The following is a 102,333-nucleotide window of genomic DNA, read 5'->3' on the forward strand; positions in this document are numbered from 1 at the left end:
TAATAATAAAAGTCAAAAAGAAAACAATAGAGGCTATCTTTGCTAAAAATCTCCTACTATTCAAACTCCGCCAGGAATGGTAAAGGCCCGGTCAAAAAATTTTCAGTAGGCAGGTAGTTACATGCCACTTCATCAGTCTTGGCCACGTGTCATCATCATTCACCCAAAAGTGAGTTACTCTGAAAAATGTTTGATTAGTGAGAGTAAACCACTTTTGCATTTAGATATTGAAGTAAATTCAATTGATTTGAATTTTTATAAATAATAATAGGTTAAATAATAAAAAAAGTTATGTGAGATATATTAAATTAAGTGTAAAATATGTTTAAATGTTAATATATGTTTAATATTTTTTATAAAAAATTGAAAAAAATTATAAATCATACGTATAAATATGTTTTAAATTGAAAAAAATTATAAATTTTACGTATAAAAAAGTTTTAAGTTGGGATGAATTTAAGTTTTTAAAAGCTGAATGTTTGGATGTTAACATCAGTTTAAAGTTAGATTGAACTCAATTGAATTTAGAAACTAAACGTAACCTTACTCTGGCACATGTTTGATTAACGAAAGTTTTAAGAATTTCGAGAACTCTTAAAAAGATAAAAAAAAAAGAACAAATTGAGAAGTAATTTGGAAAAATATAAAATATAGTTAATAAAGGTGTTTCAAAGTTATTGAGTAAAATATTTATGAGATTTTTTTTTTTTAAGTTATTTTGGATTTTATGATTTTCAGAAAAATACAAAAACTCTTGGTTGTTGATTAGATATTTGGATATTCGGATGGAATTTTTAAAAAAATGGAAAAATGAAAATACATAACCTTAATATATATTAGTTTCCCCCGAACAACCTTGGTAAAAAACTGCCACGTGGACGTGTGGGTAGCTAGGGAGGGAACTGGCGGTCCACCGCGAACTTCGGTTTGACCCTTCCACATAATGCTAATTGCCAAGTACGGACGCTCCATACGCTCCTCCGCCTCTGTATATATCTGCAACTTCTTGCCACCCCATATCTTCTTCCATTTTCCAACCTAGGCTCCAACGTCTTCTCTCTCTCTCTCTCATCAAAACCAAAAAAAACCCAAAACTCATGCCGAAATCACTCTCTCTGACGCGCGTTGCTCTCTCTCTGCTTTTTTTGTCGTTCGGTTTTATTTTTTTGTTTAGAAAGTAATATTTGTTTTATTGTTTTGGATAAGTCATGAATATATAAATATATGTATAGTCCGAGGCATGGGGCGTGCGTGGGTGCGATGTCGACGCTATACATTACATGTTTTCCATCGCTGTTTTAGGAGGTTGAGAGGAAATTAACATCCTCGATCGGGGTTTCGCCGGCTGGCTTAAAGGTGGTACGTACGTGCGTACGATGTTTCAGGACGTGGTTCATCCAGTACCAGAGCAGCAGCTTCCCGGCCTCGTAAGGTTTCTTGACCTTGAACGTACAAAGTCTTGATCATTGATTCATTTGTCATGCACGTTCCCCATGCATGCCATCGTTCAAGTATTCTTTTTGGGTGGTGAAAATCGATCATGACCCTTTTTCCTCGTGTTTTCCTTTTGTCTTTCGTAGTCATGTTATTTATAAATCTCTCATAAAAATTCATAAAATTATTTGTTCGTCACGTTAAATTGTTCGACATATCATGAGAAGCTACGCTTTGGGATTCGGCCTCCATGCTCTTATTTTCGCACTTGACGTTTTTCTTTTCAACTTTGCATTAATATTCACGTATCGTATTTGATTTATAAATTTGATCTCGTTAATAATAGTTCAGTTCTGCATTGTCAAATGGAACCAAATTCCCCCCTTCCATTCTCCTTTTAGAGTTTTGTAATAATATTAATGCATGTCATCCTCTGCTCGATCTGCCCGACGTCTCCTCATCTGAATTTGTCATTCATTGAGGGAAGGTAATTTGGACAGTGAAAGTCTTTTAATTCATCATATCTTATTTAATCATTACAATTTTTTCAAATCTTAAAATAATAATAATATTAAAAAATAATATTCTAACCATATTTTATTCAATTTTCAGCTTTTATATCATGAACTCAACTCATATCATTTTATCTCACTATCCAAACTTTACTTAATGTCTACATAGTGTACGTACCATATAAATTCCCAAAATCTTTTGTCGTTCCTATTTTTTAAAGAGATATAAGCTCCAAAATCGTTCTGCATGCTAAATATGTACGTGGAGAATCTGAGATCATATATATATATATATATATATATATACACACGGAGCTTTACACTGGTTTAGTATTTATATTGGCCGTTTGAGCTTGAGTCGGAGGGAAAGAAAGAAAGAAAGAAAGAAAGCAACTTGCGACAACATTCACTCAAAGAAAATATTTCAATCTCGTGTCCAACCATATATATATGCTCAGTACCAAACTGTCATTGTCCAAGCTGGGCACCATCGTAGCTGTAGTAATCTGATCTTGAATTTTCCTGTACGTAGCTAGTGAATGTCAGGTGTTGTGGTAATATATATGTAGCTTTTCACGCTTCTCTTTTTATAAAATTTTCTAATTACGATTCTTTTGTTCAGTTGGCCGAGAGATGAAAGGCACTGCCACTTTGACAAGCTTTATGCATGGACAACATGAGGGGTTCTTTTAAGTGCCTTTTAAATTCCCAGTGTTTGTTCAAACTGGGCTATCTATTTCTATATGTTGCACAAAAGCAGCATACCATGAGCTTCCTTCTTTGTTTATGTCGATATTGATTTCTAGCCAATATTTGGTAACTTAGTTCCCACATATCACATGGAACACAAATGCGCATCTTTTTCTACTTTGCACAAAAAATCCACCATGAGATCGACCTTCATTTTGCAGAACTTATATATATATATATGTTTGTTTACATTATATTCGACACAGACTATTTGTCCATGGCTACCACAATTAACTAGGGATGACGTGCCATTGAGCAGATAGAGACAGGGAACGTCTCTGTTCTTAGAGATATGCAGCACTCCTTTGAGGTCTCACCATTGATGTCTGTCTGCAATCTAAAACTCATCGGGAATAGAGAATATTAGCTTTCAGCTTTGATCTTCGTTCTCAAATCATTGCAATTTGATTCATATCCTTACATATAGATATGAAGAATGATACGTCTACTTTGCTTAAGATGAAGGTTCATCATATATATAGTCTCAGAATAAATGTTAAGGTTTACAGATGTTGCAGTTAATCGTAGTCGTGGTGTTGATATTTCTTTCCCAATGTTTTGCAGGATGAGATTTCGAGCCCCCTCAGTGCTCAAATTTTTGATTTTGCAGACCTAGAACTTTTCCATGATCAGACCATACAGAATTCTGAGGGTACTTCTAGCTCGAACTGCTGTTATGAAGAGAACTCTTCCTATGCCACTAATCTTTCCTTACCAACAGATGCAGACAATAAGTTCAACAGCTACGATGACAACAATGGAAATCCTAACACAACCTCCAACCCTGCCACCAACACCATCACTAGTACCACCACAGCCACCATCACTCTCAACAATAGTAGCAATCTGTCTGTAATCTTTGATTCCCAGGAGGAAATTGACAATGAAATAAGTGCCTCCATCGATTTTTCTGCAACGCCTTCCTTCTCTGTTTCACCGTTTCTCTCAATTCAACACGAGCAGTTCGATTTCTCTTCAGTGCAGCCTCAGATTCCTATATCAGATGTTGATGTTGAGGGGCTTTCACAGTACCCTGCTGACCCAATTGCACCTCTACTGGGGGCTTCCTTACCGGCTCATGTTTTCAAAGAGGATTGTTTGTCCTCAGTGCCATCTTATGTGCCTTTGAACCCTTCATCTCCTTCTTGTTCTTTTCTTGGCCCTGCCTTAGGAACATACATGCCTGCCGGGTCCATGAATGCTGCTGCATTATCCGCTGACAGTTCTGGGATTTTCGGCGGAAGCATCCTCATGGGTTCTGAGCTGAAACCACAAGAACTGGATTGCCAGGGTGACAATGGTGGAATTTACTATCCAGATTCCATGCAGCGGGTTTTCAACCCTGGAGACCTTCAGGTAATATAGCATGCAGTTCTGTTGTAGCTTATACATTTCGTATCTTCTGCTCCAGGAACTAAAAGTAACAGCTTGCTTAGATATTTCAGTGTTGAATACATCGAATTATCAAGTTAACTCTTTAGTTAACCTGTACTGTTGTGAAATCACTACTTATCTCAAACTGATAAAAAGAGATAGATTTTATTATTTATTTCATATCTTAACATTTCTCCTCACGTGTAGATTAAACTCTTTTTCGATAGGTGGTCCAATAAGTGAAATATTTAATTAAAGGGGTAGAGTGTGAAATCAGTGTTCGAACTCAAGATCTCAGCTCTGATACCATTTGAAATCACCACTTATCTCAAAAATTTAAGGCGATAGAAAGATGTAAATTTTATTATTTATTTTATATCTTAACAACTATAAAACAACATTTAGGATTGAAGATTTTCAATATTAAAACAATATAATGGCCTTCTTACCAAAATTAAGATCTTTAGCTCATGTTAATATATGTTGTTCTCCTATCCTCGGACTAAAGATTGAAACTTTCTAATTAATTTAGAAGGCGGTGCAGGTAACTGGGGTGTTGCATTTAGTTCCTTATCTTGTACTTCGGGGATCCTAATTGAGTGCTAATCCAATAGCAAAGAGAATTAGATTTAAGATCAGGACCTTTATGGAATGAGTATAAATTTATCTGCTGTTTTTCTTTTCTATAAAAAATGGGACTTTTGTTTATATAGCTTCTCCATTTTTCTATAAAGGCACTCAGCGCAGAGAGTCAGCGATTGGTAGGTAAGGCTGGAAGCTCTAGTACTCCATTGGCATCGGAGATTTCAAGTTTGGAAGATTCAACTTACAAAGTAGGAAAACTCTCCGTCGAGCAGAGGAAAGAGAAGATCCATAGGTACCTGAAGAAGAGGAATGAGAGGAACTTCAGCAAGAAAATAAAGGCGCTCTCTCTCTCTCTCTCTCACATGCACAAAAAAAAAAAGGAACCTAGGCATTGATCACCACTATCATACATATGCGCATTATTGTCTTAAAATTTGAGTTCTTAATGGTCTATACACTTATATATGCAGTATGCCTGCCGCAAGACACTAGCAGACAGCCGACCCCGAGTCAGAGGAAGGTTTGCAAAGAATGATGACTTTGGGGAAGCTAACAGGCTTGCTTGCAGCAATCATGAAGAGGATGATGAGGATGAAGTAAGATTTATTAAGCATGTTAGCTAGGAAAAAAAATAAAAAATCTTGCATAAATAACTTTCTCACCCACGATTCTTATATTATGTACATGCAGGTAGTAGTTGTGAAGGACGAAGATGATCATCTGGTTGATTCTTCAGATATCTTCACTCATATAAGTGGAGTGAACTCCTTCAAATGCAACTATCCAATTCAATCCTGGATATGACAGATAGGTTTTGGGATATCAAATATTTTTACAATTTTGCAGGACCCTGATCTTTTGGCCTGGATGCATCTATCTATCCAGTTCATTTAGGATACTAAAAAAAAATAAAAAATAACTGGGTCATTATATATTTATAGAATATATGGAGGAGTCAGGATCATATAAAGCAAATAACAAAGTAGTTTTTTTGGGGTACATACCATATTCCTCTTGTTGTACTAACAACTTCAAAACCCAAAAGTTGTGCAATTCCAGATGGCAAACCTGATTTCTGGAAATGGTACTAAAGAGAGCAAGTTTAAGTGTGTATGTATTAAGCTTCTGGACTCTGTGCATCTAAACCCCATATTCATGACAAGGTTGTTCTTTTTTCCATGTACAGAGTACAGATGTTAAATTGACAGTGAGATCATGCATGCTCAACTAAACTTTCATACATCTTTGTTTTTTAGGGTCGGCCGAAACGAGCCAACCCTATAGGATTCCACAAATTATGTCGGCCATATGTCTTAACAGTCATACAGCACTCACCAGTCGAGGGGGAGCGTTCTTTATGTACAGATAAACATGATATGGGCTCCATGTTTCTGCTGGTGTATGAATTAGTGCATTTCATTGTGGTTTGAACCTTCGAATCTAGAATTGCACAGACCCTTTAGGATTCCTTTATGCTTAAAAACTATTTTAAACACAAGGAACCAACTCAAATCCATTAGTAAGGAAGAGGAGATAGGGATTAGTTGATTGTCCTTCTTGGGATACTATTTGACAAATGATAAATCATATTTATAATCATAAAGTGCACAGGTGTCGCATATTATTTTTAAAAAATAAAAAATAAATATGATATCTACGTGAAAATTTTAATATTTAATAATCAATCTCATTTTTCATTTTTTATTTTTTTTCAAAAAAAGCCACGATACTTATACAATTTATAACTGTGTATCTAACATTACTATTGACAAATGCAGCCCAGAAAGATAGATGGCATTTTGAAAAGCAAAACAACAAAAATGTTTATGTTTTTTAATGACTTGTTGGTTGGACGGCTCCTATGAAAACAGAGCTTTTCCTTGTCAAAATCAAGATTCAGGATCGAGTCTGCACTAGTCCAACAATTGAAGATTGCGTTGGTCCCACTTCCATAACTTTGTATGTCAGGATGTGAAAATTGCCGGGAATTCTGGATTTGAAAAAGGAATTCTAAATTGTACACGAAACAGCTATACTCGTATTGGCCGAAAGCAATCAAGGTGAGAAAATAAATTGACATTTTAACATTGCAAAATGATTTTTTTAATATATTTTCTAGTTGGATCATACATTCAAAACGTATCCTTTGAAAATTTTGATACATTTTTTTAATTTTTTTAAGTAAACTTACCTTTAAGGTAAAATTTTATAATCTTCAATCATATCTCTATTAGAGATGATGGTTAACGGTTAATCGTTAAAATAAAAAATTATTTAAAATGACACCCACGACTTGATCTAATCGGAAATAACTAAATTTAAGATTAAATACAACATTCTTCTTGATTCTTATCACTTTTGAAAAATAACTGAATCATATATATATATATATATATACACACTCACAAAATCATCATGATTATTTGCCATAGCTAGTCTTGCAAAGAAAATCATTCATCAAGATTGTTGCATCATTTAAAAAAAGAAAGACACTTCTGCTGTAAAGCAAATGATCATTTGTTCTTCCTCAAAGGATTAGTATGAAAACAGTGGTTTTGGGGTCAAGAAATCATTCGACTTTGACAAACTCCACATACAAAACATATCATCATCAGCATGCATAAATATGCCATGTAGACTGATGCTGCACTTGGAGTGTAAAGGGTTCCTTGCAGTGGAGTGAGCATGAAGGCTCGCTTTTGAAGGAACCAAATTCAACCCATTATAGAAATTTCATCTAGAATTGACCTCCCGGCCACCTCTTTAATCAAAACTGAAAAGAAAATTTTTCTCAATTATTGTACAAATGCATCGCACATATGAACATGATCGATTGTTTTTTGTTGTTTTGTCACGTTGGTTGCACTTTAATTATATATGTTTATATTTCGTTTTGTTTTCTTGTGTTTGCGTGTTAAAGTGAAATTGACTATATGCAGCCTAATTGGTTAGGATAGGAATAGGGTTTGATTTTTTTTATTATTTTGAAATGAAGAATAATGTGCGTTAGAAATTGGCATCATGAACTATATGCAAAATAGAAGCCAGAAGACAAATCAAGATTTTCGAACTGCCCGTTCATGCAGCCAATTTCACATTTAGGATTGATTTAGATTCAGAAATGAGATGAGATAATTTTAAATTAAAGTTAAAAAAAATATTGTTAAAAAATATTTTTTAATATTATCATTGTTTTAGGAATTGAAAAAGTTGAATTATTTATTATATTTTATGTGAGAATTTGAAAAAATTATAATAATAAAATGAGATAAGATGAAATATTTTCTGAATCTAAATGAAGCTTTAGATGTTAAGAGTATGAGCCGTGCAACACACATAGAAGGTATAGCACGAGGATGGCTACCGACAAGTTATAATTTTTTTATTCATTTTTTTATATCTTTAAAGATATATATATTTAAATTCATAATATTATTTTAAAAATAATTTTTTAATTATTAAATAAAAAATAAATAAATAAAAAATCATCAGGATCCATCTTCGAAATGGATTCTCAACGTGACATGTATATAACTTTTTAAAAAGAAAACCATGATTCTTTTTAAATAATAATAACTTTTAAATAAATAAATTCAATCCAATCGAAGTTTCTTATGATTCTTTATAAAAAAAAGGAACAAGTATTTCATGAATACTATTAAAAAAAAGTATTTCATGAATATGTGACATGTATATAACTTTTTTTTTACAAAAAAATTGAAGTAAAAAAAGTTGTCACGTGTCTTTTTATTTTAAAAAGAAAACGTATTTCTTAATCCTTATATATTCGAGGGGACACCATTATAAAATTTTAAATAGATTGAAATAAATCTTCTCCCATTTAATTTAGAAAAAAACTCTACCCTGTCAAATTTTTAGGACCCACATACTGTTCATGCGTTCTTTAAAATATAACTACAAAAAATTATATAAAAATAAACTTACCTAATTCATATAATATTTTAAATTTATTTTATAATAATAATAATAATTTTATAATATGATATATTGGACATCTGTTTCGGTGTTTGCCGTTTAAAAGAAGATTAATGCTAGTTACACGCTTCATACACTTTGTAAAAATATAGGTCTTATTAATAATGAATAATTTTTTTAATATTTTTTTAAAATAAAATCAATTTTTTAACAAAAAATTTCACGCGAAATTTTCAATTTCCTATGAAAGATGAAGCCCCAGATTGAGAAAACAAAAACAATTTGCATCTTCCAAGTGGCCCTTCGTTCTTTGGCTTTAGTGGACACCTGTAGCTATCGTGCACACCAGCTCACGTTTATCTCCAAAATTCCTTTTTTTTATTAAAAAAATAATAATAATATTTTTTAAGTTATTTTAATTTTGGGTGCAACTGCCAACTGAAGGATATTTCAAGTTGAAAATGGATTTTGTGCTACGCTTCGTATTTTGTATTGTCCTAAAAGAAACGCAAGAATAATATAAAATGGAAAGTAGGGTCCCTTCACGAGAATCCGGATTTGGGGGCCGAGGAGGCGCTTAAAAGGCCCAGTTTTGGCTTTGTTTCGATCTTAATTCCACTCAACTCATCGTTATAATTTTTTTAAATTTTAATATAAAATATAATAAATAATTTAATTTTTTTAAATTTTAAAATAATAATAATATTAAAAAATAATATTTTAATAATATTTTATCATCTCTACTCAATTAAACTCATTTCAACATTTAAACACAATTTTAAATTCAATTAATTGAATTTAATTTTAAATTAAATTTGATATCCAAATAATTGATTTTTAAATTATTTGAATTTATTTGAATTTAAAATCTTTTTATAAATATAACTTATAATTTTTTTCAATTTAATATCTCTATAATCTTAAATGAATCCTGTGAAATTCACTTTACTATCTCAATTTATTATTATTTATAAATATAAGTCAATTCATCGCATTCACCGTACAAACTAGCGTAAGAAACGTGACTGACAACCCCATTTCATCCCCCACTACGACACTCGTTTCTCTCTGTTCAGGTAGTTTCTCACACAATCACACTCTTGCGTTCCTGGAAATTAAAATGTTCGTTTTCTTCAAATTAAAATTGAAAAGAAAAAGCTTTAGAAGCTAATACTAGAGCTTATCCTTCTTTTCGTCTGCTAATTTCGTTTCCTACTCTTCGCCTTTTCTTTTCCTTTTCTTGTACTGTTTGACATTTTACAGGGCTTTCTTTGTTTGTTTGGGGGGGATAACGAGAACAAGCTCGAAGTTTGAGGATTAAAAGAGTGTTGGCATGTTGGGAATCACCTGCTTCTCTTCTGGTTGCAAGTGGGTCTGTCATCTGCGTTTGTGTCTGTCTTTTTGACTAGGGTCGTTTTGGTTCTTCTTGGATCCAATCTTTGAGGTAAGAAAAACTGCTATTTTTTAATTCGTTCTATTATTATTTTTTTCCCTGTCTGCAGCTTGTGCTGGGTTTTTGGTTATGGTGCATTTATTATTGTTTTTTCAGTCACTTTGTACTTTGTGGCTTTATTGCATTTAGTACTGATTTTGTTTCGTGGGTATCCTGAGTATATTTGTTTTTATTTGTTTTGTTGGGTTTTTTGTTGTAGTTTTTTATTTTTCTTTTTGTAATTTTATGGCTTTATTCCAATCTTCTTCTTCTTCTTCTTTTATTTTTTTGCGTTTTACTGAATACACTTAATCTTTTTTTTTTTCTGCGTTCTTTCTGGGGTCTTGGAAAGATATAGTACTGTTTTAGGAGGTGTTCGTGTGTTGAGCTTAGCTCGGTGGTACCAACTAACGTCGAGGAATTCCTTGAATGTAATTTCAGTGGCCTACCGTTTCATTTGAACACGAATGAAGTTCTTGCGTGCGTCTGTAGCATCGAGGAATTCTTCGAATGTAATTTCAGTGGCCTACCATTTCACTTGAATGGAATTCTTGTATGTGAGTATGGGTGATTATTTGAGGTTTCTATATCTGCATGTATTTCCACCAATTGTTCTTCATCGTTTCTTGTTTATTCATCTCTGTTTAATGTACTCAATTAACAGTATTTGTTATCCTATTCATATAAGTAACGTGAAATAGTAAGGTTTCTTAATTTGCTCTTTTTCCCCTTTCTAACTAGAAACTAATTTTGTTACAACGAGAAAGGGAAAGTTGGAAGTCGCTTGTTATTGCATATGATGTTCGTATCTTGAGAAATAAATCAAAATAAATTACCGATGGAATGCTTCTGTTTGGATATAATAAACTGCTTGTCATGATTTGTGACAGCCTATCTCGTTGGATCTCGAAGATGGAAACTAGAGTCATCCTACATTAATGTGCTTTAGTTCATTGGATCGGAGGATGGATCACACATTTGTTAATGCCTGTGAAGATGGCTGGGGAAAGGAACGTTCAATGCATATTTTGGGCAATGACAGGGAATTATCCGGAGAAGACGGTCTGGATTTTTCTCAGTCAAAATCAAAAAGGTTGGTGAAAAGGGTAAATTCAGGACATGCTATTATTTTGAAGTTTAAGCAAGCTCAATTGTGCAGAAGTTGCAATCGAGGTACTTTTGGCTTGGACAGTAGGATTCCGAAGCATTTGGTAAGCGTAGACGAGAAATATCTTCGTCGTTGCCTGGAATTGATTAATATCAATGCATCAAAAGTGGCGCGGTGCAAGGCATCTAATCAGGCTAAAATTAGGAGCAGAGATGCATATGATTCTCCCAGTTTCATTTTTGAATGTCCATTGGAATCTGGGACTGGAGGTGTAGTTGTCAGCCCTGCAGGACGATGGATTGTAGGTACAATCATGGGAAGTAAGAGTATGCAGAACATATTGAAGAGCCCATTATTTCACCAATTCAGTGCCTTAGATAGCAATGCTAATTTCAGAAGATCAAACTTGAATGACATCAAAGGCTCAATATGCTATGATATTATGGACTCTCCCAGTGGTTTAAGTATATCTTCACCACAGAAACCAAAAAAGAAAATTCCGCTGACGGGAAGCCATAAAAATAGATCTGATAGTGAGCACAACAGGGTTTTTTCTGTGTCAAGCTCAAACTCTATTTGTTCTGATCAGTCTTCTTCTTCTCCTTCTCCTTCTCCTTCTGCCTTTGTTTGTCAGGGGATGCTTCAATGTACATGGAAGGGTGGGCTTCCTCATTTTGTATTTTCTACAGATGATCAGAGGGAGGTCTATGTAGCAAACTTGTGGAAGGTTGGGTCGACAGATGATAAAGCTGTGGACTATATATACTCATTCTATTCAAGAAAGGATGGCCAGAAGGACCATGGAGTTTGTGATAACTTAGTTGGTAATATGAAGGTATCAGCTTCTCTTACCCACTGTCTAGACAATTCTAAAATCAGGGAGACTGAGTTCGTTTTGTATGGTGGTGATGAACATTGTGGCATAGAGGCAAACACTTCAAGCCTCAATCAGAGAAAGAACAAAGGGTTCCCAAAGAAAGTGGTGCAAGTGTTCAGAACGAGTCACTCATCCAAACATAAAACAATGTCCAAGGCTGGTGGATCCAGTACCATACCGGAAAATTGCTCTTTGGAGTTATGTGGAGATACAGGAAGCAACCTTGAAGCACTTGGTATGGACAGTAAGTTTGAAAATCATTTTCTGCCAAAATCTGAATTGGCTGCCATTGTTGTGAAAGACTATGTCCATGACAATCATCAAGAGGAAATTGGAGGTTGGGGCTTGAAATTTCTCAGGAAATTTGGGTCTAGGAAAAATATTGATTCTCTGGAAGCTTTGGTACATTGTGAAAGTCGCGCTCGAAATATTGGCGATTGCTCTACAACTATGGACATTCTAATCCCAGCAGGTCTTCATGGCGGTCCAAGAACCAAAAACTGTGGCCCTTCTAGTCTTATTGAAAGATGGAGATCTGGTGGACACTGTGACTGTGGGGGCTGGGACATCGGGTGTCCTTTGACAATACTTGAATCTAGATTGAGCAAGGATAGAATTTTGCCCGAAGTTGAGATGCAGGAGGAGTGCAAGCCATTTGATTTATTTAAACAGGTGCGTTAATATCCTTATGTTCTTTGCTTGTATATGATTTAGAATTGCAGGTAATATGTCTGTCACTAATAGCTTGAAGCTGTGGCTACTATAGATTTTGCTTTTTCCGCACTGTATTACTCTATTATTCTCTTTCTGTTGTGACATTTTCATGATCAAGGTTAGAAATTATTTGAAATTAGCAAGGTACTTATTTTTTCTTAGTTTTGCTGTATTCTATTGTGACTGAGAAAGAAAGATGACATACTTCCAAAGAGTTGCTTGTCATAGAGAGATTTTAAGGGGATAGTTTTTCATATATCTATCTGTCGACTTCATATATGTGCCATATTTAGACACGCATGGTATAACTGTGTCCAATCTTCAAATTTTCAGGGGTCACAGCATACCTCTCCCACCTTGAGGATGGTAAATGTTCATGATGGTTTGTATTTCATTCATTTTCAACCAATTCTATCAGCTCTGCAGTCTTTCTCGATTGCAGTGGCAATTATCCACACGCGGAGTCCCACTCTCCAACCCAAATATGTACAAGACTAAAAGTAGCAAGGTCCAGGTTTGGTGTTTATGTAATAGTTGTACCCTTTCTCCGTTACAGTAGTAAGTCAATTTTAGTATCTATAAATGAATCGAGATATTTGTAACTTTCTCTTGATTCAGAGTAATAAGGAGAAGATGGTGATAGGGAATGGGTATTCATTCATATTGTAGGTTAGTTGGTACCGAAATGGTTAACTTTATATTTTGATTCGTAGACCAAAAACTCCTGTAATCTGCTCCTTTATATGAAATCTACAAGCTTTTGGTGTAATGTTTGTTTCGAAATCATCTGGATGACCACTGGATTATAATGAGATTTGGTGGACACGATCTACAGAACTGGAACCGATGCTGAAGAACGATGTTATGGCTTGAGGGGCACTTCTAATTTCTTGAAAATGTCTGGTCGATGACCTTTAACAATGCATTATTTTTCCATTCACAGTGTTTGAAACTTTGACGGATGGAATTGACCATTTCTGCTCTCCTCAAACATGAACAGTCATCTTGGTGGGCGAAATTCTTCTTTTTTTTTTTTGCTTTTCAGTCATGTGAATATGTGACACTGGTCCCAGGGGAGGACTCAATTCAAACAAAAGGATTGGCAAGAAATTTTCCTTTTTTCACGAACTTCAATTTCAAGAAGAAATGTTTAAAATGTACCTCATTATTATCCAATCACTTTAATAGGAGAAAAAATATTTACAACTATGAATTGTATAACTGCTGCGTAATCGTTTTGAAAAAATTGAATAAAATATGGAATTCAAATGAAAAAAAAAATTAATTTTTTAATAATAGATCTCATTCTTTTTCAAAATAATTACGAGTTGTTTACGCACTTCACAATTATATATAGAATTATTCATATAATAGTGCATCAACATAAATTTTTTGAACAATCGGTATTTTAACGTGGGACCAAAATAACGGTTCAAGATTCCTTGAGAAGATTTGAATACAATAAATAGGAAGTAATTGACTAATCCTGGCCACTTAATGATGAAATAATGGTGAACTTTATTATTAGAGACATATTTAGACACAAATATATTTTATAAAAGTAAATCTACGAAATAATGTAGTTTAATATAGTACGTCAGATTGTAAATTTATTTATAATATAAAGTAGATCTAACATATTATATGAAATTATATCAGTTTATAAATTTATTTTTATGAAATTTTTTTATAACTATAACAGTAATATATTTTGTTGAGTATTGTTTAAACACTTGAAAAGCGGAAATTCTTGGTCCACTTCACTTAAATACTATAATCTAATTAATTAATTAGGAAAAGTTGTACTTTACACTGACAACTTAATTTGACAAGCATCGATGAAAATCATCATACTTGTGAAGGAGAAAAACACCTTACATAAAAGGAGTTTGGGGTTATAAACATACCGTAGTAAAACTCCAGGAAATACCCCAAGTATTGCCCTGCGACTCTACTAGTTACAAAGCAAAAAGGATAGTATTCATTACTTTCCCAGCGGCACCAAGGTCTGCTTGCTGAGACGATTTCAGATAATTTAAGTTAATTTATAAATAATAGTATTTTATAGATTTTATTGAGATGTGTTTGAATATAGATAAATTGAGATATATGTTTAAATATATAAAATATGTTGAGATGTTTTATGTTTAACATTTTTATTTACATTTCAAAAAATAATAAATCCTATCAATAAATTAATTTGAGATGGATTAAAGTGAATTTCTCTTACAAACATATACGGTCTGCTAGTGAGTTTTTCACTCTGTAAGAGTGACAAAACTCAAAGGAGAGAGAGAAGCAATGCCCAGAACATAGTTTTAGGTACGTTTGGAATTTAAACTCCTCTTAATTCATCTCAATTCATCATTATAATTTTTTCAAATCTCAACATAAAATATAATAAACAATTCAATTTTTTCAAATTTTAAAATAATAATAATATTAAAAAATAATATTCTAACAATATTTTATTATCTCAATTCAACTCAATTCAACTCAGTTCAACATCTAAACACAGCCGAGGAGGTTGATAAGAGTTTTTTATAACCACTTTGACAACAACGGACAGCTTGATGTGAACTTACACGCTGAGGTAATTTAATGTAAAATATTAATCTATTTTACATAATAAAAAATTTACTATTTAACGTTTCATGCCAAGTCAGGTTAATTTAAAATTCAATTCTACAAAATAGTGACTATCTTTCTAGATTATTAGAGCATTAATAGTGGACTCATTAAAGTTTGGTTAAAATTTAGTTAGAAAATTAATTTTTATAAATTTAGCTACCACTTTTTAACAACACTTAATAACTGACTCTTAAAATCTATTACTATTCTATTAAAATATTGATTTTGACATTTTTATTTGTTTTAATTCTAATTGTAATTTGAATATTTATTCGTTGTTAAAAAAATACATACTAATTTTCTAATGTTGATATTAGATTTTAAAAGAAAAAATTAGCATCAACTAGTAATAATATTGTACAACTAGAACTTGAAGTATCCCAACAAGATGATGCCACGTCATTGAAATGATGACTGATGAAGATTGACTGCCTTTTATGGTTGAGTTTGAAATTTGGGTACTTTGTGCTTTTGAGACGAATATAAATTTTTTAGAATTGTGAACTCGCTCGAAATGAATAGCACTCGAGAGAAAATTTTTTATGCCAAAATAATATTTAACCAGTAGCTTGGACTCAATAGATTTGACTAGTAAAAATGATCAAAGCTAAAAGTATTATAGTTTTGTTAAGTTTACTATAATAAATTTTTATACAATCTAATTAAATTTTAACTAAAATATAACTTTGTTGAGTTTACTATTAGTTCTCTTAATCGATCAAAATAATGGCCCATTGTAAGTATCGGAGGCCCTGAGCCCAGTATTTAGTACCAATTCCGGTAGCCCACATCCCACTCATCGAAACTGTCACAAAGATCATGGGGCGTTTTGGAATTTAAAAATTAACACTTGTGACCTTAGAAAAGCCCTAGATAGCCACCTATATAAACGACCCCAAAAACCCTAATCTTCTTCTCAGTCTTCTCTTCAGCGGGCAAAAATGTCGAAGCGAGGTGAGTACGCCGCTGCACTCTGCTTCTTTTCTTATATCAATTACATTTCCATTTGTTTCTCTGATTGATTGCCGAGAAAGCTTCATGGATAGGATGAGGGGGGATCCATTTTTTCTGCTGTTTTTTTTTTTTTTTTTTCATGGATCAATAAAATGATAGCATGCAATTTAAGTATTTGCATTTTTATTGATTCTTCGTGCTTTTTTTGGCCAAAAACCTTCGGCACTTTAGAGTCCGTCTTTCCTTTTATTTCCCTTGGCGATCCTGGGTACCGAACAAGGGGAAACGGCAATATTATCATGTATGTTGACTAACCATGTGAGACGTTACAGATCCCATTCTTTCTTGAGGAGGCCTAATAAAACTAATTCAAGCCAAAATTTTAATGTTGCCTTTGTCATTTCATTTTCTCCAATTTCTCTCGGCGGCCAAATAGATTCTAGTTGAAATTGTTTGTCTTTTTTGGATAATGTTGTGGACGATTTAGATCACGAGTTTTGTGGGATCTATTTGGTTTCGGAGAAACTGTAGGAACTTTTCTTTTCCTTTATTCTCCTGTCTTCCATACTAGGGTAACTCAAGCTACGCACACGAATTTGAGTTTACAGCATATCTCAAGCCCGAGCTTTGACTAGGTGATAAATTTTATGTTGCCTTGTTATTTAATTTTTGTAGCTTTCTAGGCAGCGAAACAGATGCTTATTGAAATTTTTAATCTTGCTGGATACGGTAGCGGATTCTTTGGAACATGGCGTGTGGGATCTGTTTGGTTGCAGAAGAAGTGTTGAAAAAGGGAAATGAAGTAGGCCGACTATAGGATTTTCATACTAATTTGTCACAATAAAATGGAAAAGCATTTAAAAATTAAAGTCCGAATTTTCCTCTGTTATGAATTCAAATAGAATAGCACATAATGAATTGTCGGTGCATTTCTGGTTTAGGGCGTGGAGGATCAGCAGGTAACAAGTTCAGGATGTCACTGGGTCTACCAGTGGCAGCTACAGTGAACTGTGCCGATAACACCGGGGCAAAAAACTTGTATATTATCTCGGTGAAGGGAATCAAGGGTCGCCTGAACCGTTTGCCATCGGCTTGCGTTGGAGACATGGTGATGGCCACCGTGAAGAAAGGGAAGCCTGATCTCAGGAAGAAGGTTCTGCCTGCAGTTATTGTGAGGCAGCGTAAGCCATGGCGCCGAAAGGATGGGGTCTTCATGTACTTTGAAGGTAATTACTTTTGTTTTAGTTAGATTGTCGTTCTTGTAATGTGGCCATACTCTTGTTAAGCATTTTGCTGTTTCTACTATTAGCTATGACTTATTCTTGGTTCAGCGCGTATTTGGCTGCATGATAACTGGTTTATGAATGGTTTGCTTCCTGACCAACCACATTTTTTAGCCCATTCCTAAGCATTGTTTGATACTGTCCCTATTAACTTGCTTCAATATCATAATGAGTGCTAAAACCTAAGACCAGAGTGAAATTTCTGACGTTAAATATAAGAAAACAGATTAAATATATTGTATTTGTGTATTTTTTTGTTAGATCCGTGCAAAATGTATCTTGTAACCTTGCCAGACATCAGTCAGGTATCTTCCTTAATATACCACGGTAGATACAGTTACGAGTCTGGAAAATTTATTGTGTCCATCGTTGCAGATCTTGCTGTTCTTTTTGTGCATGCATCTGCTCCATTTGGGCCCGACATATAACAATAAGGCTTTGAGTTACAGCTTATTTACTATTCTAGTGCTCATTATGCATCAAGCCAAGCATCAATTGAGCTAGTCTTGGCTCAAAACCCTCCATGCATGTCTGAGTTAAATTATTCTCTTCCATATCTTGGTCCCATGGTAGTAAACTTTGACCTTTTGCATTCAAAATCTTGATCCCATAGTAGTAAACTTCGATCACTTAAATTCAAAGTGTTGGTGACAAGGCATATGGCACAACATCCTTAAAAGGTCAAAGTTTACTACCATGGGACCAAGTAGTAAACTTCGACCACTTCACATAAAACTTCCAATAAGGATGCCTGTGCCAACTTTCCATTAAGGATGCTGTGCCATATGCCTTGTCACCAACACTTTGAATGTTAATAGGACATTCTACCTGTTTTGAATTGATTTTTTTGATGCTCAGATGGTACCGGTCTTTTGTTTTTCTTATTACAATACAGTTTTTTCATTGAGATACTATTTTCTTTGGCAGATAATGCTGGTGTGATTGTGAATCCAAAGGGAGAAATGAAAGGTATGGCTTTATCTCACTAATTGGCGATCATGTATTTGTTGAATGTCAATGGGATGGTTTCTTCTTCTGGGTCAGGTTGGGTGGGTGAATGCTAGTCGTTCATGTCAAATGTGTTCAGTAATGTCTCATACATGGTTACTTGCTTTTTAATTTTGAGCTTAGTTTTAAGTTGGTCCGGCTGATTTTTGTTTTATATTTTAGGGTCTGCAATTACCGGTCCTATTGGGAAGGAATGTGCTGATCTATGGCCGAGGATTGCAAGTGCAGCTAATGCCATCGTTTAAGAGAGTTCTATGTTATCTTTGTTTCTCCTACCGAAAATTTAATCTCAATACTTTTATAGAAGCAGAGAGCTTTCCTAGATTGACTGGATTTTGTTATGAGGATATTTTGAGTTTGGTGAAAACCGCATGGAGTCTATCTTTGGATTATGATATTATTTCTTATGCTTATTGTGCCCATTTCTTTAATTATTTCAACCCCATCCTCATAAAACTAGATATGTGCTCCTTGTACGCTGAAAAAGAAAACTAGATGTCTCATTCTCATCCCTTGCGAACAAAGTCGCCCACTTCAGCCTTGTTGCAATCCTGTAAGCAGCTCTCCCAAACCTTGTACGAGTATTTCACAACAGCAAGCATTTTAAACATGAGATTAAAGAAGAAAACGGTTCAATTGAATGTGATAATAACCATTCGAAGATGTCCCCTTCAACTCGATACCCCATCAAATTTACCAGCATATTTTTTAGGAGAAATACTTCATACATAAATCAAGGATGGTACCAGCATATTTTCTTTTCAATATGTTTTTTAATATTCTTAATCATTAAGAAAGAAATTACACAACTGCATTAATAGTCACTTTCTAAACCATTAAGTAATAAAAAAAAAAAAAAATCTGAGTGGTAATTTTGAGGGGTTACACTAGTTTTTCTTCCATAAACTAATATCACAAAAGTAATCTCACTCTCATTTTTTGTAAATTATAAGTTTTATTTTTATATAGATAAAAATATTATTCAAATAATAATAAGAATCCCTAATACTATGAAATACAATAATAATAAATATAAAAGTAAATTTTAAATTCTACAAAATTCTTAAAGTTTTTAGAAGTTGAAGAATAAAAATGTTAATAGATATTACAAAAAATAAAATCAAAAGGCAAAAACACTCTTGGAGGTCGTGGTGGTGGATGCCTCATGAAGGCATTTTTTTGTTATATAATATTTCGAAAATCTTGGAAAATCAAATTAAAAACTATTTTATTATTTCTGATTTCTATTCTAATGATATGAATGGCATATGTATTATTAGTGATGTTACACATTGTCGAGAAAATATCTTAAAAATATAAATATATATGAAAGAATTTAATTAATATATATTTTTTAAATGTAAAGATAAAAATACAAAAAATGAGAAATCAAAATGATTTTACTAAAGAAAAACTTTAGAGTCTGAAGATAAAATTTGAAAAAATTCTATACATTATCCTTGCACCACATAATTACTTTGATTTTTTATTCTTTGATTTTTTTTTTTCTTTAGCAACTATGTGGTTTAGGAAGTTGGAACGATAAATAGAATGATTCCATTAGTTTAATAGAAATAAAATTAAAAAATAAAAATAAGAATATGTATGATATATGATTGTGTAGCAAAACTCTACAATTAATCGTAAAATTTTCCAAGTATTTATTTTCTCAACTTGGTTTATAGTCTTCGTACCGAATTTGGCCCATATTGCCGAATAAAATAATATAAGGCTCAAGCACGCTATCCCAGGAATCCAATGGGTATAGAGACCTATAATCAAGTCGAGTCCAACAAACGCACAAGGAGTGTGTGAGACATTTGGGTAGAGGCGGAGCGAGAGAGAGATAAATAGGAGAGGCTAAATGGCGACCGAGTCCGACTTAGCGATGGAGGCACAGACGGAGGCTGTGACGTCGGAGGAGACAGTGATGAAACAGCCGCACAGGTTGGAGAGAAAGTGGACGTTCTGGTTCGACAACCAATCCAAGCCCAAGCAAGGCGCTGCCTGGGGCACCTCTCTGCGCAAACTCTACACCTTCGACACCGTCGAAGAGTTCTGGTGGTAGACATTCCAACTTCAACCTCTGTATCTGTCTCTCTCTCTTGCTTGCATATGCCTTGATAAAACTTTGATCTTAATCTCCATATCGTGATTTATTATTGATTTGAGCTAATTCTCTTTGTTTTTTCCCGTTTGCTTGCTGAGAAAATTGGGTTGGAAAATTGGGTAAAAATGATCAAATCTTGAGTATTGTGATATGGGTTAATACGGTTTACAAGGACTTGAAAATATTTTGCCTCGAACAACCAAATATATATATATATATTTTTCCTTGGAAAGCCAAATACTTAAAATAGGTGAAGTTTACTGGAGGCTCTTCAATTTCTCATTTCTCATTCAATGGAATTTATTCTTTTTTCAAAGTATTTCTTTTCCCTCATATTTCTCTATAATCGTATGGATGGTTTCTTGCTTCCTTTATGTGTATGTATGTATGTACAAAGATAATATCAAATCAAGAATTTGATTTGATTATTATCCTGATTTGATTTCATAATCATCAAATCAACTGATTTGGTTTTGATAATGATCAAATTAAGAGATTTGATTTTCAATTTACGTTATCGGAACTATGTAGTTTGTCTATACATAGGGACCAATACTTTTTATTCAAACACAATTAAGAATAGAAAAAATTAGCCCTCAAAATTTCTGCTCTCATTATCACTCCCTCGTTTTCTTCTTTCAGTTTCTATTTTGTTATGTATTTTCTATCATGGAATTAGAGCTTTTGGCTAACGCCAGATTCGATCCTATAGATTATTTATTTTAATTTTCTTTCGCTAGCTTTACTTCTCAAATTCTTCATCGTCGTTAAAGTATGTTTTTTCTAAAATCAATGCATTTAAAGTATCTTTATTAGCTGTCTTTTACTTTTTGGGTTTTGGTTTGTTGTGAGTATTGTTTGAAACACCATACCATTCATTTTTTGGATTTTTGATTTTGGTCCGGCCATATGTAGTCCATTGTTGCCTCAATCTTTCAGCCTATTGTTAGCCATTTGTTGGCTTTGGTTGGCCGTTGTCAACCCATTGTTGGCCATAGCTCCAGATTTGATATTCTAGATGCCATTCACTTCATCATCAATGTCACTTTCATAATCTCATCGGCGAACAATCAGTGGATATAAGGGCTACACTCAAATTTCCAACTCAAGATTTCAAAATTCTCAACCTTGAATTTGAGGGAGATGTTGGAGATAATACCAAATAAAAAATTGATTTGATTATTATCCTGATATATTGAATATAATATTAAATAAAGAATTTGATTTGATTTTATAATGATCAAATCAACTGAGTTGATTTTTATAATTATCAAATCAATATCTTTGATTTTTATTATGATGAAGATATTTATCTTATTTTTTCTCTATGTAATTTGCCTATTCATAGGGATTAATGCTTTGTATTCAATTACACATGAAAATAGCAAAGATGTAGCCATCAAAGTCTCTCTCTCTTTCTTTTTCATCTTCTTTTCTATTATATTATATATATTTTCTATCATGATAGAAAATATAAAATAAAATAGAAACTGAAAGAAGAAAATGAGGGGAAGAGAATGAGTTTGAATACAAAGTATTGATCCATATTTATAGGAAAATTACATAGAGATGAGATAAGGTAAATATCTTCATCATAATGAAAATCAAATCTCTAGATTTAATTATGAGAACCAAATTAGTTGATTTGATATTATTTTCAACATCCCCTTAAACTCAAGGTGGAGAACTTTGAAATCTTTAGTTTGAAATTTGAGTGCTGCTTTCATATCCGTTGATTGATCGTTGATGAGATTATGAAAATGACGTTGGTGATGAAGTGACTTGTATCTGGAATATCAAATCTAGAGTTGTGGTCAACAATTGGTTGTTAATGGGCCAAAGTCAACAAAGGGCTAACACCAAAAGATTGATCCGACAATGGGCTACATATGACCTTGGTCAACTATAGGACCAAAATAAAAAAGCCAAAAATGGGTCTGGGGCATTAAACAATGCTCACAACATACCAAAACCCAATGATAAGGGCTCACAGATAATAAAGATACTTCAAATGCATGAATTTGAGACGAAACATGGTTGACGTCGATGAAAATTTTGTGAGAGGTAAAGGCGGAAGAACTTTAAAGGAAATAGTCTTTAGGATCAAGCCTAGCATTAGTCAATGGCTCTGATACCATGATAGAAAATATAATATAATGGAGAAGAAAGAAGGAGCGAGAGACTTTGAGGACTACATCTTTCCTATTCTCAAGTGTAATTGAATACAAAACATTGGTACCTATATATAGGAAAATTACATCGAGATGAGATAAGATAAATGTCTTCATCATAAGCAAAATCAAATATCTTGATTTGATAATTAGAAAAATCAAATCAGTTGATTTAATAATTATGAAATCAAATTAGGATAATAATCAAATCAAATTCTTAATTTGATATCATCTTTTTTTTTTTATATGTAATTTCATCTTCAATATATCAGAATAATAATCAAATCAATTATTGATTTGATATTATCTCCAACTTATATGTATATAGTATCATATTTATTGAACACTGACTTATTAGAAAAAAAATTTCTTGAACACTCAATAAAATTTCCCGTTCCCATGTTATTTAGTTTCTTGATTTTTTTTTTTCGTAGAAAGGAATTGATCAATATAATTTTTCTCCAAAAATAATTTTCCTATTTCTTGACCAAGTTAAAAGTTAAATACCTGATTCTCTTCTTTCAAGTTAAAGCTTCATCACTTTCTGCAGTTTGTATGATCAGATATTCAAGCCAAGCAAGTTCCCTGCAAATGCAGATTTTCACTTGTTCAAAGCTGGGACTGAACCTAAATGGGAAGATCCCGAGTGTGCTAATGGAGGAAAGTGGTCCATTCCCGCCAATAAAAAGGCTAACCTTGATAGCATGTGGCTAGAAACTGTAATTATCTCCCTCTTCCAGTCATTTTCCTTTCGAAAGCTTAATTTGGAATTCATTGGTAACGGGTCATGCTAGTATAGAAATTATGGGAATCATGGTAATTTATGGAGTTTTATTAATCTTATTGGATAGTTGATGGCCTTGATTGGAGAGCAATTTGATGATGCTGATGAGATCTGTGGTGTGGTTGCTAGTGTGCGCCAGAGGCAGGACAAACTTGCGTTATGGACCAAGACAGCCGCAAATGAAGCTGCCCAGGTGTAGTTTCCTTTATATATATTGATTCCAAGAGTTGTTTTTCTATTGTTTTAGTTCTAGGAGGTCATTCCCTTCTCAATTAAATAGATGCCCATGAAGGGAACTTATTTTATTCTTATCTGTCTTTGTTTTCGGGTGGGGTGGATTGTGAGTCTGCATGTTTAAGGAACACCTTGGCACATATGAAGCTTGTTTATTATTATTTTTCCTCTGAGCTGAAAAAGAGATTCGTTCTGCAGATTTATGGTAGTTACTAGTTCTATCTCTCTCTCTCTCTCTGTGTAAAGTTTCATTTTGCTGCCTGGTGTAACCTTGTAAGAGATTCATTCTGCAGATTTATGGTATTTACTCGTTCTATCTCTCTCTCTCTCTGTGTAAAGTTTCATTTTGCTGCCTGGTGTAACCTTGTAAGAGATTTGACGTGCATGACATGTTTCATTCATTTGTGAGTTTTATTTGCTGCCTTCTGATGATAATAGATTCGTGGTATTTCGTACAATGTCTGTATCAACACTTCAGAGTAGTACAGTCTTTATCCTGGCTCCTGCTTTCTGCTTATGTTTAGTTTTTTCTGTTCTGGTTAAAATGTCTTTGTTTTACATGTTTAATTTTACTGAAAATATATATTATGTATTTCATATAATCATGTTTAAAAAAAGATTTGTGTTTATGGTGCTTAAGAAGCAGAACCATGTAATTATTAACTCTTTCTTGAAGGATGGTTTCAGCCTTAAGATCTCCATTTGTTTCTTGTGGGTAGCAGGACAGTTCCTTTCTATCTCCCTGTAAATTGAGAATGAGTATTCTATATAACGTACTGGTTGCCTTACTCATGCAAGACTAGATGGACACTGCACCTTCTTAAGAGTTTTGCCTTACCCGTGCAAAACTGAAGCGAACTTCGCTTCGCTTCAGTTTTCTCCTTAATTGCTCTATTCTTGAACCAAAAAAAGAATGTTTATTTTATGTAGATGAGCATTGGGAGGAAGTGGAGGGATGTCATTGACGTCACTGATAAAATGACTTACAGCTTCCATGTAAGTTCTGTGCAGTGTTATCAAATTGTTAGCATGGATGCCTATTTATATTTAATCTATTGGTATCTCTGACTGGTTTGGTTGTTGCAGGATGATTCTAAAAGGGAGAGATCAGCCAAAGCTCGATACAATCTGTGATTGTGCAATTAATTTGCTGTGCGATTTTCTTCTCTCAGTTGTGGGAGTGATGAAGGCCAATGAAATTGCTTTGATGTTATTTTTGTTAGGATTGTTGGTTATATATTTCCTAAAGTGACCTGTGTTTGAGGGTCGTATATCCCATATGGTTTTTCATATATTGCTCCTTGGGATTACTATATTCACTAATGGCTGTTTTGTCATGCTAGAGACTCAACTTGCGAACGATAATAGAAATTGCGTTTTGCTCTCTTCCTCCTATGATTTAAAAAAAAAAAAAAAAAAAGGAAAACTAAGAGAAAAGCTGACAATTCCTTTCTAGATTTGATGTTGATCAGCATTTTTTATGCATAGATGTCTTTGCTGCTTATGTTATGATATGGGAAGATAAGATAAACTCTGGTATGACTAACATGTAGATCCATGACGCCTAATCCTAAAAGTGTGGGAAATGGAGAGATTCTCTTTATTGATGGATTAATAGTCTGTCAAGGTTATCCTAATACTTCCGATCTTGCCAATTATTTCACAAAGTCGTTTAATTCTAAATCATGGTTCATCCAAATCTTTCAAAACATCCCATACAATGTCTTCGTTTTCAAAGAGGAGCGTGGTATTTCAATCTTATTTTCCATACAATGTTTTGCAAATGGCAGAAGTGGCAGAGGGGTTGGCTGGCGGCTAACTCACAACCCATGTCCCTGCAGTGTCAAGCCTATGGATCTCACTGACTGGTTGGTATGACTAACTGCATTAGTCTTATCGATGAGAATCTGCAGTACAGAGTTTATGCTTCACCCAAAGCTTAAGATATTGCACATTCTTCCAGTTCATAGATACAAAAAAAGGGCTAAAATGTATGCTGAATGTATAGGGTATCAATTCTACTTGTTTCATTTACTATAGACTTAAGCCCTAAAAATGTGATTATATCAGGTCTGATCCAATTAAGGGTCAGTCTGCTCTTGGGGGTTAACCCTCCCACATTGCTGCCTTTATGGGACATTTTTATTCCGACAATCAAAGAAATAATATTACTGCTAACTGAAAAGTGGAATATATGAGGTAGTAATACATGCCAAATCTAAGAAACTATGATCTTAAACCATTCTTTTGGACTGAAGAAAATGCATCTCATGCAAGGAATCCTAGTCGTTCTCCATTCTTTTTGGCCAGTCGGATCAGGCCTTGTCTTTGCTTTGCATCTGCTCCAATTGACTTGCAGAATTCAGTAATCACCTGAAATCGTGTTTTGAAAATTAAGAATAAGCAATAATAATGATATTGGGCATAGCAATAATCCAGCTGCCTTGCAGGAAGTCCATATAATCAGGAATAAAAAGAAAGAAAGAGAATACTACAAAACATCAATGGCAGAAACTGTAAACAGCTCCCTAAATTTGTGGAAGGGTGATAATACCTGCGAGTGCAAAGCAATTGCCTTTCCTCTAAGCTGATTGAATCGCTTCTTGCCGATGATATTACGAGTCACAACAACAATCGGCGCAAAGAGACCCTTTCCTTCATTGACGTTTTTCATCATGGGCCGCGCTCTCACTGGTTTCCCAACTCGAACATGGTTTGGTACTGACTTGGCTAGCATGGCATAATCTTCTCCAGCCATTGAAGTTCTCCAGCTTCCATGGAAGGAGGAACACAAACTTCCCTTCAACCCAGTTGCAGATATCGAAGTAGCCATTGGAAAACACAAACACCCGCAGCAGATTCCCAAAGGTTATCTCAAAGAGAATTGGAGGCAGGCTCTTTTTCCCCTTGCTGGTTAGAACTAAGAACTTGTGATAGATGTTTTACATGGGTTTTATTTGCTTGTGGAGGGAATGTTGTTATGGTGTAATTTTGAGAGCCTTTGCTTTTTTATTGGATGGCATGTGAGAGAGAGCCCAGGAAGCATTAGCAGCCACACATACTGGTGGCTTGGAATCTAGTTTTGAACACAACTGTGACTTGTGTTGCTTATGGTCCCCATTTTATGGGAGATCTGAATCTAGAATTTTATAGTTCTCTCTTTGGGCCCCGCCCCCCCATCTGCCACCCTTTTACAAGCCGTTCAAAATCAATTAGGAAGCATTTCGATGCTTAAATATTCAGCAAGAAAGAGTAGAACATTTTTTTTTTTTTTTTAAATATTGGACGATGCAAAATGGAGGACGAATTCAATATTTCTACCTCACTGTTGCAATGAGTTAGGTAGCCATTTCAAAGATTCATTTCACATCCCTAGTTCCTACCACTTGCATGTGAAGAACATGTTGGGAGATTGTTAGATTTGCCCCTTTTGTGAATCCCACATCGGTGGGAGAAAAGTAAAGAGGAGTCCTCAAGGCCTATAAATAAGATGCTTGACCTCTTAGCCAATTACACCAAGTCATAAGCTTAATTAGTAATTTGTGACTCTAGTAAAATTCCTTTATTAACTTATGACTTGGTGTAATTAACTAAGAGGCCAAACACTCTATTTATAGGCCTCCTCCTCACTTTTCTCCCACCGATGTGGGATTCACAAAAGGAGCAGATTTTAAGGCCTATAAATAGGGTGCTTGACCTCTTAGTTAATTATACCAAGTCATAAGCTAATAGATGAATTTTACTAAAGTCGCAAAATACTAATTAAGCTTATGACTTGATGTAATTAATCAAGAGGCCAAGCACCCTATTTATAGGCTTTGAGGCCTCCTCTTCACACTTCTCCCACCGATGTGGGATTCAGAAAAGGAGCAAATCCAACAATCTTTACCTTGCGACTTTGGCTGATCCCACAGCCACGCTCCACCGCAATGAAGATATTCATAGCTTCCGCTATCATGCTCCACCATAAAAGCATACCCACTGAGAATAAACCAATTTCAAGTATTTCAATTTCGGCCCAAGTCGAAAATAACCTTGCTGAAAATTATGGTGCAACTTCCATGTTTGGCTTTCCTGGAAGTTCATCAGCCATTGACATGAATTTCCACCACATACACTACATTAATGCCAAACCAATGCCTGTGTGCAAACTTGTGAACCCGCTAACATTAATACATCCTCTATCATGACAACTTTAAGAATTAGCGACATGTCATGAGGATGTACATGTCCTTTTTCAAAAGACATTATCTTCCATGAAGAGAGATAACATTAGTTTCATTATTAGTATCTCTATTTATTGACTTGGAGCCACTTGTCGAACCCAATGTTTTGAATACCGTACCGGTCAAAACACTGGAACGAAATATTTCGGTATCGGTACCGTTTCGGGATAGTCGATATATGAATAAATTATATATAAATATATATATAAATTATAAATAGCTTAGTTCTGAATTGAGTGTCAAAAAATAAGCTTATAGTTTGAAAAAATGAAAAAAAAAGAAAATTTGAAGGCCGAAATATCGGCCGGTTCAAAACGTATATAGTATCTATACCGGCCCAGCGGCTGGTACGGAAAATTTTGACCTTATCGACCGGTACGGTACGAAATTGAAAATAATGGTCGAACCTGCTCCTGCTCTTGGATAATTTTTCTTAACGTGCCCAGATTGTCCACACTCCCAACAGACTGCTTTCATCTTCATGGAGTTTTTCTTCTTCCTATTACCAGTTACTACCAATGCTAAGTTCGTAGGTGGACCATTTCTTCCACCACCTAGTCTTTTCTCTTCAGAAAAGAGTTTACTGGTAATATTTGAAAAAATTATTTTCTCCTTACTATGTATCAAAATAGGCTTTACATGCTCATAGGAGGTGGAAGAGACCAGATAAGCCTCAAGGCTTGATCCTCATCATCAATTTTAACTATAATAGATTCTAGCTCAGAGACAATGCCATTGAGAACACTTAAATAATCTGAAATAGTCGTATATTCACTCATCTGTAGTGTATAAAACTGCTCCTTCAGGTACACCCGATTCGAGACGCCCTTTGTCTAATACAACTCTTCGAGCTTTTCCCAGAGTTCCTTTGTCGTAGATATTCCATATACATTTGCAAGAGCATTCTTGGCCAGGCACAGACATATCGCACTGTTACTCTCAAATCCAGATCTTTCCAATTTTCATCGCTCATTACAGATCTGCTCTTGGTTTCACTAGTCACGCCAGTATCATTGCTAACTTCAGAGGTTGGTCTGCCTTTCAACCCCTTGTGTAATCCTGATTGAATCAAAACATCCTTGACTTGAACTTGCTACAAGCCAAAATTGATTCTCCCATCAAATTTCTCCACCTCAAATCTGATAGGATTTGTAGCCTTATTTCCTGACATTGCCTCGATGAATTTTATCGTAGAAATGAATGGTACTCACTAAGTAAATTCTCAAGAAAGATTGGAGGGTCACAATGGACACACTTTAAATTTTCAATCTCCAAGACAGAACCTCCTTAGACAGTACGAATCCACTCTATCACACCAAAGCTCCACACACCAAAAAGAACCTAGTGGCACTGATACCACTTCTTGGGAAATTGGGCATCCCAAATTCACCCTCCTAGGATTCACCCTTTGATGAAATATGAAGAAAAACAGAGAAATAATAACAACACAAGAATTTACGTGAAAACTCTCAAATAGGAGAAAAACCATCAGACCTAGAGAAGAAAATTATTACAATCACATAATTTTTCTCCTCATCCCAAATGACACCTACAAAGCTGCCCCACTAGCAAAACTTTAACTCTTACCTCTTTCATTTTACAAGAAAAGGCTAATAGAAGAATTTTACTAGAGTCACAAATTACTAATTAAGCTTATGACTTGATGTAATTAACTAAGAGGCCAATCATCCTATTTATAGGCCTTGAGGCCTCCTCCTCACTTTTCTCCCACCGATGTGGGATTCACAATAGGAGCAAATCCAATAGAACATGCTTGTAAGCTGCCATTAACGAAGTCTGCAATGTGCCAATGAAGAAAGTACTAGCTTTCAACCTTTGATGAGTGTGACATTGGAAGGTTCTTAGAATAGCTAGTTTTGATTTTGTTTCTATTTGGTCACTTAGAAAAAATTCCTGTCTCATAAGCATGTTCCTCCCCCAGTTTTTATTTTGGCTTTGGGATTAAGAATAAGAGGAAAAATGTTTTTCAGTTTTTAAGAAATTATGTTTTTTGGGAACTTGTTGGCCTAGGAGGTTATTACAATTTTTGGGGACTAAAGTTTTTTTTTTTTTTTTTAAGAACTAATAAACCTAATTTAAAAAGTGATACAAGAAAGGGAAATTATAGTTCACATGACACATGAGAAGCCTTTGAATTAATGTTTAAATTGAATTATTAAGGAGTGGTATACATTATGATTTTAAAATCACGTGAAACTGCATTGTGAAGTCTCGAACCAGGCGGTAATCGAGGCGGCCTCGTTTAGGGGGAGAGGGCGACTGGCAGTGGGGATTGGGAGGCAGAGGCTCTCCTGCTTACTATGAGGGAACAATCTATTCTTCAGCTTTTGATTTTAACACACCACCCACACTTGCCATGCTAGCAAGGTGGAAAAGACAAAAAAACTCACACTTTGAAAAATGAAAAATTGTTTATCTTCTCCTTTGCCCATTATGCTTTTTGGCCAAGGAATTACAACAAGCAATTTGTTTCGATACTGATATGTACATTGAGCTTAACAAATTAAATTAAATGAAGCACAAATGCAATGCAGAAAATTTGAAACTAGGGAACCCAAAGTTTTTGTTGTCCTTATAAGAGGAATAAAACCATAACAAAAGTCTCATTTTGTGGAAAAGAATAAATCAAACATGACCACAAACAACACAAATAAATGCCTTCAATTCAAAAATAAACAAACAAATTAAAAACACAAACAGATAAACTTACAAAATTTTGAATCTAACAAGTTAAATACACAAACAGATAAATGCATAAAAATTTTATTACATACACAAACAAACTAAAAATACAAATAGATACAAAACTTTGCAAAATCTTCAAAATGCAAATATAAAAAATTTTAAAATACAAAGTTGATATAGTGGATGGAAGGCATAGCTTCGGTTAAACCTTTAGCTTCAGCTTTACTTCACATTGGTAGGAAAGGAAATGCATAGCTTCGATTTCAACACGGAAGGAAGGAAGGAAGGAAACTTTTGTCACATGCTTAACGAACACTTGCCATATTTACAAGGGATTGGAAGAAAAATCTAATTTGGAGGCAAACTCCGTCTGATTTATTCTCCTCCCTCTTTCTTGAGAAAAAATATTATTATTATTTTTTAAAAAAAAAATTGATGTTTTCATATTTTTGAAGTTTTTTCAGGTTTTAAATGCGAATTTATTTTGTGTTTTACATTTTAACGTTGTTCTTTTGTTTTCTTTAATTTTGGGTTTCGTTTTTCTTAACCAAAATAAGAATTGGAAACAGAAAACAAAAGGTCAACCACCCACTCTCCTGATCGATCGTCAGCTCCTCAACGCGTAACAAAGAAATTGCAATGGTGTATTCGATTGCCTCGTGGCTTCGAGAAAGAAAGGAAAAACCAGAGGAAAAATAAACGAGAAAAACAGTAGCACATACACAAATGGCATCACTGGCATCCCATTTCTCGGCCTTCCTCCTCCTCTTCCCCGTAGGCCTCCGCCGCCTCCACTTCTCCTCCTCTCTCTACCTCAAAAACCCATCTCTCTACCGCTCCAAAACGTGGTATTTCTCCGAACCCAGATGGAAAAACCTCGATTTCTACACACTCATCATCGCCCTCCCCATTGCCTCCTTCTGCGAAATCTTCATCTTCTTGACCTTCTCCGGTCACCCCACCTACCGATTTCCATTTTTCCAGCAATCAGTGACACTTTTTCTATTCTGGGCATTGATCATTCTCGTCATTATCCGTGAATACACAGACCCTTTGCTTATAAATGAAGGTTTTGTATTCTTATTCGCTGGAGTTTCGTTTCTTGTCGAATATTCAGTGATCGGGAAGGGAATTGCGGGTGTCTCTGGCGCTGTGTATGATTTGTTAGGTGCGTTGACTATCCTTTGTGCAGGTTCTTCCTTGTATTTATCGGTCAACCCTTCGGCGTTCTTCGCCGAGTTTTTGTTATCATCAGGATTGGTTTTCAAGGGCACTTGGGTGTTACAGACCGGCTTGTCTTTGTACACCGATGTATTTGGTTTAAAAGGGTGCAAAAAAATATCGGTATTGTCGGCTCAGGGGAATACTGATGTGCAATGTGATCTTCAGGAGGATAGGTTAAGGGGTGTTGCTCTGATGAATTTGCTATTTACTGGGCATGCAATCCTGGTCTTGGCTGTTAGCATTGTGTTGTTTGGGTTGCTATCGAGTAACCGGACTTTGAGGTGTGGCGAGGCAAGCGGGCCGTTACTAATGGAGCTCGAGTGCGAGACAATGTCGATGCGTACACATCCCGAGCTTGAGATGGACTGAGATATATGGTCTTTTTTGCTGTTTTTAGGTGCAAAAGAATTGGTCTAATGGGGGGGGGTTAGGGCCTGTTCATTCTCTACAGGTAGGCATTGTTCAATCTTCTGTTTACTTATTATTGGCACATAGAATTTTCTTGTCTTGTCCATTTAGAATTTTCTTGTCTTGTCCATTTCTCACGAAAAGGCAATTGATATTTACCATAAATAGCAGTTATAGTTTTGAATAATGTTAGTTGCAATACGATTGTTGCAATACGATTGTTGCAGACTCATTGAGTTGCATTGAGTTTTTCAGTATGTGCATATTCATGATGACGGGTCATGTACATACAATTGAAGGAAGGTTCAGGACAAGAACGACATAGGTTGCCTAAAGGCAGGAACTATTGTTCGGCCCCAAACCTGACTTTATGCTTAAACCCTGATTGTTATTAAATTTGTCTTGTGAACCTGATGAAAATCGTATGCTGTGAGTGTGTGTTGCCAGGATCGATATCCACATCCACTAGAATGTTTGCCTTTTTGTTTCCAAAAGCTTCTCGCTTTTGTGTGACACTAAAAAAGGGGCCATGCTTGTCCAATTTCATATATATGGTGCTGGATGCAATAGCCTTTGCCACTAGAGCACGAGAACAGAGCTATCTATAGGGTTTTTTTTATTTTTTATTTTTTGTGTGTGTGTGAATAAATCTGATCCTTTGTCTTTTTAAAAATTATGTATTAAAAAAAAAAACTAAAATTATATAAGTTTCCATCAAAGATTTTTTTCCCCTTTTTTGCTAGAAACATCTTTTAGGATATGTTACTTGTTGGAGCTTATAGAGACTTAGGAGTGGTTTGGATTCAGAGATGAGTTGAGATGGGTTGAGATGGTTTGTAAATAGTAGAATAAAAGTTGAATTATTTATTATATTTTGTGTGAGGATTTGGGAAAGCTGTTTTGGGATTTGAAAAAGTTGAATTATTTATTATATTTTGTGAGGAAATTTGAAAATGTTGTAATGATGAGATGAGATGAGTTGAAGTGGATTTTGAATGCAAACGAAGCTTAAAAACTAGCATATGTGTGGAAGAGACCCAATTCTGCCTCACCTGCGCTAGGACATGCTACATCTTAAAAATTAAGATTGGATAGGTTCTGCAAGGGTTGGTGTTTTTAAACCTAAAAATTTGGTTTTGGATATTTCTAATTTAACTAAAAGCATGTAAATCACATCACTAACATGGAGGTTATTCTTTTAGCATATCATGAGAAATTGGTATGGATTTTCATTTCCACTTTTCACTATTTCTCATTTTACTTCTCCATTAACTTAATGTAATGTTGTCTTGAGATTATAGGGAGTTCATTTTCATTCTCTTGGTAATTTGTGTAGAGAAGCGCATGGATGAACATAACTGTCAATTATAAAGCCAAATTTACATTCTTTCTTGTCCTGCTAATTATATGTTACGGAAACATTCTGGAAACAATTGGGTAAAGTATTAAGAAGGCGGTGAGAGTTTGGAAGATGCTACCTCTTTGTCTTATGTGGTGCATATGGATTGAAAGAAATGGGAGATGCTTCGAAGATAAAGAACGCTCATTGGGAGATCTTGGGGATTTTTCTTGAGTACTTTGAGTTCTTGGGTTAAAGTGTTTGTAATGGAGGATAGTTTTCTGCACTTGTTTTAGTTTTCTGGCGTTTAGTTTCTATTCGTTTGTGGAAGTTGTAGGTGTTTCCTTTGTATACGTCTTGTGTTCTTGGGCTTATGCCTATTACTTGAATAAATTATTACTTATAAAAAAAAAACATTCTGGAAACAAACTGAAATCTGAAATTATGACTCGTGTTGCAATTTGGGTGTCGGAGTTGAGAGCAAAGACATGATTTGAAGTAAATTTTGGTCGCACAAGATTCAGTTGATTTTAGATTGTGCAATGCTTCGTGTAGGCTATGTATACTGTTAAGTCTAAAATTGTGTTAGTATATTCTGTGGATAAAGCACTAGTAGATGTTAAGTTTAAGTCAAAACCTATTGAGTTATGTCACCCAAAGATTGAAGACATATTTCTCATTCTCTTGAAGACAACAATAAGGGGACGTTTGGACACAGATATGAGACATGAAATTCTCAAAATTTTCAAAACTTCTCATAATTTAATTCCCAAACATCACTCAAACACAAAGCACTTCAATTTCAAATCTCCAACTTTTTCGTCTAATCATTATTCAAACACAAAAACCAATACAACTTTTTCAAACTTCAAAACAAAGCATAAAACTCAATACAACTTTTACAAACTTCAAAACAAAAATAATATTAAAAATTATATTCAAACAATTTTTTAACTTTATAATATTTTTATTCAACTTTTTTCTCATTTCTTCCCAAAACCCAATAAAACATCTTAACTCGAATCATTTCACCAATATTCATAGAATTTTGAGATACTACAAGTGTCCAAACGAGCCCTAAGACTAGTGTATTAATTTCAATCATTTAGGATTGTAAGTGAGGTTGGGAACAAGAAAATTAACCTTAGGAGGTTAAGATGGACGACTACCCATAACCTAGAATTCTGTCACAAAACATTTTTTTCATTTGAGAACTTCGTATTACCGCCTGCACTGCAGATGTCTGTGCAATAACCTTTACAGCGTCAGGCACAATAAAACATGTATAAATTTCAATTATTCCAGTCTTAGCTTAAGCACTCAGTCTTAGCTTAAGCATTTTGCTAATTCTTCCCATATTAATTTGTTACTGAATAACCATTCACTTGCAGAAAGGAAATGATTTATTTTAAGTAGGCGTCAAATACTTAAAGATCGTATAGGTTTTTAAACAGAAGTATGTATCTCGTTCTAGTTTCTTCCTGCTAACATGCATGTGACTGTATCATTGTTTCTTGTATTTTACAAGGAGATTATGTCGGTTTGCTTCTAGTGGATCAGTATTTTTGGATGCTAAGAATTGTCTACCCAATCCTGAAATAGCAAGATTGGCATGATAAGCAAGCATATAATCATATGATATTTTCTTGGAGCTTTAAATTTTTCTACTTGATGCATATGGAGGTGTGTGCTCTTTCTTGTTTTGTCTTAGATTTTGTTTTATGATGTATTCCCTCAATTCAGATATACCGGCCAGTTTAGATATACTAGCCCGTTTATTTATCTTCTAACCAGTTTATTTATCTTCTAATTATTTTAAGCTCATCCGAATATTTTATAACCCACTTCATCATATCCTCTCTGTTAACCTGTCCAAATGCTACTATATACCTTTTTGTGAAAATATCTTCTAGTTTGACTAGTAGCATGGCATTTTTTCTTTGTGCTCTGCATGTTTGCTAAGATAATTAATAAGTGGGAAACAAAGCCACAGAAAATGCATATTAGAGTAAGCTGGTATCCTTCTTTTGCTGGTTCAACAATGTCCACATCATCAGAACTAGTTCCCTATACCATGTCAATAGTGTAATGGAAAGCCCATCTGATAGCAGGGCACCTTTAGACAGAAAATGGGGTGGATATTGACAAGTAGGTATGGTGTGGATCTGGTGCTGAAGACTGTTAAATATTATTTGTCAGAACTTCAAAAGCCCATTTACTTGCCAGCTGACAACACTAACGAAAATAACACAATTTTTTCACTGCAAAACATGCCTCTTCTCCCACTTAAATCGGTTTCTGAAAATCACAATTCAAATCCTAACCTTTGCTCTAGGATGTAGTTTGTATTACTGGCTTCATACATCACGAGACGGTCCTGTTAAACCTCAATACTCGAGTGATCTGCGGAGTAGAAAAGTCTCGACTTCTGAAATCGGATTCATGATGAAATACCATGTCCTTGTTAAGATGTATAATAAAATTGTTTAGTGATTTCTGCACACTGTCGCAAAGGTTCTAATTAAGCTCACCAATCAACATGAAGTTTGGCAATTAGAATTTCCAGGTTTGATGCCACGTGATGATGATTCCAATGTAGCATTTCGTGGCTACAATGAGTAATTCTTTTGTTTGTTTCATTGATGTGCCACACCGTCGCTCCTTTCATAGCATAGAGTTCTGTGGTTTGCCAGTAGACTAAGAAATATTTTTTGTACCGTGATATGGCTTACCACTCACTGCAACTCCTATAGATTAGCTCAAATGGTAATGACTTTGGGCTTGATCCCCTAGGTTTAAGGTTCAAACTCTTGGGTGGTAAACTGCAAACAATTGTTAGAAGTTATGTCCCATTAGTGAAAAGCCAAAAGCCGATGGTTTATTTGATCACTGTAAATGTGGGTGCGGTATACAGGTCTGAGATTTATTCAGGTTAAGGAAAAGACATGCTTCTTTACGTGATCATCGAGTAATGTTATATATAGGTGTGGAGTGCGCAAGCACCGTACAATCATTTTGAAAAAGAGTGGAGTCCACTATTAAAAAATTAATTTTTTTCATATGGGTTCTATATTTACTCACTTTTTTCAAAGAAATTATACGGTACTTACGTAGCCCATGACTACAAATATCATTTTTCTTGGAAGAATATGTAGGCTGTAGCCATCAACTATTATGATAATGGAAGCATACAGCTTCTTCCCAACTCCTACCAATAAATTAATGGAGGATATTCCATTGCTTGTCCACATGGAAAGCACATCTTTCTGTCTGCCAGATTTCCCCTGCAATCATAATTTCCTACAGCTCCCACGTTTAGAAGGGCAATTTTCTATCATAATGAGTGATATTTTTTTTAAGATCGTTCATTTCCGGTGTCACCTTTTCCTAGTGAAGATCTGAACTTGAATTATGCTTCCTAAACTTGCTGGTGATTTGATTGTGAATGACATTTTCGCGGTGAGTGAAATTATTATCGACCCAAGGTTAAGGAAGTTGGTGACCTGTTGACAGGGAAGATTTCAATTCTTGTGTTTCAGCAATAGTATATTGTTCTACGGAACTAAGTTTCAAAATATGGAAGAAAGAGGTATTTTCACGACTCCACCACCCAGTCAATATGAGAACAGTATGAATGTCATGTCCAGTTATTGACTTTATGTAAGCATCTCCCAATGATTTAAAGCAATAAATTAGGTTGAATAATCAAGGCTAAAGGTATTTATATCGGCTGTTATTAAGCAGTAATATTTATTTCGGAATCATTGTATCTCAGATATCAAGCATGATGCAGCCTATCTGAGTTCTCTGTTTATCTTAGATATTAATCATTGGGGGCGGTGGGGATGGATTTCTGCACGTTATTTCAATGCAGAGGAAACTCGATATCAAAATTAGTAAACATGTACGATCGAGCAACAGTACTGATCTACAAAATTCTCGAGTTCTTATCTGAATTTGAAAATCACAAGTGATAGAAAAATAGACAGAAAATGAGTTGTACAATATTTATTTATCTCTTTTAAAAAAGTCTAAAAAGTTATGCAAAATAGAAAAAATCTTGATCCTAATAAGACTAGTCCACTTTACTGAGAAGTGAGGACCATAGAAGGCACCAAGAGCTCCACTAACCAACACCTTTTTCAGCCTCTTTCGGCTGGAAAACAGACAATTGGGCTAATCTTTAGTAGCCTTCAGTGCCGGAGACGCTCTTTCAAAAATTTCCATAATCAGAAATGCCCGACTCTTTCTATCTCTCCAGAAATGGGTGAAAGTGGAAGTAAACTGAAAGAATATTGCAAATATTCTTTCTATTTTTTGGGGTTCTTGAACATTGAGTAAGTTCGATGTTGGCGATCATGTTTTAGCAACATTTGAATTGAAGCAAGTAGGTAGCTAGTTGCATCTTATTTTTTGGGTCACTGTATAGAGACCAATATTTTCAGGAACATGCATTGATTCGGAGTTGATTTGCAGAGCGTGACATTTTTTTTTTTTTTTTTTTTGTCTACTTCATACATTGTTTCATCATGAAATATGAACATCATCGCTGGAAGGAAAATAACCACTCAAAAGACAACGAGACATTTCGTGTCATCTTCGTACTTTTGTCCAGAATTATTTCCAAACACGTTCCAATCTTTCATTTGGAAACGTCTTTGTCGAAGTACGCAAAAGGACACTTTTTTTTTTTTTGAAAGGAATGATATTGATGAATGAGTAAATATCGTGCATTTATTTAAAAATAAAAAATAAACATAAATTTTATATAAAAAAAATTAATTTTTTAATAATAAATTTTAATTTAAAAAAAAAAATATACGACACTTGTACAACTCATAACTAATTAGATTACTATATCTAGTCATGTGAAGATCCCGACAACCTCTAGAAAAAGCAATTCGGGATTTGAATGAGCGTCTCTCCTTGTGAAGTTTGCCTTTTTTCCAACAAGAGAAAGGAAGAAGTTAATTGATTCCTATGCTGCATTTTAGAATGCACCTAACCAATAAAACAAGCTGGGAATTGGTCCACAAGCAAGGTAAGTAGGTCCTTCACCATTCGGGTTCGGACCAAAAAGACCTAAAAATGTAATATCCCTTATCTCGGATTAGGACGAGACTATAAGTCTTCACTTGTGTCTATTATCTCTATGATTTAGGGCTAATTTGGGTGGCAGAGAATACTCTATTACTATTTATTATTTTATTATTTATTATTATTTAATATTTTATTATTATTTTTTTATTACTATCCATAAAATATCTAAAATTAATACTCCACTATTCAAACGCAATTTAAATATGCTCACCCGACAGACTACGTACAAGGAACGTAGTTCTCTTAAAAAGATAGAATATTTGTGCGTAAGGCCTAGGATTGTTGTTCAATATTGGAGCGCCGCTGAATAGTAATAATATAATATAATTTAAAAAAAAAAAAGAGAGCTTAGTTTTGTTGGAATTGAAAAACAAACATAAATATCAGGTTGACCAATGCAAAAGAATGAATAAATAATAAGATTTATAAAATAATTAGTAACGTGGCAAAGACATTGCTTCAACTCTTAAATATCTTATATATATATATATATATATATATATAATAGGTCATACTAGGTTCGTAATTATTGTCTATTTTTTTTTATTGAATTAAAAAATATTAATTTTCCCACATTCTTACTAAATATTTAAAATAAGTTCACAATATCTCAAACTATTTTATTGTTCTAAGAGATAATTCAAAACCATTTTTCAAAGCAATAAAATAACATGATATTATATATAGATAGATGCGTGTGATATGATCTGATTCCATATTTTCCTGATCATGAAAAGCAGCACTGTAGAAATATTATAATAATATAATATAATTTAAACTACTAAAGACTTAAGGGTGAATTTGGATAGACAGATGAGACGAGATGAAATGTTTTATTAAAAATTGAATAAAATATTATTATAATATAATTTTTTAGTATTATTTTTATTTTAAAATTCAAAAAAATTGTATTATTTATTATATTTTTATATAAAAATTTTAAAAAATTATATTAATAAAATAAAATGAGATAATATGAGAATATTTAGTACATCCAAACCCACATTTTAAATGCAACAAAGATTTAAGAACCCACCTGCAATAAGCTTGCATACAACGTGAATGGTGCTATGAGAAACGTACGTACAAGCTGATCATAAATCATTCTCCAATAATTTACTTTATTGGAGAATGATTTATTTTTATTTTTTCTCTCTCCTTTGGTAAAGAGAAAAGGTTAATTTCTTTGTGTTTGATAATTTACTCATAATCTATTAGTTTAATTAATAACCCTATATATATATATTTATATATATGAGTCCTCATTTCTTGATGATCACCACTAGCACTCGTTTAGATTCGAAATTCACTTTAACTCATTTCATCTCATCATTATAATTTTTTTCAAATTTTCACACAAAATTTAATAAACAATTTAATTTTTTTAAATCTCAAAACAATAACAATATTAAAAATAATATTCTAAAAATATTTTATTTAACTCATTTAAAATCATTTCAACTCATATTTAAATCAAACGGCACGTCTCTATCCTTAATTCCTAATTATGAGAAGGAAACGCTATTACTAGCTAGGTCCAATTTTTATTTACACCACAAAGAAAAGTACAGTTAGAGCTCATGAAAATTATGCACAATTGAAGATAAGGTTTAAACATATTATACCTCAATTTCAATACCAACAATTTTTCCACGAGTTACTCTATCAATCCGAGCTCGTCTCCACACGGTTTGTTGAGTATACTTGGTAAATAATTTAGAGTAACACTCAAATGTCCACAGTCTAGATGTCTTTTATGAAGAGAACTAGTTTTGAAAGGGAGATTTGTTTTATGTGATATATTTTTTAGAGGTACTATTTGATTTCTATCCGCAATCCACAATTGAACCGTAACGGCGGGCTATTAAAATTCATGAAGTGGTTGTTACTTAAATTTAAGTGTGACACCGGATCGTAACGTCATGCATTACTACCTCTTGATGAAGATGAAGGGGTTGCCCACTATGAGAACACTTTTATTCAAGTATGAATCACCATTTTCAAATGCATGTATCAATCAGTACACTTGAAATTTCACTAATATCAAATTCTAAACCTAACAATGTGCATGTTAATAGTAACATCATGTCCATTTAAGGTATCTTGATTTAATAATAACTTATATAATAAGGAATCATAGTAAAATCACATAAGCATATCATGATCATGTACTCGACACAGAATTTTATTAAAAAAAATTAAAATACTAACATTTTTTAATATTATAAAATCCGTGTTGAGTTTATAAAAAGAAATATTGCAAATAGTTTTTTTTTTGTAAATACACGTGTCATGCACAGACTTTAAGACTTTAATGAAATGAATATTAAATTATTCTTAGATTAGTATTAAACAAGAATAGAATCATCCAATTTCGTAAAGAGCCTGTCACGATCCATTACAGTAACCCCCACCCTGAAAATCCACTGTCATACTGTTACAACGATAATAACTAACGGTAAGCCAATCCTAGCCGTCTATCAGAAATATTCCCCCGACACACTATGATCTATTCCAATTTTGACTACAGCATAAATCTTTTTTCCTTTTTTTTTTTTTTCACTCCATATCCAATCAGAAAAGTAAACGCTCTCTATTTTCTTCCCATTTCAGATTAATAGCAATAATAAATGGAGTATTATCCCTCAAATTTTGAGGGGATTCTTTTTTCTTAATCCAATCGAGTTGTTAGTTTCTGAGAGCTGTCTGATCTGTCCTCCTACTCCTGGAAATCAAACTATATCGTTTGTTAGTTGTATTCGCACCAAAATCGTTACGAAACCATAAGTTTCCGTTAGTTTCTCGCGAATATCTCCCCTCGCTCACCCAATGATGGTTTTACTATTATCTCCTTAAGTTCAAATGTCATCAGTTTTCTCATTTACTCATTCTTTGATTTTGTCATTGCAAACTAAAGCTAGGATGAGCGTTGACCCCGTTTCTGCATTGGCAAACAGCTGTAGTTTATAGCCAGAATCACCTCCAAAATTTTCGATTTTCGGGCTACGGTTTGTGGATTATTGATTCTCAGGCAATTGGGTGTATTGGGTTTCTGCTGAATTGCGGAAATTCTCTGAACTTTCGATCAGGGATTCGTTCTCTGTTCTGCTTTTATCGGAGCTAATTAGGGAAGAATTTGGTTTCTTGGTCTTGAGGATTGTATTATTCTTTTGATGGAGACGGACGCTAAGGTTGTTAGTGGCTCTAAAAGTAAGGCGCTAGGTGTTACAGACCTGCCGAAGGTTGAGGATCACCGTGTTAATGGAGAGGAGGATAGTGAGTCTAATTCGTTGTTGCCGCCTAGGCGAGGTGGAATGTCGAGAAAGTCGGAGAAGACGCGGCTGAAGGTGCAGTGGAACGATAAGAATGGGAATAAACTCGCTGAGGTGATGGAATTCTATCCGAGGTAATATACACGGAGTCGTATACTTCAATATGTGTTTTTGGACAAAGTTTAATAATGTCTTAGTTGTTGTTAATGATTCAGCTTGCTTGTTTGAGTATTGAATGTTTTGGTTTGGAAACTTACAGTAGCTAACTAGGGGTGTAACTTAAAGATTCTATGAGCAACAGAGCTTCAGATGAAGAGAAAGGTAATGCCATTGATGTGTGATGATGGCTTTATGGCTAGGAAAAAAAACAATAATTTGGTTTGATTTGGGTTGATGAATTGTTGTATGAGCAAAGCTTGATTTGTTTTGGTTACATGTTGTCGCTTCCTACTTCCTAGTCTGCTCTAATAATGGCAGGATCAACCAAACAACAGGACGAGCTAGGGCTGGGATCATACTTGATCAATTGGTATAAAACACAAATGGTCAGGAGAAAAACCCCTAGTCTTTAAACCAAGTCTTGATGTTGCATCATGTTTTATCGAATACAAAGTTGGAAGTTCATAATTAAATATTTGTTCTCACTGTATATAATCGGATATAAAACCAACCCTGGCACTTTGAATTAATGATCCATGGAAATTAAGAAGTTTGTTTCGTTTTAAACTACACAAGGCAGGACATTCTCTGTAGTCTGATCTAGAGAACATATGACATTTTGGGGCATTTTGTAGAAAGATAGAAGCTCACTTGAGTATATCAAGATGGAGTTGTTTGGGCTGTAAAAGGTGGGGCAAGAATTGAGTGTTATGTAGGGCAAAAAAGAGATGCATCAGGCTTTCTGAGATTCATGGATTTTACTTTGGCCTTTTATCGAACTTGTCAATTGTCACTATTGTTGATTCTTTCCTCACACTACCATAGCTTTGTGGTTTTTGAAGAGAATAATTTGCAAATTGGTGAATTGGAAAGCTGTACAAAACGTTGTTTGAGCGAGCATAGTAGTAACCTTTGACCATTGCTATCTGATTCTACCAAGCAAGGGTGTCAAAGGATATATGCGTCTCGTACTAAAATACATTTTCAGAACATGAAGTTGATGAAGTTGAAATTTCTAGTACTTGGTTGGACTGGTTTTATCATCCTCCACTTTTCTCTGCACTTGATTCTTTGTGTGAGATGGTGGATTTTGCTATTAGAAAGGCTAAAGCAGATGTGACATAAGTTTTGACCGAAATAGAAATTATTGTCATTTTTCTATTATTTTGTATTTTGGACTGCCCAATGTACAACTGTTACCTTATAATGATGGAATAAACATCCACTTTTTTAAATCATGAAGAGTTACGTTCTGAAGGACCAAATATAAAAGTTCATGTTTTCCTGATTGACCAGAAATAAAGTTTGTCACATGCTAACCTTCACATCTCTAGCATGTAATAATTGCTACTCAAAAGCACTTTTGAAACATTTGATTGAAAATTTACCTTGGTTTATCACACTCTACGTCAGTAATCCATAGATGAGATAAATGGAATTCTTTTCAATTCTTTAGTTTGATCCACTGCTTTCAGAGGTGATTTAGTATATGCATCCTAACATGTTATAGTTGTTTCTGCAAGATACTGATGAAAAACAATTCATTAAAAACAGCCCTTCAGTTAGCCCATACCTCTTTTCTTTTGATCTCAGAGAAGATTTTTTATTTTTTTATTTTCCGCTGCTTCATCGCCTTAAGAACTAAATTAGAAGTAGGCAGTATCTATGCCCTACGGACTCCAGTTTTAATTCTGAAAGAAAATCATGACATATGCGATTGGCCATAAATGCTTGTTTTGATTATATTAGTTTTTAATTATCTCTCATTCCTTGTCCCCTCTTGTTCCTGCAGTGATGCAAGTGACTCTGATGATGAGGATTCGGATTCTTGCATCTGTACCATAATGTAGATATCATTCAGTGCACCATTATCAAAACAATCTGCTGGATAAATTATTGGGAGCATGCATCCTCTCCAACTTTGATGATTATAGAGCAAATTGGCTTCCTCTCATCTCATCTTGCTGTTGGAAGGATAGATCAAAAGGTCCAAAGCTGCAGAGTCTCATGTTTGGCATGATTCGTTTGCTATTCATCAAAGCAAAGTCTAAGACCCTTCCTTAGGCGAGATTTTGGTGAGTTTCATAGAATCATATGCAAACTCTTTTGACAATGAATCTCGTTCCCATTACAAAATATGATGAGGATGATATCTATAATGCTTTCAGTGGCTTGCCATTTATTCAATGAAATCAAGCTTTTTGATGTGTTGCCACATACATTTATTATATTGTAGAATATACAGCCGAAAGAAATATTCATATAATTATCAGGTTAATGAAATGGCAGATACCTCAATTTTATCTACTTCTTTTCCTCGGCATTTAAATTCTTCATGATGCAATGCTTGATTATCACCACGTCTACAAAATTAATCTGCCGAGACAGTTTTATTTTTAACCAGCATCTCTTGGTGCATTTAACGTGCTAAATACCTTAGAACATGTGTTATACGTGCGAGTTCTTCAGTCAATGTGGCTTGGAACATGTGTTAAAATGAGTTAAATTGTAGCTATAGATAGTGTATGTCAATTATTTTCTAATTTAGACTCATGAACTTCCATAATTTTAAATGCATCAATTTTACTTCTTTAGCATGCCCAGAATCAATCATATCCCATGCGTATACTTACTGTCTACATCTTGGAATATATACCTTGTCTGCTCCATAACTTAAACATTTCCTTCACTATATGCTCCATAATTAGTCATACAGAATTTAATACCTGCATCCACATGGTCCACTTACTAATAGACATAACGAACACAAAAGTGGCGCAGATGCTCTTTTGCATGGATTCCTAATCTGGCACAGATGAGTTTAGCATGGAACCGTAATCCCATTGATCATCAACAATGAGTCTATGATGGTCTGTTTGTGGGAACTAGTACTTCCAGATATAATTATTCCCACATACAGGACTCTGTTTTCCACCATCAATCCTCATTCTTTTAACCTTACAGGTCTGATTATCAATATCTAACTCATGAACAGAACTAGCAAACCCGCCAAGCCGGTAATTTTAATTCATGGGCAGTCAATTGACTCCCGCTTATGACACTGATTGTAAAACCACTCCTCTCTTTGCAGTTGATACGACACTGATACAGCTCTAGTTATTGCTGCTATTATTAATTTGCCAGTGTGTTACCAGTAGCCGGATGATTATTCCTCAAGTCTTGTTGACGTTAATCACTTGTACTGAATGGTTCCATTCGATATCAATCTCTCCTACAAACAGTAAGACATAAAAGAGACAGCCAAAGCCCACTGACATGGTACTATAATGAGAAACACAAAACAAGCGGAAGATGATCAAAGAATGAGAAACACAAACGCAAGCAAAACGCCAGATTGTTGAACACCCAGTCTAAAATAGCCAAGAAAGATAAGAATAACTCCCCGTGGCTGTGCTGCTATGATAATTTGCATCATTGTATGAAAATCAGCAATGTTTACCAGTTTCCTTTCTTGATAGGTGTATAGAAGTAGGTTGAGTTTGAGTTTTATATCCCTGTTCGATACGACCATCTCCCGTGAGGACCTGATCTGTGAGATTCTGCAGGCGTTTAATCTGGCTGATCTCTAGAATTTGTCTACCTTCTTTTTTTCTACTTGGATTGGATCCACCAGACATATTTCTCTTCACTAAAATGGCCTCACGAGCAGTGGATTATGGTCGAACACCTCTTGGACTTTGGTAAAACCAACCAGTTTGGAAGGCTGGCATCAACAGCAATTTCTTGCATTCGAGGCTCGACTGCCCGCCCTGGATTGGAGAAAGGCCGTGGATCTATGCCTGGCTTTAAACTAAATGGTAGTGTGGCACTGTGGTTGTTCCTTCGATTCACTGATCTCGTTCCTCTGGCTCTCAGGTGGTGCTACTCTCTCTTTGACTCATAGCCATAGCTTCCATGTGTCTGCAGCAAAATGCAATAACCTTGGTCACAATACTAAAGTACACTTCATTTTATCTCTTCTGAAAATTTGTGATATTGGATTTTATTCATAATGGCCAAGGCATGCACCTCCTTCTCCCACTTCGCACAAGTCACGACTGTGTCATGCTACTCTTTACCAGCGCATTCTGCTTCTATCTCACTGTGGCCGTGCAACGACGCTCTTCGGCTGTAATGCTCATATTGATTTTGCCAATATTGGTTATGTCATACCGCCTTTGCAGCCGCCATGCTGAAACTATCTTGCTTTGATTCTCCTATCTCTACACTAACAAGGCGGCAGACTATGGAATTGACATGCTGATTCACTAGCTTAAGCTTACCTTCCTCTTCCATTCTTGAATTATAGCCTGCACATTCCAAGAAGTCAAGAACAAAACATCCTCATTCAAAAGCAGTCCATGAGTTCCCACTGTCCAAAGCAAAGAAGTCTCAAATCATCACCATCTCTAAGGCCTGTTGTTTCTTTTTTTTTTTCCCCAAAAGTACCAATGCACTGTTCCTCAAAGGCATCTTCAGGGCCCCAGCTCAATACGACCTTTAACATCAGAACAGTAAAACTCATTGGCATAACTCTTCCCAACATAATAGATGCAAGCATAATCTCACTGATTCTATTCTTTGCTGTGCTCAAAACTCTCCTCTCACTCTGCCACTCTAAGGCCTCTCACTTTATTTTAGATTTGGAAGATATATAGTCTAGATGATGTCATATCATGTGTGTAAAATAGTTACTCTCGACAGTGACTTCTATCTATATTTATTCTTTTATATAATCTATAAATAGTAGTGAAAAAATAATAATAAAATATTAAATAGTAATGAAAAAATAAAAAATAATAAAAAAATATTAAATAGTAATAAAAAGGAACGGAGTGATCTCACTGTTTAAACACAGCAGGCAAAGCCTGCTAAAGGCTTAAGATCTATTACTTCTGCCTTGGCAACATATTATAGAAAAGAAAATCAAGCTTCCTCCTAAAATAAATAAATTTCTTCACTTCAGAAAAAGAAAACTGAATGGGTGTTTGGAAAAATATTGAACTTGTTACTTTCTTTTAAATTAGTAAAATGGTTTAACCATCAAAATAATAAAATAAATTTACAAATTGACGTTATTTTTTATGAATAAAACTGTGATTTATTTCTATAAAACATATTTGTGGCCGTAATACTTTTTCTTTAAAATATACTGAGAGAAAAATTAATTTTTATGGCAAGATTGACTCTAACTTTGTGTAGCATGAATTTCAACATCATTCAACGAAAAAAAAAAAAATAATAATAATAATCAATCGTCACGTGCGTAACACGTGACAAAGAGACAGGAACCAACAGTTCCCGACGGAATAAGCGGAGAGTTCCAGCTCCTACAAAGGCTAAGCTACCTATATCCAAACGAATCCTAGCCGTCCAAACATATTACTTTGATATAGCTTTCGTAATTGACCATAAAAATCCACCCTCTCGATCGACTTCGAGGCGGCCACAAACCCTTCCTTCCAAATCCTCGAACCGAAACCCTCCAAGAAAAGCTCCCAATACGTTAAGTTCACAGGCTGAGACAAGCCGAGCAAGTTAAGGGGCTATGGATTCAGATCAGGGGAAGCTATTCATAGGTGGGATCTCGTGGGAGACTACGGAGGAGAAGCTGAAGGATTACTTTGAGAACTACGGAGACGTGATGCAGACTGTGGTTATGAGGGACAAGACTACTGGCAGGCCCAGGGGTTTCGGCTTCGTGGTCTTTGCAGATCCTTCCATTCTCGATAGGGTTCTCCAGGACAACCACACCATTGATGGCAGAACGGTGAGAAAAAGAAAGAGAGAAGAGGGGGGGGGGGGGGGAGCTCTTATATTCTCGCTTTATTTGGGCCTTTTTTGTTGTTTGGTTGATGGGATTTTGCTCTTTTCGATATGAGGTCACTGTTCATATATATATTTAGTTTAATAATGTGGTGCAGTTGTGATGATTGAGATTCTGGTATTTTGAATTTTTTGTGTTCTTATTGGGTTATGGCGGTTCAGTTTAATTTACGCCCCTACTGATGCTTGTGTTGCTGTTGTTTGAAGTTGAGCTTGTTGGTTTTTGAAACTTTAGTTGTTTTTTGTTGGGAAATTTTGATTCTCTTTGATTTATGCTGCTACTGATTCTTTTTGTAATTGTTCGGTAAACTTTGAGTACCTGGATTTTGTTTATAGGAAGATCGTGGTTTACATGGTTTGTAACTGTCTCCGCTTCTATTGCTCTTGTTATTGGAGTTTGATTTCTTCTGAGTTTAATTCGTGGGGGATTGTTGTTCTGACTTCTATTTTGATTGGTTTATGTTGTTTCTGAGCTTGTATTGTTTGCTCATGTTGTTTTTCAGTTCACTTATGTTTTGGTGTTAGTTTTCATAGAAAATACTTATGGTTGCCATTTATGTTACTTTAATTTTGTTTTAGGGAAACAATGGTTTGGTTTATTTGTTATTGTTGCTGCTTATGTCTTTGGTGTCTTTGGGGGTTTGATGTTAATGATAATTTTGTTCCGTATCTTTTTAAGGTTTGTTGAATTATATGTTGATATCTAGGTCCACCCATATTTTTATTTCAGCTCTTATAAATTTTGACTAATGAGTTTCGGGTATGAAGGTATTTTTATTTGCTAGTTTTTCTAACTTTTAATTGGTACTTTTAAATTTGTTTGGTGGGCATTACTTGCAGCAAGTCAGTGTCAAAGATTGTTTTAGTTTGATTTATAGCTTCCGGCACCTTTGCTGCGTGACAACACACAAAACATTACAATGTCGTGGTTACAGTGGCTGATGCTTTGAGAATGGGATTCATCCTTTTTAGGTGCGGTTTGGATAGTGAGATGAGATGAGATGGTTTTAGATGAAAGTTGAATAAAATATTATTAGAATATTATTTTTTAATATTATTATTATTTTTGAATTTGAAAAAGTTGAATTGCTTATTATATTTTGTGTGAGAATTTGGGAAAGTTGTAATGATGAGATGAGACACTTTCACCATCTACTCTAGAAAGGAAAAAAAAAAAAAAAAAAGAAATATGAAATTTCAGGTATTTAGAACCAATAAAGAACTTATCTTAGTTCGTAGCCTTTTTGAAGGATTTTATACACTCTTGTAAAAAATATGGATTTTATACTCATAATGTTATTTTCATTTTCTTCTCTGTGTTGACTGTTTATGTCCTTTGGTACAATAATTTAGTAGTAATGATCCTTTTGGTTGCAATATGATCCTATTACACTTGTTCTCATTTCTATGCAGCCCATAATTGTGATTATCTCAATTCTAAGCTTTTGATTTCTATTTAATGGCTTATTTTTATTATTGCACCTTATCATAAAAGTTGGCTCTTATATTTGTTTACTTTAGCATCACAGCATAAGTGCTTGTTTTATGGGTCTGCAGGTTGAGGCTAAGAGGGCATTATCAAGAGAGGAGCAGCAAACTTCTGCCAAAGCTGGGAATCCTAGTCTAGCTAGAAGTTCTGGGGGAGGTGGAACTTTCAGAACCAAGAAGATATTTGTTGGAGGATTGCCTGCCACTCTAAGTGAAGAAGGATTTCGTCAGCATTTTGAGACTTATGGCCATGTAACCGATGTAGTAGTCATGTATGACCAGAATACTGGACGACCTCGCGGGTTTGGGTTTATTACCTTTGACACTGAAGAAGCTGTTGATAGGGTTTTACACAAAAACTTCCATGATTTAGATGGTAAGCAAGTAGAAGTAAAGCGGGCTCTTCCTAAAGATGCGAATCCTGGTGGGGGTAGCCGTACAATGGGTGGTGGTGCTGGTGGTGGGGGTTCACTTGGTAGTGGTTATCAGAACTATGGGGCATCTGGTGGTAACCCGAATGCATATGATGGTCGGATGGAATCCAATAGGTACATGCAGCCACAGAGTACTGGAGGTGGTTTTGGTCCATATGGCTCCTCTGCATATAGCACACCTGGCTATGGATATGGTCCTGCCAATAATGGCATTAGTTATGGCGGTTATGCTGGTGCCAATACTGGGTATGGTGGACCTGCCGGTGCAGCGTATGGAAACCCAAATGTTCCTAGTGCTGGCTTTGGAAGTGGTCCACCAGGCGCTCCGAGAAGTTCATGGAGCACGCAATCTCCTACTGGATATGGTGCTCTGGGTTATGGTAATACTGCTGCTTGGGGTGCTCCAACTGGAAGCACTGGTGCTCCTAGTGGTGGCCCAGGCTCAGCTCCTACGGGCCACTCACCTAGTGGGGCCACTGGGTATGGGAATCAAACTTATGGCTATGGTGGTTATGGTGGGAGTGATGGGTCTTATGGGAATCCTGGTGGATATGGTGCTGTTGGAGGGCGTTCTGGGAGTGTGCCAAATAACAATGCTGGTGGTCCAGGTGGAGGGGATATGCAAGGGAGTGGATACATGGGAAGTGGCTATGGTGATGCTAATGGTAATCCAGGGTATGGAAATGCAGCATGGAGATCTGAACAATCACAAACTTCTGGAAATTATGGTGCTCCTCAGGGGAATGGTCCTCATGGTGGGCAGGTTGCCTATGGTGGGGGATATGCCAGTGCTCAAGCCCGAACCCAACAACAGTAATTATTATGGCTAGAGATCCAACTGGATCACCATCTTTGTTTCTTTACTGTGAGAGGCTCGGAATTGTTTTCCATGCCAGGCAGCACAGGGAGTGGTGCAAGTTGAATGTCAACACCCTTGGGGACTGGTTGGATTGCTTGATTCCCTGTAGTTTGCAGTATCTATTTTCTAGTCTTTAATAAGTAGTAATTTTGAGGCGTACGAGACAGTCCTATTTAATATGTGCTTTTGAGTGTTGTCTTAAATTTGGCGTGCTTATAATTCTCTACTAGCTCATCTGGAATTTATCCTTAGTGTTTAAGCTGTGGTAGCTTATATAACCTTGCTATTGTTGGTTTGATTACATTTGGATGCTGTGTTGTTTACATTTTATTAGTGCTCCAGTTCTGCTTTTCATTTTGTCAAGCAAGAATAGATGCTCATGCATGATCTGATCTTGCTTGATTTGATCTGACAAGTAGGAATACAGAGTTGTGTAGTGAGGGTTTTTTAGCTAGTTGCAGTGGAGCTATGGCCACTTGGGTTGATCACTTCGTAATGGGTAGCGATAATCGTAGTGGTAGTTGACACTTTGACGATGGCATAATCATTTTCCTCCTGTATTTGCCCTTGTGTTGTACAGGAGAGATGTACGAGGTCTAAAGTGGAGTGAAGTGTCCACTCATGGCTGAACACGAGCATCGTTGTGGGGGCAGGGGGGGAGTGTTCCGCAAGGAAGGGAATTTGAGGACGTTGTTCAGTTGAAATAACGGATTTGCCTGGGACAGGTCATTCTTCAGCCTGGTCATGCCAACACTGTCAAACATTGCAGATTCCAGGCTTTTCAAGTGATAAACTTCCTGATCTTCACCCAGGTGTGGAGGGACTGGAGGATTTTGTGAGGTCAACAGCACTCATGAATTCATTGTGGCCTAGTTGGTTAGGATGATGCCTTTTGATTTAGAATACATCACGGTATTTGGTTTCCAGATGTTCCCGAGTATCTGGGAATGTGTCTTTGTTAAAAACATTTTTTCTGTTGTTCATATTTTGCGTTTTGTTTGGCTAGAAGCATGGATAATCATGGTTTTGTATATTCGTATCTAGTGTTGAGGGGGAAGCTTTATTGTGATGGGGCAGTTGGGTGACTGGCTGGCTGCCATAGTGAAAGCAGGAGATTCTGATTCCTGATAACATGTCTTCTATTCTCTTCCAAAAGAGAAATGATTTATACAAGTTTCAAATAAATAAGTTTTGTGTATACTTCTGTAAAAAAGGTGGATCCTATCTTGAAAAAATATATATAAAAAAAAAAAAAAAACTATTCTTTTTTATGGGGATTCACCTTTTTACAGAAAGCATAAGCATGACTTGTCTATATGAGAGATTTGTACCTAGCATTAGTGGACGGATTTTTTCTCCTAGGGAAATATGGATATGCTTGGTGAGGGGGAAGACTGAAGCCCTTTAATGTTTGAAAATGTCCTTGACTTTTTGTTAAATCGTACACCACTTTAGATTGATATATCATCCTCTCTCTTTATGGAATATTCTGCAATAGGGTATCTATGGTCAAACGTATTAACAATTATTGTGTAAAAAAATGTTATTGGAATGAGACAAAAAAACACAACAAGTAATTATGTTTGAATGTTTAATTACATCGTTCGATCATTAGAAAAACCTTTTTTTTTTGTTTTTTTAGCTTTTTGCTACGGCTTCTAAATATTGTCAGCAAGTCTTATTTTTAATGACGATTAGAACTATTGTAGACTTGTAGTGACTCTCAATTAACTTTCAAATTCGAATGAACATTGAACACCAATCGAAAGGGTGGTTGCTCAAATACAATCTGTTTTATAACTTTTTTATTTTATAACTAAATATATTTTAAATTGAAGATATTTTTATAAAATGATATTATTTTTTATAAATTATTTTTAAAACAGAATTAATTACGTAAAAAATTGTAAAAAGAGCGGCATGCATGTTTACCTGGCCTAGTTTTCTATCTTAAAAAATAAAAATTACGAGTATTATTTATTTTATTAAATGGATAGTCTTCTCGAAAGTTTTAACTACCACGTGTCAAAATGTTATATATATATATATACGCACTTTGTTATTTTGAAAACAGAGATGAAATATGTACGTGTGAGCTATTCTTAGTTGGAAGATGGTATTTTTATTTTCTATTTGACAATATCTCACAAGACTATCGGAAGTAGCAATTTTCGGAACCCAGTTGCTATCTACGTACGTATAAACGTCCCTGCTGCACCACCTTTCCTTTGATCTCTCGTTTTCTTCGCACCAGAACATTGGCTTAATTTACCTGATCACAATACCCATCTCTTTCTCTGTCTCCCTACCTAATAACGTTGTCATATATACCATCAAAACAACCACCATTAATGTCCCTTGCTTTAACAGATCATGCATAGCCTTTCTCCTACTCCCCACTCTCTCGCGCCGGATATCTGATCGGGGCGCCTACCCTTTTGCCATGAGCCACCACACGCGCCGTGAGTCCCTAGCTTCACCTCACATCGCCTCCAGGCCTGTCTACCACGAGGCCGTACCCGAGGAGGACTTAGCCTGGTCATTGGGCAAGCTTGCCGGGATTGATCGCCATGACATCCGAGAAACTGCGTACGAAGTATTCTTCACGGCATGTCGGTCGTCCCCGGGGTTCGGTGGTCGTAATCCACTCACATTCTACTCGTCGAATAACCAAGAGAACAACGGGGACGGGTTGGGGATCAATGGGCCGAAACAGTATGGGGTGGTGATGAGCCCGACCAGCCGGGTGAAGCGTGCGTTGGGGTTGAAGACGCTGAAGCGCTCACCGTCGAAGAGGATGGCGTCGGGCCTGGGGGGTAGTGGGAGTTTTGGCGGGTCGAATCCTTCGTCCCCAATCGCTCACGGTAGCCAGCTTGCCTTGTCGTTCACGGTGCCACAGCCGATGAGACCAAGGCGGCCGATGACGTCGGCGGAGATCATGAGGCAACAGATGCGGGTGACGGAGCAAAGCGATATCCGACTTCGAAAGACACTGCTGAGGACCCTCATCGGCCAAGTATGTATTGTTTAGTCAGTATTTGATACGCAAACATTTGATCATGCATGCCATGTATGTTTGCATGCTTTGTAGCTAACATTAAATCGTGAGATTGATCTACTATTGAGAATCATTTCTTAAAACTTAAACATTTCAACTTGTCTTGGTCTCATCATACATGAAACAGGTGGGTAGGCGAGCGGAAACAATAATCCTCCCTTTAGAGCTCCTCCGCCACCTAAAGCCAGCGGAATTCAACGATTCCCGTGAGTACCATCTTTGGCAAAAGCGGCAGCTCAAAATCCTTGAGGCAGGGCTTCTCCTCCACCCTCCAATCCCTTTGGACAAATCAAACACCTTCGCCATGCGTCTGAGAGACATTGTACTTTCTGGAGAGAGAAAACCGATAGACACGGGGAAGAATTCCGACACCATGAGAACGCTTTGCGATTGCGTGATTGCATTATCATGGCGAAGTGCCAGTGGAACTCCCACAGATGTTTGCCACTGGGCTGATGGGTTCCCTCTCAATATCCACCTCTACATTGCTCTTCTTCAATCTGCTTTTGACATTAGGGATGAGACACTAGTCCTTGATGAGGTTGATGAGCTTTTCGAGCTAATCAAGAAGACTTGGTCAACATTGGGAATCACCCGACCTATGCACAATGTGTGTTTTACGTGGGTGCTCTTTCAACAATACGTCGTGACTGCACAGATAGAACCAGACCTTCTTTGTGCTTCCCATGCTATGCTGGTCGAAGTTGCAAACGATGCCAAGAGACCAAACAGAGAGCCCACATATGTCAAGATCCTGTCGTCAGTATTGACTTCGATGAAGGGTTGGGCAGAGAAGAGATTGCTTAATTACCATGACTATTTCCATCCGAGAAATGTTGGCCAAGTTGAAAACCTTCTTCCATTGGTGTTAACGGCCTCAAATATTTTAGGTAAAGATGTTATAATCACTGAAGGGGCAGGGCGAGAAGAAGGAGATCAGGTAACTTTGGTGGACTCGTCTGGGGATGGTGTTGATCACTATATTCGATCATCCTTGAAAAATGCATTTTACAAGGTTTGTAATTTTCCCATCTCTCAAGTTTGAAGTTAAATTTTTAGCACGATGTGTCGATCATCATACTCTTTGATTAATGACAACAGATAGTCGAAAGTGGGAATATTGTCAAAAGTGCTATCTCCGAAGAGAAACAAGATGCAAGTGAAGCTCTACTTCAATTAGCCAAGGAAACTGAGGATTTGGCATTGAAAGAGAGGGAAAGCTTTAGTCCCATACTCAAGAGATGGCACCCAACTGCAGTTGCAGTTGCTGCTGTGACGTTGCATAGTTGCTATGGATCTGTGCTGAAACAATACTTAGGCGGGGTATCCATGCTCACAACTGAGACAGTGGGGCTATTTCAGAGAACTGGAAAACTAGAAAAGTTTTTGGTCCAAATGGTAGTTGAAGACTCTGCTGAGTGTGCAGATGGAGGCAAAGCGATCGTGCGCGAGATGGTTCCATATGAAGTCGATTCAATTATATTGAACCTCTTGAAAAATTGGATGGATGAGAAGTTGAAGAAAGGGAAAGAGTGTATCCAAAGAGCAAAAGAGACCGAAGTAAGTTTCTTAACTTCTGATAAACTTGGCAACGAAACTAAAGTTTTTGAAGAGTAAGGATTCCCTACGTTCAGTTCAGTGACAGAGAGTTAATGGTTATAATTTGTGTTGCAGACATGGAATCCAAAATCCAAATCAGACCCGTATGCACAATCAGCCGTAGATTTAATGATGTTAGCCCAGGAAACTGCAAACGACTTCTTCGAAATCCCAATAGAAATTTCTGAAGATTCAATTCTAGATCTTGCTTATGGTTTGGAGAGTCAGTTCCAGGACTATGTTACATTTGTTGCATCATGTGGTAAGAAATTTTCCATTCGTTTCTTTTTCACTTAGCAGCAGTCTCTAAGTTATATTTTTGTTTAAACTTTTTTCCCTTGTTTCGGAGATCTTGGGTTTAGAAAATTCCTCCTCATCTATAAGTTATCAATTGATATTATCATCAACAACATCATAGAATACAGGGAACCTCTTTATTTGCGTTTCTGAATTTATGTCATCTTTACAAGATTTCTGCTGTAGAAGTTAATGCAATTCTCTACAAGGTATGTGTCATCTGAAGTTCTGCTTTCCCACTTCTACCAAATTATTTTCAGGCTCAAAACAGAGCTATATCCCCACACTTCCTGCTCTAACCAGATGTAATCGAGACTCAAAATTCCTCAGGCTGTGGAAAAAAGCAAGCCCATGCAATATTGGTGCGGAAGAATTACACAAAAGTAGAGTAAACGAAGGTTACCATCCTCGCCCATCAACCAGCAGAGGAACACAACGCCTCTACATCCGTCTCAATACCCTGCATTATCTTCTTTTCCACCTTCATTCCCTTGACAAAATCCTCTCCTTCGCCCTCTCCCAACGGATTGTTCCTTCAACTCGCAAACATTTTGCCACAAGCCTGAGGTCCAATAACACCTCTTATTCATACTTTGAGCTGGCATGCTCATCCATCCAAGAAGCCAGCAAACATGTGTCAGATGTTGCTGCTCATCGCCTCATCTTCCTTGACTCAAAGTCTGTCTTCTATGATAGTCTCTATGTTGATGATGTAGCCAATGCTCGGATCCGTCCAGCTTTGCGTATTTTGAAGCAGAATCTCACTCTCATGACTTCAATTCTCACAGACCGTGCCCAAGCCTTGGCAATAAGAGAAGTCATGAAGGCCTCGTTCAAGGCTTACCTTATGGTTTTGCTTGCTGGGGGAAGCTCTCGGGTGTTCTATTGGTCTGATCATGCGATGATTGAGGAGGATTTCAAGGGTTTGAAACGAGTTTTCTGCACTTGCGGAGAAGGATTGATTGCTGAGGAAGTGGTAGAGAGGGAAGCCAAGATAGTGGAAGGGGTGATAACATTGATGGGTCAATTTACTGAACAACTGGTGGAAGATTTTAATACTTTGACCTGTGAAACATGTGGAAGTGAAGTTGTGGATTCAGGGCAAAAGTTAGCAATGCCTCCAACAACGGGAAAATGGAATAGATCGGATCCCAATACAATATTAAGGGTGTTGTGCCACAGGAATGATAGTGTTGCAAATCAGTTCTTGAAGAGGACATTCCATTTAGCCAAGAGGAGATGAAGATAATTGTTGTACATTCTGATTCTAATTAATTCCCACTTCTGGTCATGTTCTTATGAAGGAAGAACACGTACAGATGAAGTACATTTATACCAAAATGTTTCTATTCACCAGTACTAGGCACAGCATATATACATAAATTGTAATTTGTAGTAGATGTTGGATTGATCCCAGAGAGGTTTCCTGTGTTGTTTTTCTAGTAGAATCTAATTTGTTTTGGGTTTAATGCCGTGAATATTTACTCTTACACGACCTTGTGCTACATAAAAAGTTAATTGTAACGTTATAGAAGCAAAGTACTATCAAAGATACACTTTTCTTAAAGTAAAGCTACACCAGCATGCAAGGCCAACCCTAAAACTACAATATCGGCCTTAACTTCTGTATTCTTTTCTATGTCCTCGATTCCTGATCTTGGTTCGAGACCCTCATGACTTTCATCCCCTGCAGTTCTTCAGTAAGCACTTTTATTGAATCCGAGATTTCGGCCTTATATACATAGAACTTAATCACTATCAAGAAGAAAATGAAGTTGAGGAAGTTTAATATGACGAAAAATGCATAATAATAATCAAGATGAGAAGCATTCAGGTTGTTTAGAATCCATCCATGGTGACCATGCGCCTTGGTTATGTCAGCAACTGTGGAAAGAAGGAAACTACTCAGAAAGTTTCCAACTCCTAGAGTAGTCATGGCATAGGAAGTCCCTAGACTCTTCATGCTTTCTGGTGCCTGGTCGTAGAAGAACTCAAGCTTTGCAACCTCTAAAAATGCGTCTGCTGTTCCCATCAGCACGAATTGGGGAAGCAATACGAATATGGTTAAAGGAACTTGTCCTTTATTTTCAACTAACCCATGATCTTTGGCCACACTGAGTCTATACTTCTCGGTCAGAGAGGCGATTACCATGATTATAATGTGGATAACAAGGCCAACGCCCATTCTTTGAAGGAGAGTGACGCCTCTTGGGTTTTTGGTCCACCTTTGCATAATCCGAACGAAATACCGATCATAGAGCACCACACTAACAAGCATGGATATGGTGACAAATCCAGCTAAACTTGCCGGTGGGATTTTAAAGCTGCCAATGGCTCTATCAAGGGTGGTACCTTGCTTGACGAAAAGAGTATTGATTTGTGCAACCATTGTGCTCGGTACAAACGTGGCAATCAAGATTGGGATCATTCGTATCATTTGTTTGGTCTCCTCTACTTGTGTAACTGAGCACAACATCCATGGACTGGTTGAGCCAGTTTTCACAGACGCTTTGGTAAGAAACCTACAATTCCATGCAACATCAAGATAGATTAGGACAAATGCATGCAACCCGAGACCTAAGAGAGGGTAATGCCTAATATCTAGATTGAAATAGGTGGATTCCAACCCCTAACCCGTAATTTCTTTATGGTATGTTAGATTATAAATTCTTTTATTATAAAATAAATTTGACATTTCACATCAAGACAGTTTATAATTAAGTTTTATTTACGTAATCTTGGGTGGTATTTCTCCAAGTACAATATATATACATATATACACACACATACCTCAAGGTCGGTGTGGAATCAATCCTGAACTTTCCTTTCTTTGCATACTCCTCCAACTCAAGCTCATAGAGCTCTTTGGGATCATTAGGGATATGCACCTTCCATTTCCTAAGAGCAGCCACAATGACCCTGGCCATCCTTGTGAAGGGACTTCCTGAGGGCACCTTGTGTCTATAGAAGGGAGTGCCAGCCAAGAAGATGATAATCGAAATTGCAAGTCCAAGTGTCGGAAGTCCATATCCTAAGGTCCATCCAACATTGTCTTGTATGTAGACAAGAACTGTGTTGGCAAAAAGTGTCCCAAAGAAGATGCTAAACATCCACCAATTGAAGAAGGACAGCTTGTGGGCCTTCTCCTTTGGGTCGAACTCATCGAATTGGTCTGCCCCAATGGTCGAGATGTTGGGTTTGGTTCCACCTGTTCCCAATGCTAAGGTATAGAGTGCACCATAAAACACTGCTAACTGTAACGTCGAGGCCTTTCTACAATTCTCGACGTCGGATTCTAAGCAACGAGGCGGTTTTAGGCTAGGAAGTGAAACTGCCAATGTTAGTATCAACATTCCCTGCATGCATGCCAATATATAGTAAAACAAAGTGAGAAATTAACTTTGTTACCCTCACTTTTTTTAATGCAAGATTTTTTATTAAAAATTACATGACTATAACACTAAAATAAAAGGTGAATTAAAAAGACTTGTATAATTTCTAGTTTCTTCAATTATTATTGTGTCATTTATAATTGTAATATTTTTTTCATAAGTGAAAATTAAAAAATATTCTAAATTATCATCCGTCATCTCAACATTTTATGATTGACTTACGAGTTTATGAGAAATAGTTTTCAATCATTTGATACTAACAAGATAAGATGATAGCAAGATCATGACCAATGATGGTAGCATTATTCCAAAATAAAAAAGAGTATAAACAAAAAGACAAAAAGATCCATCGTCCACTTGCCACAATAAATGATAAAGAGTTATAAGCAGTATTAAGAAGTACACCCGGCCGCATCCTCTTCGTATAAAGGATGACAAGTTTTCAACTTCCAACTACTACGCCCTTTGATTTATAGGCTTATAAAGCAGAATTTCCGAGTCAAACGTTCATACTCCTGCAACTCCTCCGTAAAATGAGACTTATTTTGCTCTGGTAAAGTCCAAAAACTATTGACTAAAATGTATAACGTTTACACGTAACAGTGAAGTAGTAGGAAGAATGATTGAGTTATATAATTAGATATATAAGACAAAGGCGGCAGGAAGATTATAAGCAGAAGATTCCGAGTCAAAGGTTTGTCTAGGACAGCAAATTAAATTCGACGTGCGTACCGAGATGTAAATTACAGAGGAAACGACAAAGGTCCAGTATCGGCCGAGATGAGCATCGGCGACGTAAGCACCCAAGATGGGAGTTATCCAGATAGTCCCAACCCAATTGGTGACATTGTTGGAGGAGGTGACGGTGCCCTGGTGCAGCTTCGTTGTCAAATATATGATTAGATTGGAGGATATACCGTAATACGCCATGCGTTCGAAAACCTCGTACACTGCACAGACAAAAAAGAAACAAAACAGTGGGAAGATGGTCCCCCGAATAATTCATATGAGCTAGGTCGTCTGATCCGCATCATGCAGACGGGTGCATGCAAGTTGATGCGAAAATGACCTATTCTGGAAGAAAGAGTTGATTTATCCTTACTGCAAAATTTTTCATTTTGGACTTGGCCATTGATTAGATCACCCACGCCGTCTTGAATTAATAGCTAGCCTTGGTATTTCATATATAGCAGGTTATATAATAGCTACGGGTGCAGAGTACAGCCTTTTTTTCTTTATTTATTTATTTTTGTTTGGGATGTGAGTGACAGTATGTGATAGGCTGGTGTGAATGCAAATAGTTAGGCGTAGTGATATGTGGACAGTGTGAGTTTGCATAATTAAATCAGAGAGAGAGAGAGAGAGAGAGAGAGAGAGAGGGTACTGCCTCTGACTCAGTTCAAGCTTTCTCAAAACAAAAATGGAAGAAACGAGTTGGGCATGAGCCAACCAACTCATAAGCACAAAAATATTGCCGTTCTTTTATGAATAATAAACAATGAAGAAGTGAGACTGAAGGAAGAAAACAAAGTAGCTGTCTTCCTTTGCCATTTGCAGAAAACTGATTACAGCTAGCCGAATTCAAGGCTTGACGAAGAAAATGTTGGATAAGAATTAATGTATCATGACTTCCGGATTAACGTCTCATATTTTATAGGAGATCAACTATATATTTCCATACACAGGTACAGCTAGCAGTTATGATTGATAATTAATTAAGATTTATCAACATGAGGAAGAGTCTAGTGCCGGATTAGCAAGAAAGAAAACGCAGAGGCATCCATCCCACTTTCGAGGAGCCATTGCAGAGATAACTGTGACATGGGGTAGAGAGAAAAACAGGCAACTTTACGCCTTAAAAGTTCAGTGCTCTCGTAAATTAATGGCTCACAATTAGGACCCAAACACACGTACGTGTATGTCCCTCAAGCAGGTAGATAGATATACATACACATGGATGCATATATGTACCGTTTGTGCAAGAAGGAGTTAGTTGTGGATAACCAAACCCAAGACTATGCCTTTTGAACAGAGAGAGAGAGAGAGAGAGAGAGAGAGAGAGAGAGTACCAACAACAAACCAGCAAGCAGTCCATCCACCTCTCTTTGATCTAAGAACCGGGTTTCCTCTCAGATCCACTGTCCCATCCTGCGTGTATTCCTCCTGCGCTGCTTCCCCTGCCATTACTTTCCTTCGAGACTCAGAGTGACAACCCCTCCTTTATTTCTTCTATATGATCGATCTGCTAGCTAGCTAGTTGGTTTACTACTGACCATTACTCCACCCTTTTTTATAGCAACTTTGCCAACCATTTCTTAGGGGATTGACTTTCCAACGCCCATCTATTGTAAATGTATGTGGACCCCAACTTAAAAAAAAAAAAAATTGCACACACATTTAATGTGGTATGCATATTGGCATTGATTCATCTTCTAGATGACGAATATACCCTCCCAAATTGTTTCTTTAAATATTCTTTGTTTACCTTTAAAAGGATCTTCCTCCAAATATTTTGGCCATCTGGAGATGTAAAACATCACCTAAAAACCTAGTTTATTATATAATTATAAAGAGCAGCTCAACCTAAAATTGGTAGTTGATGAAGTGATATCATAATATCATTTAGATCGGACGTCCACACACATATTCGATTCCTTTCTTCTGAATGGTAAGAAAGCATGCAGTGTGTGTACAATCGAATACTCAAACAGCATGAACTTCATGCAATAACATTTAATGATGCGTCTATCTCTTTTTTTTTTTTTTTTTTTTTAGAAAAAAAAAGAAATTACTTGTTTGAGAAGATCTCAATTTCTATAAATAATACAAACATCTTGAATTTTATACTAAATAAGTATTATATCCATTTTAAATAAAATCATGCAACTATATTTTTGTTATGAAGGCCGGAGGTCAATATAGGCATTAACACGCAGCATTCAAATGGAGGCACAGCATCCTTTTTTAAGTTGAAAGGCGCAGCGCATAATTTAAGCAATAGCTAGGCGAGTCAGTTGCAATAAATATACCTGCGATTAGTACCATGTTCGTTGAGGAAAATTAATATAAATACGTTATATATTGAATCTACGTGCATCTCCGAGAGTATATGTAACTTAATTATTATTAATGAATTTATTTAATTAATTATTATATTAACATCCCCTAATAAGTGGATCTAAGTATAGATTCTCTACACTATTTTTAAGAAATGGATAAAGATTAATCAAATAATTAACTTAGTATCATTGCTTTTGGTTGATGGGTTTAATCTATTTTTAAAAGAGAAGTGTTATATACACAAAATGTAAACTCATACACGAATTTATGTGATTTGTTATCTATTTTATAATCTGACGTACTGTATCAAGTCACGTCAGTTTGTAAATTTATTTTTATATAATTTCTTCATGGTAAAAGTATTTTTTTTAAAATATATATTTTATAGTCTTTTATTTTAAGTAATTGTAAAAAACAATTTCAAAGTTTTTAAAATTCTAACGTTAGATTTTTCATTAAAACTCAATTCCTGTCATATTAATTAAGAGAAATTATTTGTACAAGTTTTAAATAGACAAATTCCATACAAGCTTTTGTAAAAAAGTAGACCTCACTTTAAAAAAATATAAAAAAAAATTATTATTTATTAGTAAGATATATTATTTTATAAAAAATTTATATAAAATTTATCTATTTAAAACTTATATCTAACATTATTTATTAATTAATTAGGTGAGGGTACTCAAGGAAAATGAAGAAAAAAATCCAATTCGTTGAATGGATCAATGGTCAACTATCTTGAGCGGCGTTAAGGTCTCAGATAGGGTCCACTTGTGAACGACACCCAACGAATCAGAATCCCCATTAAAGAAAGCATGGCCGACTCGTGAGCAGATAGTTCAATCATCTCCCAAATAAGAACGCTTGTCTTTTCTTCCTTGTCATCTAGAAATAAGGTATCGTTTGAATTCGAAAATGAGTTGAAATAAGTTGAGATAAATTATAAATAATAATGAGATAAATTATGAATAGTAATGAAATTTGTGAGTTAAAGTTAATAAATAATAATAAATAATAGTGAGATGAGTTGAAATGAATTGAAATGATTTGCGAATACAAACCGGACCTAAGTCACTCTCTTTCTTTCCTTTTTTTCGTTTTTTCAAGTAAGCCTCGTTTTCGTTGGACTAATTTAGTTTCGTAAATGTACAAAGCTTCTAGATGCCATAAAACTCACTATTTTGATGTAGATATCAAATAAGAATCCACAAAATGTGTACGATGGCCAATCTTTCTCTGTTTTTTTCCATGCCAAGAATAAAATTTATAGATTCTTTTTAAAAGTTTTTAACTTGCTGACAAGCCTTCTACGTACAATGAACGTGTATTGAAAGTATCTCAAACTTTAAATTAGAGAATTATTACAGTTATAAAGAGATTTTATAAAAATAAATTCACAATTAATTGACATGATTTCATATAATACGTTAAATCTATTTTACAATAAAAGTAGCTTTACAATCTAATGTACCATATCAAGCCACATCAATATATGAGTTTACTTTTCTATAATTTATTTGTGGCTAAAACATTTCTCTTAATATATATCATGTGTGTTTGTTTGCACCAAGCGTGCATGCACGCGTGTATGTTGAAGCATGTTTTGTAGCCGTTGTCTGCGAGAGCCCTTATGTGCCTGCGAGGGTGGAAGAAAGGGTGGCTAGGTGGTGACTGTCTCGTCTCTGATGTCAAAAGTAAAAAATTCTCAGATGGAAAAAAGAAAGAAAGAGCAGTAAAGAATTGGGAAGAATGATCGATTGTGTAACCTCCGCTTTGTCGTTAGCCTTTCTCCATTTATATCTAATTCCTTGCAAGACCCTTTAATTTGCTGCTGTAAGGATCACCCTCCCCTCGGGCAACATGAAGTTACATTAAATGTGGCTACTCCTGTCAGCTACAAGGATCCAGCCTCGAGGCTAGCCACTCCGAGCGGCATTCAATGTGGCCGATTTGGCAGCAAACAAAATCCATGTCTATCTGGTCCTCATTAATGTAGTGTGATTGGAGAAACCATCGGCTATTTCTCTCTTCTTAGGCTTACCAAGGCCTTTTTCCCTGCCCTTTCTCAGTCTGCCCTACCATGGATTTTGGGCTTCGGCATGGGAGGCCTGCATGCCGAAGCCCTACCCAACTGAGTATAAAATCTCACCTCCCATGTCGAAGCCCGGCCCAACTGAGTATAAAATCTCATTTCCAATGTGTATGAAAGAGTTTTCTTTCAAACAGAGTTAAAATAAGTTTCATTCAAACATCCATAAATATGACAAGCATGCATTAAGCATGTACCAATATATATATATATATTTTTTAAAAAGTTTAGCTTAAAAAATTGTTATGTATCCCTTCATTAAATAAGTATACGTTATATATATATATATATATATATATATATATATATGTATCCTTAAGAAATACGTGTCAACTTTTAAATGGATTGTAAATTTGGAGGAAACTTCCTGATCTCCAACCTAATTTCTGGAAAACTCCATCTATATATTATATAAGGGAAAAGCTTGGAGCCGGATGGGTGCCAAAATAGTTTTTACACATGCCAATAAGAAACAGCCACATAGGCACTCCAAAAAATTCAAAGATGACCCCGAATGCACAGAAAAATGCTCTCCTCTCCTTCTTTCGTAGGAGACTTGTTCCTGTTTCATAGTGTTCTGGGGAAGGAGTTCGCGTAAGAACCTCATTTCCACCACCTTTCCTGAATCAACCAAAGTCAGGTCCAGCACTTAATTCCTTCCTATAAATTGTCGTTGCCCACCCTGTCTTCCCCAAACCATCGATTCATTCCTTCCTATTTTTCAACCAAACAAACCCTTTCTGCATATATCTTAGAGACCCAGAGTTCCTTACTCTTCCACCAGAGCCTTCGGCCTCCATTCCGACCTCCTCATGTCTCAGAGGCCCAATGTTGCAATTTTCATTAGTTGAAATCTTTTTATTCCCATTTCTCAAGCTTTTCCTTTGAGTACTATGAAATTAATTCTCATTTTATTCTTTTCTTTGTATTTGTTTCTTGAGAAAAAAATAGAACATTTTTTTGTTTCAAGATCATGGGTCTGAAAGGTTTTGTTGAAGGAGGCATAGATTCAATTGTTGCAGGCTGTACCCACACTCTGAACCTGCTTAAGGTCCGAATGCAGCTCCAAGTTGAAGCCAACGCCCCAAAACCGACCGCGAATGCTGCGGTGCAAAATCTCTGCCCGACTCTTGCCTTCCATGCCACCTCGCTCTCTTCTCTGGGGTCGATCAACGTGCCTCTCCTGCCTCTCTCGACGGCTCGTGCGGGCCTAATATCCGTTGGTGCCCACATCGTCCAACAAGAATAGGAGGATGAGAAACTAGTCCGACCGTGAGGTGTTTGCCGCAGCAGTTTTGGGAAGAAAGAAGGAGAGGAGAGCATCTGTTTTGTGCATGCGGGGTTATCTTTGAATTTTTTGGAGTGGCTACGTGGCTGTTTCTTATTGGCCTATGTAAAAACTATTTTGGCACCCATTTGGTCCCAAGCTTTTCCCATTATATAAAGCCACGTAATGACAATGATGCAAAAACCATATTAAATGTTTTGAGATCCATGTCCTACACAACTGATCTTATGTTTATCCCACGATGTATATAAACACAGGATTGTTGCATGCAAGCTGACATGGATCTCGAACCATTTAATATGGATTTTGCATGCAATATCACTGTCACCGTGATGCTTTGGATGGATTCATCATATGATCTGTACTCTTGTTATAGTATATTAATGTATGCATATATATGTAATTATGTATTACGTAGATCATCATGATTTTGTCATCACTGCCATATGGCAATAGGTAATTGATTGATTTGAACCGTGCCATACGAGCAACAAATTTTTCACTACAATCTATATATAATTAATTCCTTGGATACTTTCGGAGGGAAATCTCTCCCAGCCAATAAGGTGATATCTATCAAATTCTCCTTTTTTCTTTTGATAATTTTTTTTTTCTTTCTTCTATTGCATTAATTTATTTCGTTGTGTTGATCACTTATGCATGTGTTTGTTTATCCTAATTGCATGCCTAGAGAGAGAGAGAGATCGGCGAGAGAAGTAGAGAGAAATACAAGAATATTAGAAGTGCAAACGCCATATACTTCTTTTAAAAAAGAGTATATTTTTACTATTAAAAATTTAATTTTTTCATGTGGATCTCATATTTACTCACTTTTTTCAAAAAGAGTATGCGATGCTTATGCATTCTGTGGCTGCAAATATAATTATTTATTATAATATAATACATACAATTCTGTATATATATATATATATATATATATATATATATATATATATATCATGCAGCGGAAATATGCATGGATTAGGAAACTAAATAATTAATTAATAAAGGGTAGAAGATCAGTGATGAACGTAGTACATCGACACATTGTAAACAATTCAAAGTACTTGAACATATAATATATATATATATATATATATATATATATATATATATATATATAATATATATATTATATAGCTGATCGATCAAGTTTGAGAATTCTATATTAAGAATAATTACATGAACCATTTTCTAGATAATCATTAAAATGATCATGATATCAATATTGATAAGGACGTGGATGATGTAGAAGTTCCGCGTAATTAAAATACAATTAACTTCGCCATCAACGTCCTTATTGATCATTGTTCAATACGTTACATAGCATGAGACGTACGTGTATATATATTTATATATATATATATTATTAAACAAAGGGCTAATTATAATTAAATTTCTTTCGTTAAACTACCAATCTATATATTAATGGCTTATATGACGTATATATATGACGTATATAATTAATGGCTTATAAAATTAAAAATTATGGCATGAGGAACAAGTAAGAGGAATTCTATGCATCAACCATAGTTTATATTTCACTTTCACATTTCACACTTATAGTTTTTTTTTTCATAGAGTGTGTGGGTGTTTTTTATAGGATGTGAGAAGTATTAAATAGTGACTGATGTGAATTATTTTTTGAACAAATAATTAAGTACATACTCAAATGTTCCCAAATTTAACATTTGTTTCGAGTTATGATCTCATGTCGAGTTTGGTTTGAGACTAGTTATATATATATAAAATGGTAGTATTTATAGTCTGATCTTGTTGACACTCTCCTCACCCTCGTACTCAGGTTCCATATTAAATATATATCCTCCATCTAAACATGCTAATTGAGATCATGATCATCGCTAGTCATACATGATCATCATATCTAAATTCAGTTAGCTCAAATAGTAAAAGTCTTGATTTTGACAGAATGCTAACTCCCTCCAGATTTAAGGTTCAAATTCTCTTCATTACGAGTGCAAACAATTTCTAAGACCCATTGAACCAGGAGAATTTTCCCATTGAATTAAAGAAAAAATAATTATCACAAACATGATAAGTTGAATGCAGCAACGATATTTTCGTTGGAAAGAAATGGGAAATTAAAGGTTGCAATGATCTCATATATAGCTACAGACAATTAATTAAGTGGAAAAATAAACAGATCGGTTAATTAGTCTAATCCTATAGTCATATTAAAATTTTGAGTAAGTCAAAGACGTGGGTACATATATAAAGTCAAATTAAGCAGACAAAGAAAATAGAGACTGAAAACTATGAATAATTTCAAAATCGATTTTCCCAAGTTATAAATTTACACGTGGATTGAAGTTTTGGTACTTCTTTTCAGTCCAATGTTTGATTCAACGGTGGGCCGGCAACTTGATTGATTAATTATTGATAGATATCCCAAGGCTTCACGCAATTTTTATATATGATCAATATCGAAGTAGCTAGTTGAATGTCTCACACGTGTACGTACGAACGAGTCCATGATCGAACAACTTCGGTTTCATTACATAATGTTAATCTATATATATTATTAGATATGATGGATATTAATTTATAACACTATAATAAAAATAAGTATTTATGATAAATTATTTACGACGAGATTAATATACTCATGATTTTGACAGTAAATAGTCATTTTAACAGTAAATTATAACTGATCACAAATAACCAATTTTCTTATATTATGAAAAAAAAAATTAAGAATAGGATTCCATGCATGCACTATTATTATGAGCATCCACGAGGTTATTGCATCGCACAAGATTAAATGTGGGACATGAAATCAACGTGCAAAACGTACTGAACTTCTTAATTTGCATGCAGTCTAGTTATTCCAGCATTAAGCTTATTCTGCATCATAAGAGAGCAAAACGATATCTTGTTGGTTGGCAACAGCTTGTTCCTTTGTTTGTGGTCATGCATAGTTGATTAAACTCCACAAAACTAAAGAGACACTATAAGAAAATTGTTTATTTGTAGTCAGTTAATTTTAACAAAATAACTATTTATAATTAAAATAAATCTGTTTTAATCATAAATAATTTTTTTATCGTAATTAAATGGTCATAAAAACTCATTTTTCTTATAATGAAATATATACCACGTGCGTTGAATTTTCTACTCAAAAGACTTTCCGAACCTCACAATAAGATCAGCTTCTGACTAGTCATGGGTCGGCATCCAAGTACTTTATCCTATGCTAGACTAGTACTCGATTCCTCACGCAACAGATCATGCGGGCGGGTTTCACATCAGCAATATATATTTACGACTTGAAATAACGGCATTATTAATTGAAAACAAATAAATATTTATAGTATTTCTAATTGTATGATAATCAGTGACAGTGTCCATGGTCGAGCTGGGCTGGGCATAATTCTCTTTCACACGTCTATTCTAAAGCTCAAAATATCATCATGGAGAACAGAGATCTTTTGGAAAATATATGGATTCAATTCTTTTGAAAAAGAGTTATAAGGATACACGCACCTATCTTTTTACAACTTTCTCTACAACTATACATTTACGTAAACAGCGGCGGAACCAACAATTTTTTTTGGAGGGTCAACTTTTCAATCGCACGATATGTTTAGGTAAAATAAAAAAATATTATAAAATCATAAAATATATATAAAATTAAATCTTTATAGTTTGCCAAATAACGTAGAAATAAAATTTTTAAAACACAACTTAATGCCTGTTTTAGATTTTTCACGACAATATTTTATAAAATAATATTCATCTATTATTATTTTTGTAAATATAAAATATTTAAAAATTATTATTTTTGTATAAACTATCAAGTAATCTTTTAGAATGCCATATTTTATTCTAATATATAAATTAGTTTATCAAATTTCATGTAAATTTTATCTATTTTGGTGTCACATTAAGCATAAAATACTACAACTAAGACCTTAAATAAACTTTTTCTTGCTCAATAAAGTTTAGAGGATAAATCATCTCCACTATTTTTCATATAAATCATCAATTTTAAATGACTTTTCTGGTATTGTCACTTAGGATTCTATATTAAGAAATTTAATATTGTATATATAATAAAAAACTTTGGGGTCAATGTTAATACTTTATTATTTCTCCTAATATTAGTTTTAATTTAATTTTAGTGTGGCCACATCCTTAAAAATAGATAATATATAGAAATTATACAAAATCTATGGGTTATAGGAAAAAAATTAGAGAAACATTTCTACGTATATTAAAATTTTACAAAATTTTAAAAAGCATATGGGAATAAGGAAATTATAAATTTTCTTGGGAGGTAAATTTCTATGTACATGAAATTATGAATAAAATTTAGGGACTATTTTGAATTTTGAAAAATTTTTGGAGGGCCCATGACCCATCAAGCTATATGTAGATCCGCCAGTGCATGTAAAGTAATATTATTTTTATAAGTTATTTTATAAAAATATACCTCATTTAAAACATATTATATAAAAGATTGTAAAAAGTGTTGCATGTATATGTGATTTTCATTTTTCAAAATAAAAATGATTGGCCTCAAACATTTGAAAGGGAAAAAAAAAAAAAAATTCAGTAAAGCAAGCTAGGATTCATGCATGGGAGGAGTGGGAATTAGACACAAACAGGAAGAGATTCTAATTCCGGCCCTCCTAATCGAGGAAGCGAATAGCTCAGGATCGAGTCTTGTTTCACCCCGGCCTCGACGATTCCATACATGATGCATGCACCTATCTTGCCCCTCGACCCCACTGCTAGACTCTTTGCCGAAATGTACGACCTCGTGTCGGAGTAGCATCATCTTTTTCTTCTTTTGGTGCCATGCCACTTCTTATTCAATTTATCGAGAATTATCATTGTTGTTGTAGTTATTATTATTAATTTAGGGTTTCTAGCAGTTGAGATTTGTCTTCCTCAGTTTGGTTGCCATGAGGGGACGTTGAAGATCGAGAGGATCAAATCATGATTTCAGCCTGAAAATTCAGTAGCAGTTTAGATTCCAAATATACTTAAAAGGGGGGGATGAATAGGTGTTTTCCAAATTTATTAGAATATTTAAATCAATAATCAATCAATCAAACAACCAACAATTTTGACAAAGAAGTGGAAACTTATTTGAACAACGTTTTCAAAATCTAAAATCGGTTTAGGTGTAAGTCACTACTTAAAATTCACTATAGAAATTTTGTGCATTATAACTAATTTAAAGACATTTACAAGACCTTTGAAGTAATTAAATTTGACTTGTAATATCACGAGTATCCTATTTGATCTCTGCACCCCAGCACTTGCTCTCTTAAAAGTACAATGAATACGGCAGGTTTGGCCTCTCTCCACCCCCTAGAAGTCGTGCATATTTTTCTATATAAACTTTAGGGTTTGGGTAGAACTGTAGAACACTTAGAGAGTCTAAACTCTAGTGAAAAAATTATTATCAAAATTTTCATTCAAGCAAACCTTTTGTCAAGTTTTTGAGCCTATAAATGCTAGAATTTGAAAATTCTTGTGGAACATGAATTTGTGGATAATTTATAGAATTGCACTAGTGATGATAATCCTGCGGATGATCTTGGAGATGATCTTGCTCCTCTAACCTGAAGAGATTTTCTCCCAGATTTAGTTACAATTTTAATCGTAGAATTCTCTCCGGAAGTTTGTTTGTAGATTTGACATCCAAAAATATCGGTGCACAACATTAGAAAACAAAATTACAAGTACAATATATATATATATATATATATATATATTTTTTTTTTATTTCCTTAAAGCATCATGATTAGGAAATATACCCGGGATGACGAATTTGATATAATTCATATATAAAGGGAAATTTGAAATTGCAACATGATCAAATATATTTTGTGACATTAACATCTCTTACGGTTATATTAAATGAAAAAAACGATGTTCTTCATTATTGAATTTATCATTTCAGTCACATTGGTTGATAGGTAACTGGGAGAAAATATAGGAGATAGAGGGGAGTCCCATCTGTGAAAAACTGAAGTTACAATACATTTATCTTTTCTCAAGTTCTAATATTCCTATATGGAGAGCAGAGCAGAATGGCAACTTTACGACCTCTTCAGATCTGAACTACAACCATGATCCTAAAGAAAAAGTGTCGTGGGCTAAAAAGGATCTAGCATAAATTAATTCCAAGTAAAATTTCTATTTTATGTGGAAGATATGTTTAATGGTCTTCCTCTTAACCAGAATATTTTGAAGTTGCATATTTTGATAGTTGCCTCTAAATGTGAATGTTGTCAAGTGGCTGACTGTGAATCTTTAAACCATTCGTTACTTTTGGTTTAAAGATTTAGATGGATTCTAAGCTAGTGGTTAATTGGTGGGAGAAAGACAGGCAAGTTCCTTAGTATAGTCAAAGATACTTACTAGAAAAAGGCTAGATTGACAGCTCATTCGATGTTGGTATGCTTTTATCATTCTTTTAGAGAAACGAACCATGTTAAGGACAAATTAGCTAAACTGAGTACAAGAGATACAAAGCATTTATTTAATACCAAAGATAGCCTTCCAAAAGACATTATGGGAGCTATTCGAATGGATTAGGCAGGTTTACAAGTTATACGGCATCGATAACATTTTTGTGGTATAGTTTGTTGTACAATTTATACTTTATTTTGTCTTGTTTTGAATGCAGGTCTTGTTAGCACACACTTTTGTGTTTTGATTTGTTGGATATTCTATTGGATTAACGTTAGCGGTTTTCTTTTGTGTTCTTACAGTTCATTTTGATACTTAGGTTTAGAATTTAGGATGATATGTAACCTCCAGGTATTCAGTTGTAACCACTGTTTTCCTCCCGCCAAAAGTGAAGATAATCAATAAAATTGAGGTTCCATCTTAAAAAATTAAAAAAAAAAAAAAACATTGGTTGATATATCAATCATATTTTAAATAACTTTTAAGTACTTATAAAACCATAGCATTGTTCTTAAATAAATTGAAGTCTGATCTGGGCTCAATTGGTGGACTGGGCATCCGTCTCAGGGGCCCATACAAACTGTCCAGTAGGTTGACATCCACTACATCCGCGGTGCACGTTAAGGCTTTCCCGCACTGATAAAAAGAACCAGAGGCTCCAATGTAATCTGACAATCAATCGTTTATCGTTATCCATTCCGACCTCATTTCAAATTACCTCTTTGTATCCCGAAAACATCCTCGAAAGAGGTCAAAGCAATGGCGTCGGCGGTATCGGCAACATCGGGAGTGTTTTCTGGAAACACTTTTTGCTTACGTAGAACAGATTGTTGTAATTTAAGGAGATCGTTGTCAGTATCGTCTTGGAGGACCAAGGCGGTGTCGGAGCTGGGGTTCGTGACCTCGCAATTGGGTGGCCTCAAAATCTCGTACAACCACCGTGACGCTGCCCAACCCTTCTCCACCCCTTCCACACCTCAACTTCTTCAACCTATTGTTTCCCGTAAGAATTCTCTTTCTTTGTTTTCCCTGAAATCTTACATACAGCAATTAGCTATTGTTCCAACTCTCATACAAGCACATACATTTGCATACCTGAAATTTGAAAATAGAAGAACAATGTTATTTTGTTGTGAGCCCTGTGTTTAACTGTTTATGGATTCATGTTTCAGCTTATAATTTATGGGTTGAAAGTGAAAAAAATGGGGGATGTGCGAGTTTGATATTGTTATGACCAAGTTAATTTTGATTTGAGATCGGTCCCGTAATATATGTTTATAGTTTGCATTGTAGAATTTATTTATTTTTCCCTCTCAACTTATATTTCATTTTATTTTAGGTAAATGTAAGTTCTAGGAAAGATAAGGAACAAGATTATTCATTCGAAGCTGGCGATTTGTTTGCCCCCTTTTAAGTGAAAAAAATATGGGAAAGGGAAATTTGATGTTGGGCAAGAAAGACCGACGGATGTGCCAATAAAGAAGAGCGTTCTAATCCAACTTGGACTTAAAAAACAGGTTGTACAGAGCGTGAAATAAAATTTAAGTAGAATTAGTGAAAGAGGATATATGCAAGATACTAACGGGATGTTTGGTGAATGAGATGACATGAGAAATTTGTGAATAGTAGTGACATGGTTTGTGAATAGTAATAAAATTATTTGAGTTATGATGTTTTATGGGGTTTGGGAAAATTTAGAGAAAGTTGAATAAAAATATTGTTAGAATATAATTTTTTAATATTATTTTTGTTTGAAAGTTTGGGAAAGTTGTAATGATTAGATGAAAAAGTTGAAAAGTTGAAATTGAAAATTGTATGTTTGAGTGGTGTTTGGATGTTGAGATATAATAAGATGAGATAGGATGAGATGAAACCATCTCAACATCCAAACAGCCCCGAAGGCTTGTTTCGTCGGGTAATCTTTGGATGGAATGCTAGTTGAAAAATTTGCGTGTGTGTGTGTGTGTGTGTGTGTGTGTGTGTGTGTGAGTGTGTGAGAGAGAGAGAGAGAGAGAGAGAGAGAGAGAACTGCCATAGTTGTAAATGGATCCACAGAGCTGATCCCAATTTTGTCGGGATTAAGGTTGAGATGAGTTGAGTAACTTTATGTTAATGTTAATCAAGAGATTTAATATTGGAAGTGTTATCAATTGTTGCCTTTTATTTTTTGTTTCTGATGATTGTTATAACATTAATTAGTGTTTAAAATTGATAACCATTTGAGTGGCTTATGTTAGAACTAATCTCATAACATATGGCTTGTTTCTTCAGGTAGGATATGTCCCTTCACTGGGAAGAAGGCTAATAGAGCAAACAAGGTTTCGTTCTCAAATCATAAGACAAAGAAGTTGCAGTTTGTGAACCTACAGTACAAGAGGGTCTGGTGGGAAGCTGGTAAGCGCTATGTCAAACTGCGGTTATCAACCAAGGCATTGAAAACCATAGAGAAGAATGGCCTGGATGCTGTTGCTAAGAAGGCTGGAATAGATCTTCGCAAGGAGTAATATGTGGCCATTATACATTTGATCTCTTTTTGACAAAAAAGCCTTTGGCTGTGTTTATGAAGTGTGTTAAGTTCCTTCATTTTGCTTATATATATTCTTAAAAAAATGTTGCTTTTCTGTTAGATCTTCTGTTTGAATGAACAGTTTTCTTTGTTGTAAGCCTAGAAATTGCTTTGAGCTCTGGGAAGATGTTTCTAGCGTCCCGTCCCCCCCCCCCACCCCATATTTTTCCCCCTTGGTGACGAGCTCTGGAAAAGGTAAGAAACAAGGAAAGTTTTGGAGATCTAGTAATTAATTTCACAAGGAATTGTCGTATGGATGACATTATAATGGTTTTTGATGTCCTTAAAGTTGCATGTATTGGAAAGTAGTGTTTATTTGTGTCCCAGGAGAACATAATGCATATGGTCATTCATCCACTTTTGGGGGAACATAATTCAGCCTTTAAGCAGAAGACGCAGATAGTGATAGATTAGCAATAGCATTGCCTTTTGGATGGATGGACAGGTACATACATCTTACTCTGAATGGAAGAGCTGGATTCAATCATCGAAATTACTTGCAGCAATAATACCAACTGAAAAGGTGTTGTATTTCATATTCCCCAGAAATTGAGTGCCTAAAGATGGCCTTCGAATGGGGTGTTATCTCATCCCATATTTTTATGCATTTGTATTTCATATTTTGAGCCAATTGTTTTAGCTCGATTTCTGAAACATATTGCAGATTTTTTTTTTTTTTTTGTTTGAAATTGAGAAAATTCGATGAAGCTTGGTTTTTTAAAGAAAGAATGAATCAGCTTTTATTAAGTGGTGTAAAGATCGTGTGACCTGATCAAGGATGCACTCTTACATTATTCCTAACCAGCATTTGTGATTATCTTGGTGTGAAAGCTGCTATGTACAAGTTTTATAAGGTATGTGATTAAAATAAAATGAAAGTCCCTTTTCTAGGAACCTCATGGCCCTAAATAATAGGAGTTGTATTGGTTTTTTTGTGCATTAAAGAGTTGTTAGTGAAAAGCCAAAACAATGGATCTACTTCATTCTATGCCACTATTTTAGGGTCTAAAGCGTAAAATTTTATAATTTTAGGGTCTAAAGCGTAAAAGAGATAGACACATATAAATATTCTTATAACTTTTCATAATTGTCAGAACAAAATTTTCAAATTATATTCTGTGTTCAATAAATAAATATTGCTAATCTCTCTCTCTCTCTCTCTCTCTCTAGACTCACGAAAAATTAGATTTTAAAAATTCGGTATCTCCAAAATCTATATATTAGTCATCCGCTAATAGAAGCATATATTAGTCAATATGCAGTGATTATTCAAAAAGAAATATATCTTTATGTAATTTCCTTTTTCTTTTTTTTTATGACAAGAAAGATTTGAGGATACAAAAGTATTCTATCAGATGACTCTGATATTATGTATTGTATTTCTAAATGTATATCTTATACACTATATATATTATATATATCATTAAATTTAGATGCTGTGATTGGCATTGCAATGGCAAACAAAAATATATTATAAAAATGAAAATGTGCGAGATGTGCTATTTTTCAATTTATATTTTACATTTTAAGTAGAAATAACTTACAACAGGCTGAGTAGGCATGCATACTTGTCTTCACTGGCAAGAGATGCAACTAACATAACTATAAACTCTTCAACAAAGTAAGAAATCCATGACACTAATGATTATTACATTCATTACTTATTAATAATAGATCCGCACAATCTGATGCTTAATTAGTGGCGTCCAATCCCACCACCGCCTCCTCCACCAAAGCCGCCTCCACCGCCAAATCCACCACCTCCACCTGCTCCTCCACCAAATCCACCACCTCCACCATATCCACCTCCAAACCCACCTCCTGAACCTCCCCCTATTCCTCCACCTTTGCCAAATCCCCCTCCAATCCCACCACCAGATCCACCTCCAATGCCACCACCTTTTCCAAAGCCGCCACCACCTCCAATGCCACCACCTTTTCCAAAGCCACCACCACCACCAAGGCCTCCCCACCACCTTTACCAATGCCGCCACCGACACCACCACCCTTACCTATTCCACCCCCAATGCCACCACCCTTGCCTATTCCACCACCAACTCCCCCACCTTTCCCAAACCCTCCACCGTGACCACCACCAACTCCACCACCAAAGCCACCACCCTTGCCTATTCCACCCCCAATACCACCACCCTTACCAATGCCACCACCAGCTCCTCCGCCAACTCCCCCACCTTTTCCATACCCGCCACCATGACCTCCACCAATTCCGCCACCAGCACCTCCACCTTTTCCAAACCCTCCACCATGACCTCCACCTTTTCCAAACCCTCCACCATGACCTCCACCAATTCCGCCACCAACACCTCCTCCATGTCCACCACCCTTGCCAATGCCTCCACCTTTACCAAATCCACCACCAGCACCGCCACCAATACCCCCACCTTTTCCAAAACCATGACCACCACCAATGCCACCACCCTTACCTATTCCACCACCAACTCCCCCACCTTTTCCAAACCCTCCACCGCGACCACCACCAACTCCACCTCCAAAGCCACCACCCTTGCCTATTCCACCACCAATACCACCACCCTTGCCAATGCCACCACCAACTCCTCCGCCGACTCCCCCACCTTTTCCAAACCCTCCGCCATGACCTCCCCAACTCCACCTCCAAAGCCACCACCCTTGCCTATTCCACCCCCAATGCCACCACCTTTACCAAAGCCACCACCAGCACCACCTCCACCTCCAGCTCCACCACCAAACCCACCACCAACTCCTCCCCCATACCCACCTCCAAATCCACCACCACCACCTCCACCTCCACCTCCACCTCCATCCCCAATGTTTAGAAACTTTTCTTTCTCATTCTTACCCACACTCACTACATCCCTAGCAATCACACTCACTGTAAGAACATGAAGACAGAGTAAGCATAACAGAGCCACTGATCTCCTAGTGCCACGACCCATCTCAAATGTATTTAGGAGTAGTTTGAACTCCCTAGCTCTTGATGATAGCTTTACTGGCACGAGGATTTTTATACTAGATGGAACCCATTGCCTTTGCATTTAATGGGTCTCAACCACTAACCGATCGCCACATAAATGCACGAATTCACCCCCTACAATTACCACCACGCTTTTGGTGCATTTGTCTTTTACAGCTAAACCACTTCTTCCCACTGCCATTCACATAAAGAAAACCCTAACGACATGCAAATCTATAGGCGCGCGCAACTCTCACATGCATCCACTTGCTGCCCACATGACTAGGGCTTCCATCTTTAGGCTCTTCCTACTACCTCTCTAGCTAGTGCGTACGTGCATGAACTCTCAAGTCTAATCAAAAGTATACTGAAACTTGGATCTGGTTTTCTCCTTTGGTTGAAGATCAGGTATGGTTTACATCACCATTTTCCATTCTAGCTAGGTGGTTATTTACCACATGCAAATGCATAAGAAAAAGATAGTTACTAGAACTACCTTATTCATACGCAGCCGACATTTTCGTCTGAGAATCTTTGCATCTCTATATTGGTTAAAAATTATCTTAGAATTATGCTCATGATCATATATATATGTGTGTGTGTGTGTGTGGGTGGGTGGGTGTGTGCGTGCGCGCGCGCGTGTGTACTGTTGCGTAATCTTGAGCGCTGTGACTCTCAAGCTGGCACAGACGGGGAGACGGTACGGTACGTGCTACTGCACCAAATTAGAAGTGCACAGAAAATGGTTAGCTAGATTACATGTCACACGGGAAATGATATGGACAGTCGGATGAGCCTGCATGCATGTACGACGTAGTCCTCGAGCATGATGGACCCAAAGTTTGCTAGCTAAATCTAGACCAGATTATTAAAGTCATCATCTTGTCATGAGGATCACGCACCATGCATGCATCATGATAAACACAGTAGTCAGTAGCAGCTAGAATTAATAGTCCAGGCCAGGATATTATATAATTAATACTTGTATCAAGCCCTACATTGCTCTAAATGATCGTGATTAGTTGAATAACTTAAACTAAAAATTGCATGCATGATATACATAGAAGCTTGTTATTGATGCATTTATACAGCAGATCACAAAAATATGTCAAATTAATGCCTGAAATTAGTATATAATAGATCGAGTTCATTTTTAGATCAGGCACTAATTACAGGAAATAAAACATGTATCTCCGTACGATCGACTCAAATTAGAATATGATCACTACTTTCCTTAATATTTAACTAAACTTGTTGTCGAGCTATATATAATTTGTAGTCCGATAGCTTTTTTTCTCTGGCAAACAAATGCCAACTACACCAAAAATAATATATTTTTTGTAACGAAAACTAGTTTTTTTGGACGAAAAAAATATTTTGTCCAAAAAACATTTCTATTGTAGTGTGCTACATATCAAGGAATATATATATATATATATATATATATATATATAATATAGAAAAATCATACATATATATCATCCGGACATTTATAAGCAATTTGATCTCTTGCGTAACCTGCATGGGCCATCCGACGTGGCCAATTAGGACAGGAATATTAAAATACAATAAAATTGATATATATCTATATATATATATATGGGTTCATGCATGAAATTTTCAAGAGAAATTATATATGGTGATTGATTCCATGTGCTCGGTAGATGGAGATATTAATGCACGTTGAAAAACTGGGATAGCTAGCTTTGTTCAAGTGTATTAAATTCTCATCAAATAGGCAATGGGCTCTTGTCATGCAGATCTCGAAGAAGATAGTAATTAGGGCTGATTTGGTTACTAAAAATCAAATTATCTCATCTTATATCATCATTATAATTTTTTTAAACTCTCACATAAAATATAATAAATAGTTCATCTTTTTCAAATCTCAAAATAAAAATAATATTATAATAATATTTTATTTAATTTTTAATAAAACATTTTATTGCATCTCATCTGAACTGCGTAAATAAACGAGACCTAAGAGAGCACATGAGCAGATCTCTCCACTTATATTAATTGTTGCCACCGAATTAATGGTATGACTGCGTGATCGCTGATAAGGTTTTAATTAAATCTTACCAATAATTTGATAAGGTGGGCCGGTCTATAATTAAGTCAAGGTTGAGTCTCGATCTATACATGTTTACACCAAAACGATCGATTTCAATCATCAAATTAATGCGTGTAATTTCTCATTTTATCTAATCATAGTACTACTATTACGTACACAAACAATGTTTCGTATATAGCAACATTTTGATCATATATACTCATGATCATGATCTATGGCGGCCTCATCATGTATACAAGTTACGATACATGAACCTATTATTAGCATGTAAAATGTTAAGATATATACAGATCAGCCGACGTTATTGCTGGTGCTCTTGGTTCTCGATCGATCGCGTACGTGCAACCTCATTTGACAGCGCAGGCAGTACATATCTAGCCTGATGATCTTTGTTCTAGTACTACTCCATCTTTGGCATGTTGACGCGCTCTCGGGATTTTAGTCCGCCCCTCGATGACACCATTGCGATGACCAATCCTACATTGCATCCACGCATGCATCATGTGTAGACATTTGGGGATGAACGAGCTAGCTAGGTTACATTTAGTCCTTCATTTTCCGTCAACTCCACCAAATCTCGATAGTTTATTAATGCGAGAAACCACAATCAAGCTAGTCATGGCACGAGTTGTTTGCCTTGGACCTTAACTCATCTTGAAAACCCTTTATGTTGTGCAAAACACCCACACATCAACGATAGCAAATAAATTAAAGCAACAATCAAGCAATCACACGACACACACAATTTACGTAGTTCGGCAACATATCTACATCCACAAAGTTGCAAAAGTTTTATTAATTCAAAGCAAATTACAATCACTCAATCTGAACTCACATTCACTAAGACTTTTTCTCTCACACAATATACACTCACACTTTGCCTCTTTTGTTCTCACTGAAAACTGCTGAAATCGTACACAATAAAGTCAAAATATGACATATAAATAGAAACGGTACTGGAAATTATAATTTGGCAAAAACTAGATCCTTCGCTCGAGCAGTGTGTCAAGCGCGCCTCGAATGAACATCCAATCAACATTGGCTCGAGCGGTATATCGAGTGCAGCTCGAGCGAACACTAGGATTTTTATCTCGCCCGAGCTCGATGTTGCGCGAGACTTGAGTGAACTCACCGGTTGAGTTTCGCTCGAACTCTAGGTCGAGTGACAGTTGAACAAATTCTCTATTTCTCGATTTCATGCTCACTGTCTAGTCTTCAAATGCAACCCAACACTTAATTCATGAAAACGTTTATTTGTAATCAGTTATATGTTACAAAAATAATAATTTCTTATCAAAATGAATATATTCTTATCGTAAATAACTTGTCACAAATATTATTTTTTTTGTAATCTCAAACATTTTTGAATGTATGTAACGGGAACTACATAATTCCTCCCACTGTAACCATTGTGTTTTATTAACATATAAATAATATCATTTCCCTAGCTTATATATATAAAGGAAAAAACAAGGACGTGCATTATTCAAAGACTGAAAAAATTAAGTAGACTCACGAAAGAACCGTCGGTAAAGCGATTCAGTCGGTTCGAGTACACCATGGCCATGTGAAGACTGGACCAACATATAATATGGACAGTACTATTCATTTAAGACCCCCACCCAACCACCCAATTATACCAAACAACCACCCAAAAAAATTAAAATAAATAAATTCCTTCATCCAGCTTGACCCGAACTCCGAAAAGATCAATATCATGTTCAGCTTTTTTTATTTTTCGAGTTATCATAATTAATTAGCACCATTCTGGTTCACACGAGCTTGGCTCTGTGCATGCATGCTGCATGGGGCTAGCCAGCTATATATTATATATATGATTACACAAAATATTATATATTAAAAAAAAATATTTTAATCACAAAATAATTACATAAAAATAAATATATAAATTAACGTAATTTGATATGATAAGTCAGATTGTAAAATTATTTTTATAATAAAATAAATCTAATAAATTTCATAAAATTATATTAATTTATAAATTTATTTTATATAATTTCTTTATATCGTAACAATTCCCTATGTTAAAACACGGTCGTATCTTATATGCGTACATATATCTATATATATATATATATATAATTGATTAAATAAATGTGAAACTTGAATGAAAGTACTACACCATTAGCTAGCTAGGCTGCCTAATTATATCATTGGAGGTCCATATCGTTAAGGACCTGACCCTTGTTTTCTGCACAACTTCATAGGTTAATAATTGATCCCAGAAATAAAGAACGAACAAAAAAAAAAAAAAAAACTTGTCAGCCTGTACTATCATGTGAGCCTAATTTACAGCATTTTTTTTTATGGCAGAATCATTAGATTAATGTAGCTTATATGATTTTATTACCCAAAAAATTAATTTGTGACCATGAAATCATGCATGTCCATATAGGACCAAATTACTCTTTGAAATACATATTCTTTAGTTTGTATAGCTATATATGAATATATAACAACATCAATTGATCTCACGCAAATTATTAGAGTCATAGCCTGGTTTTGATTTTAACTAATCGCGCAATAATCCTTATATCTATTTTAAGATTTTCAAGAAGTTGTGGCTCATGCATGGGGTGGGGGATATTGTAGTTATATGTCTAGCCGATCAGCTTTTAAGGTTTCGTTTGGATGCTTAATTCCTCTCAACTTATCTCAACTTATCATTACAATTTTATCAAATTCTAACACAAAATATAATAAAAAATTTAACTTTTTCAAATCTCAAAATAATAATAATATTAAAAAATAATATTCTAACAATATTTTATCATCTCAACTCAACTCATTTCAACATCCAAACACAACCTAACACTTTAAAATGAAGATGCTAAAGATCGAGTACTGTGTGCATAGGAATTTCGGTTCTAAAATAGACATTAAATTGCCAACCCTTCTTAACTGCTTTATATTGATCATATGAATAACTTTTAGGCAAAGTTTGGGTGAAAATATGGTAGAGTTAATCATAAAAGTTGTAAAAATTCTGTATTGTTGATGCAGTTTTTTCGAATGGCTCATGATTGTGACTTGGGCGTTGATAAGGTGTTCGGATGCTCATCTATGAAGTAAATAATAAATAAAGTATTTAAATATAAATAGAGATAAAAACATAAAAATTTATGTGATTTGACATAAAAGCCTACATACATAAGTCATTTGAGGTTGAATGCACTATGTTTGGTAATTTTATAATCTCTTGTGCATGGCTTCCCAATAGAGAAAGTAGGATTGAGGAGAGGTTGAAGAAGATGCTGCATCTATAGAAATATGGAAATAGAGGATATGAAGAGAGTATAGAGACGTGTAGATCTATAGAGATCTCCTCTTTTTATAAAAGTATATATTATTCCTTCTTTAGACTTAAGAGTAATGTCGGAGTCTGTCTTACTTTAGATCATTATATCATTTTTATATCTCATTAAACTTCATTTGAATTTATCTCTTCAAGAATAAAGGAGCTTCCAATGGACTGGATTCTAATTCATTTTATATACAACTTGTGTCATAGCATGATATATATATATATATAAATATTTATATATATATATATATATATTATATCATGATAAACATTTGATTGGTTGAGAGTCCGACACAGATGTTAAAAAATAATATATATACTTTAAAAAAAAGTATATGGTTACTATTTTTTTTTTTTTTTTTTTGTCCTTAATTATATTGGCTGATATTTCACATTTTAAATGTATTTAACTTTCCAAATGAAAAGTCACGTACAATACAACATAATAATTAATAGGTAGAATGAGAAAATTAAGCTTGAAGAATAGCATTAAAAAGAAAAAACTAAAGAACATTACAAAATCTACAACCTGGCATGATTGGTCATGTCCAAGTGGTTTGATCGTACCTCTGGTGCCTTAAAAAAAAAAAAAAAAAAAAAAGACGATACCTATTTCTTAGACACATCAATCTGACTAATGGACCGACTTCGTACTCTGTTTGAATTTTGGTAATCACTTAGCCCAATACTTGTAAGGCCTAACAGTGTAAAAAAGTCATCCATTTTTAGGTGCCCTTATAGTATGCTGAACTGAAATAAATAAAGAAAAATTTTATTTGAAAGTCGGTGCATAAAATAGACCATCTATTTTATTAATATTCCAAGACTGAACTTTTTCAAAAAATTTGAAATTAAAATCTCTTACAAATTAAATTTTATTATGTCGATAAAATAGAGGATGTGTTTTATACTTTCGAGTAGAATAAGGTTGCGTTTGGTGTTGAAGTGAATTAAGTTGAGGTGAAAAAATATTATTAGAATATTATTTTTTAATATTATTATTATTTTAAAATTTGAAAAATTGAATTGTTTATTATATTTTATATTAAAATTTAAAAAAGTTATAATGATGAATTGAGATACGTTAAGAGGTGTTTAGTAACCAAGCGTACTCTAACTCAACTCATAAACAAATGAAGTGAGTCATTCAATATGTAAGATTCACTTATTTTTATATCTCTTATTGAAATCTCTAACTTCGAATAATAACTTTGAGCAATTTTGACCTAATTCATTGAATATCCCAAACAAATTGACAAGAATTGATACATATTTGATAATCTGAGAGGTTTGCACATGTTTGAATTTTAAAAGGAGCATATCTCGTAAAAAAAACATTTAAAATTAGAATAGTTTGATAAAATGGTCGCTTTTTTTTTTTTTTTTTTTTCATTTCCTACCTACCTACCTAACTATAGTGTCAATGGGTCCCCTTCTACGCAAGAATCGACTATAGGGTCCACTCCAGAAATGTATATGCATTTCGCTCGATCCTGTTCTGGATGTGGACGGCCTGCCTAACCATGATTTACAATTTCAGGAGATTATAAGCAGTTTGATGTATTAAATTATGTAATTTTTTTTTATTATAAAAAAAGTAAAATAATTTTTTTTTAGAGAATAATAGTGTATTTTATCTTATAAAAATTATTTTTATTTTTAATTCGTATTGTTTTATTAAATGAATATCTTATATTTAATATTGATTCACAATTTGGTGCATAAAATGGATAGTAAGAAGACTGTTTCAATATTATATGCATTTTCCAGCCTGTACGTGAGAAAGACCAGCTTGAAGGGGACACATGATCACCCTTACGCGTAACAAATCCCATAGACTCAATACGCATTTCAAGCTGTCTAATAATATTAATCAGCAACAAATAAATAAAAATAAATCTATAAATTTACATATCTTCACGTAACCAAATATGTTAATACATAATATAGTTCGTTATTTATTAATTTTAAATGGACTTTGCAGCCATTCAAGAAAAATCATGACTACTCCATCACTGCCTATATATGTGTCATTCCATCATGGCATCATCCAAAAGACTTCCTTCGTATGCCACCGAATTCAATGCTGACATCTTTTATCATGAAGGAACTGGCAAGAAAATCAATGCATATGGATTTTTTTTTTTTTTTTTTTGTTCCACGGACGGAGCATCACAGCATCCTTAAACACCTAGGAATGAATCTCCCCCGGATATGACCGATTGGAAACTACATATATCGAATAATTCAACTATTAAAAAAAATTTATTAAGTATAAAGAAGAGATTTCCGACCTACCTACCTACGAGTTTTCTGTTAAAATTATTTCATATGCATTGTAAAAAGAATTAGTGGTCAGTTTATAAATATGATGAGAGAAAATCTCATCTTTTGAACTAACGTTTAGAATTGAGAAAGATCTATAACCATTCAATACTAGTATATTTTAAACTCAACAGTCCGCAAGAGAAACTAATTAATTATCGTTGCTCTATAAAAATGTCTCAGATCGATTGTAGAATAGATTAGTACCGATCACTTTATAGATCTGAGAGAAATGCTCTTGAGCTAACTTCAAGAACACCGAACATTCTTCTTCCAAAAAAAAAAAAAAAAAAAAACAACACCGAACATTCTCCTAATTCGACAGTCTTCTTCGTTTTAGGATGTGTGCTCTGACATGTCCCATTAAAGTATGGAGGAGGTAGGAAGGTAGCTGACCATGACCTGAGTCATGTCGTAAATGTCAGATATTTGCCTTTTGACCGATGAGTACGGTGCAGCTTTTTATGGGCTATGACAAAATGTGATCTTTGCAAGATGGGTCCACCTCTACCTAGAGATAACATACATAACAGATAAAACCTTAAAACCAGTCGAACTGTTAATACTCAAATAACAGCTTTTTATTAATGTATTGCCACGTAGTTGTTCCATTTTACTTCTTATGCGTCTGATTATAGTGGAAACAAATTTTGTTCACATCCATTGTCATCCCCTTGCCCTCTCCTTCTTCCACCAAAGCCCACATCCCAACCCAGAACCAATCCAAACCAATGACCTCACGGTGCGAAGGAGCTTGACCCCGAGTCGCGACGGAGCTCGACCTCACGGTGCGAAGGAGCTCAACACCGAGTGCGAAGGAGCTCGACCTACATTTTAATCACCGAGCGTGTTTCTTCATCACGGAAAAACCGAGTTCCATTATTTTGAAAAAACTTTCGATTTTCTTTCTTTCTTTGCTTCTGTATAGATTGTTTCTTTGCCTCTGTATAGATTGGCTTGTTAACTTTCGAACCTGCATTTTTTTTTGTTTTTGTGAAATTTGTTTAAGAGCCCACCACACCTCTCTCGTCCTCTCTGGTTGCCTAGTGGTTGTTTGATACAAAAGACCTTCAAATGTCTTCCTCATCTACACCTGCGAATCATAATCAGAAAGGTTTGGATTGCAACCCATTTTCATTTCTTCAGTATTCTCTCTTTTTCATGTTTGTAATTGCTCTCTCTTTCTAGCACAACAAACACAAACTTATTGATGAGTGTATGACATGATTGTGTTGAATATGTGCATACAGAAATTGGTGGGCATATTATTATAGCTACGGATCAGGACGTCCTGCAGAAACATGTTGCATTCTTTGATAGGAATCATGGCGGTGTGATTTATCCTCGGGAAACTTTTCAAGGTTCAAACACACAGTACCCCTTCCCCACCACCATTACCAGAACCTCAATATATCTATATATTTTCCTCTTTGTATTCACTAGAACATGGGTTAACTGGGATTTAGGTCTTCGTGTGATTAGGAGTGGTTTCTTTTTGTCAACTGTCGCTGCCTTCTTCATAAACTTTTCTCAACCAAAAAAGTTGTCTTGTAACTTTGATCTCTCTCTCTCTCTCTCTCTCTCTCTCACACACACACACACACACACATTTTTGGGTTATGGATTTGGTGTTTTGGTTTATAATCTATTTATTTTTACGTGACTTCTTTTTTCCATTTTCTCAATCTAGAGCAAATTAGCTTTGAACCACTTTTTTACATGATTTACATTGTGGTGGGTGACACCGAGTGCATTAAAAAGATGGAGACAACCTGTGGTGGACGACGGAGCTTGGTCGTGGGGCGACGACTTGCTTGGTGGGAGACGACAGTGCTCTATTTTGGCGTGGATGAGTGTAGTTTTTTTCATCTTAGATGGTTTAATCAGGTGAGGCCTTATTAGTCTGTATTCCATGAAATTCCCTACGTGTCTAAATCTCATTGGAGGGCTATTAAGCCCATAACAACAGATGGGTTGTTCCGAAGAGGAACTATACATAACATCCTCATGAATTATTTTTTATTTATTTATTTTTTAGTAAAAAAAATATATTATTCATTAATAACGGACATTATAAACTAATCTGACACATATATTACAAGCTAACTACAGCATCCCAACACACACCCATGACTGACATGGTCTAGTCCAATACTGCAAACCTCTATAGATTTAAAATTTGAGAGACAACACAACTCTGCCCAAGACAGAGTTAATCAAATCTCATGCTCCATCTAAGATGGAATAGAGTAAACCAAACCCCACACTTCGTTTAAGATGGAGTTGAGGACACACTCTACGGATGAACGTCCAAGAGATTTTTTTTTTCTAAAAAATAAAAGACATTACAAAAATTAAAAACATGGAAAAATAACAAATTACATCTTGAAAAAATATAGATCCGCATTTTCAACTTTGAAGGAAAAAGACTACAAACAGCAGCTGTGATGGCGTGTGAGAGCCACAAGCCACCCTAAGGGTATGGCGGACGGTCAGGTCTGGAGTAGCTGGTGGTCCTCGACCTAGAAAGGCCATGGGTGGCGGTAGAAGGGCACCCTGAGTGGTGGCACGTGGAGTACACGCTCTCTTTGGGCCGCGCATGTGGCTCACGCGCCGTTCCGTTCGGCAAAACTCTTTACCTGTCTAAAGGATTGTCGCCTTGAAAAGCCTATGGTGGGGCGCGTGGTGGTCGCCGAACGCTGGAGAGTAGCAGATTGGCCTTCCTCCATACTTACCCTTGAAAAACACCCAAAAATGAAAAAGAAAAGAAGAAAACTAGAGATGAGAGGAATGAGAGATGAGGGATGAGGGAGGGAGGAGCCGAAGTTCCTCCCCCTGCATTGAAGGAGAGATGAGGGGGTTTCTAGAGAGAATGAGGAGTCTCTCTCTCTAAGAAAAACTAGGACCTGCGTGCCTAGTGGTCTTCAAAATTGTATTGGATTGATACAAGAAGTGAGACTTCATGCATTTATATGCAAGAGTTCTTGCCAGAAACTGATCGAGATGGTCTTCAAATCCTAGGGAAATACCATTCAAACATCTACTGCTTTGTCTACACACCTTTTCCATTTATTGGATTAAGTTCGTAGTTTGCAAAACTAGTCCAAGCTTTTGTCGAGTGAATAGTTGGATTTTCCATGCGCAAATTAAGAGTTGGCTTGGCTAATTTGCCAATATATGTCATGTTAAATTTGCATTGACTTACTAGATAATCAAGATTGTGATAACCTATTCTGATAAGTAATAAGGGTAGATGATGTATAGAATTTTACGTTGCTTGAGAATGATAAGTTTTTGCTATTTATAATGTTCAACAAGGACTCTAATTGTATCATTGACTAATCCTTTTGGAATATAGGTCATGCGGCTTATATTTTCCATTGAGACATTATAAATGGTATCAAAACCTATCTCAGCGAGAAATGTAAGACTTGAGATGTGCCACTTACAACAGACTGACCTGACAAGAACATCGGAAATATAAGGGGAGAGGTTATGATACTTTATTCTGACAAAATTAGGTGGTGTATGAAATCTCACATTACATGAGAAAGACAAGTTTTTACTTTTTATAATGTTTCAATGAGGTTTCAAATATATCATTGATTAGTGATTTCGGAACGTAGATCATGTGACTTGGATTTTCCATTAATGAGTTATAAAGATACTCAAAAAAGGCATTCGGATTGAGTTTTAAATTCCGAAAAGAGTTTTGGACATGTGAGCGGGTCTCGTTTGTTTTCAAAGAACATCTCATCTCATCTCATCTAATCATTATAACTTTTCCAACTTCCAATACAAAATAAAATAAAATAAACAATTCAATTTTTTCAAATCTCAAAATAAAAATAATATTAAAAAATATATTCTAACAATACTTTATTTAACTTTTTAACTTTAATCTCAACTCATATCATCTTCGAAAACAAACGAGGCTTTGAGCATGGGCATTGTCAAGGAAGCATGGCATGAAATTATCTCTGCATGGTTCTCCATCTTTATATATATATAAAGAAGACTAATTAACTCCCTTTCTTAGACTTAGGAACAAGAAGTACTGCATGTTTTGGCCATGTTGAAACCCTCGTAAAGTCACTCGATATTGCCGTTCTTCAATCTCTTCCTATTAGCTCACCAAGTGATCAGCAACTCACCTTGAAAAAAAGAGTTGCAAGTAACTCGATGATCAACGACGTACTTTGGCTAGAGGAAATGCTAGAGTCCAAAGTAAAATAAAAATAATGATATTCATGCAGTTTTTTTTTTTACTATTCTTTTTTACAATCTGATCAAAATCTGTCCTATATGTGACTCAAAATCCACCCATGCAACATGTAACTGATGAAATTAATAGATCGAAGTTGTACGTATCCACCCAACATCAACCTCCATGATTCATTTAAAATTTTTTTTTTCGGCCTAAAGAAGGAAAGTACTTTTGAAGTAATTCTAAATTACACTCCTATTATAAATTACACCCCATAATTCAACAAATTTGCTCTATGATCAGCTTGTCAAATATTCGCTAGAATTAAAACGATTGCCAAGACTTCTGCAAACAGCCTCAGAGCTGTATACTATACTCCCCCGACATTGACAATAAATACAAATATATCATTACATTGCACCGGAACAAATCTCATTAAATTACGAAAGCAATTGCATGTATGAGTTGTTAAAGGATAGCTTTCAATGACTATTCTTATAATTTCATAAAAAGAAATAATTTATACAAATAATAAATAGACAAGTCCTGTATAAGTATTTGTAAAAATATAGACCCCACTTTAAAAAAGTGTAAAAAAATATTCTTTTTAGTGTGGCCTACTTTTTTTTTTTATAAAGGATCTACACAGAACTTATTTATTTGAGACTTGAACCTAACATTACTCTGAATAAAAAATGTTGAGTGTTAATATAAAAATAAAATAATACTTGGGACTATATACTTAACAAAAGTAACTGAATCATCAATCTTTTTAGATTTTTTTAGGAAAATGATTTGTATAGTTTTAGTACTACTGTATATAAGCCTCGCGTATTTTCTTTAAAAAAAATGAATAAATATGCTATTTATATGACAAAAATTCTAAGTAAACCCTAAAAATATAATATTATTTTTTTAATGATAATTGATAAATGATTTTTATAACTGAATTTTCATTTTAAAAACTCAAATAGTGAAAAAACATACATATAATAGAAACAATTTACCTTATGCATGATCATCTCAATTGTTTGATGTTAAAATACAGGATCAACTTTAGATATCAATTGCCAAGCTCCTAAAAACAACTTTAGACATTAACTAAAGGATAAAAGTGACAATTTTTATAAGAATGGAGGATCATTTTGAAAAAAAGATATTGCATATTGTACGTGTGGAGCTTGCACTACAATGGCCATCCCTCCGAAATCCGAATGAAGAAAATCGGTGGACTAAGATTGTAACACGTGTCAGATTCTGAGATAAAAGTCTTAGAAAAGACCGTGGATCATGATTTGTTGCGTCACCCACCGTCCCAGGATTCTTTTATTTTCTTATCCACACACGTACACATCGAACACCTCTCAACCTAAATGACCATATTCTCCTCCATATGTTTTCTTTTTCACAAACTTGACCGTCGTCCGCGGGGAAGAGAATCGGACCCTACTAACTACTAATCTACGATTCTACCACATACCGGATTTGGTGTTCACGCACCGAAATCTTGAAAATATATACAGAAATGCTAAACGTCCAGAATTGATGTCCCGAAAATGTGTTTCGAAATCTTTTTTTTTTTTTTTTTTTTTTTTTTACTTAGTGATTAAAGAAGTATTTTTTAATGATGTTATAAATTTTTTATTTTTTTTAAAATGTTTATAATGATTAAAAAAATACATGAAAAAAAAAAGAAAAAAAAAAGATGAAATGTACTTTTCGGAACACTAATTCTGGACAAAATTTCGGTACATATAGTGTTATATATATGAAAAATATTTTAACTATAATAAAATTTTACAAAAACAAATTTATAAATTGATATAACTTAATACGATATATCAGATTATAAAGTTAATTTATTGTAATTAAAGTAAATATAAGATATTAGATATATGAAATTGCGTCAATTTAAAAATTTCTTTTTAAGAAATTTCTTTGTAAATGTAGTAATTTTTTAAAAATAATTAAAATATTAAAAACATAACATAAATGATGATAATAGAGAATGAAGATATTTAACTAAAATATCAAATTGGTAAGTATTAGAATTGGTAGCTTGTAGGGAGAAGAGTTTGAGTGTAACTTTCCATAATTGTTAATTTCTACACCATGGTTATTGTGAAATACTTATACTAATTACATTTAGGCAGTTTATTTGCGAAAATTTATGTATAATGATAGGAGAGTTGATTCTACTTCTTTATTTTTTTTTTATGGATCCTTTATAATATTTTATTACTTATTTTCTCTTTTAATTTTTTTTAGGATCTTGGTTTTAGGATTTTAGTTGTAACCCCATGATCCATTTATATATGGTATTCCTCTACCATAACAGAAGGTTATTAATAAAATTAGAGTGTCATTTTTTTCCTATAAAAAAAATATCTAAAATAAAAAAATATTTTTTGTATTTGTAATTTTTACTTACATAATAATATGTATTGACGTGTCAGTGTCAGTTGTTTGATATACTAAAAATTATAAAATTTGAATTAAAAAATAAAATTGATAAAATAGATCTTATACGTGAATTTATAAATACATGTAACAGTAATCATATTTGACCATATTGGAAGGAGTACGTGCAGATGGCCATTGCGAAGGAATCTTTTATGAAAGAGATACATACTACATCAGTTACATTTATATGTAAAACGTTAAGATTGAAGATATAACTCATGGTCTTAGATTTGGATGGGTTTCATCTCAACTGATCTGTTTGTACGGCAAGATGATCTTCGTAACCAAACGCTAAGCTTTTTCAGTTTTGCCGAGTAACTTCGAACCCACCCACCCCACGTGGCTCACAGTGCATCCAAGGTTGTGGTCTCCAGTGCATTTTAATGGTATTGGAAAGCCAATAACGAACAAAGTTATTTAATTTATAATACATAATTATTATGTGTATCTCTTATAATAGACATATTTGATATTTTATAATTACGGCTTCATTGGATTGATAAAATTTTAATGTAAACAATAATTTATTAATGCAAAGAATAATTTATTAACGCAAAGAAAAATAAGTATCAAATTACATGAGGCTTTACAATACGAAAATGCAAAGAATAATTTATTATAATAAATTTGTAAAATTATTTTATATTAATTATTTGGTGTTACCATTTTTTGGTTATATATTTTATTATTTACCAATTATCCATTAAATCTTATTTAAAAATAATACTTTAAATTATTACAAATATTATGCAATCATTGGTAGGACCCACAACTCTCAAATCCAAAAAAAGTTTAAACTATCTCATCTCACATCTAATCCAAATACACATAAAATCATCTCAACTAATTTCAACTCAATAATCTTACTATTATTCACAAATAACTTCAATTCATCTCATCTCAACTCATTATCTAAAACCCACCTGAAAGTTTCTACTAACATGAACCATAGATTCTCTTTTATTTTTGAGACACTATAAAATATCATTACAACTTTTTTTAAACATCTAGAAGTATTTAGCATATGAATTTTAAAAAATAGATAACTAATGTGCCCTAATGTAGGTTTATAAATAAAATATTTTTAAGAAATTAACTCTCGTTCAAATGCTTTACAAGTGTCAAACAATATGATTTCAAATAAGTCAAATGGATAGTTTTCTTTTAAATATATCATTTTCCAATTCCCTAACGAGGTGAACAGAAAAAGATCAGAAATATCGATCAGGTAGGGTCATGTCTTTCTTCTTTCTGAACTTTTTCTATCATTCGAAGGGCATGATTTTTCTGTATATTCATGTAATTATCTTAAAGGATACAAATTACAAAATTATTGATTTAGTTCGGTATTTTTTCGTTGAAAATGAGTATTTATGACAAATTATTTACAATAACAATAACTATATATTTACAACAAAAATATACTCATTTTGATAAAAAATAATTATTTTTAAAAAAAATAACTGACCGTAATTAAATAATTTTCTTGTCGAGTTTTTCCCATATTCGGAAATTCCTTTGCGAGTGAAAGCTTATTCAAGATCATCTCAAGGGCATGGTTCTAGGCTTCACCTTATTATATCACCTTATTCTTTCATCGAATTAGGGTTTTGATATTTCACAGAAATCATTCGAGAATTCAAGAATTGTTAGATAATGGTTTATATACACGTACACATATATTTGGGTTTTTATCAAATAAATTATCATTTATTCTTTAATTTTTTTTCTAATCCAAAATAATTTTTTTTAGTCATGCCTGGCTTTTTGTTTTATACTTGATCATTAGAGAGGATATTGTAGTCCGGCCTCTTCGATCGGTTATTCTCTTATAAGAAATAATTCAAAGGTTATTGGACAATGTCTCCCATTATAACAGAATAAGAACAGAATAATGGTAGGGTATATAGAATTTTTATTATTTTACTCTTTATACTTGGTGATGAGACCTTATATTGGACCTTGTATAGTTGGTTTGTCAAAGATAAATAATCCAATATCGTGTATACACGATGGCAGAAATATTAATGAGTACTATTTGTATTATGAAAATTTTATATATCATATTCTTATATATATATATATCACTTTAGTTCTATTATAACGAGGTGTCCGTAATTATTCGCCAATCTTTTATTTATTTATTTATTTATTTATTTTTTAAATAAACGATGATCTAAGAGTAAAGATGATAAGAGTATTACATCTTATATGATACGAGGAAAGTGGGAAATGAGTCATGTTGTATGTACATACAACATTTTTAAAAACTAACCAATAATTCTTGAGAAGATGCTTGGCTACCGATCTATACATATACACACATATAAGCAATTAGCATTTTTAACTTGGATGGGGTTTGAAGGACTTCCATTTGAATCGGTTCCAAAACTAGCATTTTAACAAGGAATATTCAACAATTTAATATGTTGAGTTTAAAGAATTTAAAGTGGTGTGTTACATGTATTTATAATTTTATGCAATACATTATAGTATTGAGTAAAAGATTCATTTTACCAATTTTTTATTTTTTAATTTAAAATTTCATAATCTTTAACATATTAATAACTGACACGTCAGCACATATTTTCATATGAGTTAGAGTTGTAAATATAAATAGCATTTTCCAAGAATTTAACCCCATCAGCTTAAGATTAACATTATACATCCTTGAGTGCTCCAATTGAATTTTTCACGTAATAAAAGGAGGTAATTTTCCTCCAAATTGAGTTGCAAAATTCTAATGCGACTTGGAAAAAAGAATATCAAATATTTTTTAAATAATTTACAAATCTTATTAAAACACAAGTTGTTATGGACGTGTTTTACAGCTTCACACACACGATCACCTGCAACCAAATAATTATGTGACTTGAGGGTTTTGGAGAACACCTATAATGCCTAAGTCAATTATCACAATAAGAATCTTTGTCCAAAAACGTGCGCTCAACTAGGCACCCTTAAAAATCTATCAATATTAGAGGGAGTTAAAATGACATCCAACCAGGTAGAGCTAACATTCTGTTCTGACCAAGCCTACACCAATTGAATACGAGCTTCCTTTCGAGTAGAAAGGAGAATCTCGAATCCACACTACTCGGGAACTGGAGACTATGAAGCCTTAGTGGGAAATTCTTGATTTGAGATCTCATCCATAGAAAATTCCCAACCATTACTTGAGATGAAGAAAAATTTCATCTACCAATCATTAGCGTGAGAATATTTACGCTCTAACTGGATAATTTTATTGTGAGACCTAAAACTACAAAGGTTCTCATCCAAGCGTCTAAATCCATAAAGAGAGAGGAACTCACAAGCCATGAAATCGGGATATTCATCACTCGTAGGCTCCAACACTCGACGCCAAAGAATGTAGCAAGCCATTAAAATCTTCTAGGCATTAGGCACCAATTGGCCTGGGACAAGTCCCAAGACGTCTAACAAGTCACATATAGGTCGTACAAAGGGTAAACAAAGCTCTATCACAAACATGGCCATATACAAAGCAACGGAAACGACTATACCTCACGTCGACACCTCCGTGGCACTGGTCAGGTAGTCCTAAAGCCACCGAATCCAGAATGTTGAAGCTGTCCTTTACGACGTCCAGTTCGCGACGAAAAATAGTTGAAGAGCGTCGATGACCCTAAAAAATCGAGCGAGGAGCATTTTCCCCTTCCCTGATAGGTTTAGTAACGGTCCCACGAGAGGAAGCCATAGGATTATTCTTAGAGAAAGCCATAGATTCACAGTGAAAGCTAAGAGACAGTGTGTGTGTGAAGAAAACAGAATGCTCAAGAGAAGAAATGAGAGAATCGAAAGAGGAGAAGTGAGAAAGAAAGTGTCTGAAGCTTATAAACACCCGTGACGGTTAAAGGGAAATGTGCGAAAGGGCACGAAGGTGAAACGACGTTTTGACAAAGGGGCACAAATGAAGGAAAACCCAGATAACAAAGCGACGCTATGATTACAAGTCTCATCACACTATGCGTCATGAGATTTCGTGGGATAATTGGAAGGGTATTAACACCACTTCAAGACCTATTGGGAAGCTTCATAGGCCTGGGCTACAACTCAGGCCAATAACCCAATCTCCTGAGAACCCAATCCATCCTAACCATTGAAATAATACACAACTCTTTAGTTGTAGGTGATCGTGTGTGAAGAAACATGTCCATAAGACAAGTAATTTATAAAATTACAAAAGCAAAACCTTAGGGCCTTGGGCATTATGTTTTAAAATAGAATGTAAAAACCAATAAAGATTTGAAAAAAGAGAAAAATAAAGTCAAATTTTAAGAATTTAAAAAAAAAAACTAAAAAAATGACTAGGGGTGACCCATGTTGTTAAGAGTAATGATATGCACACAACACATTGTATAACACATTGCACAACAATATTATAAAATAAAGATATTTTTTTAAAATTTTGTTATTTTTATAAGATATTTTATAAAAATACCCCTCATTTAAAATATAGCTATATAAAGTGTTGTAAGAAATAGTGTATAAATCAATTTTCTATTGTTAAATCCAGGTGGGGCATTGGCCGTCCATCCCAAGTACTGTTTGGATCATGCTGTTAGGTGCAGGTTGTGCTGCCCGAGGCAGTGTTGGACTTTCCTCGGGTTGACTGCTGATTTATTTTTTGTCACATTTTAAAATCTCAAGAATTTATTTTTTTTCTCCTTTTTAAAATTTTATCTTATTTTTCAACTCAATTTTTCGAGATTTGATTTTGTAGACTTTGCTAACGAGAGTACTCAAATACTCTTATTACTATTTTTTATTTTATTATTACTTTTTACCTATTTTTATTATTATTCATTATTTTTCACTTATTTTTTACAACAATTCAATATTCTATTATTACTTTTTCATTATTTTTTTTACTACTATTCATAAACATTTTCAAACACTTTCACTATCCAAAAATAAAATCCAAAACTTTGAAAACTTCTCATCTCATCGTTACAACCTTTCCAAATTCTCACACAAAATAAAATAAACAATTTAACTTTTTCAAATCGTAAAATAAAAATAATATTAAAAAATATATTCTAATAATATTTTATTTAACTTTTTAACTTTAATCTTAACTCATTTCATCTTTAAAAACAAACAAATTTATGTTTCCATATGATTTAACATTTTTAAATTATTTTTATATTTTTATTGTCATTTTATCACGTAACATATCACATGCAATCAGATATTGGTGCCATGCTAGATTTTATTAAATTGTCCAACTAAAATTGTAGCTGATTAAGTTGTTAAGAAGATTATAAATTCAATAAGCGAAATAATAATAGGAAATCCAAGATGAAAAGTTTTAACAGTTTAAACAGTAATTATACTTCTCATTTTAAAATTTTTTACATACCGACTTATATACATTTTAATAAGGGTGCTATCTGCATCCTATGAGGCGGGGTTGCCCACATCCCGCCCCTGCGACCTTGTAATCCGCCCCTTGTCCACCGTCACTCACTATTGTGAGTTGTTCCAGCCAAAAGTAAATACACATAAAAAAAATTTCTAATCCACAATAAATTTACAAAACTATTTCAAATTCACAACAATATATATCAAAAACCAAAACTAGCAACTAGATCAGACAAAAAACGGCAAAAGATGTGAGGATCTGAGGAAAGAAAAAAAATGCTTGTTTGGGGCCTCAAATGAGACACAAAATTTTCATCTAATTTCATTTCATTTCATCTCATCTTATTTCTAAACATAATTCAAATACAAAATTTTCAAACTAATCATTACAACTTTTCAAACTTTTAAATAAAAATAAAAACAAGTCCAACTTTTTTAAATATCCAAACAAAAATAATATTATAAAATTATATTCTTACAATATTTTAATTTTATAATATTTTTTATTCCACGTTTTCTCTCTCTTTTTCTAAAACTTAAAAAATACTCAACTTAAACTATCTCACTACTATTCACAAACTATCTTACTATTATTCACAAAATTTTCATTTCATTTCACTCTCCAAACCAGCCTGAGTCCGTGCCACTAGAGAGGAAAGAGGGAGAGAGGGGGGAGAGAGAAGATAGAGATGTGGGTCGTGCTGCCGCCTGTTTTGACATTCATTTTTTTTTCTTTTTTTAAGATTTTGTTACCTAAACAACGTCATTTTGATAACAATTTATTTATTTATTTATTTATTTATTTTATGTATAAATGTGTATATATATATACTTATATATATATATCATGATTTAGGTTGGGTCGAGAGGCTGGGTGTAGAGGGAGGTGGACGGGGTTGCCCTCGCCACTTAGGCAAGGGCAGGATAGACATGGGTAGGGCGGCAGGGGCAGAGCTCCGCCTCCCACCCCTCCATTTTAATAACTTCATACGTTAAATAGTTAATGGAAAGACTAATAACAACTAACAGGATAAATTAGTTGATGTGATTTAACAAAATTAAGAACAATATTTATTTAAGAAAAATGCTAGTTTGTCTATTGGATTTGGTCGTTAATGTATTTTTAAAATTTTTTTAAGTGTTTAATTTGTATATTGTTTTTCAAAATATTTAAAAAAAGGCAGAATGCCTAGGCGATCAAGCCCAACTATACGTGCTTGGCGTCACAGTAGAATGATCATTTCTTTAAATTGACTAATTATTAGATAACTAGAGAATACAACACGTGATACTGTTATTATATTGCATGATAGATATATTTAAAAATGTTAGTTTTTTGTAGATGAATTTAAAATTGGAGGACTATATCAGTCATGTAAATAGTAGTGAGATGTGTTGTGAATAATAATAAAATTTATGAGTTAAAGTTGATGAATAATAATAAATAATAATAAAATAAGTTGAAATGAATTATGAATCCAAATCAAATTTAGAAAACACTACGTTGATGATAGCTAACGAATTCTTATACCGAATTGTTTTTTATTTAAGATTAAAGTAGTATGTTTTAATGAATTTATAATTTTTTTTAAATGTTTAAAGAGAGTTAAAAAATATTTTTTTTTGAAAAAAGTTACACTAATGAATAAAAAGTCTCAATAGATCTCGTTGGGCATAGCACCCCTCCTAAAACTTCTCTACATTTAAAAGAAAATAGAAGGGCAATTTAGTGATTGCAAGGAAGATGATGGCAACGAAGAGAATCCTACGAAGAAGAGGGGCATGTTCAAAAGAAGCAGGCATTTAAATATAGAGGAACCAAGCCACGCCGTCTGCTCATTTCCTCTATATATCCCTCACCAACGATAGTTCTTTTTCCTTCTTCCTCCTCCTCCGCTCTTTCATCTTCAATCCCTCTCTCGCACGCAGAGACCCACACTGACTCCCTCGCGAGGCCTACACCTTGCTCGCTGGCACCGTCTCTCAGTCCACCTTCCTTACGCCGGAGATCCCTCCCCTCCTGCCTTCCGCCATCTCTCTTCTGATCCGATTTATACCCACCCCCACCGCACCTTCTTTCGTCCTTTTATCTTGTCCTTTTCTGACATTTTCTATTTCTTTTTTAAATATTATTATTTTACCATTTTACTCCAACTCAAGCAACCTGTTTAGCCTGTTTTGTGCACTATTTTTTTTTTACCCTCTCATCTACTTACAAAACTTGATTTGACACTTTCGCCCCAACCTGATTTTACGCTATTGGCCTTTCAAAACAGAAGTAGGTTGACCATTTTGTTTCCCTAGAAAGCAGCTTTACGCTTTTGCCCCCCAGTTTGTGAAATTTTCTAGTGCTGACGTGGCATGATTTGAGGGCATAAGATGAATTATCACGCCCATCGGATTTTGACGCCTGGGTCGTCAAGAAAGCGTAAGGAGAGAGAGGTCTTGTACTCCTTGAAGCCGTCGGCTCCAGCTACGGCGGCGGCTTCGAAGCCCGGAGAGCCGCTATCGTCGAATCGACTTTTAGCCGGGTACATGGCGTACGAGTTCCTCAAGAAGGGTACCCTATTCGGGCAGAAGTTTGATCCGGTAAGAGCCGAGGCGGTGCCGCTTGCGAGTTCGTCGGCGGAGTCGAAGAGGTGGAAGCCGGTAGCTGAGGCTGCGGCGGCGAGCTTGAAGAAGGAGCATCAAAGTTACGCTGAGGTGGCGAGCATACTAAAGACGGATGGGGCCCACATTCCTGGGGTTGTCAACCCTACGCAACTCGCTAGGTGGATTCAGATGTGACCCCAACGAAGATTCACACGTCATCCTTAATTGGTCCACGTCAGAGGATGTTAAACCCTCATGAGGCGCGTGAATTTTCAGACCGTTTTACTCCCTCACCCACTCTTCTCCTTGTCTCTTCTTCAGTCTAGAATGTTCAGTTTCCCGGAATGTCGGAACGTTGTTAGAAAAACCCGACCTCTCCTCTCTCTCTCTCTCTCTTTCTCTCCCTCTCCTGTTGTGTGCTGTTGTATATTTAATTTCAAATTAAACTGGAGTGATCAAAATGCTTTAATAAATGCTTCCTTTGTTCATCACACAGGCGTATCATGTGTTATATCATGCCCTTTTGTTTTGTTTTGTTTAGATGACATGTTGCTTTATGTATACATGAATGTTGGCATGCATAATGGTTTTGTATAACTAGCGCTTGAGAGTCATCAGCTCAGCAAGCTCATGAAAAAGCTATATATATATGTATATATATTGAAATATATAGCATGGGAATGAAGATTGAAGAAGGGCCCCCGGAGTTGCTTGATCGAGTAAATACAAGCCAATGCTATTCCCGCGTATGTATTTATATATGGGCATGCATATATGCATGTCTTTTGTACTTCATGGTTGATGGGTGTACGTATCGATCGATACATACATATTATATGTTTGTATATATCACTGTATGCTTTATGTGCAGTTGGTTTGCGCGCATGTGATCAGGTCATGTTGTTTGTATGGGAATGAGTTGGGTTCGTATACATGCATGCAGGATATATACATACATGCATGCGTGGTTTCATGATTCCAAGTGAGCACTTTGGATCGAGCATCTGATGATCTTGGGTCTGGGTTTTGATGTTGTCGAGGCTAGCTCACCAGTTTTGGATGCATGCCATCGGTGAAACTAATGATGATTTGCATTTTTCAAATGAATTAGCCTTAGCATGCAGCGATCCATGTATATGTGAGGATACTGAGGTTGTCTTCCATGCATCTGTGTTTTTCTGTTCTTGGAATTAGGGCATGCTGCATGTTGCATGTTGCATGTTGCTGAAGTTAATTATATAATGGGATCATGTTTGTGCTAGCTACATTTTCCTTTAAGTCTTGTACGTCAAAGTTAACAAAATCATCCCCATTAACAAAATCATCCGCATGAGAATGAGGCTTGCTTTTCCAAACCCATTATTTCTCGTGATCACATGATCATCCAAGTACGTACGTAATTGATTGTTCCAATATTATTTATATATATATATATATATATATATATATATATATAAACATCTGATGAATATATAGATTTCGGATATTTCCTTTTGGATAAGGTACAATAATATTTCAGATGTTGCTTAAATATTTCTGATTTTTTATAAAAATTCAAATTAATGACTAGCCATTTCTTGTCACATATAGCTTTCTTGATCATGAGGTTCTCTTTCGCTTGTCCATTCACTTAACAAAATCCCGACCCCACTTCACAAAAATATGTAATTAACTTTGTCCAATTAAAGAATGGTTTGTGTATTTGTGACGTTTGTCCAACAAACAAACAAACAAACGAACAAACAAATAAAATGTTTTTGCTAGTACTTACGTTTGTTCCCCCTTGCATGATCATCGATGATCTGTTTTCATGGCAATCATAACCTTTGCTTTAGATGATCATGTGTTTCTGTGTTTGGGCGTGGTCGTACGGATATCACGAGGAATATTTGTGGTTTAATTTACAGTAGTACTGTTGCAAACATACGAGTATTTTCATGATTATTATATTTTTAATTAACAGTAATTTTATATATTTATAGTTCTAGATATATAGATTCTCCTTATTTTCACGAGGATGATTTTCGATCCTACCGTGATGTACTGAGAAAGACTTGTAATCATATATATATATATATATATGGTCCCACCAACTTTCTCGAATTCTTCGTATCTTTAAGTTAATGTCACAAATAATAGACTAGTAGAGATCAACCTTTACTTATATATTCACAGCTTTCTAATTTAACTTGTTAAATGTTAAAGTTCTTGTATTAATCTGTCTCTCTTGTTTAAAACGGCAGAAAGAAAAATCCAAAGGACCATCTCCAACTGA

General features: G+C 34.8%; 12 protein-coding genes and 1 non-coding gene across 15 annotated transcripts; 9 read left to right on the forward strand and 4 right to left on the reverse strand.

Annotated features, from left to right (window-relative positions):
• Window positions 1-1,003: 1,003 nt before the first annotated feature.
• Window positions 1,004-5,834, forward strand: LOC121246248. Of its 2 annotated transcripts, none has more exons than XM_041144348.1 (5): window positions 1,004-1,427; window positions 3,261-4,052; window positions 4,805-4,993; window positions 5,126-5,251; window positions 5,346-5,834. In XM_041144348.1, the coding sequence occupies exons 1-5, from the start codon at window positions 1,377-1,379 to the stop codon at window positions 5,457-5,459; spliced, it is 1,272 nt and encodes a 423-aa protein (XP_041000282.1). In that variant the 5' UTR covers window positions 1,004-1,376; the 3' UTR covers window positions 5,460-5,834. The 2 variants fall into 2 exon arrangements, with proteins under 2 accessions (XP_041000282.1, XP_041000283.1); XM_041144349.1 differs by lacking the exon at window positions 1,004-1,427 and adding an exon at window positions 2,888-3,161.
• A 72-nt stretch (window positions 5,835-5,906) lies between these two features.
• Window positions 5,907-6,118, reverse strand: LOC121247918. Its single transcript, XR_005937320.1, has one exon. It is a non-coding gene; the product is annotated as a U11 spliceosomal RNA (small nuclear RNA).
• Window positions 6,119-9,603: 3,485 nt separating this feature from the next.
• On the forward strand, window positions 9,604-13,491 carry LOC121246247. Of its 2 annotated transcripts, none has more exons than XM_041144346.1 (3): window positions 9,604-9,667; window positions 10,914-12,680; window positions 13,056-13,491. In XM_041144346.1, the coding sequence occupies exons 2-3, from the start codon at window positions 10,962-10,964 to the stop codon at window positions 13,218-13,220; spliced, it is 1,884 nt and encodes a 627-aa protein (XP_041000280.1). In that variant the 5' UTR covers window positions 9,604-9,667; window positions 10,914-10,961; the 3' UTR covers window positions 13,221-13,491. The 2 variants fall into 2 exon arrangements, with proteins under 2 accessions (XP_041000280.1, XP_041000281.1); XM_041144347.1 differs by having other exon boundaries at window positions 9,606-10,035.
• A 2,672-nt stretch (window positions 13,492-16,163) lies between these two features.
• On the forward strand, window positions 16,164-18,990 carry LOC121247074 (60S ribosomal protein L23). Its single transcript, XM_041145408.1, has 4 exons — window positions 16,164-16,307; window positions 17,249-17,533; window positions 18,518-18,559; window positions 18,761-18,990. Exons 1-4 carry the CDS (start codon window positions 16,295-16,297, stop codon window positions 18,841-18,843), a joined length of 423 nt encoding a protein of 140 aa, XP_041001342.1. The 5' UTR covers window positions 16,164-16,294; the 3' UTR covers window positions 18,844-18,990.
• A 1,358-nt stretch (window positions 18,991-20,348) lies between these two features.
• On the forward strand, window positions 20,349-25,282 carry LOC121246887 (eukaryotic translation initiation factor-like). The gene is made up of 5 exons (XM_041145199.1): window positions 20,349-20,662; window positions 23,430-23,598; window positions 23,731-23,856; window positions 24,828-24,893; window positions 24,984-25,282. Exons 1-5 carry the CDS (start codon window positions 20,463-20,465, stop codon window positions 25,029-25,031), a joined length of 609 nt encoding a protein of 202 aa, XP_041001133.1. The 5' UTR covers window positions 20,349-20,462; the 3' UTR covers window positions 25,032-25,282.
• Window positions 25,283-26,072: 790 nt separating this feature from the next.
• Window positions 26,073-26,970, reverse strand: LOC121246888 (protein PROTON GRADIENT REGULATION 5, chloroplastic-like). Its single transcript, XM_041145200.1, has 2 exons — window positions 26,452-26,970; window positions 26,073-26,270 (listed from the first exon to the last, which is right to left on the reverse strand). The coding sequence occupies exons 1-2, from the start codon at window positions 26,728-26,730 to the stop codon at window positions 26,166-26,168; spliced, it is 384 nt and encodes a 127-aa protein (XP_041001134.1). The 5' UTR covers window positions 26,731-26,970; the 3' UTR covers window positions 26,073-26,165.
• Window positions 26,971-31,555: 4,585 nt separating this feature from the next.
• On the forward strand, window positions 31,556-32,422 carry LOC121247416. Its single transcript, XM_041145771.1, has one exon. It carries the CDS (start codon window positions 31,556-31,558, stop codon window positions 32,420-32,422), a length of 867 nt encoding a protein of 288 aa, XP_041001705.1.
• A 15,276-nt stretch (window positions 32,423-47,698) lies between these two features.
• Window positions 47,699-51,239, forward strand: LOC121247055 (heterogeneous nuclear ribonucleoprotein 1-like). The gene is made up of 2 exons (XM_041145385.1): window positions 47,699-48,101; window positions 49,715-51,239. Exons 1-2 carry the CDS (start codon window positions 47,880-47,882, stop codon window positions 50,894-50,896), a joined length of 1,404 nt encoding a protein of 467 aa, XP_041001319.1. The 5' UTR covers window positions 47,699-47,879; the 3' UTR covers window positions 50,897-51,239.
• A 1,841-nt stretch (window positions 51,240-53,080) lies between these two features.
• Window positions 53,081-57,176, forward strand: LOC121247056 (protein unc-13 homolog). The gene is made up of 5 exons (XM_041145386.1): window positions 53,081-53,954; window positions 54,124-55,011; window positions 55,098-55,556; window positions 55,671-55,857; window positions 56,153-57,176. The coding sequence occupies exons 1-5, from the start codon at window positions 53,382-53,384 to the stop codon at window positions 57,133-57,135; spliced, it is 3,090 nt and encodes a 1,029-aa protein (XP_041001320.1). The 5' UTR covers window positions 53,081-53,381; the 3' UTR covers window positions 57,136-57,176.
• A 219-nt stretch (window positions 57,177-57,395) lies between these two features.
• On the reverse strand, window positions 57,396-61,597 carry LOC121247058 (protein NRT1/ PTR FAMILY 5.2-like). Its single transcript, XM_041145387.1, has 4 exons — window positions 61,354-61,597; window positions 60,017-60,234; window positions 58,683-59,248; window positions 57,396-58,414 (listed from the first exon to the last, which is right to left on the reverse strand). Exons 1-4 carry the CDS (start codon window positions 61,466-61,468, stop codon window positions 57,529-57,531), a joined length of 1,785 nt encoding a protein of 594 aa, XP_041001321.1. The 5' UTR covers window positions 61,469-61,597; the 3' UTR covers window positions 57,396-57,528.
• An 11,144-nt stretch (window positions 61,598-72,741) lies between these two features.
• LOC121247059 (50S ribosomal protein L28, chloroplastic) lies at window positions 72,742-74,831 on the forward strand. Its single transcript, XM_041145388.1, has 2 exons — window positions 72,742-73,171; window positions 74,440-74,831. Exons 1-2 carry the CDS (start codon window positions 72,928-72,930, stop codon window positions 74,670-74,672), a joined length of 477 nt encoding a protein of 158 aa, XP_041001322.1. The 5' UTR covers window positions 72,742-72,927; the 3' UTR covers window positions 74,673-74,831.
• A 1,372-nt stretch (window positions 74,832-76,203) lies between these two features.
• Window positions 76,204-77,670, reverse strand: LOC121247417 (glycine-rich cell wall structural protein-like). The gene is made up of 3 exons (XM_041145772.1): window positions 77,329-77,670; window positions 77,101-77,287; window positions 76,204-76,633 (listed from the first exon to the last, which is right to left on the reverse strand). The coding sequence occupies exons 1-3, from the start codon at window positions 77,668-77,670 to the stop codon at window positions 76,431-76,433; spliced, it is 732 nt and encodes a 243-aa protein (XP_041001706.1). The 3' UTR covers window positions 76,204-76,430.
• A 21,623-nt stretch (window positions 77,671-99,293) lies between these two features.
• On the forward strand, window positions 99,294-100,494 carry LOC121246991. Its single transcript, XM_041145320.1, has one exon. The coding sequence runs from the start codon at window positions 99,846-99,848 to the stop codon at window positions 100,251-100,253; it is 408 nt and encodes a 135-aa protein (XP_041001254.1). The 5' UTR covers window positions 99,294-99,845; the 3' UTR covers window positions 100,254-100,494.
• Window positions 100,495-102,333: the final 1,839 nt, after the last annotated feature.

Source organism: Juglans microcarpa x Juglans regia, chromosome 1S (genome assembly GCF_004785595.1).
Source record: "Juglans microcarpa x Juglans regia isolate MS1-56 chromosome 1S, Jm3101_v1.0, whole genome shotgun sequence".
Classification (NCBI taxonomy): Eukaryota; Viridiplantae; Streptophyta; class Magnoliopsida; order Fagales; family Juglandaceae; genus Juglans; species Juglans microcarpa x Juglans regia.

Coding starts and splice junctions, on each gene's coding strand:
- LOC121246248 (XM_041144348.1), top strand. CDS start 1,377: ATGTTTCAGGACGTGGTTCATCCAGTACCAGAGCAGCAGCTTCCCGGC. Junction 4,053..4,804: donor TCAACCCTGGAGACCTTCAG/GTAATATAGCAT, acceptor TTTTCTATAAAG/GCACTCAGCGCAGAGAGTCA. Junction 4,994..5,125: donor ACTTCAGCAAGAAAATAAAG/GCGCTCTCTCTC, acceptor TTATATATGCAG/TATGCCTGCCGCAAGACACT.
- LOC121246247 (XM_041144346.1), top strand. CDS start 10,962: ATGTGCTTTAGTTCATTGGATCGGAGGATGGATCACACATTTGTTAAT. Junction 12,681..13,055: donor CATTTGATTTATTTAAACAG/GTGCGTTAATAT, acceptor TCAAATTTTCAG/GGGTCACAGCATACCTCTCC.
- LOC121247074 (XM_041145408.1), top strand. Junction 17,534..18,517: donor GGTCTTCATGTACTTTGAAG/GTAATTACTTTT, acceptor TTTCTTTGGCAG/ATAATGCTGGTGTGATTGTG. Junction 18,560..18,760: donor TCCAAAGGGAGAAATGAAAG/GTATGGCTTTAT, acceptor TTTATATTTTAG/GGTCTGCAATTACCGGTCCT.
- LOC121246887 (XM_041145199.1), top strand. CDS start 20,463: ATGGCGACCGAGTCCGACTTAGCGATGGAGGCACAGACGGAGGCTGTG. Junction 20,663..23,429: donor ACCGTCGAAGAGTTCTGGTG/GTAGACATTCCA, acceptor CACTTTCTGCAG/TTTGTATGATCAGATATTCA. Junction 23,857..24,827: donor CCGCAAATGAAGCTGCCCAG/GTGTAGTTTCCT, acceptor TATTTTATGTAG/ATGAGCATTGGGAGGAAGTG.
- LOC121246888 (XM_041145200.1), bottom strand. CDS start 26,730: ATGGCTACTTCGATATCTGCAACTGGGTTGAAGGGAAGTTTGTGTTCC. Junction 26,271..26,451: donor CAATTGCTTTGCACTCGCAG/GTATTATCACCC, acceptor ACACGATTTCAG/GTGATTACTGAATTCTGCAA.
- LOC121247416 (XM_041145771.1), top strand. CDS start 31,556: ATGGCATCACTGGCATCCCATTTCTCGGCCTTCCTCCTCCTCTTCCCC.
- LOC121247055 (XM_041145385.1), top strand. CDS start 47,880: ATGGATTCAGATCAGGGGAAGCTATTCATAGGTGGGATCTCGTGGGAG. Junction 48,102..49,714: donor ACACCATTGATGGCAGAACG/GTGAGAAAAAGA, acceptor ATGGGTCTGCAG/GTTGAGGCTAAGAGGGCATT.
- LOC121247056 (XM_041145386.1), top strand. CDS start 53,382: ATGAGCCACCACACGCGCCGTGAGTCCCTAGCTTCACCTCACATCGCC. Junction 53,955..54,123: donor TGAGGACCCTCATCGGCCAA/GTATGTATTGTT, acceptor TACATGAAACAG/GTGGGTAGGCGAGCGGAAAC. Junction 55,557..55,670: donor AAAGAGCAAAAGAGACCGAA/GTAAGTTTCTTA, acceptor TTTGTGTTGCAG/ACATGGAATCCAAAATCCAA.
- LOC121247058 (XM_041145387.1), bottom strand. CDS start 61,468: ATGGCAGGGGAAGCAGCGCAGGAGGAATACACGCAGGATGGGACAGTG. Junction 59,249..60,016: donor CCTCTGTAATTTACATCTCG/GTACGCACGTCG, acceptor GCATGCATGCAG/GGAATGTTGATACTAACATT. Junction 58,415..58,682: donor GATTCCACACCGACCTTGAG/GTATGTGTGTGT, acceptor ATGGAATTGTAG/GTTTCTTACCAAAGCGTCTG.
- LOC121247059 (XM_041145388.1), top strand. CDS start 72,928: ATGGCGTCGGCGGTATCGGCAACATCGGGAGTGTTTTCTGGAAACACT. Junction 73,172..74,439: donor TCTTCAACCTATTGTTTCCC/GTAAGAATTCTC, acceptor TTGTTTCTTCAG/GTAGGATATGTCCCTTCACT.
- LOC121247417 (XM_041145772.1), bottom strand. CDS start 77,670: ATGGGTCGTGGCACTAGGAGATCAGTGGCTCTGTTATGCTTACTCTGT. Junction 77,288..77,328: donor TGGCGGAGGGTTTGGAAAAG/GTGGGGGAGTCG, acceptor GGCATTGGCAAG/GGTGGTGGTATTGGTGGTGG. Junction 76,634..77,100: donor CGGTGCTGGTGGTGGATTTG/GTAAAGGTGGAG, acceptor GCTTTGGAAAAG/GTGGTGGCATTGGAGGTGGA.
- LOC121246991 (XM_041145320.1), top strand. CDS start 99,846: ATGAATTATCACGCCCATCGGATTTTGACGCCTGGGTCGTCAAGAAAG.